The sequence below is a fragment of the Strix aluco genome, unplaced genomic scaffold, assembly GCF_031877795.1.
Source record: "Strix aluco isolate bStrAlu1 unplaced genomic scaffold, bStrAlu1.hap1 HAP1_SCAFFOLD_39, whole genome shotgun sequence".
NCBI classification, from domain to species: Eukaryota; Metazoa; Chordata; class Aves; order Strigiformes; family Strigidae; genus Strix; species Strix aluco.
In genome coordinates, this window is record NW_027436583.1 from 2674284 (window position 1) to 2814254 (window position 139971).

Consider the following 139971-nt stretch of genomic DNA (forward strand, 5'->3'; position numbering starts at 1 on the left):
TTGCAGAGCACTGGGGAAAGGCAGGCAGAGAATTCCTTGCTAGCACCTTCTCTGTGCCTGGGAAGCAGAAGTGTTCACATTGCTTCGCAGAATCGCTTTTGTGCAGAAAACAGTAACACTTGTTCAGAACGAAAGAAAGCACAGAGCCCCAGATTCTATGTTGTCCTGGAGAGCTTGCAGCGCACTGGGGAAAGGCAGGCAGAGAATTCCTTGCTAGCACCTTCTCTGTGCCTGGGAAGCAGAAGTGTTCACATTGCTTCGCAGAATCGCTTTTGTGCAGAAAACAGTAACACTTGTTCAGAAGGAAAGAAAGCACAGAGCCCCAGATTTGATGTTGTCCTGGAGAGCTTGCAGAGCACTGGGGAAAGGCAGGCAGAGAATTCCCTGCTAGCACCTTCTCTGTGCCTGTTCACATTGCTTCGCAGAATCGCTTTTGTGCAGAAAACAGTAACACTTGTTCAGAAGGAAAGAAAGCACAGAGCCCCAGATTCTATGTTGTCCTGGAGAGCTTGCAGAGCACTGGGGAAAGGCAGGCAGAGAATTCCTTGCTAGCACCTTCTCTGTGCCTGGGAAGCAGAAGTGTTCACATTGCTTCGCAGAATCGCTTTTGTGCAGAAAACAGTAACACTTCTTCAGAACGAAAGAAAGCACAGAGCCCCAGATTCTGTGTTGTCCTGGAGAGCTTGCAGAGCACTGGGGAAAGGCAGGCAGAGAATTCCTTGCTAGCACCTTCTCTGTGCCTGGGAAGCAGAAGTGTTCACATTGCTTCGCAGAATCGCTTTTGTGCAGAAAACAGTAACACTTGTTCAGAAGGAAAGAAAGCACAGAGCCCCAGATTCTATGTTGTCCTGGAGAGCTTGCAGAGCACTGGGGAAAGGCAGGCAGAGAATTCCTTGCTAGCACCTGCTCTGTGCCTGGGAAGCAGAAGTGTTCACATTGCTTCGCAGAATCGCTTTTGTGCAGAAAACACTAACACTTCTTTAGAACGAAAGAAAGCACAGAGACCCAGATTCTATGTTGTCCTGGAGAGCTTGCAGAGCACTGGGGAAAGGCAGGCAGAGAATTCCTTGCTAGCACCTTCTCTGTGCCTGGGAAGCAGAAGTGTTCACATTGCTTCGCAGAATCGCTTTTGTACAGAAAACACTAACACTTGTTCAGAACGAAAGGAAGCACAGAGCCCCAGATTTGCTGTTGTCCTGGAGAGCTTGCAGAGCACTGGGGAAAGGCAGGCAGAGAATTCCCTGCTAGCACCTTCTCTGTGCCTGTTCACATTGCTTCGCAGAATCGCTTTTGTGCAGAAAACAGTAACACTTGTTCAGAACGAAAGAAAGCACAGAGCCCCAGATTCTATGTTGTCCTGGAGAGCTTGCAGAGCACTGGGGAAAGGCAGGCAGAGAATTCCTTGCTAGCACCTTCTCTGTGCCTGGGAAGCAGAAGTGTTCACATTGCTTCGCAAGAATCGCTTTTGTGCAGAAAACAGTAACACTTGTTCAGAACGAAAGAAAGCACAGAGCCCCAGATTCTATGTTGTCCTGGAGAGCTTGCAGAGCACTGGGGAAAGGCAGGCAGAGAATTCCTTGCTAGCACCTTCTCTGTGCCTGGGAAGCAGAAGTGTTCACATTGCTTCGCAGAATCGCTTTTGTGCAGAAAACACTAACACTTGTTCAGAACGAAAGAAAGCACAGAGCCCCAGATTCTATGTTGTCCTGGAGAGCTTGCAGAGCACTGGGGAAAGGCAGGCAGAGAATTCCTTGCTAGCACCTTCTCTGTGCCTGGGAAGCAGAAGTGTTCACATTGCTTCGCAGAATCGCTTTTGTGCAGAAAACAGTAACACTTCTTCAGAACGAAAGAAAGCACAGAGCCCCAGATTCTATGTTGTCCTGGAGAGCTTGCAGAGCACTGGGGAAAGGCAGGCAGAGAATTCCTTGCTAGCACCTTCTCTGTGCCTGGGAAGCAGAAGTGTTCACATTGCTTCGCAGAATCGCTTTTGTATAGAAAACACTAACACTTGTTCAGAACGAAAGGAAGCACAGAGCCCCAGATTTTATGTTGTCCTGGAGAGCTTGCAGAGCACTGGGGAAAGGCAGGCAGAGAATTCCCTGCTAGCACCTTCTCTGTGCCTGTTCACATTGCTTCGCAGAATCGCTTTTGTGCAGAAAACAGTAACACTTGTTCAGAACGAAAGAAAGCACAGAGCCCCAGATTTTATGTTGTCCTGGAGAGCTTGCAGAGCACTGGGGAAAGGTAGGCAGAGAATTCCTTGCTAGCACCTTCTCTGTGCCTGGGAAGCAGAAGTGTTCACATTGCTTCGCAGAATCGCTTTTGTGCAGAAAACACTAACACTTGTTCAGAACGAAAGAAAGCACAGAGCCCCAGATTCTATGTTGTCCTGGAGAGCTTGCAGAGCACTGGGGAAAGGCAGGCAGAGAATTCCTTGCTACCACCTTCTCTGTGCCTGGGAAGCAGAAGTGTTCACATTGCTTCGCAGAATCGCTTTTGTGCAGAAAACAGTAACACTTGTTCAGAAGGAAAGAAAGCACAGAGCCCCAGATTCTATGTTGTCCTGGAGAGCTTGCAGAGCACTGGGGAAAGGCAGGCAGAGAATTCCTTGCTAGCACCTTCTCTGTGCCTGGGAAGCAGAAGTGTTCACATTGCTTCGCAGAATCGCTTTTGTGCAGAAAACACTAACACTTGTTCAGAACGAAAGAAAGCACAGAGCCCCAGATTCTATGTTGTCCTGGAGAGCTTGCAGAGCACTGGGGAAAGGCAGGCAGAGAATTCCTTGCTAGCACCTTCTCTGTGCCTGGGAAGCAGAAGTGTTCACATTGCTTCGCAGAATCGCTTTTGTATAGAAAACACTAACACTTGTTCAGAACGAAAGGAAGCACAGAGCCCCAGATTCTATGTTGTCCTGGAGAGCTTGCAGAGCACTGGGGAAAGGCAGGCAGAGAATTCCCTGCTAGCACCTTCTCTGTGCCTGTTCACATTGCTTCGCAGAATCGCTTTTGTGCAGAAAACAGTAACACTTGTTCAGAACGAAAGAAAGCACAGAGCCCCAGATTTTATGTTGTCCTGGACAGCTTGCAGAGCACTGGGGAAAGGCAGGCAGAGAATTCCTTGCTAGCACCTTCTCTGTGCCTGGGAAGCAGAAGTGTTCACATTGCTTCGCAGAATCGCTTTTGTGCAGAAAACAGTAACACTTGTTCAGAACGAAAGAAAGCACAGAGCCCCAGATTTTATGTTGTCCTGGAGAGCTTGCAGAGCACTGGGGAAAGGCAGGCAGAGAATTCCCTGCTAGCACCTTCTCTATGCCTGGGAAGCAGAAGTGTTCACATTGCTTCGCTGTATCGCTTTTGTGCAGAAAACAGTAACACTTGTTCAGAACGAAAGAAAGCACAGAGCCCCAGATTTTATGTTGTCCTGGAGAGCTTGCAGAGCACTGGGGAAAGGCAGGCAGAGAATTCCCTGCTAGCACCTTCTCTGTGCCTGGGAAGCAGAAGTGTTCACATTGCTTCGCAGAATCGCTTTTGTGCAGAAAACACTAACACTTGTTCAGAACGAAAGAAAGCACAGAGCCCCAGATTCTATGTTGTCCTGGAGAGCTTGCAGAGCACTGGGGAAAGGCAGGCAGAGAATTCCTTGCTAGCACCTTCTCTGTGCCTGGGAAGCAGAAGTGTTCACATTGCTTCGCAGAATCGCTTTTGTGCAGAAAACAGTAACACTTCTTCAGAACGAAAGAAAGCACAGAGCCCCAGATTCTATGTTGTCCTGGAGAGCTTGCAGAGCACTGGGGAAAGGCAGGCAGAGAATTCCTTGCTAGCACCTTCTCTGTGCCTGGGAAGCAGAAGTGTTCACATTGCTTGGCAGAATCGCTTTTGTGCAGAAAACACTAACACTTGTTCAGAACGAAAGAAAGCACAGAGCCCCAGATTCTATGTTGTCCTGGAGAGCTTGCAGAGCACTGGGGAAAGGCAGGCAGAGAATTCCTTGCTAGCACCTTCTCTGTGCCTGGGAAGCAGAAGTGTTCACATTGCTTCGCAGAATCGCTTTTGTATAGAAAACACTAACACTTGTTCAGAACGAAAGGAAGCACAGAGCCCCAGATTTTATGTTGTCCTGGAGAGCTTGCAGAGCACTGGGGAAAGGCAGGCAGAGAATTCCCTGCTAGCACCTTCTCTGTGCCTGTTCACATTGCTTCGCAGAATCGCTTTTGTGCAGAAAACAATAACACTTGTTCAGAACGAAAGAAAGCACAGAGCCCCAGATTCTATGTTGTCCTGGAGAGCTTGCAGAGCACTGGGGAAAGGCAGGCAGAGAATTCCTTGCTAGCACCTTCTCTGTGCCTGGGAAGCAGAAGTGTTCACATTGCTTCGCAGAATCGCTTTTGTGCAGAAAACAGTAACACTTGTTCAGAACGAAAGAAAGCACAGAGCCCCAGATTCTATGTTGTCCTGGAGAGCTTGCAGAGCACTGGGGAAAGGCAGGCAGAGAATTCCCTGCTAGCACCTTCTCTGTGCCTGTTCACATTGCTTCGCTGTATCGCTTTTGTGCAGAAAACAGTAACACTTGTTCAGAACGAAAGAAAGCACAGAGCCCCAGATTCTATGTTGTCCTGGAGAGCTTGCAGAGCACTGGGGAAAGGCAGGCAGAGAATTCCTTGCTAGCACCTTCTCTGTGCCTGGGAAGCAGAAGTGTTCACATTGCTTGGCAGAATCGCTTTTGTGCAGAAAACACTAACACTTGTTCAGAACGAAAGAAAGCACAGAGCCCCAGATTCTATGTTGTCCTGGAGAGCTTGCAGAGCACTGGGGAAAGGCAGGCAGAGAATTCCTTGCTAGCACCTTCTCTGTGCCTGGGAAGCAGAAGTGTTCACATTGCTTCGCAGAATCGCTATTGTGCAGAAAACAGTAACACTTGTTCAGAAGGAAAGAAAGCACAGAGCCCCAGATTCTATGTTGTCCTGGAGAGCTTGCAGAGCACTGGGGAAAGGCAGGCAGAGAATTCCTTGCTAGCACCTTCTCTGTGCCTGGGAAGCAGAAGTGTTCACATTGCTTCGCAGAATCGCTTTTGTGCAGAAAACACTAACACTTGTTCAGAACGAAAGAAAGCACAGAGCCCCAGATTCTATGTTGTCCTGGAGAGCTTGCAGAGCACTGGGGAAAGGCAGGCAGAGAATTCCTTGCTAGCACCTTCTCTGTGCCTGGGAAGCAGAAGTGTTCACATTGCTTCGCAGAATCGCTTTTGTGCAGAAAACACTAACACTTCTTCAGAACGAAAGAAAGCACAGAGCCCCAGATTCTATGTTGTCCTGGAGAGCTTGCAGAGCACTGGGGAAAGGCAGGCAGAGAATTCCTTGCTAGCACCTTCTCTGTGCCTGGGAAGCAGAAGTGTTCACATTGCTTCGCAGAATCGCTTTTGTATAGAAAACACTAACACTTGTTCAGAACGAAAGGAAGCACAGAGCCCCAGATTTTATGTTGTCCTGGAGAGCTTGCAGAGCACTGGGGAAAGGCAGGCAGAGAATTCCCTGCTAGCACCTTCTCTGTGCCTGTTCACATTGCTTCGCAGAATCGCTTTTGTGCAGAAAACAGTAACACTTGTTCAGAACGAAATGAAGCACAGAGCCCCAGATTTTATGTTGTCCTGGAGAGCTTGCAGAGCACTGGGGAAAGGCAGGCAGAGAATTCCTTGCTAGCACCTTCTCTGTGCCTGGGAAGCAGAAGTGTTCACATTGCTTCGCAGAATCGCTTTTGTGCAGAAAACAGTAACACTTGTTCAGAACGAAAGAAAGCACAGAGCCCCAGATTCTATGTTGTCCTGGAGAGCTTGCAGAGCACTGGGGAAAGGCAGGCAGAGAATTCCTTGCTAGCACCTTCTCTGTGCCTGGGAAGCAGAAGTGTTCACATTGCTTCGCAGAATCGGTTTTGTGCAGAAAACAGTAACAGTTGTTCAGAACGAAAGAAAGCACAGAGCCCCAGATTCTATGTTGTCCTGGAGAGCTTGCAGAGCACTGGGGAAAGGCAGGCAGAGAATTCCTTGCTAGCACCTTCTCTGTGCCTGGGAAGCAGAAGTGTTCACATTGCTTCGCAGAATCGCTTTTGTGCAGAAAACACTAACACTTGTTCAGAACGAAAGAAAGCACAGAGCCCCAGATTCTATGTTGTCCTGGAGAGCTTGCAGAGCACTGGGGAAAGGCAGGCAGAGAATTCCTTGCTAGCACCTTCTCTGTGCCTGGGAAGCAGAAGTGTTCACATTGCTTCGCAGAATCGCTATTGTGCAGAAAACAGTAACACTTGTTCAGAAGGAAAGAAAGCACAGAGCCCCAGATTCTATGTTGTCCTGGAGAGCTTGCAGAGCACTGGGGAAAGGCAGGCAGAGAATTCCTTGCTAGCACCTTCTCTGTGCCTGGGAAGCAGAAGTGTTCACATTGCTTCGCAGAATCGCTTTTGTGCAGAAAACAGTAACACTTCTTCAGAACGAAAGGAAGCACAGAGCCCCAGATTTTATGTTGTCCTGGAGAGCTTGCAGAGCACTGGGGAAAGGCAGGCAGAGAATTCCCTGCTAGCACCTTCTCTGTGCCTGTTCACATTGCTTCGCAGAATCGCTTTTGTGCAGAAAACAGTAACACTTGTTCAGAACGAAAGAAAGCACAGAGCCCCAGATTTTATGTTGTCCTGGACAGCTTGCAGAGCACTGGGGAAAGGCAGGCAGAGAATTCCTTGCTAGCACCTTCTCTGTGCCTGGGAAGCAGAAGTGTTCACATTGCTTGGCAGAATCGCTTTTGTGCAGAAAACACTAACACTTGTTCAGAACGAAAGAAAGCACAGAGCCCCAGATTCTATGTTGTCCTGGAGAGCTTGCAGAGCACTGGGGAAAGGCAGGCAGAGAATTCCCTGCTAGCACCTTCTCTATGCCTGGGAAGCAGAAGTGTTCACATTGCTTCGCTGTATCGCTTTTGTGCAGAAAACAGTAACACTTGTTCAGAACGAAAGAAAGCACAGAGCCCCAGATTTTATGTTGTCCTGGAGAGCTTGCAGAGCACTGGGGAAAGGCAGGCAGAGAATTCCCTGCTAGCACCTTCTCTGTGCCTGGGAAGCAGAAGTGTTCACATTGCTTCGCAGAATCGCTTTTGTGCAGAAAACACTAACACTTGTTCAGAACGAAAGAAAGCACAGAGCCCCAGATTCTATGTTGTCCTGGAGAGCTTGCAGAGCACTGGGGAAAGGCAGGCAGAGAATTCCTTGCTAGCACCTTCTCTGTGCCTGGGAAGCAGAAGTGTTCACATTGCTTCGCAGAATCGCTTTTGTATAGAAAACACTAACACTTGTTCAGAACGAAAGGAAGCACAGAGCCCCAGATTCTATGTTGTCCTGGAGAGCTTGCACAGCACTGGGGAAAGGCAGGCAGAGAATTCCTTGCTAGCACCTTCTCTGTGCCTGGGAAGCAGAAGTGTTCACATTGCTTCGCAGAATCGCTTTTGTGCAGAAAACACTAACACTTGTTCAGAACGAAAGAAAGCACAGAGCCCCAGATTCTATGTTGTCCTGGAGAGCTTGCAGAGCACTTGGGAAAGGCAGGCAGAGAATTCCTTGCTAGCACCTTCTCTGTGCCTGTTCACATTGCTTCGCAGAATCGCTTTTGTGCAGAAAACAGTAACACTTGTTCAGAACGAAAGAAAGCACAGAGCCCCAGATTTTATGTTGTCCTGGAGAGCTTGCAGAGCACTGGGGAAAGGCAGGCAGAGAATTCCCTGCTAGCACCTTCTCTATGCCTGGGAAGCAGAAGTGTTCACATTGCTTCGCAGAATCGCTTTTGTGCAGAAAACACTAACACTTGTTCAGAACGAAAGAAAGCACAGAGCCCCAGATTCTATGTTGTCCTGGAGAGCTTGCAGAGCACTGGGGAAAGGCAGGCAGAGAATTCCCTGATAGCACCTTCTTTGTGCCTGGGAAGCAGAAGTGTTCACATTACTTCGCAAGAATCGCTTTTGTGCAGAAAACACTAACACTTGTTCAGAAGGAAAGAAAGCACAGAGCCCCAGATTTTATGTTGTCCTGGAGAGCTTGCAGAGCACTGGGGAAAGGCAGGCAGAGAATTCCCTGCTAGCACCTTCTCTGTGCCTGGGAAGCAGAAGTGTTCACATTGCTTCGCAGAATCGCTTTTGTGCAGAAAACACTAACACTTGTTCAGAACGAAAGAAAGCACAGAGCCCCAGATTCTATGTTGTCCTGGAGAGCTTGCAGAGCACTGGGGAAAGGCAGGCAGAGAATTCCCTGCTAGCACCTTCTCTGTGCCTGTTCACATTGCTTCGCAGAATCGCTTTTGTGCAGAAAACAGTAACACTTGTTCAGAAGGAAAGAAAGCACAGAGCCCCAGATTCTATGTTGTCCTGGAGAGCTTGCAGAGCACTGGGGAAAGGCAGGCAGAGAATTCCTTGCTAGCACCTTCTCTGTGCCTGGGAAGCAGAAGTGTTCACATTGCTTGGCAGAATCGCTTTTGTGCAGAAAACAGTAACACTTGTTCAGAAGGAAAGAAAGCACAGAGCCCCAGATTTGATGTTGTCCTGGAGAGCTTGCAGAGCACTGGGGAAAGGCAGGCAGAGAATTCCCTGCTAGCACCTTCTCTGTGCCTGTTCACATTGCTTCGCAGAATCGCTTTTGTGCAGAAAACAGTAACACTTGTTCAGAACGAAAGAAAGCACAGAGCCCCAGATTCTATGTTGTCCTGGAGAGCTTGCAGAGCACTGGGGAAAGGCAGGCAGAGAGTTCCTTGCTAGCACCTTCTCTGTGCCTGGGAAGCAGAAGTGTTCACATTGCTTCGCAGAATCGCTTTTGTGCAGAAAACAGTAACACTTCTTCAGAACGAAACAAAGCACAGAGCCCCAGATTCTATGTTGTCCTGGAGAGCTTGCACAGCACTGGGGAAAGGCAGGCAGAGAATTCCTTGCTAGCGCCTTCTCTGTGCCTGGGAAGCAGAAGTGTTCACATTGCTTCGCAGAATTGCTTTTGTGCAGAAAACACTAACACTTGTTCAGAACGAAAGAAAGCATGAGCCCCAGATTTGCTGTTGTCCTGGAGAGCTTGCAGAGCACTGGGGAAAGGCAGGCAGAGAATTCCCTGCTAGCACCTTCTCTGTGCCTGTTCACATTGCTTCGCAGAATCGCTTTTGTGCAGAAAACAGTAACACTTGTTCAGAACGAAAGAAAGCACAGAGCCCCAGATTCTATGTTGTCCTGGAGAGCTTGCAGAGCACTGGGGAAAGGCAGGCAGAGAATTCCTTGCTAGCACCTTCTCTGTGCCTGGGAAGCAGAAGTGTTCACATTGCTTCGCAGAATCGCTATTGTGCAGAAAACAGTAACACTTCTTCAGAACGAAAGAAAGCACAGAGCCCCAGATTCTGTGTTGTCCTGGAGAGCTTGCAGAGCACTGGGGAAAGGCAGGCAGAGAATTCCCTGCTAGCACCTTCTCTGTGCCTGGGAAGCAGAAGTGTTCACATTGCTTCGCAGAATCGCTTTTGTGCAGAAAACACTAACACTTGTTCAGAACGAAAGAAAGCACAGAGCCCCAGATTTTATGTTGTCCTGGAGAGCTTGCAGAGCACTGGGGAAAGGCAGGCAGAGAATTCCTTGCTAGCACCTTCTCTGTGCCTGGGAAGCAGAAGTGTTCACATTGCTTCGCAGAATCGCTTTTGTACAGAAAACACTAACACTTGTTCAGAACGAAAGGAAGCACAGAGCCCCAGATTTGCTGTTGTCCTGGAGAGCTTGCAGAGCACTGGGGAAAGGCAGGCAGAGAATTCCCTGCTAGCACCTTCTCTGTGCCTGTTCACATTGCTTCGCAGAATCGCTTTTGTGCAGAAAACAGTAACACTTGTTCAGAAGGAAAGAAAGCACAGAGCCCCAGATTCTATGTTGTCCTGGAGAGCTTGCAGAGCACTGGGGAAAGGCAGGCAGAGAATTCCTTGCTAGCACCTTCTCTGTGCCTGGGAAGCAGAAGTGTTCACATTGCTTCGCAGAATCGCTTTTGTGCAGAAAACAGTAACACTTGTTCAGAACGAAAGAAAGCACAGAGCCCCAGATTCTATGTTGTCCTGGAGAGCTTGCAGAGCACTGGGGAAAGGCAGGCAGAGAATTCCCTGCTAGCACCTTCTCTGTGCCTGTTCACATTGCTTCGCTGTATCGCTTTTGTGCAGAAAACAGTAACACTTGTTCAGAACGAAAGAAAGCACAGAGCCCCAGATTCTATGTTGTCCTGGAGAGCTTGCAGAGCACTGGGGAAAGGCAGGCAGAGAATTCCTTGCTAGCACCTTCTCTGTGCCTGGGAAGCAGAAGTGTTCACATTGCTTCGCAGAATCGCTTTTGTGCAGAAAACACTAACACTTGTTCAGAACGAAAGAAAGCACAGAGCCCCAGATTCTATGTTGTCCTGGAGAGCTTGCAGAGCACTGGGGAAAGGCAGGCAGAGAATTCCCTGATAGCACCTTCTTTGTGCCTGGGAAGCAGAAGTGTTCACATTGCTTCGCAAGAATCGCTTTTGTGCAGAAAACACTAACACTTGTTCAGAAGGAAAGAAAGCACAGAGCCCCAGATTTTATGTTGTCCTGGAGAGCTTGCAGAGCACTGGGGAAAGGCAGGCAGAGAATTCCCTGCTAGCACCTTCTCTGTGCCTGGGAAGCAGAAGTGTTCACATTGCTTCGCAGAATCGCTTTTGTGCAGAAAACACTAACACTTGTTCAGAACGAAAGAAAGCACAGAGCCCCAGATTCTATGTTGTCCTGGAGAGCTTGCAGAGCACTGGGGAAAGGCAGGCAGAGAATTCCTTGCTAGCACCTTCTCTGTGCCTGGGAAGCAGAAGTGTTCACATTGCTTCGCAGAATCGCTTTTGTGCAGAAAACACTAACACTTGTTCAGAACAAAAGAAAGCACAGAGCCCCAGATTTGATGTTGTCCTGGAGAGCTTGCAGAGCACTGGGGAAAGGCAGGCAGAGAATTCCTTGCTAGCACCTTCTCTGTGCCTGGGAAGCAGAAGTGTTCACATTGCTTCGCAGAATCGCTTTTGTACAGAAAACACTAACACTTGTTCAGAACGAAAGGAAGCACAGAGCCCCAGATTTGCTGTTGTCCTGGAGAGCTTGCAGAGCACTGGGGAAAGGCAGGCAGAGAATTCCCTGCTAGCACCTTCTCTGTGCCTGTTCACATTGCTTCGCAGAATCGCTTTTGTGCAGAAAACAGTAACACTTGTTCAGAAGGAAAGAAAGCACAGAGCCCCAGATTCTATGTTGTCCTGGAGAGCTTGCAGAGCACTGGGGAAAGGCAGGCAGAGAATTCCTTGCTAGCACCTTCTCTGTGCCTGGGAAGCAGAAGTGTTCACATTGCTTCGCAGAATCGCTTTTGTGCAGAAAACAGTAACACTTGTTCAGAACGAAAGAAAGCACAGAGCCCCAGATTCTATGTTGTCCTGGAGAGCTTGCAGAGCACTGGGGAAAGGCAGGCAGAGAATTCCCTGCTAGCACCTTCTCTGTGCCTGTTCACATTGCTTCGCTGTATCGCTTTTGTGCAGAAAACAGTAACACTTGTTCAGAACGAAAGAAAGCACAGAGCCCCAGATTCTATGTTGTCCTGGAGAGCTTGCAGAGCACTGGGGAAAGGCAGGCAGAGAATTCCTTGCTAGCACCTTCTCTGTGCCTGGGAAGCAGAAGTGTTCACATTGCTTCGCAGAATCGCTTTTGTGCAGAAAACACTAACACTTGTTCAGAACGAAAGAAAGCACAGAGCCCCAGATTCTATGTTGTCCTGGAGAGCTTGCAGAGCACTGGGGAAAGGCAGGCAGAGAATTCCCTGATAGCACCTTCTTTGTGCCTGGGAAGCAGAAGTGTTCACATTGCTTCGCAAGAATCGCTTTTGTGCAGAAAACACTAACACTTGTTCAGAAGGAAAGAAAGCACAGAGCCCCAGATTTTATGTTGTCCTGGAGAGCTTGCAGAGCACTGGGGAAAGGCAGGCAGAGAATTCCCTGCTAGCACCTTCTCTGTGCCTGGGAAGCAGAAGTGTTCACATTGCTTCGCAGAATCGCTTTTGTGCAGAAAACACTAACACTTGTTCAGAACGAAAGAAAGCACAGAGCCCCAGATTCTATGTTGTCCTGGAGAGCTTGCAGAGCACTGGGGAAAGGCAGGCAGAGAATTCCTTGCTAGCACCTTCTCTGTGCCTGGGAAGCAGAAGTGTTCACATTGCTTCGCAGAATCGCTTTTGTGCAGAAAACACTAACACTTGTTCAGAACAAAAGAAAGCACAGAGCCCCAGATTTGATGTTGTCCTGGAGAGCTTGCAGAGCACTGGGGAAAGGCAGGCAGAGAATTCCTTGCTAGCACCTTCTCTGTGCCTGGGAAGCAGAAGTGTTCACATTGCTTCGCAGAATCGCTATTGTGCAGAAAACAGTAACACTTGTTCAGAAGGAAACAAAGCACAGAGCCCCAGATTCTATGTTGTCCTGGAGAGCTTGCAGAGCACTGGGGAAAGGCAGGCAGAGAATTCCCTGCTAGCACCTTCTCTGTGCCTGTTCACATTGCTTCGCAGAATCGCTTTTGTGCAGAAAACAGTAACACTTGTTCAGAAGGAAAGAAAGCACAGAGCCCCAGATTCTATGTTGTCCTGGAGAGCTTGCAGAGCACTGGGGAAAGGCAGGCAGAGAATTCCTTGCTAGCACCTTCTCTGTGCCTGGGAAGCAGAAGTGTTCACATTGCTTGGCAGAATCGCTTTTGTGCAGAAAACAGTAACACTTGTTCAGAAGGAAAGAAAGCACAGAGCCCCAGATTTGATGTTGTCCTGGAGAGCTTGCAGAGCACTGGGGAAAGGCAGGCAGAGAATTCCCTGCTAGCACCTTCTCTGTGCCTGTTCACATTGCTTCGCAGAATCGCTTTTGTGCAGAAAACAGTAACACTTGTTCAGAACGAAAGAAAGCACAGAGCCCCAGATTCTATGTTGTCCTGGAGAGCTTGCAGAGCACTGGGGAAAGGCAGGCAGAGAATTCCTTGCTAGCACCTTCTCTGTGCCTGGGAAGCAGAAGTGTTCACATTGCTTCGCAGAATCGCTTTTGTGCAGAAAACACTAACACTTGTTCAGAACGAAAGAAAGCACAGAGCCCCAGATTCTATGTTGTCCTGGAGAGCTTGCAGAGCACTGGGGAAAGGCAGGCAGAGAATTCCTTGCTAGCACCTTCTCTGTGCCTGGGAAGCAGAAGTGTTCACATTGCTTCGCAGAATCGCTTTTGTGCAGAAAACACTAACACTTGTTCAGAACGAAAGAAAGCACAGAGCCCCAGATTTGATGTTGTCCTGGACAGCTTGCAGAGCACTGGGGAAAGGCAGGCAGAGAATTCCTTGCTAGCACCTTCTCTGTGCCTGGGAAGCAGAAGTGTTCACATTGCTGCGCAGAATCGCTATTGTGCAGAAAACAGTAACACTTGTTCAGAAGGAAAGAAAGCACAGAGCCCCAGATTCTATGTTGTCCTGGAGAGCTTGCAGAGCACTGGGGAAAGGCAGGCAGAGAATTCCCTGCTAGCACCTTCTCTGTGCCTGTTCACATTGCTTCGCAGAATCGCTTTTGTGCAGAAAACAGTAACACTTGTTCAGAACGAAAGAAAGCACAGAGCCCCAGATTCTATGTTGTCCTGGAGAGCTTGCAGAGCACTGGGGAAAGGCAGGCAGAGAATTCCTTGCTAGCACCTTCTCTGTGCCTGGGAAGCAGAAGTGTTCACATTGCTTCGCTGTAGCGCTTTTGTGCAGAAAACACTAACACTTGTTCAGAACGAAAGAAAGCACAGAGCCCCAGATTCTATGTTGTCCTGGAGAGCTTGCAGAGCACTGGGGAAAGGCAGGCAGAGAATTCCCTGCTAGCACCTTCTCTGTGCCTGTTCACATTGCTTCGCAGAATCGCTTTTGTGCAGAAAACAGTAACACTTGTTCAGAAGGAAAGAAAGCACAGAGCCCCAGATTCTATGTTGTCCTGGAGAGCTTGCAGAGCACTGGGGAAAGGCAGGCAGAGAATTCCTTGCTAGCACCTTCTCTGTGCCTGGGAAGCAGAAGTGTTCACATTGCTTCGCAGAATCGCTTTTGTGCAGAAAACAGTAACACTTCTTCAGAACGAAAGAAAGCACAGAGCCCCAGATTCTATGTTGTCCTGGAGAGCTTGCACAGCACTGGGGAAAGGCAGGCAGAGAATTCCTTGCTAGCGCCTTCTCTGTGCCTGGGAAGCAGAAGTGTTCACATTGCTTCGCAGAATTGCTTTTGTGCAGAAAACACTAACACTTGTTCAGAACGAAAGAAAGCATGAGCCCCAGATTTGCTGTTGTCCTGGAGAGCTTGCAGAGCACTGGGGAAAGGCAGGCAGAGAATTCCCTGCTAGCACCTTCTCTGTGCCTGTTCACATTGCTTCGCAGAATCGCTTTTGTGCAGAAAACAGTAACACTTGTTCAGAACGAAAGAAAGCACAGAGCCCCAGATTCTATGTTGTCCTGGAGAGCTTGCAGAGCACTGGGGAAAGGCAGGCAGAGAATTCCTTGCTAGCACCTGCTCTGTGCCTGGGAAGCAGAAGTGTTCACATTGCTTCGCAGAATCGCTTTTGTGCAGAAAACAGTAACACTTCTTCAGAACGAAAGAAAGCACAGAGCCCCAGATTCTGTGTTGTCCTGGAGAGCTTGCAGAGCACTGGGGAAAGGCAGGCAGAGAATTCCTTGCTAGCACCTTCTCTGTGCCTGGGAAGCAGAAGTGTTCACATTGCTTCGCAGAATCGCTTTTGTGCAGAAAACAGTAACACTTGTTCAGAAGGAAAGAAAGCACAGAGCCCCAGATTCTGTGTTGTCCTGGAGAGCTTGCAGAGCACTGGGGAAAGGCAGCCAGAGAATTCCTTGCTAGCACCTTCTCTGTGCCTGGGAAGCAGAAGTGTTCACATTGCTTCGCAGAATCGCTTTTGTGCAGAAAACAGTAACACTTGTTCAGAAGGAAAGAAAGCACAGAGCCCCAGATTTTATGTTGTCCTGGAGAGCTTGCAGAGCACTGGGGAAAGGCAGGCAGAGAATTCCCTGCTAGCACCTTCTCTGTGCCTGGGAAGCAGAAGTGTTCACATTGCTTCGCAGAATCGCTTTTGTGCAGAAAACACTAACACTTGTTCAGAACGAAAGAAAGCACAGAGCCCCAGATTTTATGTTGTCCTGGAGAGCTTGCAGAGCACTGGGGAAAGGCAGGCAGAGAATTCCTTGCTAGCACCTTCTCTGTGCCTGGGAAGCAGAAGTGTTCACATTGCTTCGCAGAATCGCTTTTGTACAGAAAACACTAACACTTGTTCAGAACGAAAGGAAGCACAGAGCCCCAGATTTGCTGTTGTCCTGGAGAGCTTGCAGAGCACTGGGGAAAGGCAGGCAGAGAATTCCCTGCTAGCACCTTCTCTGTGCCTGTTCACATTGCTTCGCAGAATCGCTTTTGTGCAGAAAACAGTAACACTTGTTCAGAAGGAAAGAAAGCACAGAGCCCCAGATTCTGTGTTGTCCTGGAGAGCTTGCAGAGCACTGGGGAAAGGCAGCCAGAGAATTCCTTGCTAGCACCTTCTCTGTGCCTGGGAAGCAGAAGTGTTCACATTGCTTCGCAGAATCGCTTTTGTGCAGAAAACAGTAACACTTGTTCAGAAGGAAAGAAAGCACAGAGCCCCAGATTTTATGTTGTCCTGGAGAGCTTGCAGAGCACTGGGGAAAGGCAGGCAGAGAATTCCTTGCTAGCACCTTCTCTGTGCCTGGGAAGCAGAAGTGTTCACATTGCTTCGCAGAATCGCTTTTGTACAGAAAACACTAACACTTGTTCAGAACGAAAGGAAGCACAGAGCCCCAGATTTGCTGTTGTCCTGGAGAGCTTGCAGAGCACTGGGGAAAGGCAGGCAGAGAATTCCCTGCTAGCACCTTCTCTGTGCCTGTTCACATTGCTTCGCAGAATCGCTTTTGTGCAGAAAACAGTAACACTTGTTCAGAAGGAAAGAAAGCACAGAGCCCCAGATTCTATGTTGTCCTGGAGAGCTTGCAGAGCACTGGGGAAAGGCAGGCAGAGAATTCCTTGCTAGCACCTTCTCTGTGCCTGGGAAGCAGAAGTGTTCACATTGCTTCGCAAGAATCGCTTTTGTGCAGAAAACAGTAACACTTGTTCAGAACGAAAGAAAGCACAGAGCCCCAGATTCTATGTTGTCCTGGAGAGCTTGCAGAGCACTGGGGAAAGGCAGGCAGAGAATTCCCTGCTAGCACCTTCTCTGTGCCTGTTCACATTGCTTCGCTGTATCGCTTTTGTGCAGAAAACAGTAACACTTGTTCAGAACGAAAGAAAGCACAGAGCCCCAGATTTGCTGTTGTCCTGGAGAGCTTGCAGAGCACTGGGGAAAGGCAGGCAGAGAATTCCTTGCTAGCACCTTCTCTGTGCCTGGGAAGCAGAAGTGTTCACATTGCTTCGCAGAATCGCTTTTGTACAGAAAACACTAACACTTGTTCAGAACGAAAGAAAGCACAGAGCCCCAGATTCTATGTTGTCCTGGAGAGCTTGCAGAGCACTGGGGAAAGGCAGGCAGAGAATTCCCTGATAGCACCTTCTTTGTGCCTGGGAAGCAGAAGTGTTCACATTGCTTCGCAAGAATCGCTTTTGTGCAGAAAACACTAACACTTGTTCAGAAGGAAAGAAAGCACAGAGCCCCAGATTTTATGTTGTCCTGGAGAGCTTGCAGAGCACTGGGGAAAGGCAGGCAGAGAATTCCCTGCTAGCACCTTCTCTGTGCCTGGGAAGCAGAAGTGTTCACATTGCTTCGCAGAATCGCTTTTGTGCAGAAAACACTAACACTTGTTCAGAACGAAAGAAAGCACAGAGCCCCAGATTCTATGTTGTCCTGGAGAGCTTGCAGAGCACTGGGGAAAGGCAGGCAGAGAATTCCTTGCTAGCACCTTCTCTGTGCCTGGGAAGCAGAAGTGTTCACATTGCTTCGCAAGAATTGCTTTTGTGCAGAAAACAGTAACACTTGTTCAGAACGAAAGAAAGCACAGAGCCCCAGATTTTATGTTGTCCTGGAGAGCTTGCAGAGCACTGGGGAAAGGCAGGCAGAGAATTCCCTGCTAGCACCTTCTCTGTGCCTGTTCACATTGCTTCGCAGAATCGCTTTTGTGCAGAAAACAGTAACACTTGTTCAGAAGGAAAGAAAGCACAGAGCCCCAGATTCTATGTTGTCCTGGAGAGCTTGCAGAGCACTGGGGAAAGGCAGGCAGAGAATTCCTTGCTAGCACCTTCTCTGTGCCTGGGAAGCAGAAGTGTTCACATTGCTTGGCAGAATCGCTTTTGTGCAGAAAACAGTAACACTTGTTCAGAAGGAAAGAAAGCACAGAGCCCCAGATTTGATGTTGTCCTGGAGAGCTTGCAGAGCACTGGGGAAAGGCAGGCAGAGAATTCCCTGCTAGCACCTTCTCTGTGCATGTTCACATTGCTTCGCAGAATCGCTTTTGTGCAGAAAACAGTAACACTTGTTCAGAACGAAAGAAAGCACAGAGCCCCAGATTCTATGTTGTCCTGGAGAGCTTGCAGAGCACTGGGGAAAGGCAGGCAGAGAATTCCTTGCTAGCACCTTCTCTGTGCCTGGGAAGCAGAAGTGTTCACATTGCTTCGCAGAATCGCTTTTGTGCAGAAAACAGTAACACTTCTTCAGAACGAAAGAAAGCACAGAGCCCCAGATTCTATGTTGTCCTGGAGAGCTTGCAGAGCACTGGGGAAAGGCAGGCAGAGAATTCCTTGCTAGCACCTTCTCTGTGCCTGGGAAGCAGAAGTGTTCACATTGCTTCGCAGAATCGCTTTTGTGCAGAAAACACTAACACTTGTTCAGAACGAAAGAAAGCACAGAGCCCCAGATTCTATGTTGTCCTGGAGAGCTTGCAGAGCACTGGGGAAAGGCAGGCAGAGAATTCCCTGCTAGCACCTTCTCTGTGCCTGTTCACATTGCTTCGCAGAATCGCTTTTGTGCAGAAAACAGTAACACTTGTTCAGAACGAAAGAAAGCACAGAGCCCCAGATTCTATGTTGTCCTGGAGAGCTTGCAGAGCACTGGGGAAAGGCAGGCAGAGAATTCCCTGCTAGCACCTTCTCTATGCCTGGGAAGCAGAAGTGTTCACATTGCTTCGCTGTATCGCTTTTGTGCAGAAAGCAGTAACACTTGTTCAGAACGAAAGAAAGCACAGAGCCCCAGATTCTATGTTGTCCTGGAGAGCTTGCAGAGCACTGGGGAAAGGCAGGCAGAGAAATCCTTGCTAGCACCTTCTCTGTGCCTGGGAAGCAGAAGTGTTCATATTGATTCGCTGTATCGCTTTTGTGCAGAAAACAGTAATACTTGTTCAGAACGAAAGAAAGCACAGAGCCCCAGATTTTATGTTGTCCTGGACAGCTTGCAGAGCACTGGGGAAAGGCAGGCAGAGAATTCCTTGCTAGCACCTTCTCTGTGCCTGGGAAGCAGAAGTGTTCACATTGCTGCGCAGAATCGCTATTGTGCATAAAACAGTAACACTTGTTCAGAAGGAAAGAAAGCACAGAGCCCCAGATTCTATGTTGTCCTGGAGAGCTTGCAGAGCACTGGGGAAAGGCAGGCAGAGAATTCCCTGCTAGCACCTTCTCTGTGCCTGTTCACATTGCTTCGCAGAATCGCTTTTGTGCAGAAAACAGTAACACTTGTTCAGAACGAAAGAAAGCACAGAGCCCCAGATTCTATGTTGTCCTGGAGAGCTTGCAGAGCACTGGGGAAAGGCAGGCAGAGAATTCCTTGCTAGCACCTTCTCTGTGCCTGGGAAGCAGAAGTGTTCACATTGCTTGGCAGAATCGCTTTTGTGCAGAAAACAGTAACACTTGTTCAGAAGGAAAGAAAGCACAGAGCCCCAGATTTTATGTTGTCCTGGAGAGCTTGCAGAGCACTGGGGAAAGGCAGGCAGAGAATTCCCTGCTAGCACCTTCTCTATGCCTGGGAAGCAGAAGTGTTCACATTGCTTCGCTGTAGCGCTTTTGTGCAGAAAACAGTAACACTTCTTCAGAACGAAACAAAGCACAGAGCCCCAGATTTTATGTTGTCCTGGAGAGCTTGCAGAGCACTGGGGAAAGGCAGGCAGAGAATTCCTTGCTAGCACCTTCTCTGTGCCTGGGAAGCAGAAGTGTTCACATTGCTTCGCAGAATCGCTATTGTGCAGAAAACAGTAACACTTGTTCAGAAGGAAAGAAAGCACAGAGCCCCAGATTCTATGTTGTCCTGGAGAGCTTGCAGAGCACTGGGGAAAGGCAGGCAGAGAATTCCCTGCTAGCACCTTCTCTGTGCCTGTTCACATTGCTTCGCAGAATCGCTTTTGTGCAGAAAACATTAACACTTGTTCAGAAGGAAAGAAAGCACAGAGCCCCAGATTCTATGTTGTCCTGGAGAGCTTGCAGAGCACTGGGGAAAGGCAGGCAGAGAATTCCTTGCTAGCACCTTCTCTGTGCCTGGGAAGCAGAAGTGTTCACATTGCTTCGCAGAATCGCTATTGTGCAGAAAACAGTAACACTTGTTCAGAAGGAAAGAAAGCACAGAGCCCCAGATTTGCTGTTGTCCTGGAGAGCTTGCAGAGCACTGGGGAAAGGCAGGCAGAGAATTCCTTGCTAGCACCTGCTCTGTGCCTGGGAAGCAGAAGTGTTCACATTGCTTCGCAGAATCGCTTTTGTGCAGAAAACAGTAACACTTGTTCAGAACGAAAGAAAGCACAGAGCCCCAGATTCTATGTTGTCCTGGAGAGCTTGCAGAGCACTGGGGAAAGGCAGGCAGAGAATTCCTTGCTAGCACCTTCTCTGTGCTGGGAAGCAGAAGTGTTCACATTGCTTCGCAGAATCGCTTTTGTGCAGAAAACAGTAACACTTGTTCAGAAGGAAAGAAAGCACAGAGCCCCAGATTTGATGTTGTCCTGGAGAGCTTGCAGAGGACTGGGGAAAGGCAGGCAGAGAATTCCCTGCTAGCACCTTCTCTGTGCCTGTTCACATTGCTTGGCAGAATCGCTTTTGTGCAGAAAACAGTAACACTTGTTCAGAAGGAAAGAAAGCACAGAGCCCCAGATTCTATGTTGTCCTGGAGAGCTTGCAGAGCACTGGGGAAAGGCAGGCAGAGAATTCCTTGCTAGCACCTTCTCTGTGCCTGGGAAGCAGAAGTGTTCACATTGCTTCGCAGAATCGCTTTTGTGCAGAAAACACTAACACTTGTTCAGAACGAAAGAAAGCACAGAGCCCCAGATTCTATGTTGTCCTGGAGAGCTTGCAGAGCACTGGGGAAAGGCAGGCAGAGAATTCCCTGCTAGCACCTTCTCTGTGCCTGTTCACATTGCTTCGCAGAATCGCTTTTGTGCAGAAAACAGTAACACTTGTTCAGAACGAAAGAAAGCACAGAGCCCCAGATTCTATGTTGTCCTGGAGAGCTTGCAGAGCACTGGGGAAAGGCAGGCAGAGAATTCCTTGCTAGCACCTTCTCTGTGCCTGGGAAGCAGAAGTGTTCACATTGCTTCGCAGAATCGCTTTTGTGCAGAAAACACTAACACTTGTTCAGAACGAAAGAAAGCACAGAGCCCCAGATTCTGTGTTGTCCTGGAGAGCTTGCAGAGCACTGGGGAAAGGCAGGCAGAGAATTCCTTGCTAGCACCTTCTCTGTGCCTGGGAAGCAGAAGTGTTCACATTGCTTCGCACAATCGCTTTTGTGCAGAAAACAGTAACACTTGTTCAGAAGGAAAGAAAGCACAGAGCCCCAGATTCTATGTTGTCCTGGAGAGCTTGCAGAGCACTGGGGAAAGGCAGGCAGAGAATTCCTTGCTAGCACCTTCTCTGTGCCTGGGAAGCAGAAGTGTTCACATTGCTTCGCAGAATCGCTTTTGTGCAGAAAACACTAACACTTGTTCAGAACAAAAGAAAGCACAGAGCCCCAGATTTGATGTTGTCATGGAGAGCTTGCAGAGCACTGGGGAAAGGCAGGCAGAGAATTCCTTGCTAGCACCTGCTCTGTGCCTGGGAAGCAGAAGTGTTCACATTGCTTCGCAGAATCGCTTTTGTGCAGAAAACAGTAACACTTCTTTAGAACGAAAGAAAGCACAGAGACCCAGATTCTATGTTGTCCTGGAGAGCTTGCAGAGCACTGGGGAAAGGCAGGCAGAGAATTCCTTGCTAGCACCTTCTCTGTGCCTGGGAAGCAGAAGTGTTCACATTGCTTCGCAGAATCGCTTTTGTACAGAAAACACTAACACTTGTTCAGAACGAAAGGAAGCACAGAGCCCCAGATTTTATGTTGTCCTGGAGAGCTTGCAGAGCACTGGGGAAAGGCAGGCAGAGAATTCCCTGCTAGCACCTTCTCTGTGCCTGTTCACATTGCTTCGCAGAATCGCTTTTGTGCAGAAAACAGTAACACTTGTTCAGAACGAAAGAAAGCACAGAGCCCCAGATTCTATGTTGTCCTGGAGAGCTTGCAGAGCACTGGGGAAAGGCAGGCAGAGAATTCCTTGCTAGCACCTTCTCTGTGCCTGGGAAGCAGAAGTGTTCACATTGCTTCGCAAGAATCGCTTTTGTGCAGAAAACAGTAACACTTGTTCAGAACGAAAGAAAGCACAGAGCCCCAGATTCTGTGTTGTCCTGGAGAGCTTGCAGAGCACTGGGGAAAGGCAGGCAGAGAATTCCTTGCTAGCACCTTCTCTGTGCCTGGGAAGCAGAAGTGTTCACATTGCTTCGCAGAATCGCTTTTGTGCAGAAAACAGTAACACTTGTTCAGAACGAAAGAAAGCACAGAGCCCCAGATTCTGTGTTGTCCTGGAGAGCTTGCAGAGCACTGGGGAAAGGCAGGCAGAGAATTCCTTGCTAGCACCTTCTCTGTGCCTGGGAAGCAGAAGTGTTCACATTGCTTCGCAGAATCGCTTTTGTGCAGAAAACAGTAACACTTGTTCAGAACGAAAGAAAGCACAGAGCCCCAGATTCTGTGTTGTCCTGGAGAGCTTGCAGAGCACTGGGGAAAGGCAGCCAGAGAATTCCTTGCTAGCACCTTCTCTGTGCCTGGGAAGCAGAAGTGTTCACATTGCTTCGCTGTATCGCTTTTGTGCAGAAAACAGTAACACTTGTTCAGAACGAAAGAAAGCACAGAGCCCCAGATTCTATGTTGTCCTGGAGAGCTTGCAGAGCACTGGGGAAAGGCAGGCAGAGAATTCCTTGCTAGCACCTTCTCTGTGCCTGGGAAGCAGAAGTGTTCACATTGCTTCGCAGAATCGCTTTTGTGCAGAAAACACTAACACTTGTTCAGAACAAAAGAAAGCACAGAGCCCCAGATTTGATGTTGTCCTGGAGAGCTTGCAGAGCACTGGGGAAAGGCAGGCAGAGAATTCCTTGCTAGCACCTGCTCTGTGCCTGGGAAGCAGAAGTGTTCACATTGCTTCGCAGAATCGCTTTTGTGCAGAAAACAGTAACACTTCTTTAGAACGAAAGAAAGCACAGAGACCCAGATTCTATGTTGTCCTGGAGAGCTTGCAGAGCACTGGGGAAAGGCAGGCAGAGAATTCCTTGCTAGCACCTTCTCTGTGCCTGGGAAGCAGAAGTGTTCACATTGCTTCGCAGAATCGCTTTTGTACAGAAAACACTAACACTTGTTCAGAACGAAAGGAAGCACAGAGCCCCAGATTTGCTGTTGTCCTGGAGAGCTTGCAGAGCACTGGGGAAAGGCAGGCAGAGAATTCCCTGCTAGCACCTTCTCTGTGCCTGTTCACATTGCTTCGCAGAATCGCTTTTGTGCAGAAAACAGTAACACTTGTTCAGAACGAAAGAAAGCACAGAGCCCCAGATTCTATGTTGTCCTGGAGAGCTTGCAGAGCACTGGGGAAAGGCAGGCAGAGAATTCCTTGCTAGCACCTTCTCTGTGCCTGGGAAGCAGAAGTGTTCACATTGCTTGGCAGAATCGCTTTTGTGCAGAAAACAGTAACACTTGTTCAGAAGGAAAGAAAGCACAGAGCCCCAGATTTTATGTTGTCCTGGAGAGCTTGCAGAGCACTGGGGAAAGGCAGGCAGAGAATTCCCTGCTAGCACCTTCTCTATGCCTGGGAAGCAGAAGTGTTCACATTGCTTCGCTGTAGCGCTTTTGTGCAGAAAACAGTAATACTTGTTCAGAACGAAAGAAAGCACAGAGCCCCAGATTTTATGTTGTCCTGGAGAGCTTGCAGAGCACTGGGGAAAGGCAGGCAGAGAATTCCTTGCTAGCACCTTCTCTGTGCCTGGGAAGCAGAAGTGTTCACATTGCTTCGCAGAATCGCTATTGTGCAGAAAACAGTAACACTTGTTCAGAAGGAAAGAAAGCACAGAGCCCCAGATTCTATGTTGTCCTGGAGAGCTTGCAGAGCACTGGGGAAAGGCAGGCAGAGAATTCCCTGCTAGCACCTTCTCTGTGCCTGTTCACATTGCTTCGCAGAATCGCTTTTGTGCAGAAAACATTAACACTTGTTCAGAAGGAAAGAAAGCACAGAGCCCCAGATTCTATGTTGTCCTGGAGAGCTTGCAGAGCACTGGGGAAAGGCAGGCAGAGAATTCCTTGCTAGCACCTTCTCTGTGCCTGGGAAGCAGAAGTGTTCACATTGCTTCGCAGAATCGCTTTTGTGCAGAAAACAGTAACACTTGTTCAGAAGGAAAGAAAGCACAGAGCCCCAGATTTTATGTTGTCCTGGAGAGCTTGCAGAGCACTGGGGAAAGGCAGGCAGAGAATTCCCTGCTAGCACCTTCTCTATGCCTGGGAAGCAGAAGTGTTCACATTGCTTCGCTGTAGCGCTTTTGTGCAGAAAACACTAATACTTGTTCAGAACGAAAGAAAGCACAGAGCCCCAGATTTTATGTTGTCCTGGAGAGCTTGCAGAGCACTGGGGAAAGGCAGGCAGAGAATTCCTTGCTAGCACCTTCTCTGTGCCTGGGAAGCAGAAGTGTTCACATTGCTTCGCAGAATCGCTATTGTGCAGAAAACAGTAACACTTGTTCAGAAGGAAAGAAAGCACAGAGCCCCAGATTTGCTGTTGTCCTGGAGAGCTTGCAGAGCACTGGGGAAAGGCAGGCAGAGAATTCCTTGCTAGCACCTGCTCTGTGCCTGGGAAGCAGAAGTGTTCACATTGCTTCGCAGAATCGCTTTTGTGCAGAAAACAGTAACACTTGTTCAGAACGAAAGAAAGCACAGAGCCCCAGATTCTATGTTGTCCTGGAGAGCTTGCAGAGGACTGGGGAAAGGCAGGCAGAGAATTCCCTGCTAGCACCTTCTCTGTGCCTGTTCACATTGCTTGGCAGAATCGCTTTTGTGCAGAAAACAGTAACACTTGTTCAGAAGGAAAGAAAGCACAGAGCCCCAGATTCTATGTTGTCCTGGAGAGCTTGCAGAGCACTGGGGAAAGGCAGGCAGAGAATTCCTTGCTAGCACCTTCTCTGTGCCTGGGAAGCAGAAGTGTTCACATTGCTTCGCAGAATCGCTTTTGTGCAGAAAACACTAACACTTGTTCAGAACAAAAGAAAGCACAGAGCCCCAGATTCTATGTTGTCCTGGAGAGCTTGCAGAGCACTGGGGAAAGGCAGGCAGAGAATTCCCTGCTAGCACCTTCTCTGTGCCTGTTCACATTGCTTCGCAGAATCGCTTTTGTGCAGAAAACAGTAACACTTGTTCAGAACGAAAGAAAGCACAGAGCCCCAGATTCTATGTTGTCCTGGAGAGCTTGCAGAGCACTGGGGAAAGGCAGGCAGAGAATTCCTTGCTAGCACCTTCTCTGTGCCTGGGAAGCAGAAGTGTTCACATTGCTTCGCAGAATCGCTTTTGTGCAGAAAACACTAACACTTGTTCAGAACGAAAGAAAGCACAGAGCCCCAGATTCTGTGTTGTCCTGGAGAGCTTGCAGAGCACTGGGGAAAGGCAGCCAGAGAATTCCTTGCTAGCACCTTCTCTGTGCCTGGGAAGCAGAAGTGTTCACATTGCTTCGCAAGAATCGCTTTTGTGCAGAAAACAGTAACACTTGTTCAGAACGAAAGAAAGCACAGAGCCCCAGATTCTATGTTGTCCTGGAGAGCTTGCAGAGCACTGGGGAAAGGCAGGCAGAGAATTCCTTGCTAGCACCTTCTCTGTGCCTGGGAAGCAGAAGTGTTCACATTGCTTCGCAGAATCGCTTTTGTGCAGAAAACACTAACACTTGTTCAGAACAAAAGAAAGCACAGAGCCCCAGATTTGATGTTGTCCTGGAGAGCTTGCAGAGCACTGGGGAAAGGCAGGCAGAGAATTCCTTGCTAGCACCTTCTCTGTGCCTGGGAAGCAGAAGTGTTCACATTGCTTCGCAGAATCGCTTTTGTGCAGAAAACAGTAACACTTGTTCAGAACGAAAGAAAGCACAGAGCCCCAGATTCTGTGTTGTCCTGGAGAGCTTGCAGAGCACTGGGGAAAGGCAGCCAGAGAATTCCTTGCTAGCACCTTCTCTGTGCCTGGGAAGCAGAAGTGTTCACATTGCTTCGCAGAATCGCTTTTGTGCAGAAAACACTAACACTTGTTCAGAACGAAAGAAAGCACAGAGCCCCAGATTCTATGTTGTCCTGGAGAGCTTGCAGAGCACTGGGGAAAGGCAGGCAGAGAATTCCTTGCTAGCACCTTCTCTGTGCCTGGGAAGCAGAAGTGTTCACATTGCTTCGCAGAATCGCTTTTGTGCAGAAAACACTAACACTTGTTCAGAACAAAAGAAAGCACAGAGCCCCAGATTTGATGTTGTCCTGGAGAGCTTGCAGAGCACTGGGGAAAGGCAGGCAGAAAATTCCTTGCTAGCACCTGCTCTGTGCCTGGGAAGCAGAAGTGTTCACATTGCTTCGCAGAATCGCTTTTGTGCAGAAAACAGTAACACTTCTTTAGAACGAAAGAAAGCACAGAGACCCAGATTCTATGTTGTCCTGGAGAGCTTGCAGAGCACTGGGGAAAGGCAGGCAGAGAATTCCTTGCTAGCACCTTCTCTGTGCCTGGGAAGCAGAAGTGTTCACATTGCTTCGCAGAATCGCTTTTGTACAGAAAACACTAACACTTGTTCAGAACGAAAGGAAGCACAGAGCCCCAGATTTTATGTTGTCCTGGAGAGCTTGCAGAGCACTGGGGAAAGGCAGGCAGAGAATTCCCTGCTAGCACCTTCTCTGTGCCTGTTCACATTGCTTCGCAGAATCGCTTTTGTGCAGAAAACAGTAACACTTGTTCAGAACGAAAGAAAGCACAGAGCCCCAGATTCTATGTTGTCCTGGAGAGCTTGCAGAGCACTGGGGAAAGGCAGGCAGAGAATTCCTTGCTAGCACCTTCTCTGTGCCTGGGAAGCAGAAGTGTTCACATTGCTTCGCAAGAATCGCTTTTGTGCAGAAAACAGTAACACTTGTTCAGAACGAAAGAAAGCACAGAGCCCCAGATTCTATGTTGTCCTGGAGAGCTTGCAGAGCACTGGGGAAAGGCAGGCAGAGAATTCCTTGCTAGCACCTTCTCTGTGCCTGGGAAGCAGAAGTGTTCACATTGCTTCGCAGAATCGCTTTTGTGCAGAAAACACTAACACTTGTTCAGAACGAAAGAAAGCACAGAGCCCCAGATTCTATGTTGTCCTGGAGAGCTTGCAGAGCACTGGGGAAAGGCAGGCAGAGAATTCCTTGCTAGCACCTTCTCTGTGCCTGGGAAGCAGAAGTGTTCACATTGCTTCGCAGAATCGCTTTTGTGCAGAAAACAGTAACACTTGTTCAGAACGAAAGAAAGCACAGAGCCCCAGATTCTATGTTGTCCTGGAGAGCTTGCAGGGCACTGGGGAAAGGCAGGCAGAGAATTCCTTGCTAGCACCTTCTCTGTGCCTGGGAAGCAGAAGTGTTCACATTGCTTCGCAGAATCGCTTTTGTGCAGAAAACACTAACACTTGTTCAGAACGAAAGAAAGCACAGAGCCCCAGATTCTATGTTGTCCTGGAGAGCTCTGCAGAGCACTGGGGAAAGGCAGGCAGAGAATTCCCTGCTAGCACCTTCTCTGTGCCTGTTCACATTGCTTCGCAGAATCGCTTTTGTGCAGAAAACAGTAACACTTGTTCAGAAGGAAAGAAAGCACAGAGCCCCAGATTCTATGTTGTCCTGGAGAGCTTGCAGAGCACTGGGGAAAGGCAGGCAGAGAATTCCTTGCTAGCACCTTCTCTGTGCCTGGGAAGCAGAAGTGTTCACATTGCTTCGCAGAATCGCTTTTGTGCAGAAAACACTAACACTTGTTCAGAACGAAAGAAAGCACAGAGCCCCAGATTCTATGTTGTCCTGGAGAGCTTGCAGAGCACTGGGGAAAGGCAGGCAGAGAATTCCTTGCTAGCACCTTCTCTGTGCCTGGGAAGCAGAAGTGTTCACATTGCTTCGCAGAATCGCTTTTGTGCAGAAAACAGTAACACTTGTTCAGAGCGAAAGAAAGCACAGAGCCCCAGATTCTATGTTGTCCTGGAGAGCTTGCAGAGCACTGGGGAAAGGCAGGCAGAGAATTCCTTGCTAGCACCTTCTCTGTGCCTGGGAAGCAGAAGTGTTCACATTGCTTCGCAAGAATCGCTTTTGTGCAGAAAACACTAACACTTGTTCAGAACGAAAGAAAGCACAGAGCCCCAGATTCTGTGTTGTCCTGGAGAGCTTGCAGAGCACTGGGGAAAGGCAGGCAGAGAATTCCTTGCTAGCACCTTCTCTGTGCCTGGGAAGCAGAAGTGTTCACATTGCTTCGCAGAATCGCTTTTGTGCAGAAAACAGTAACACTTGTTCAGAACGAAAGAAAGCACAGAGCCCCAGATTCTGTGTTGTCCTGGAGAGCTTGCAGAGCACTGGGGAAAGGCAGGCAGAGAATTCCTTGCTAGCACCTTCTCTGTGCCTGGGAAGCAGAAGTGTTCACATTGCTTCGCAGAATCGCTTTTGTGCAGAAAACAGTAACACTTGTTCAGAACGAAAGAAAGCACAGAGCCCCAGATTCTATGTTGTCCTGGAGAGCTTGCAGAGCACTGGGGAAAGGCAGGCAGAGAATTCCTTGCTAGCACCTTCTCTGTGCCTGGGAAGCAGAAGTGTTCACATTGCTTCGCAGAATCGCTTTTGTGCAGAAAACACTAACACTTGTTCAGAACAAAAGAAAGCACAGAGCCCCAGATTTGATGTTGTCCTGGAGAGCTTGCAGAGCACTGGGGAAAGGCAGGCAGAGAATTCCTTGCTAGCACCTGCTCTGTGCCTGGGAAGCAGAAGTGTTCACATTGCTTCGCAGAATCGCTTTTGTGCAGAAAACAGTAACACTTCTTTAGAACGAAAGAAAGCACAGAGACCCAGATTCTATGTTGTCCTGGAGAGCTTGCAGAGCACTGGGGAAAGGCAGGCAGAGAATTCCTTGCTAGCACCTTCTCTGTGCCTGGGAAGCAGAAGTGTTCACATTGCTTCGCAGAATCGCTTTTGTACAGAAAACACTAACACTTGTTCAGAACGAAAGGAAGCACAGAGCCCCAGATTTGCTGTTGTCCTGGAGAGCTTGCAGAGCACTGGGGAAAGGCAGGCAGAGAATTCCCTGCTAGCACCTTCTCTGTGCCTGTTCACATTGCTTCGCAGAGTCGCTTTTGTGCAGAAAACAGTAACACTTGTTCAGAACGAAAGAAAGCACAGAGCCCCAGATTCTATGTTGTCCTGGAGAGCTTGCAGAGCACTGGGGAAAGGCAGGCAGAGAATTCCTTGCTAGCACCTTCTCTGTGCCTGGGAAGCAGAAGTGTTCACATTGCTTCGCAAGAATCGCTTTTGTGCAGAAAACAGTAACACTTGTTCAGAACGAAAGAAAGCACAGAGCCCCAGATTCTATGTTGTCCTGGAGAGCTTGCAGAGCACTGGGGAAAGGCAGGCAGAGAATTCCTTGCTAGCACCTTCTCTGTGCCTGGGAAGCAGAAGTGTTCACATTGCTTCGCAGAATCGCTTTTGTGCAGAAAACAGTAACACTTGTTCAGAAGGAAAGAAAGCACAGAGCCCCAGATTCTATGTTGTCCTGGAGAGCTTGCAGAGCACTGGGGAAAGGCAGGCAGAGAATTCCTTGCTAGCACCTTCTCTGTGCCTGGGAAGCAGAAGTGTTCACATTGCTTCGCAGAATCGCTTTTGTGCAGAAAACAGTAACACTTGTTCAGAACGAAAGAAAGCACAGAGCCCCAGATTCTATGTTGTCCTGGAGAGCTTGCAGAGCACTGGGGAAAGGCAGGCAGAGAATTCCTTGCTAGCACCTTCTCTGTGCCTGGGAAGCAGAAGTGTTCACATTGCTTCGCAGAATCGCTTTTGTGCAGAAAACAGTAACACTTGTTCAGAACGAAAGAAAGCACAGAGCCCCAGATTCTATGTTGTCCTGGAGAGCTCTGCAGAGCACTGGGGAAAGGCAGGCAGAGAATTCCCTGCTAGCACCTTCTCTGTGCCTGTTCACATTGCTTCGCAGAATCGCTTTTGTGCAGAAAACAGTAACACTTGTTCAGAACAAAAGAAAGCACAGAGCCCCAGATTTGATGTTGTCCTGGAGAGCTTGCAGAGCACTGGGGAAAGGCAGGCAGAGAATTCCTTGCTAGCACCTGCTCTGTGCCTGGGAAGCAGAAGTGTTCACATTGCTTCGCAGAATCGCTTTTGTGCAGAAAACACTAACACTTCTTTAGAACGAAAGAAAGCACAGAGCCCCAGATTCTATGTTGTCCTGGAGAGCTTGCAGAGCACTGGGGAAAGGCAGGCAGAGAATTCCTTGCTAGCACCTTCTCTGTGCCTGGGAAGCAGAAGTGTTCACATTGCTTCGCAGAATCGCTTTTGTGCAGAAAACAGTAACACTTGTTCAGAAGGAAAGAAAGCACAGAGCCCCAGATTCTGTGTTGTCCTGGAGAGCTTGCAGAGCACTGGGGAAAGGCAGGCAGAGAATTCCCTGCTAGCACCTTCTCTGTGCCTGTTCACATTGCTTCGCAGAATCGCTTTTGTGCAGAAAACAGTAACACTTGTTCAGAACGAAAGAAAGCACAGAGCCCCAGATTCTATGTTGTCCTGGAGAGCTTGCAGAGCACTGGGGAAAGGCAGGCAGAGAATTCCTTGCTAGCACCTTCTCTGTGCCTGGGAAGCAGAAGTGTTCACATTGCTTCGCAAGAATCGCTTTTGTGCAGAAAACAGTAACACTTGTTCAGAACGAAAGAAAGCACAGAGCCCCAGATTCTATGTTGTCCTGGAGAGCTTGCAGAGCACTGGGGAAAGGCAGGCAGAGAATTCCCTGCTAGCACCTTCTCTGTGCCTGTTCACATTGCTTCGCTGTATCGCTTTTGTGCAGAAAACAGTAACACTTGTTCAGAAGGAAAGAAAGCACAGAGCCCCAGATTCTATGTTGTCCTGGAGAGCTTGCAGAGCACTGGGGAAAGGCAGGCAGAGAATTCCTTGCTAGCACCTTCTCTGTGCCTGGGAAGCAGAAGTGTTCACATTGCTTGGCAGAATCGCTTTTGTGCAGAAAACACTAACACTCGTTCAGAACGAAAGAAAGCACAGAGCCCCAGATTCTATGTTGTCCTGGAGAGCTTGCAGAGCACTGGGGAAAGGCAGGCAGAGAATTCCTTGCTAGCACCTTCTCTGTGCCTGGGAAGCAGAAGTGTTCACATTGCTTCGCAGAATCGCTATTGTGCAGAAAACAGTAACACTTGTTCAGAAGGAAAGAAAGCACAGAGCCCCAGATTCTGTGTTGTCCTGGAGAGCTTGCAGAGCACTGGGGAAAGGCAGGCAGAGAATTCCTTGCTAGCACCTTCTCTGTGCCTGGGAAGCAGAAGTGTTCACATTGCTTCGCAGAATCGCTTTTGTACAGAAAACACTAACACTTGTTCAGAACGAAAGGAAGCACAGAGCCCCAGATTTGCTGTTGTCCTGGAGAGCTTGCAGAGCACTGGGGAAAGGCAGGCAGAGAATTCCCTGCTAGCACCTTCTCTGTGCCTGTTCACATTGCTTCGCAGAATCGCTTTTGTGCAGAAAACAGTAACACTTGTTCAGAACGAAAGAAAGCACAGAGCCCCAGATTCTATGTTGTCCTGGAGAGCTTGCAGAGCACTGGGGAAAGGCAGGCAGAGAATTCCTTGCTAGCACCTTCTCTGTGCCTGGGAAGCAGAAGTGTTCACATTGCTTCGCAAGAATCGCTTTTGTGCAGAAAACAGTAACACTTGTTCAGAACGAAAGAAAGCACAGAGCCCCAGATTCTATGTTGTCCTGGAGAGCTTGCAGAGCACTGGGGAAAGGCAGGCAGAGAATTCCCTGCTAGCACCTTCTCTGTGCCTGTTCACATTGCTTCGCTGTATCGCTTTTGTGCAGAAAACAGTAACACTTGTTCAGAAGGAAAGAAAGCACAGAGCCCCAGATTCTATGTTGTCCTGGAGAGCTTGCAGAGCACTGGGGAAAGGCAGGCAGAGAATTCCTTGCTAGCACCTTCTCTGTGCCTGGGAAGCAGAAGTGTTCACATTGCTTCGCAGAATCGCTTTTGTGCAGAAAACACTAACACTCGTTCAGAACGAAAGAAAGCACAGAGCCCCAGATTCTATGTTGTCCTGGAGAGCTTGCAGAGCACTGGGGAAAGGCAGGCAGAGAATTCCCTGCTAGCACCTTCTCTGTGCCTGTTCACATTGCTTCGCAGAATCGCTTTTGTGCAGAAAACAGTAACACTTGTTCAGAACGAAAGAAAGCACAGAGCCCCAGATTCTATGTTGTCCTGGAGAGCTTGCAGAGCACTGGGGAAAGGCAGGCAGAGAATTCCTTGCTAGCACCTTCTCTGTGCCTGGGAAGCAGAAGTGTTCACATTGCTTCGCAGAATCGCTATTGTGCAGAAAACAGTAACACTTCTTCAGAACGAAAGAAAGCACAGAGCCCCAGATTCTGTGTTGTCCTGGAGAGCTTGCAGAGCACTGGGGAAAGGCAGGCAGAGAATTCCTTGCTAGCACCTTCTCTGTGCCTGGGAAGCAGAAGTGTTCACATTGCTTCGCAGAATCGCTTTTGTGCAGAAAACAGTAACACTTGTTCAGAAGGAAAGAAAGCACAGAGCCCCAGATTCTGTGTTGTCCTGGAGAGCTTGCAGAGCACTGGGGAAAGGCAGCCAGAGAATTCCTTGCTAGCACCTTCTCTGTGCCTGGGAAGCAGAAGTGTTCACATTGCTTCGCAGAATCGCTTTTGTGCAGAAAACAGTAACACTTGTTCAGAAGGAAAGAAAGCACAGAGCCCCAGATTTTATGTTGTCCTGGAGAGCTTGCAGAGCACTGGGGAAAGGCAGGCAGAGAATTCCCTGCTAGCACCTTCTCTGTGCCTGGGAAGCAGAAGTGTTCACATTGCTTCGCAGAATCGCTTTTGTGCAGAAAACACTAACACTTGTTCAGAACGAAAGAAAGCACAGAGCCCCAGATTTTATGTTGTCCTGGAGAGCTTGCAGAGCACTGGGGAAAGGCAGGCAGAGAATTCCTTGCTAGCACCTTCTCTGTGCCTGGGAAGCAGAAGTGTTCACATTGCTTCGCAGAATCGCTTTTGTACAGAAAACACTAACACTTGTTCAGAACGAAAGGAAGCACAGAGCCCCAGATTTGCTGTTGTCCTGGAGAGCTTGCAGAGCACTGGGGAAAGGCAGGCAGAGAATTCCCTGCTAGCACCTTCTCTGTGCCTGTTCACATTGCTTCGCAGAATCGCTTTTGTGCAGAAAACAGTAACACTTGTTCAGAAGGAAAGAAAGCACAGAGCCCCAGATTCTATGTTGTCCTGGAGAGCTTGCAGAGCACTGGGGAAAGGCAGGCAGAGAATTCCTTGCTAGCACCTTCTCTGTGCCTGGGAAGCAGAAGTGTTCACATTGCTTCGCAAGAATCGCTTTTGTGCAGAAAACAGTAACACTTGTTCAGAACGAAAGAAAGCACAGAGCCCCAGATTCTATGTTGTCCTGGAGAGCTTGCAGAGCACTGGGGAAAGGCAGGCAGAGAATTCCTTGCTAGCACCTTCTCTGTGCCTGGGAAGCAGAAGTGTTCACATTGCTTCGCAGAATCGCTTTTGTGCAGAAAACAGTAACACTTGTTCAGAAGGAAAGAAAGCACAGAGCCCCAGATTCTGTGTTGTCCTGGAGAGCTTGCAGAGCACTGGGGAAAGGCAGCCAGAGAATTCCTTGCTAGCACCTTCTCTGTGCCTGGGAAGCAGAAGTGTTCACATTGCTTCGCAGAATCGCTTTTGTGCAGAAAACAGTAACACTTGTTCAGAACGAAAGAAAGCACAGAGCCCCAGATTTTATGTTGTCCTGGAGAGCTTGCAGAGCACTGGGGAAAGGCAGGCAGAGAATTCCTTGCTAGCACCTTCTCTGTGCCTGGGAAGCAGAAGTGTTCACATTGCTTCGCAGAATCGCTTTTGTACAGAAAACACTAACACTTGTTCAGAACGAAAGGAAGCACAGAGCCCCAGATTCTATGTTGTCCTGGAGAGCTTGCAGAGCACTGGGGAAAGGCAGGCAGAGAATTCCTTGCTAGCACCTTCTCTGTGCCTGGGAAGCAGAAGTGTTCACATTGCTTCGCAGAATCGCTTTTGTACAGAAAACACTAACACTTGTTCAGAACGAAAGGAAGCACAGAGCCCCAGATTTGCTGTTGTCCTGGAGAGCTTGCAGAGCACTGGGGAAAGGCAGGCAGAGAATTCCCTGCTAGCACCTTCTCTGTGCCTGTTCACATTGCTTCGCAGAATCGCTTTTGTGCAGAAAACAGTAACACTTGTTCAGAACGAAAGAAAGCACAGAGCCCCAGATTCTATGTTGTCCTGGAGAGCTTGCAGAGCACTGGGGAAAGGCAGGCAGAGAATTCCTTGCTAGCACCTTCTCTGTGCCTGGGAAGCAGAAGTGTTCACATTGCTTCGCAAGAATCGCTTTTGTGCAGAAAACAGTAACACTTGTTCAGAACGAAAGAAAGCACAGAGCCCCAGATTCTATGTTGTCCTGGAGAGCTTGCAGAGCACTGGGGAAAGGCAGGCAGAGAATTCCCTGCTAGCACCTTCTCTGTGCCTGTTCACATTGCTTCGCTGTATCGCTTTTGTGCAGAAAACAGTAACACTTGTTCAGAAGGAAAGAAAGCACAGAGCCCCAGATTCTATGTTGTCCTGGAGAGCTTGCAGAGCACTGGGGAAAGGCAGGCAGAGAATTCCTTGCTAGCACCTTCTCTGTGCCTGGGAAGCAGAAGTGTTCACATTGCTTCGCAGAATCGCTTTTGTGCAGAAAACACTAACACTCGTTCAGAACGAAAGAAAGCACAGAGCCCCAGATTCTATGTTGTCCTGGAGAGCTTGCAGAGCACTGGGGAAAGGCAGGCAGAGAATTCCCTGCTAGCACCTTCTCTGTGCCTGTTCACATTGCTTCGCAGAATCGCTTTTGTGCAGAAAACAGTAACACTTGTTCAGAACGAAAGAAAGCACAGAGCCCCAGATTCTATGTTGTCCTGGAGAGCTTGCAGAGCACTGGGGAAAGGCAGGCAGAGAATTCCTTGCTAGCACCTTCTCTGTGCCTGGGAAGCAGAAGTGTTCACATTGCTTCGCAGAATCGCTATTGTGCAGAAAACAGTAACACTTCTTCAGAACGAAAGAAAGCACAGAGCCCCAGATTCTGTGTTGTCCTGGAGAGCTTGCAGAGCACTGGGGAAAGGCAGGCAGAGAATTCCTTGCTAGCACCTTCTCTGTGCCTGGGAAGCAGAAGTGTTCACATTGCTTCGCAGAATCGCTTTTGTGCAGAAAACAGTAACACTTGTTCAGAAGGAAAGAAAGCACAGAGCCCCAGATTCTGTGTTGTCCTGGAGAGCTTGCAGAGCACTGGGGAAAGGCAGCCAGAGAATTCCTTGCTAGCACCTTCTCTGTGCCTGGGAAGCAGAAGTGTTCACATTGCTTCGCAGAATCGCTTTTGTGCAGAAAACAGTAACACTTGTTCAGAAGGAAAGAAAGCACAGAGCCCCAGATTTTATGTTGTCCTGGAGAGCTTGCAGAGCACTGGGGAAAGGCAGGCAGAGAATTCCCTGCTAGCACCTTCTCTGTGCCTGGGAAGCAGAAGTGTTCACATTGCTTCGCAGAATCGCTTTTGTGCAGAAAACACTAACACTTGTTCAGAACGAAAGAAAGCACAGAGCCCCAGATTTTATGTTGTCCTGGAGAGCTTGCAGAGCACTGGGGAAAGGCAGGCAGAGAATTCCTTGCTAGCACCTTCTCTGTGCCTGGGAAGCAGAAGTGTTCACATTGCTTCGCAGAATCGCTTTTGTACAGAAAACACTAACACTTGTTCAGAACGAAAGGAAGCACAGAGCCCCAGATTTGCTGTTGTCCTGGAGAGCTTGCAGAGCACTGGGGAAAGGCAGGCAGAGAATTCCCTGCTAGCACCTTCTCTGTGCCTGTTCACATTGCTTCGCAGAATCGCTTTTGTGCAGAAAACAGTAACACTTGTTCAGAAGGAAAGAAAGCACAGAGCCCCAGATTCTATGTTGTCCTGGAGAGCTTGCAGAGCACTGGGGAAAGGCAGGCAGAGAATTCCTTGCTAGCACCTTCTCTGTGCCTGGGAAGCAGAAGTGTTCACATTGCTTCGCAAGAATCGCTTTTGTGCAGAAAACAGTAACACTTGTTCAGAACGAAAGAAAGCACAGAGCCCCAGATTCTATGTTGTCCTGGAGAGCTTGCAGAGCACTGGGGAAAGGCAGGCAGAGAATTCCTTGCTAGCACCTTCTCTGTGCCTGGGAAGCAGAAGTGTTCACATTGCTTCGCAGAATCGCTTTTGTGCAGAAAACAGTAACACTTGTTCAGAAGGAAAGAAAGCACAGAGCCCCAGATTCTGTGTTGTCCTGGAGAGCTTGCAGAGCACTGGGGAAAGGCAGCCAGAGAATTCCTTGCTAGCACCTTCTCTGTGCCTGGGAAGCAGAAGTGTTCACATTGCTTCGCAGAATCGCTTTTGTGCAGAAAACAGTAACACTTGTTCAGAACGAAAGAAAGCACAGAGCCCCAGATTTTATGTTGTCCTGGAGAGCTTGCAGAGCACTGGGGAAAGGCAGGCAGAGAATTCCTTGCTAGCACCTTCTCTGTGCCTGGGAAGCAGAAGTGTTCACATTGCTTCGCAGAATCGCTTTTGTACAGAAAACACTAACACTTGTTCAGAACGAAAGGAAGCACAGAGCCCCAGATTCTATGTTGTCCTGGAGAGCTTGCAGAGCACTGGGGAAAGGCAGGCAGAGAATTCCTTGCTAGCACCTTCTCTGTGCCTGGGAAGCAGAAGTGTTCACATTGCTTCGCAAGAATCGCTTTTGTGCAGAAAACAGTAACACTTGTTCAGAACGAAAGAAAGCACAGAGCCCCAGATTCTATGTTGTCCTGGAGAGCTTGCAGAGCACTGGGGAAAGGCAGGCAGAGAATTCCCTGCTAGCACCTTCTCTGTGCCTGTTCACATTGCTTCGCTGTATCGCTTTTGTGCAGAAAACAGTAACACTTGTTCAGAAGGAAAGAAAGCACAGAGCCCCAGATTCTATGTTGTCCTGGAGAGCTTGCAGAGCACTGGGGAAAGGCAGGCAGAGAATTCCTTGCTAGCACCTTCTCTGTGCCTGGGAAGCAGAAGTGTTCACATTGCTTCGCAGAATCGCTTTTGTGCAGAAAACACTAACACTCGTTCAGAACGAAAGAAAGCACAGAGCCCCAGATTCTATGTTGTCCTGGAGAGCTTGCAGAGCACTGGGGAAAGGCAGGCAGAGAATTCCTTGCTAGCACCTTCTCTGTGCCTGGGAAGCAGAAGTGTTCACATTGCTTCGCAGAATCGCTATTGTGCAGAAAACAGTAACACTTGTTCAGAAGGAAAGAAAGCACAGAGCCCCAGATTCTATGTTGTCCTGGAGAGCTTGCAGAGCACTGGGGAAAGGCAGGCAGAGAATTCCTTGCTAGCACCTTCTCTGTGCCTGGGAAGCAGAAGTGTTCACATTGCTTCGCAGAATCGCTTTTGTGCAGAAAACACTAACACTTGTTCAGAACGAAAGAAAGCACAGAGCCCCAGATTCTATGTTGTCCTGGAGAGCTTGCAGAGCACTGGGGAAAGGCAGGCAGAGAATTCCTTGCTAGCACCTTCTCTGTGCCTGGGAAGCAGAAGTGTTCACATTGCTTCGCAGAATCGCTTTTGTGCAGAAAACAGTAACACTTCTTCAGAACGAAAGAAAGCACAGAGCCCCAGATTCTGTGTTGTCCTGGAGAGCTTGCAGAGCACTGGGGAAAGGCAGCCAGAGAATTCCTTGCTAGCACCTTCTCTGTGCCTGGGAAGCAGAAGTGTTCACATTGCTTCGCAGAATCGCTTTTGTGCAGAAAACAGTAACACTTGTTCAGAAGGAAAGAAAGCACAGAGCCCCAGATTCTATGTTGTCCTGGAGAGCTTGCAGAGCACTGGGGAAAGGCAGGCAGAGAATTCCTTGCTAGCACCTTCTCTGTGCCTGGGAAGCAGAAGTGTTCACATTGCTTCGCAGAATCGCTTTTGTGCAGAAAACACTAACACTTGTTCAGAACAAAAGAAAGCACAGAGCCCCAGATTTGATGTTGTCCTGGAGAGCTTGCAGAGCACTGGGGAAAGGCAGGCAGAGAATTCCTTGCTAGCACCTGCTCTGTGCCTGGGAAGCAGAAGTGTTCACATTGCTTCGCAGAATCGCTTTTGTACAGAAAACACTAACACTTCTTTAGAACGAAAGAAAGCACAGAGCCCCAGATTCTGTGTTGTCCTGGAGAGCTTGCAGAGCACTGGGGAAAGGCAGGCAGAGAATTCCTTGCTAGCACCTTCTCTGTGCCTGGGAAGCAGAAGTGTTCACATTGCTTCGCAGAATCGCTTTTGTACAGAAAACACTAACACTTGTTCAGAACGAAAGGAAGCACAGAGCCCCAGATTTGCTGTTGTCCTGGAGAGCTTGCAGAGCACTGGGGAAAGGCAGGCAGAGAATTCCCTGCTAGCACCTTCTCTGTGCCTGTTCACATTGCTTCGCAGAATCGCTTTTGTGCAGAAAACAGTAACACTTGTTCAGAACGAAAGAAAGCACAGAGCCCCAGATTCTATGTTGTCCTGGAGAGCTTGCAGAGCACTGGGGAAAGGCAGGCAGAGAATTCCTTGCTAGCACCTTCTCTGTGCCTGGGAAGCAGAAGTGTTCACATTGCTTCGCAAGAATCGCTTTTGTGCAGAAAACAGTAACACTTGTTCAGAACGAAAGAAAGCACAGAGCCCCAGATTCTATGTTGTCCTGGAGAGCTTGCAGAGCACTGGGGAAAGGCAGGCAGAGAATTCCCTGCTAGCACCTTCTCTGTGCCTGTTCACATTGCTTCGCTGTATCGCTTTTGTGCAGAAAACAGTAACACTTGTTCAGAAGGAAAGAAAGCACAGAGCCCCAGATTCTATGTTGTCCTGGAGAGCTTGCAGAGCACTGGGGAAAGGCAGGCAGAGAATTCCTTGCTAGCACCTTCTCTGTGCCTGGGAAGCAGAAGTGTTCACATTGCTTCGCAGAATCGCTTTTGTGCAGAAAACACTAACACTCGTTCAGAACGAAAGAAAGCACAGAGCCCCAGATTCTATGTTGTCCTGGAGAGCTTGCAGAGCACTGGGGAAAGGCAGGCAGAGAATTCCCTGCTAGCACCTTCTCTGTGCCTGTTCACATTGCTTCGCAGAATCGCTTTTGTGCAGAAAACAGTAACACTTGTTCAGAACGAAAGAAAGCACAGAGCCCCAGATTCTATGTTGTCCTGGAGAGCTTGCAGAGCACTGGGGAAAGGCAGGCAGAGAATTCCTTGCTAGCACCTTCTCTGTGCCTGGGAAGCAGAAGTGTTCACATTGCTTCGCAGAATCGCTATTGTGCAGAAAACAGTAACACTTCTTCAGAACGAAAGAAAGCACAGAGCCCCAGATTCTGTGTTGTCCTGGAGAGCTTGCAGAGCACTGGGGAAAGGCAGGCAGAGAATTCCTTGCTAGCACCTTCTCTGTGCCTGGGAAGCAGAAGTGTTCACATTGCTTCGCAGAATCGCTTTTGTGCAGAAAACAGTAACACTTGTTCAGAAGGAAAGAAAGCACAGAGCCCCAGATTCTGTGTTGTCCTGGAGAGCTTGCAGAGCACTGGGGAAAGGCAGCCAGAGAATTCCTTGCTAGCACCTTCTCTGTGCCTGGGAAGCAGAAGTGTTCACATTGCTTCGCAGAATCGCTTTTGTGCAGAAAACAGTAACACTTGTTCAGAAGGAAAGAAAGCACAGAGCCCCAGATTTTATGTTGTCCTGGAGAGCTTGCAGAGCACTGGGGAAAGGCAGGCAGAGAATTCCCTGCTAGCACCTTCTCTGTGCCTGGGAAGCAGAAGTGTTCACATTGCTTCGCAGAATCGCTTTTGTGCAGAAAACACTAACACTTGTTCAGAACGAAAGAAAGCACAGAGCCCCAGATTTTATGTTGTCCTGGAGAGCTTGCAGAGCACTGGGGAAAGGCAGGCAGAGAATTCCTTGCTAGCACCTTCTCTGTGCCTGGGAAGCAGAAGTGTTCACATTGCTTCGCAGAATCGCTTTTGTACAGAAAACACTAACACTTGTTCAGAACGAAAGGAAGCACAGAGCCCCAGATTTGCTGTTGTCCTGGAGAGCTTGCAGAGCACTGGGGAAAGGCAGGCAGAGAATTCCCTGCTAGCACCTTCTCTGTGCCTGTTCACATTGCTTCGCAGAATCGCTTTTGTGCAGAAAACAGTAACACTTGTTCAGAAGGAAAGAAAGCACAGAGCCCCAGATTCTATGTTGTCCTGGAGAGCTTGCAGAGCACTGGGGAAAGGCAGGCAGAGAATTCCTTGCTAGCACCTTCTCTGTGCCTGGGAAGCAGAAGTGTTCACATTGCTTCGCAAGAATCGCTTTTGTGCAGAAAACAGTAACACTTGTTCAGAACGAAAGAAAGCACAGAGCCCCAGATTCTATGTTGTCCTGGAGAGCTTGCAGAGCACTGGGGAAAGGCAGGCAGAGAATTCCTTGCTAGCACCTTCTCTGTGCCTGGGAAGCAGAAGTGTTCACATTGCTTCGCAGAATCGCTTTTGTGCAGAAAACAGTAACACTTGTTCAGAAGGAAAGAAAGCACAGAGCCCCAGATTCTGTGTTGTCCTGGAGAGCTTGCAGAGCACTGGGGAAAGGCAGCCAGAGAATTCCTTGCTAGCACCTTCTCTGTGCCTGGGAAGCAGAAGTGTTCACATTGCTTCGCAGAATCGCTTTTGTGCAGAAAACAGTAACACTTGTTCAGAAGGAAAGAAAGCACAGAGCCCCAGATTTTATGTTGTCCTGGAGAGCTTGCAGAGCACTGGGGAAAGGCAGGCAGAGAATTCCTTGCTAGCACCTTCTCTGTGCCTGGGAAGCAGAAGTGTTCACATTGCTTCGCAGAATCGCTTTTGTACAGAAAACACTAACACTTGTTCAGAACGAAAGGAAGCACAGAGCCCCAGATTTGCTGTTGTCCTGGAGAGCTTGCAGAGCACTGGGGAAAGGCAGGCAGAGAATTCCCTGCTAGCACCTTCTCTGTGCCTGTTCACATTGCTTCGCAGAATCGCTTTTGTGCAGAAAACAGTAACACTTGTTCAGAAGGAAAGAAAGCACAGAGCCCCAGATTCTATGTTGTCCTGGAGAGCTTGCAGAGCACTGGGGAAAGGCAGGCAGAGAATTCCTTGCTAGCACCTTCTCTGTGCCTGGGAAGCAGAAGTGTTCACATTGCTTCGCAAGAATCGCTTTTGTGCAGAAAACAGTAACACTTGTTCAGAACGAAAGAAAGCACAGAGCCCCAGATTCTATGTTGTCCTGGAGAGCTTGCAGAGCACTGGGGAAAGGCAGGCAGAGAATTCCCTGCTAGCACCTTCTCTGTGCCTGTTCACATTGCTTCGCTGTATCGCTTTTGTGCAGAAAACAGTAACACTTGTTCAGAACGAAAGAAAGCACAGAGCCCCAGATTTGCTGTTGTCCTGGAGAGCTTGCAGAGCACTGGGGAAAGGCAGGCAGAGAATTCCTTGCTAGCACCTTCTCTGTGCCTGGGAAGCAGAAGTGTTCACATTGCTTCGCAGAATCGCTTTTGTACAGAAAACACTAACACTTGTTCAGAACGAAAGAAAGCACAGAGCCCCAGATTCTATGTTGTCCTGGAGAGCTTGCAGAGCACTGGGGAAAGGCAGGCAGAGAATTCCCTGATAGCACCTTCTTTGTGCCTGGGAAGCAGAAGTGTTCACATTGCTTCGCAAGAATCGCTTTTGTGCAGAAAACACTAACACTTGTTCAGAAGGAAAGAAAGCACAGAGCCCCAGATTTTATGTTGTCCTGGAGAGCTTGCAGAGCACTGGGGAAAGGCAGGCAGAGAATTCCCTGCTAGCACCTTCTCTGTGCCTGGGAAGCAGAAGTGTTCACATTGCTTCGCAGAATCGCTTTTGTGCAGAAAACACTAACACTTGTTCAGAACGAAAGAAAGCACAGAGCCCCAGATTCTATGTTGTCCTGGAGAGCTTGCAGAGCACTGGGGAAAGGCAGGCAGAGAATTCCTTGCTAGCACCTTCTCTGTGCCTGGGAAGCAGAAGTGTTCACATTGCTTCGCAAGAATTGCTTTTGTGCAGAAAACAGTAACACTTGTTCAGAACGAAAGAAAGCACAGAGCCCCAGATTTTATGTTGTCCTGGAGAGCTTGCAGAGCACTGGGGAAAGGCAGGCAGAGAATTCCCTGCTAGCACCTTCTCTGTGCCTGTTCACATTGCTTCGCAGAATCGCTTTTGTGCAGAAAACAGTAACACTTGTTCAGAAGGAAAGAAAGCACAGAGCCCCAGATTCTATGTTGTCCTGGAGAGCTTGCAGAGCACTGGGGAAAGGCAGGCAGAGAATTCCTTGCTAGCACCTTCTCTGTGCCTGGGAAGCAGAAGTGTTCACATTGCTTGGCAGAATCGCTTTTGTGCAGAAAACAGTAACACTTGTTCAGAAGGAAAGAAAGCACAGAGCCCCAGATTTGATGTTGTCCTGGAGAGCTTGCAGAGCACTGGGGAAAGGCAGGCAGAGAATTCCCTGCTAGCACCTTCTCTGTGCATGTTCACATTGCTTCGCAGAATCGCTTTTGTGCAGAAAACAGTAACACTTGTTCAGAAGGAAAGAAAGCACAGAGCCCCAGATTCTATGTTGTCCTGGAGAGCTTGCAGAGCACTGGGGAAAGGCAGGCAGAGAATTCCTTGCTAGCACCTTCTCTGTGCCTGGGAAGCAGAAGTGTTCACATTGCTTCGCAGAATCGCTTTTGTGCAGAAAACAGTAACACTTCTTCAGAACGAAAGAAAGCACAGAGCCCCAGATTCTATGTTGTCCTGGAGAGCTTGCAGAGCACTGGGGAAAGGCAGGCAGAGAATTCCTTGCTAGCACCTTCTCTGTGCCTGGGAAGCAGAAGTGTTCACATTGCTTCGCAGAATCGCTTTTGTGCAGAAAACACTAACACTTGTTCAGAACGAAAGAAAGCACAGAGCCCCAGATTCTATGTTGTCCTGGAGAGCTTGCAGAGCACTGGGGAAAGGCAGGCAGAGAATTCCCTGCTAGCACCTTCTCTGTGCCTGTTCACATTGCTTCGCAGAATCGCTTTTGTGCAGAAAACAGTAACACTTGTTCAGAACGAAAGAAAGCACAGAGCCCCAGATTCTATGTTGTCCTGGAGAGCTTGCAGAGCACTGGGGAAAGGCAGGCAGAGAATTCCCTGCTAGCACCTTCTCTATGCCTGGGAAGCAGAAGTGTTCACATTGCTTCGCTGTATCGCTTTTGTGCAGAAAGCAGTAACACTTGTTCAGAACGAAAGAAAGCACAGAGCCCCAGATTCTATGTTGTCCTGGAGAGCTTGCAGAGCACTGGGGAAAGGCAGGCAGAGAAATCCTTGCTAGCACCTTCTCTGTGCCTGGGAAGCAGAAGTGTTCATATTGATTCGCTGTATCGCTTTTGTGCAGAAAACAGTAATACTTGTTCAGAACGAAAGAAAGCACAGAGCCCCAGATTTTATGTTGTCCTGGACAGCTTGCAGAGCACTGGGGAAAGGCAGGCAGAGAATTCCTTGCTAGCACCTTCTCTGTGCCTGGGAAGCAGAAGTGTTCACATTGCTTGGCAGAATCGCTATTGTGCATAAAACAGTAACACTTGTTCAGAAGGAAAGAAAGCACAGAGCCCCAGATTTTATGTTGTCCTGGAGAGCTTGCAGAGCACTGGGGAAAGGCAGGCAGAGAATTCCCTGCTAGCACCTTCTCTATGCCTGGGAAGCAGAAGTGTTCACATTGCTTCGCTGTAGCGCTTTTGTGCAGAAAACAGTAATACTTGTTCAGAACGAAAGAAAGCACAGAGCCCCAGATTTTATGTTGTCCTGGAGAGCTTGCAGAGCACTGGGGAAAGGCAGGCAGAGAATTCCTTGCTAGCACCTTCTCTGTGCCTGGGAAGCAGAAGTGTTCACATTGCTTCGCAGAATCGCTATTGTGCAGAAAACAGTAACACTTGTTCAGAAGGAAAGAAAGCACAGAGCCCCAGATTCTATGTTGTCCTGGAGAGCTTGCAGAGCACTGGGGAAAGGCAGGCAGAGAATTCCCTGCTAGCACCTTCTCTGTGCCTGTTCACATTGCTTCGCAGAATCGCTTTTGTGCAGAAAACATTAACACTTGTTCAGAAGGAAAGAAAGCACAGAGCCCCAGATTCTATGTTGTCCTGGAGAGCTTGCAGAGCACTGGGGAAAGGCAGGCAGAGAATTCCTTGCTAGCACCTTCTCTGTGCCTGGGAAGCAGAAGTGTTCACATTGCTTCGCAGAATCGCTTTTGTGCAGAAAACAGTAACACTTGTTCAGAAGGAAAGAAAGCACAGAGCCCCAGATTTTATGTTGTCCTGGAGAGCTTGCAGAGCACTGGGGAAAGGCAGGCAGAGAATTCCCTGCTAGCACCTTCTCTATGCCTGGGAAGCAGAAGTGTTCACATTGCTTCGCTGTAGCGCTTTTGTGCAGAAAACACTAATACTTGTTCAGAACGAAAGAAAGCACAGAGCCCCAGATTTTATGTTGTCCTGGAGAGCTTGCAGAGCACTGGGGAAAGGCAGGCAGAGAATTCCTTGCTAGCACCTTCTCTGTGCCTGGGAAGCAGAAGTGTTCACATTGCTTCGCAGAATCGCTATTGTGCAGAAAACAGTAACACTTGTTCAGAAGGAAAGAAAGCACAGAGCCCCAGATTTGCTGTTGTCCTGGAGAGCTTGCAGAGCACTGGGGAAAGGCAGGCAGAGAATTCCTTGCTAGCACCTGCTCTGTGCCTGGGAAGCAGAAGTGTTCACATTGCTTCGCAGAATCGCTTTTGTGCAGAAAACAGTAACACTTGTTCAGAACGAAAGAAAGCACAGAGCCCCAGATTCTATGTTGTCCTGGAGAGCTTGCAGAGCACTGGGGAAAGGCAGGCAGAGAATTCCTTGCTAGCACCTTCTCTGTGCTGGGAAGCAGAAGTGTTCACATTGCTTCGCAGAATCGCTTTTGTGCAGAAAACAGTAACACTTGTTCAGAAGGAAAGAAAGCACAGAGCCCCAGATTTGATGTTGTCCTGGAGAGCTTGCAGAGGACTGGGGAAAGGCAGGCAGAGAATTCCCTGCTAGCACCTTCTCTGCGCCTGTTCACATTGCTTGGCAGAATCGCTTTTGTGCAGAAAACAGTAACACTTGTTCAGAACGAAAGAAAGCACAGAGCCCCAGATTCTATGTTGTCCTGGAGAGCTTGCAGAGCACTGGGGAAAGGCAGGCAGAGAATTCCTTGCTAGCACCTTCTCTGTGCCTGGGAAGCAGAAGTGTTCACATTGCTTCGCAGAATCGCTTTTGTGCAGAAAACACTAACACTTGTTCAGAACGAAAGAAAGCACAGAGCCCCAGATTCTATGTTGTCCTGGAGAGCTTGCAGAGCACTGGGGAAAGGCAGGCAGAGAATTCCCTGCTAGCACCTTCTCTGTGCCTGTTCACATTGCTTCGCAGAATCGCTTTTGTGCAGAAAACAGTAACACTTGTTCAGAACGAAAGAAAGCACAGAGCCCCAGATTCTATGTTGTCCTGGAGAGCTTGCAGAGCACTGGGGAAAGGCAGGCAGAGAATTCCTTGCTAGCACCTTCTCTGTGCCTGGGAAGCAGAAGTGTTCACATTGCTTCGCAGAATCGCTTTTGTGCAGAAAACACTAACACTTGTTCAGAACGAAAGAAAGCACAGAGCCCCAGATTCTGTGTTGTCCTGGAGAGCTTGCAGAGCACTGGGGAAAGGCAGGCAGAGAATTCCTTGCTAGCACCTTCTCTGTGCCTGGGAAGCAGAAGTGTTCACATTGCTTCGCACAATCGCTTTTGTGCAGAAAACAGTAACACTTGTTCAGAAGGAAAGAAAGCACAGAGCCCCAGATTCTATGTTGTCCTGGAGAGCTTGCAGAGCACTGGGGAAAGGCAGGCAGAGAATTCCTTGCTAGCACCTTCTCTGTGCCTGGGAAGCAGAAGTGTTCACATTGCTTCGCAGAATCGCTTTTGTGCAGAAAACACTTACACTTGTTCAGAACAAAAGAAAGCACAGAGCCCCAGATTTGATGTTGTCATGGAGAGCTTGCAGAGCACTGGGGAAAGGCAGGCAGAGAATTCCTTGCTAGCACCTGCTCTGTGCCTGGGAAGCAGAAGTGTTCACATTGCTTCGCAGAATCGCTTTTGTGCAGAAAACAGTAACACTTCTTTAGAACGAAAGAAAGCACAGAGACCCAGATTCTATGTTGTCCTGGAGAGCTTGCAGAGCACTGGGGAAAGGCAGGCAGAGAATTCCTTGCTAGCACCTTCTCTGTGCCTGGGAAGCAGAAGTGTTCACATTGCTTCGCAGAATCGCTTTTGTACAGAAAACACTAACACTTGTTCAGAACGAAAGGAAGCACAGAGCCCCAGATTTGCTGTTGTCCTGGAGAGCTTGCAGAGCACTGGGGAAAGGCAGGCAGAGAATTCCCTGCTAGCACCTTCTCTGTGCCTGTTCACATTGCTTCGCAGAATCGCTTTTGTGCAGAAAACAGTAACACTTGTTCAGAACGAAAGAAAGCACAGAGCCCCAGATTTGATGTTGTCCTGGAGAGCTTGCAGAGCACTGGGGAAAGGCAGGCAGAGAATTCCTTGCTAGCACCTTCTCTGTGCCTGGGAAGCAGAAGTGTTCACATTGCTTCGCAAGAATCGCTTTTGTGCAGAAAACTGTAACACTTGTTCAGAACGAAAGAAAGCACAGAGCCCCAGATTTGATGTTGTCCTGGAGAGCTTGCAGAGCACTGGGGAAAGGCAGGCAGAGAATTCCCTGCTAGCACCTTCTCTGTGCCTGGGAAGCAGAAGTGTTCACATTGCTTCGCAGAATCGCTTTTGTGCAGAAAACAGTAACACTTGTTCAGAACGAAAGAAAGCACAGAGCCCCAGATTCTGTGTTGTCCTGGAGAGCTTGCAGAGCACTGGGGAAAGGCAGGCAGAGAATTCCTTGCTAGCACCTTCTCTGTGCCTGGGAAGCAGAAGTGTTCACATTGCTTCGCAGAATCGCTTTTGTGCAGAAAACAGTAACACTTGTTCAGAACGAAAGAAAGCACAGAGCCCCAGATTCTGTGTTGTCCTGGAGAGCTTGCAGAGCACTGGGGAAAGGCAGCCAGAGAATTCCTTGCTAGCACCTTCTCTGTGCCTGGGAAGCAGAAGTGTTCACATTGCTTCGCTGTATCGCTTTTGTGCAGAAAACAGTAACACTTGTTCAGAACGAAAGAAAGCACAGAGCCCCAGATTCTATGTTGTCCTGGAGAGCTTGCAGAGCACTGGGGAAAGGCAGGCAGAGAATTCCTTGCTAGCACCTTCTCTGTGCCTGGGAAGCAGAAGTGTTCACATTGCTTCGCAGAATCGCTTTTGTGCAGAAAACACTAACACTTGTTCAGAACAAAAGAAAGCACAGAGCCCCAGATTTGATGTTGTCCTGGAGAGCTTGCAGAGCACTGGGGAAAGGCAGGCAGAGAATTCCTTGCTAGCACCTGCTCTGTGCCTGGGAAGCAGAAGTGTTCACATTGCTTCGCAGAATCGCTTTTGTGCAGAAAACAGTAACACTTCTTTAGAACGAAAGAAAGCACAGAGACCCAGATTCTATGTTGTCCTGGAGAGCTTGCAGAGCACTGGGGAAAGGCAGGCAGAGAATTCCTTGCTAGCACCTTCTCTGTGCCTGGGAAGCAGAAGTGTTCACATTGCTTCGCAGAATCGCTTTTGTACAGAAAACACTAACACTTGTTCAGAACGAAAGGAAGCACAGAGCCCCAGATTTGCTGTTGTCCTGGAGAGCTTGCAGAGCACTGGGGAAAGGCAGGCAGAGAATTCCCTGCTAGCACCTTCTCTGTGCCTGTTCACATTGCTTCGCAGAATCGCTTTTGTGCAGAAAACAGTAACACTTGTTCAGAACGAAAGAAAGCACAGAGCCCCAGATTCTATGTTGTCCTGGAGAGCTTGCAGAGCACTGGGGAAAGGCAGGCAGAGAATTCCTTGCTAGCACCTTCTCTGTGCCTGGGAAGCAGAAGTGTTCACATTGCTTGGCAGAATCGCTTTTGTGCAGAAAACAGTAACACTTGTTCAGAAGGAAAGAAAGCACAGAGCCCCAGATTTTATGTTGTCCTGGAGAGCTTGCAGAGCACTGGGGAAAGGCAGGCAGAGAATTCCCTGCTAGCACCTTCTCTATGCCTGGGAAGCAGAAGTGTTCACATTGCTTCGCTGTAGCGCTTTTGTGCAGAAAACAGTAATACTTGTTCAGAACGAAAGAAAGCACAGAGCCCCAGATTTTATGTTGTCCTGGAGAGCTTGCAGAGCACTGGGGAAAGGCAGGCAGAGAATTCCTTGCTAGCACCTTCTCTGTGCCTGGGAAGCAGAAGTGTTCACATTGCTTCGCAGAATCGCTATTGTGCAGAAAACAGTAACACTTGTTCAGAAGGAAAGAAAGCACAGAGCCGCAGATTTGATGTTGTCCTGGAGAGCTTGCAGAGCACTGGGGAAAGGCAGGCAGAGAATTCCCTGCTAGCACCTTCTCTGTGCCTGTTCACATTGCTTCGCAGAATCGCTTTTGTGCAGAAAACATTAACACTTGTTCAGAAGGAAAGAAAGCACAGAGCCCCAGATTCTATGTTGTCCTGGAGAGCTTGCAGAGCACTGGGGAAAGGCAGGCAGAGAATTCCTTGCTAGCACCTTCTCTGTGCCTGGGAAGCAGAAGTGTTCACATTGCTTCGCAGAATCGCTTTTGTGCAGAAAACAGTAACACTTGTTCAGAAGGAAAGAAAGCACAGAGCCCCAGATTTTATGTTGTCCTGGAGAGCTTGCAGAGCACTGGGGAAAGGCAGGCAGAGAATTCCCTGCTAGCACCTTCTCTATGCCTGGGAAGCAGAAGTGTTCACATTGCTTCGCTGTAGCGCTTTTGTGCAGAAAACACTAATACTTGTTCAGAACGAAAGAAAGCACAGAGCCCCAGATTTTATGTTGTCCTGGAGAGCTTGCAGAGCACTGGGGAAAGGCAGGCAGAGAATTCCTTGCTAGCACCTTCTCTGTGCCTGGGAAGCAGAAGTGTTCACATTGCTTCGCAGAATCGCTATTGTGCAGAAAACAGTAACACTTGTTCAGAAGGAAAGAAAGCACAGAGCCCCAGATTTGCTGTTGTCCTGGAGAGCTTGCAGAGCACTGGGGAAAGGCAGGCAGAGAATTCCTTGCTAGCACCTGCTCTGTGCCTGGGAAGCAGAAGTGTTCACATTGCTTCGCAGAATCGCTTTTGTGCAGAAAACAGTAACACTTGTTCAGAACGAAAGAAAGCACAGAGCCCCAGATTCTATGTTGTCCTGGAGAGCTTGCAGAGGACTGGGGAAAGGCAGGCAGAGAATTCCCTGCTAGCACCTTCTCTGTGCCTGTTCACATTGCTTGGCAGAATCGCTTTTGTGCAGAAAACAGTAACACTTGTTCAGAAGGAAAGAAAGCACAGAGCCCCAGATTCTATGTTGTCCTGGAGAGCTTGCAGAGCACTGGGGAAAGGCAGGCAGAGAATTCCTTGCTAGCACCTTCTCTGTGCCTGGGAAGCAGAAGTGTTCACATTGCTTCGCAGAATCGCTTTTGTGCAGAAAACACTAACACTTGTTCAGAACGAAAGAAAGCACAGAGCCCCAGATTCTATGTTGTCCTGGAGAGCTTGCAGAGCACTGGGGAAAGGCAGGCAGAGAATTCCCTGCTAGCACCTTCTCTGTGCCTGTTCACATTGCTTCGCAGAATCGCTTTTGTGCAGAAAACAGTAACACTTGTTCAGAACGAAAGAAAGCACAGAGCCCCAGATTCTATGTTGTCCTGGAGAGCTTGCAGAGCACTGGGGAAAGGCAGGCAGAGAATTCCTTGCTAGCACCTTCTCTGTGCCTGGGAAGCAGAAGTGTTCACATTGCTTCGCAGAATCGCTTTTGTGCAGAAAACACTAACACTTGTTCAGAACGAAAGAAAGCACAGAGCCCCAGATTCTGTGTTGTCCTGGAGAGCTTGCAGAGCACTGGGGAAAGGCAGCCAGAGAATTCCTTGCTAGCACCTTCTCTGTGCCTGGGAAGCAGAAGTGTTCACATTGCTTCGCAAGAATCGCTTTTGTGCAGAAAACAGTAACACTTGTTCAGAACGAAAGAAAGCACAGAGCCCCAGATTCTATGTTGTCCTGGAGAGCTTGCAGAGCACTGGGGAAAGGCAGGCAGAGAATTCCTTGCTAGCACCTTCTCTGTGCCTGGGAAGCAGAAGTGTTCACATTGCTTCGCAGAATCGCTTTTGTGCAGAAAACACTAACACTTGTTCAGAACGAAAGAAAGCACAGAGCCCCAGATTCTATGTTGTCCTGGAGAGCTTGCAGAGCACTGGGGAAAGGCAGGCAGAGAATTCCTTGCTAGCACCTTCTCTGTGCCTGGGAAGCAGAAGTGTTCACATTGCTTCGCAGAATCGCTTTTGTGCAGAAAACAGTAACACTTGTTCAGAACGAAAGAAAGCACAGAGCCCCAGATTCTGTGTTGTCCTGGAGAGCTTGCAGAGCACTGGGGAAAGGCAGCCAGAGAATTCCTTGCTAGCACCTTCTCTGTGCCTGGGAAGCAGAAGTGTTCACATTGCTTCGCAGAATCGCTTTTGTGCAGAAAACAGTAACACTTGTTCAGAACGAAAGAAAGCACAGAGCCCCAGATTCTATGTTGTCCTGGAGAGCTTGCAGAGCACTGGGGAAAGGCAGGCAGAGAATTCCTTGCTAGCACCTTCTCTGTGCCTGGGAAGCAGAAGTGTTCACATTGCTTCGCAGAATCGCTTTTGTGCAGAAAACACTAACACTTGTTCAGAACAAAAGAAAGCACAGAGCCCCAGATTTGATGTTGTCCTGGAGAGCTTGCAGAGCACTGGGGAAAGGCAGGCAGAAAATTCCTTGCTAGCACCTGCTCTGTGCCTGGGAAGCAGAAGTGTTCACATTGCTTCGCAGAATCGCTTTTGTGCAGAAAACAGTAACACTTCTTTAGAACGAAAGAAAGCACAGAGACCCAGATTCTATGTTGTCCTGGAGAGCTTGCAGAGCACTGGGGAAAGGCAGGCAGAGAATTCCTTGCTAGCACCTTCTCTGTGCCTGGGAAGCAGAAGTGTTCACATTGCTTCGCAGAATCGCTTTTGTACAGAAAACACTAACACTTGTTCAGAACGAAAGGAAGCACAGAGCCCCAGATTTGCTGTTGTCCTGGAGAGCTTGCAGAGCACTGGGGAAAGGCAGGCAGAGAATTCCCTGCTAGCACCTTCTCTGTGCCTGTTCACATTGCTTCGCAGAATCGCTTTTGTGCAGAAAACAGTAACACTTGTTCAGAACGAAAGAAAGCACAGAGCCCCAGATTCTATGTTGTCCTGGAGAGCTTGCAGAGCACTGGGGAAAGGCAGGCAGAGAATTCCTTGCTAGCACCTTCTCTGTGCCTGGGAAGCAGAAGTGTTCACATTGCTTCGCAAGAATCGCTTTTGTGCAGAAAACAGTAACACTTGTTCAGAACGAAAGAAAGCACAGAGCCCCAGATTCTATGTTGTCCTGGAGAGCTTGCAGAGCACTGGGGAAAGGCAGGCAGAGAATTCCTTGCTAGCACCTTCTCTGTGCCTGGGAAGCAGAAGTGTTCACATTGCTTCGCAGAATCGCTTTTGTGCAGAAAACACTAACACTTGTTCAGAACGAAAGAAAGCACAGAGCCCCAGATTCTATGTTGTCCTGGAGAGCTTGCAGAGCACTGGGGAAAGGCAGGCAGAGAATTCCTTGCTAGCACCTTCTCTGTGCCTGGGAAGCAGAAGTGTTCACATTGCTTCGCAGAATCGCTTTTGTGCAGAAAACAGTAACACTTGTTCAGAAGGAAAGAAAGCACAGAGCCCCAGATTTTATGTTGTCCTGGAGAGCTTGCAGAGCACTGGGGAAAGGCAGGCAGAGAATTCCCTGCTAGCACCTTCTCTATGCCTGGGAAGCAGAAGTGTTCACATTGCTTCGCTGTAGCGCTTTTGTGCAGAAAACACTAATACTTGTTCAGAACGAAAGAAAGCACAGAGCCCCAGATTTTATGTTGTCCTGGAGAGCTTGCAGAGCACTGGGGAAAGGCAGGCAGAGAATTCCTTGCTAGCACCTTCTCTGTGCCTGGGAAGCAGAAGTGTTCACATTGCTTCGCAGAATCGCTATTGTGCAGAAAACAGTAACACTTGTTCAGAAGGAAAGAAAGCACAGAGCCCCAGATTTGCTGTTGTCCTGGAGAGCTTGCAGAGCACTGGGGAAAGGCAGGCAGAGAATTCCTTGCTAGCACCTGCTCTGTGCCTGGGAAGCAGAAGTGTTCACATTGCTTCGCAGAATCGCTTTTGTGCAGAAAACAGTAACACTTGTTCAGAACGAAAGAAAGCACAGAGCCCCAGATTCTATGTTGTCCTGGAGAGCTTGCAGAGGACTGGGGAAAGGCAGGCAGAGAATTCCCTGCTAGCACCTTCTCTGTGCCTGTTCACATTGCTTGGCAGAATCGCTTTTGTGCAGAAAACAGTAACACTTGTTCAGAAGGAAAGAAAGCACAGAGCCCCAGATTCTATGTTGTCCTGGAGAGCTTGCAGAGCACTGGGGAAAGGCAGGCAGAGAATTCCTTGCTAGCACCTTCTCTGTGCCTGGGAAGCAGAAGTGTTCACATTGCTTCGCAGAATCGCTTTTGTGCAGAAAACACTAACACTTGTTCAGAACGAAAGAAAGCACAGAGCCCCAGATTCTATGTTGTCCTGGAGAGCTTGCAGAGCACTGGGGAAAGGCAGGCAGAGAATTCCCTGCTAGCACCTTCTCTGTGCCTGTTCACATTGCTTCGCAGAATCGCTTTTGTGCAGAAAACAGTAACACTTGTTCAGAACGAAAGAAAGCACAGAGCCCCAGATTCTATGTTGTCCTGGAGAGCTTGCAGAGCACTGGGGAAAGGCAGGCAGAGAATTCCTTGCTAGCACCTTCTCTGTGCCTGGGAAGCAGAAGTGTTCACATTGCTTCGCAGAATCGCTTTTGTGCAGAAAACAGTAACACTTGTTCAGAACGAAAGAAAGCACAGAGCCCCAGATTCTGTGTTGTCCTGGAGAGCTTGCAGAGCACTGGGGAAAGGCAGCCAGAGAATTCCTTGCTAGCACCTTCTCTGTGCCTGGGAAGCAGAAGTGTTCACATTGCTTCGCAAGAATCGCTTTTGTGCAGAAAACAGTAACACTTGTTCAGAACGAAAGAAAGCACAGAGCCCCAGATTCTATGTTGTCCTGGAGAGCTTGCAGAGCACTGGGGAAAGGCAGGCAGAGAATTCCTTGCTAGCACCTTCTCTGTGCCTGGGAAGCAGAAGTGTTCACATTGCTTCGCAGAATCGCTTTTGTGCAGAAAACACTAACACTTGTTCAGAACGAAAGAAAGCACAGAGCCCCAGATTCTATGTTGTCCTGGAGAGCTTGCAGAGCACTGGGGAAAGGCAGGCAGAGAATTCCTTGCTAGCACCTTCTCTGTGCCTGGGAAGCAGAAGTGTTCACATTGCTTCGCAGAATCGCTTTTGTGCAGAAAACAGTAACACTTGTTCAGAACGAAAGAAAGCACAGAGCCCCAGATTCTGTGTTGTCCTGGAGAGCTTGCAGAGCACTGGGGAAAGGCAGCCAGAGAATTCCTTGCTAGCACCTTCTCTGTGCCTGGGAAGCAGAAGTGTTCACATTGCTTCGCAGAATCGCTTTTGTGCAGAAAACACTAACACTTGTTCAGAACGAAAGAAAGCACAGAGCCCCAGATTCTATGTTGTCCTGGAGAGCTTGCAGAGCACTGGGGAAAGGCAGGCAGAGAATTCCTTGCTAGCACCTTCTCTGTGCCTGGGAAGCAGAAGTGTTCACATTGCTTCGCAGAATCGCTTTTGTGCAGAAAACACTAACACTTGTTCAGAACAAAAGAAAGCACAGAGCCCCAGATTTGATGTTGTCCTGGAGAGCTTGCAGAGCACTGGGGAAAGGCAGGCAGAGAATTCCTTGCTAGCACCTGCTCTGTGCCTGGGAAGCAGAAGTGTTCACATTGCTTCGCAGAATCGCTTTTGTGCAGAAAACAGTAACACTTCTTTAGAACGAAAGAAAGCACAGAGACCCAGATTCTATGTTGTCCTGGAGAGCTTGCAGAGCACTGGGGAAAGGCAGGCAGAGAATTCCTTGCTAGCACCTTCTCTGTGCCTGGGAAGCAGAAGTGTTCACATTGCTTCGCAGAATCGCTTTTGTACAGAAAACACTAACACTTGTTCAGAACGAAAGGAAGCACAGAGCCCCAGATTTGCTGTTGTCCTGGAGAGCTTGCAGAGCACTGGGGAAAGGCAGGCAGAGAATTCCCTGCTAGCACCTTCTCTGTGCCTGTTCACATTGCTTCGCAGAATCGCTTTTGTGCAGAAAACAGTAACACTTGTTCAGAACGAAAGAAAGCACAGAGCCCCAGATTCTATGTTGTCCTGGAGAGCTTGCAGAGCACTGGGGAAAGGCAGGCAGAGAATTCCTTGCTAGCACCTTCTCTGTGCCTGGGAAGCAGAAGTGTTCACATTGCTTCGCAAGAATCGCTTTTGTGCAGAAAACAGTAACACTTGTTCAGAACGAAAGAAAGCACAGAGCCCCAGATTCTATGTTGTCCTGGAGAGCTTGCAGAGCACTGGGGAAAGGCAGGCAGAGAATTCCTTGCTAGCACCTTCTCTGTGCCTGGGAAGCAGAAGTGTTCACATTGCTTCGCAGAATCGCTTTTGTGCAGAAAACACTAACACTTGTTCAGAACGAAAGAAAGCACAGAGCCCCAGATTCTATGTTGTCCTGGAGAGCTTGCAGAGCACTGGGGAAAGGCAGGCAGAGAATTCCTTGCTAGCACCTTCTCTGTGCCTGGGAAGCAGAAGTGTTCACATTGCTTCGCAGAATCGCTTTTGTGCAGAAAACAGTAACACTTGTTCAGAACGAAAGAAAGCACAGAGCCCCAGATTCTATGTTGTCCTGGAGAGCTTGCAGGGCACTGGGGAAAGGCAGGCAGAGAATTCCTTGCTAGCACCTTCTCTGTGCCTGGGAAGCAGAAGTCTTCACATTGCTTCGCAGAATCGCTTTTGTGCAGAAAACACTAACACTTGTTCAGAAGGAAAGAAAGCACAGAGCCCCAGATTCTATGTTGTCCTGGAGAGCTCTGCAGAGCACTGGGGAAAGGCAGGCAGAGAATTCCCTGCTAGCACCTTCTCTGTGCCTGTTCACATTGCTTCGCAGAATCGCTTTTGTGCAGAAAACAGTAACACTTGTTCAGAAGGAAAGAAAGCACAGAGCCCCAGATTCTATGTTGTCCTGGAGAGCTTGCAGAGCACTGGGGAAAGGCAGGCAGAGAATTCCTTGCTAGCACCTTCTCTGTGCCTGGGAAGCAGAAGTGTTCACATTGCTTCGCAGAATCGCTTTTGTGCAGAAAACAGTAACACTTGTTCAGAACGAAAGAAAGCACAGAGCCCCAGATTCTATGTTGTCCTGGAGAGCTTGCAGAGCACTGGGGAAAGGCAGGCAGAGAATTCCTTGCTAGCACCTTCTCTGTGCCTGGGAAGCAGAAGTGTTCACATTGCTTCGCAGAATCGCTTTTGTGCAGAAAACAGTAACACTTGTTCAGAGCGAAAGAAAGCACAGAGCCCCAGATTCTATGTTGTCCTGGAGAGCTTGCAGAGCACTGGGGAAAGGCAGGCAGAGAATTCCTTGCTAGCACCTTCTCTGTGCCTGGGAAGCAGAAGTGTTCACATTGCTTCGCAAGAATCGCTTTTGTGCAGAAAACACTAACACTTGTTCAGAACGAAAGAAAGCACAGAGCCCCAGATTCTGTGTTGTCCTGGAGAGCTTGCAGAGCACTGGGGAAAGGCAGGCAGAGAATTCCTTGCTAGCACCTTCTCTGTGCCTGGGAAGCAGAAGTGTTCACATTGCTTCGCAGAATCGCTTTTGTGCAGAAAACACTAACACTTGTTCAGAACGAAAGAAAGCACAGAGCCCCAGATTCTGTGTTGTCCTGGAGAGCTTGCAGAGCACTGGGGAAAGGCAGGCAGAGAATTCCTTGCTAGCACCTTCTCTGTGCCTGGGAAGCAGAAGTGTTCACATTGCTTCGCAGAATCGCTTTTGTGCAGAAAACAGTAACACTTGTTCAGAACGAAAGAAAGCACAGAGCCCCAGATTCTATGTTGTCCTGGAGAGCTTGCAGAGCACTGGGGAAAGGCAGGCAGAGAATTCCTTGCTAGCACCTTCTCTGTGCCTGGGAAGCAGAAGTGTTCACATTGCTTCGCAGAATCGCTTTTGTGCAGAAAACACTAACACTTGTTCAGAACAAAAGAAAGCACAGAGCCCCAGATTTGATGTTGTCCTGGAGAGCTTGCAGAGCACTGGGGAAAGGCAGGCAGAGAATTCCTTGCTAGCACCTGCTCTGTGCCTGGGAAGCAGAAGTGTTCACATTGCTTCGCAGAATCGCTTTTGTGCAGAAAACAGTAACACTTCTTTAGAACGAAAGAAAGCACAGAGACCCAGATTCTATGTTGTCCTGGAGAGCTTGCAGAGCACTGGGGAAAGGCAGGCAGAGAATTCCTTGCTAGCACCTTCTCTGTGCCTGGGAAGCAGAAGTGTTCACATTGCTTCGCAGAATCGCTTTTGTACAGAAAACACTAACACTTGTTCAGAACGAAAGGAAGCACAGAGCCCCAGATTTGCTGTTGTCCTGGAGAGCTTGCAGAGCACTGGGGAAAGGCAGGCAGAGAATTCCCTGCTAGCACCTTCTCTGTGCCTGTTCACATTGCTTCGCAGAGTCGCTTTTGTGCAGAAAACAGTAACACTTGTTCAGAACGAAAGAAAGCACAGAGCCCCAGATTCTATGTTGTCCTGGAGAGCTTGCAGAGCACTGGGGAAAGGCAGGCAGAGAATTCCTTGCTAGCACCTTCTCTGTGCCTGGGAAGCAGAAGTGTTCACATTGCTTCGCAGAATCGCTTTTGTGCAGAAAACACTAACACTTGTTCAGAACGAAAGAAAGCACAGAGCCCCAGATTCTATGTTGTCCTGGAGAGCTTGCAGAGCACTGGGGAAAGGCAGGCAGAGAATTCCTTGCTAGCACCTTCTCTGTGCCTGGGAAGCAGAAGTGTTCACATTGCTTCGCAGAATCGCTTTTGTGCAGAAAACAGTAACACTTGTTCAGAACGAAAGAAAGCACAGAGCCCCAGATTCTATGTTGTCCTGGAGAGCTTGCAGGGCACTGGGGAAAGGCAGGCAGAGAATTCCTTGCTAGCACCTTCTCTGTGCCTGGGAAGCAGAAGTCTTCACATTGCTTCGCAGAATCGCTTTTGTGCAGAAAACACTAACACTTGTTCAGAACGAAAGAAAGCACAGAGCCCCAGATTCTATGTTGTCCTGGAGAGCTCTGCAGAGCACTGGGGAAAGGCAGGCAGAGAATTCCCTGCTAGCACCTTCTCTGTGCCTGTTCACATTGCTTCGCAGAATCGCTTTTGTGCAGAAAACAGTAACACTTGTTCAGAAGGAAAGAAAGCACAGAGCCCCAGATTCTATGTTGTCCTGGAGAGCTTGCAGAGCACTGGGGAAAGGCAGGCAGAGAATTCCTTGCTAGCACCTTCTCTGTGCCTGGGAAGCAGAAGTGTTCACATTGCTTCGCAGAATCGCTTTTGTGCAGAAAACAGTAACACTTGTTCAGAACGAAAGAAAGCACAGAGCCCCAGATTCTATGTTGTCCTGGAGAGCTTGCAGAGCACTGGGGAAAGGCAGGCAGAGAATTCCTTGCTAGCACCTTCTCTGTGCCTGGGAAGCAGAAGTGTTCACATTGCTTCGCAGAATCGCTTTTGTGCAGAAAACAGTAACACTTGTTCAGAGCGAAAGAAAGCACAGAGCCCCAGATTCTATGTTGTCCTGGAGAGCTTGCAGAGCACTGGGGAAAGGCAGGCAGAGAATTCCTTGCTAGCACCTTCTCTGTGCCTGGGAAGCAGAAGTGTTCACATTGCTTCGCAAGAATCGCTTTTGTGCAGAAAACACTAACACTTGTTCAGAACGAAAGAAAGCACAGAGCCCCAGATTCTGTGTTGTCCTGGAGAGCTTGCAGAGCACTGGGGAAAGGCAGGCAGAGAATTCCTTGCTAGCACCTTCTCTGTGCCTGGGAAGCAGAAGTGTTCACATTGCTTCGCAGAATCGCTTTTGTGCAGAAAACACTAACACTTGTTCAGAACGAAAGAAAGCACAGAGCCCCAGATTCTGTGTTGTCCTGGAGAGCTTGCAGAGCACTGGGGAAAGGCAGGCAGAGAATTCCTTGCTAGCACCTTCTCTGTGCCTGGGAAGCAGAAGTGTTCACATTGCTTCGCAGAATCGCTTTTGTGCAGAAAACAGTAACACTTGTTCAGAACGAAAGAAAGCACAGAGCCCCAGATTCTATGTTGTCCTGGAGAGCTTGCAGAGCACTGGGGAAAGGCAGGCAGAGAATTCCTTGCTAGCACCTTCTCTGTGCCTGGGAAGCAGAAGTGTTCACATTGCTTCGCAGAATCGCTTTTGTGCAGAAAACACTAACACTTGTTCAGAACAAAAGAAAGCACAGAGCCCCAGATTTGATGTTGTCCTGGAGAGCTTGCAGAGCACTGGGGAAAGGCAGGCAGAGAATTCCTTGCTAGCACCTGCTCTGTGCCTGGGAAGCAGAAGTGTTCACATTGCTTCGCAGAATCGCTTTTGTGCAGAAAACAGTAACACTTCTTTAGAACGAAAGAAAGCACAGAGACCCAGATTCTATGTTGTCCTGGAGAGCTTGCAGAGCACTGGGGAAAGGCAGGCAGAGAATTCCTTGCTAGCACCTTCTCTGTGCCTGGGAAGCAGAAGTGTTCACATTGCTTCGCAGAATCGCTTTTGTACAGAAAACACTAACACTTGTTCAGAACGAAAGGAAGCACAGAGCCCCAGATTTGCTGTTGTCCTGGAGAGCTTGCAGAGCACTGGGGAAAGGCAGGCAGAGAATTCCCTGCTAGCACCTTCTCTGTGCCTGTTCACATTGCTTCGCAGAGTCGCTTTTGTGCAGAAAACAGTAACACTTGTTCAGAACGAAAGAAAGCACAGAGCCCCAGATTCTATGTTGTCCTGGAGAGCTTGCAGAGCACTGGGGAAAGGCAGGCAGAGAATTCCTTGCTAGCACCTTCTCTGTGCCTGGGAAGCAGAAGTGTTCACATTGCTTCGCAAGAATCGCTTTTGTGCAGAAAACAGTAACACTTGTTCAGAACGAAAGAAAGCACAGAGCCCCAGATTCTATGTTGTCCTGGAGAGCTTGCAGAGCACTGGGGAAAGGCAGGCAGAGAATTCCTTGCTAGCACCTTCTCTGTGCCTGGGAAGCAGAAGTGTTCACATTGCTTCGCAGAATCGCTTTTGTGCAGAAAACAGTAACACTTGTTCAGAAGGAAAGAAAGCACAGAGCCCCAGATTCTATGTTGTCCTGGAGAGCTTGCAGAGCACTGGGGAAAGGCAGGCAGAGAATTCCTTGCTAGCACCTTCTCTGTGCCTGGGAAGCAGAAGTGTTCACATTGCTTCGCAGAATCGCTTTTGTGCAGAAAACAGTAACACTTGTTCAGAACGAAAGAAAGCACAGAGCCCCAGATTCTATGTTGTCCTGGAGAGCTTGCAGAGCACTGGGGAAAGGCAGGCAGAGAATTCCTTGCTAGCACCTTCTCTGTGCCTGGGAAGCAGAAGTGTTCACATTGCTTCGCAGAATCGCTTTTGTGCAGAAAACACTAACACTTGTTCAGAACGAAAGAAAGCACAGAGCCCCAGATTCTATGTTGTCCTGGAGAGCTCTGCAGAGCACTGGGGAAAGGCAGGCAGAGAATTCCCTGCTAGCACCTTCTCTGTGCCTGTTCACATTGCTTCGCAGAATCGCTTTTGTGCAGAAAACAGTAACACTTGTTCAGAACAAAAGAAAGCACAGAGCCCCAGATTTGATGTTGTCCTGGAGAGCTTGCAGAGCACTGGGGAAAGGCAGGCAGAGAATTCCTTGCTAGCACCTGCTCTGTGCCTGGGAAGCAGAAGTGTTCACATTGCTTCGCAGAATCGCTTTTGTGCAGAAAACACTAACACTTCTTTAGAACGAAAGAAAGCACAGAGCCCCAGATTCTATGTTGTCCTGGAGAGCTTGCAGAGCACTGGGGAAAGGCAGGCAGAGAATTCCTTGCTAGCACCTTCTCTGTGCCTGGGAAGCAGAAGTGTTCACATTGCTTCGCAGAATCGCTTTTGTACAGAAAACACTAACACTTGTTCAGAACGAAAGGAAGCACAGAGCCCCAGATTTGCTGTTGTCCTGGAGAGCTTGCAGAGCACTGGGGAAAGGCAGGCAGAGAATTCCCTGCTAGCACCTTCTCTGTGCCTGTTCACATTGCTTCGCAGAATCGCTTTTGTGCAGAAAACAGTAACACTTGTTCAGAACGAAAGAAAGCACAGAGCCCCAGATTCTATGTTGTCCTGGAGAGCTTGCAGAGCACTGGGGAAAGGCAGGCAGAGAATTCCTTGCTAGCACCTTCTCTGTGCCTGGGAAGCAGAAGTGTTCACATTGCTTCGCAAGAATCGCTTTTGTGCAGAAAACAGTAACACTTGTTCAGAACGAAAGAAAGCACAGAGCCCCAGATTCTATGTTGTCCTGGAGAGCTTGCAGAGCACTGGGGAAAGGCAGGCAGAGAATTCCCTGCTAGCACCTTCTCTGTGCCTGTTCACATTGCTTCGCTGTATCGCTTTTGTGCAGAAAACAGTAACACTTGTTCAGAAGGAAAGAAAGCACAGAGCCCCAGATTCTATGTTGTCCTGGAGAGCTTGCAGAGCACTGGGGAAAGGCAGGCAGAGAATTCCTTGCTAGCACCTTCTCTGTGCCTGGGAAGCAGAAGTGTTCACATTGCTTCGCAGAATCGCTTTTGTGCAGAAAACACTAACACTCGTTCAGAACGAAAGAAAGCACAGAGCCCCAGATTCTATGTTGTCCTGGAGAGCTTGCAGAGCACTGGGGAAAGGCAGGCAGAGAATTCCTTGCTAGCACCTTCTCTGTGCCTGGGAAGCAGAAGTGTTCACATTGCTTCGCAGAATCGCTATTGTGCAGAAAACAGTAACACTTGTTCAGAAGGAAAGAAAGCACAGAGCCCCAGATTTGCTGTTGTCCTGGAGAGCTTGCAGAGCACTGGGGAAAGGCAGGCAGAGAATTCCTTGCTAGCACCTGCTCTGTGCCTGGGAAGCAGAAGTGTTCACATTGCTTCGCAGAATCGCTTTTGTGCAGAAAACACTAACACTTGTTCAGAACGAAAGAAAGCACAGAGCCCCAGATTCTATGTTGTCCTGGAGAGCTTGCAGAGCACTGGGGAAAGGCAGGCAGAGAATTCCTTGCTAGCACCTTCTCTGTGCCTGGGAAGCAGAAGTGTTCACATTGCTTCGCAGAATCGCTTTTGTGCAGAAAACAGTAACACTTCTTCAGAACGAAAGAAAGCACAGAGCCCCAGATTCTGTGTTGTCCTGGAGAGCTTGCAGAGCACTGGGGAAAGGCAGGCAGAGAATTCCTTGCTAGCACCTTCTCTGTGCCTGGGAAGCAGAAGTGTTCACATTGCTTCGCAGAATCGCTTTTGTGCAGAAAACAGTAACACTTGTTCAGAAGGAAAGAAAGCACAGAGCCCCAGATTCTATGTTGTCCTGGAGAGCTTGCAGAGCACTGGGGAAAGGCAGGCAGAGAATTCCTTGCTAGCACCTTCTCTGTGCCTGGGAAGCAGAAGTGTTCACATTGCTTCGCAGAATCGCTTTTGTGCAGAAAACACTAACACTTGTTCAGAACAAAAGAAAGCACAGAGCCCCAGATTTGATGTTGTCCTGGAGAGCTTGCAGAGCACTGGGGAAAGGCAGGCAGAGAATTCCTTGCTAGCACCTGCTCTGTGCCTGGGAAGCAGAAGTGTTCACATTGCTTCGCAGAATCGCTTTTGTACAGAAAACACTAACACTTCTTTAGAACGAAAGAAAGCACAGAGCCCCAGATTCTATGTTGTCCTGGAGAGCTTGCAGAGCACTGGGGAAAGGCAGGCAGAGAATTCCTTGCTAGCACCTTCTCTGTGCCTGGGAAGCAGAAGTGTTCACATTGCTTCGCAGAATCGCTTTTGTACAGAAAACACTAACACTTGTTCAGAACGAAAGGAAGCACAGAGCCCCAGATTTGCTGTTGTCCTGGAGAGCTTGCAGAGCACTGGGGAAAGGCAGGCAGAGAATTCCCTGCTAGCACCTTCTCTGTGCCTGTTCACATTGCTTCGCAGAATCGCTTTTGTGCAGAAAACAGTAACACTTCTTTAGAACGAAAGAAAGCACAGAGCCCCAGATTCTATGTTGTCCTGGAGAGCTTGCAGAGCACTGGGGAAAGGCAGGCAGAGAATTCCTTGCTAGCACCTTCTCTGTGCCTGGGAAGCAGAAGTGTTCACATTGCTTCGCAAGAATCGCTTTTGTGCAGAAAACAGTAACACTTGTTCAGAACGAAAGAAAGCACAGAGCCCCAGATTCTATGTTGTCCTGGAGAGCTTGCAGAGCACTGGGGAAAGGCAGGCAGAGAATTCCCTGCTAGCACCTTCTCTGTGCCTGTTCACATTGCTTCGCTGTAGCGCTTTTGTGCAGAAAACAGTAACACTTGTTCAGAACGAAAGAAAGCACAGAGCCCCAGATTCTATGTTGTCCTGGAGAGCTTGCAGAGCACTGGGGAAAGGCAGGCAGAGAATTCCTTGCTAGCACCTTCTCTGTGCCTGGGAAGCAGAAGTGTTCACATTGCTTCGCAGAATCGCTTTTGTGCAGAAAACACTAACACTCGTTCAGAACGAAAGAAAGCACAGAGCCCCAGATTCTATGTTGTCCTGGAGAGCTTGCAGAGCACTGGGGAAAGGCAGGCAGAGAATTCCTTGCTAGCACCTTCTCTGTGCCTGGGAAGCAGAAGTGTTCACATTGCTTCGCAGAATCGCTATTGTGCAGAAAACAGTAACACTTGTTCAGAAGGAAAGAAAGCACAGAGCCCCAGATTCTATGTTGTCCTGGAGAGCTTGCAGAGCACTGGGGAAAGGCAGGCAGAGAATTCCTTGCTAGCACCTTCTCTGTGCCTGGGAAGCAGAAGTGTTCACATTGCTTCGCAGAATCGCTTTTGTGCAGAAAACACTAACACTTGTTCAGAACGAAAGAAAGCACAGAGCCCCAGATTCTATGTTGTCCTGGAGAGCTTGCAGAGCACTGGGGAAAGGCAGGCAGAGAATTCCTTGCTAGCACCTTCTCTGTGCCTGGGAAGCAGAAGTGTTCACATTGCTTCGCAGAATCGCTTTTGTGCAGAAAACAGTAAAACTTGTTCAGAACGAAAGAAAGCACAGAGCCCCAGATTCTATGTTGTCCTGGAGAGCTTGCAGAGCACTGGGGAAAGGCAGGCAGAGAATTCCTTGCTAGCACCTTCTCTGTGCCTGGGAAGCAGAAGTGTTCACATTGCTTCGCAGAATCGCTTTTGTATAGAAAACACTAACACTTGTTCAGAACGAAAGGAAGCACAGAGCCCCAGATTCTGTGTTGTCCTGGAGAGCTTGCAGAGCACTGGGGAAAGGCAGGCAGAGAATTCCCTGCTAGCACCTTCTCTGTGCCTGTTCACATTGCTTGGCAGAATCGCTTTTGTGCAGAAAACAGTAACACTTGTTCAGAACGAAATGAAGCACAGAGCCCCAGATTTTATGTTGTCCTGGAGAGCTTGCAGAGCACTGGGGAAAGGCAGGCAGAGAATTCCTTGCTAGCACCTTCTCTGTGCCTGGGAAGCAGAAGTGTTCACATTGCTTCGCAGAATCGCTTTTGTGCAGAAAACACTAACACTTGTTCAGAACGAAAGAAAGCACAGAGCCCCAGATTCTATGTTGTCCTGGAGAGCTTGCAGAGCACTGGGGAAAGGCAGGCAGAGAATTCCTTGCTAGCACCTTCTCTGTGCCTGGGAAGCAGAAGTGTTCACATTGCTTCGCAGAATCGCTTTTGTATAGAAAACACTAACACTTGTTCAGAACGAAAGGAAGCACAGAGCCCCAGATTCTATGTTGTCCTGGAGAGCTTGCAGAGCACTGGGGAAAGGCAGGCAGAGAATTCCCTGCTAGCACCTTCTCTGTGCCTGTTCACATTGCTTCGCAGAATCGCTTTTGTGCAGAAAACAGTAACACTTGTTCAGAACGAAAGAAAGCACAGAGCCCCAGATTCTATGTTGTCCTGGAGAGCTTGCAGAGCACTGGGGAAAGGCAGGCAGAGAATTCCTTGCTAGCACCTTCTCTGTGCCTGGGAAGCAGAAGTGTTCACATTGCTTCGCAGAATCGCTTTTGTGCAGAAAACACTAACACTTGTTCAGAACGAAAGAAAGCACAGAGCCCCAGATTCTATGTTGTCCTGGAGAGCTTGCAGAGCACTGGGGAAAGGCAGGCAGAGAATTCCTTGCTAGCACCTTCTCTGTGCCTGGGAAGCAGAAGTGTTCACATTGCTTCGCAGAATCGCTTTTGTGCAGAAAACAGTAACACTTGTTCAGAAGGAAAGAAAGCACAGAGCCCCAGATTCTATGTTGTCCTGGAGAGCTTGCAGAGCACTGGGGAAAGGCAGGCAGAGAATTCCTTGCTAGCACCTTCTCTGTGCCTGGGAAGCAGAAGTGTTCACATTGCTTCGCAGAATCGCTATTGTGCAGAAAACACTAACACTTGTTCAGAACGAAAGAAAGCACAGAGCCCCAGATTCTATGTTGTCCTGGAGAGCTTGCAGAGCACTGGGGAAAGGCAGGCAGAGAATTCCTTGCTAGCACCTTCTCTGTGCCTGGGAAGCAGAAGTGTTCACATTGCTTCGCAGAATCGCTTTTGTGCAGAAAACAGTAACACTTCTTCAGAACGAAAGAAAGCACAGAGCCCCAGATTCTATGTTGTCCTGGAGAGCTTGCAGAGCACTGGGGAAAGGCAGGCAGAGAATTCCTTGCTAGCACCTTCTCTGTGCCTGGGAAGCAGAAGTGTTCACATTGCTTCGCTGTAGCGCTTTTGTGCAGAAAACAGTAATACTTGTTCAGAACGAAAGAAAGCACAGAGCCCCAGATTTTATGTTGTCCTGGAGAGCTTGCAGAGCACTGGGGAAAGGCAGGCAGAGAATTCCTTGCTAGCACCTTCTCTGTGCCTGGGAAGCAGAAGTGTTCACATTGCTTCGCAGAATCGCTATTGTGCAGAAAACAGTAACACTTGTTCAGAAGGAAAGAAAGCACAGAGCCCCAGATTCTATGTTGTCCTGGAGAGCTTGCAGAGCACTGGGGAAAGGCAGGCAGAGAATTCCCTGCTAGCACCTTCTCTGTGCCTGTTCACATTGCTTCGCAGAATCGCTTTTGTGCAGAAAACAGTAACACTTGTTCAGAAGGAAAGAAAGCACAGAGCCCCAGATTCTATGTTGTCCTGGAGAGCTTGCAGAGCACTGGGGAAAGGCAGGCAGAGAATTCCTTGCTAGCACCTTCTCTGTGCCTGGGAAGCAGAAGTGTTCACATTGCTTGGCAGAATCGCTTTTGTGCAGAAAACAGTAACACTTGTTCAGAAGGAAAGAAAGCACAGAGCCCCAGATTTTATGTTGTCCTGGAGAGCTTGCAGAGCACTGGGGAAAGGCAGGCAGAGAATTCCCTGCTAGCACCTTCTCTATGCCTGGGAAGCAGAAGTGTTCACATTGCTTCGCTGTAGCGCTTTTGTGCAGAAAACACTAATACTTGTTCAGAACGAAAGAAAGCACAGAGCCCCAGATTTTATGTTGTCCTGGAGAGCTTGCAGAGCACTGGGGAAAGGCAGGCAGAGAATTCCTTGCTAGCACCTTCTCTGTGCCTGGGAAGCAGAAGTGTTCACATTGCTTCGCAGAATCGCTATTGTGCAGAAAACAGTAACACTTGTTCAGAAGGAAAGAAAGCACAGAGCCCCAGATTTGCTGTTGTCCTGGAGAGCTTGCAGAGCACTGGGGAAAGGCAGGCAGAGAATTCCTTGCTAGCACCTTCTCTGTGCCTGGGAAGCAGAAGTGTTCACATTTCTTCGCAGAATCGCTTTTGTGCAGAAAACAGTAACACTTGTTCAGAACGAAAGAAAGCACAGAGCCCCAGATTCTATGTTGTCCTGGAGAGCTTGCAGAGCACTGGGGAAAGGCAGGCAGAGAATTCCTTGCTAGCACCTTCTCTGTGCCTGGGAAGCAGAAGTGTTCACATTGCTTCGCAGAATCGCTTTTGTACAGAAAACACTAACACTTGTTCAGAACGAAAGGAAGCACAGAGCCCCAGATTTGCTGTTGTCCTGGAGAGCTTGCAGAGCACTGGGGAAAGGCAGGCAGAGAATTCCCTGCTAGCACCTTCTCTGTGCCTGTTCACATTGCTTCGCAGAATCGCTTTTGTGCAGAAAACAGTAACACTTGTTCAGAAGGAAAGAAAGCACAGAGCCCCAGATTCTATGTTGTCCTGGAGAGCTTGCAGAGCACTGGGGAAAGGCAGGCAGAGAATTCCTTGCTAGCACCTTCTCTGTGCCTGGGAAGCAGAAGTGTTCACATTGCTTCGCAAGAATCGCTTTTGTGCAGAAAACAGTAACACTTGTTCAGAACGAAAGAAAGCACAGAGCCCCAGATTCTATGTTGTCCTGGAGAGCTTGCAGAGCACTGGGGAAAGGCAGGCAGAGAATTCCCTGCTAGCACCTTCTCTGTGCCTGTTCACATTGCTTCGCTGTATCGCTTTTGTGCAGAAAACAGTAACACTTGTTCAGAAGGAAAGAAAGCACAGAGCCCCAGATTCTATGTTGTCCTGGAGAGCTTGCAGAGCACTGGGGAAAGGCAGGCAGAGAATTCCTTGCTAGCACCTTCTCTGTGCCTGGGAAGCAGAAGTGTTCACATTGCTTCGCAGAATCGCTTTTGTGCAGAAAACACTAACACTTGTTCAGAACGAAAGAAAGCACAGAGCCCCAGATTCTATGTTGTCCTGGAGAGCTTGCAGAGCACTGGGGAAAGGCAGGCAGAGAATTCCCTGATAGCACCTTCTTTGTGCCTGGGAAGCAGAAGTGTTCACATTGCTTCGCAAGAATCGCTTTTGTGCAGAAAACACTAACACTTGTTCAGAAGGAAAGAAAGCACAGAGCCCCAGATTTTATGTTGTCCTGGAGAGCTTGCAGAGCACTGGGGAAAGGCAGGCAGAGAATTCCCTGCTAGCACCTTCTCTGTGCCTGGGAAGCAGAAGTGTTCACATTGCTTCGCAGAATCGCTTTTGTGCAGAAAACACTAACACTTGTTCAGAACGAAAGAAAGCACAGAGCCCCAGATTCTATGTTGTCCTGGAGAGCTTGCAGAGCACTGGGGAAAGGCAGGCAGAGAATTCCTTGCTAGCACCTTCTCTGTGCCTGGGAAGCAGAAGTGTTCACATTGCTTCGCAGAATCGCTTTTGTGCAGAAAACAGTAACACTTGTTCAGAACGAAAGAAAGCACAGAGCCCCAGATTTTATGTTGTCCTGGAGAGCTTGCAGAGCACTGGGGAAAGGCAGGCAGAGAATTCCTTGCTAGCACCTTCTCTGTGCCTGGGAAGCAGAAGTGTTCACATTGCTTCGCAAGAATTGCTTTTGTGCAGAAAACAGTAACACTTGTTCAGAACGAAAGAAAGCACAGAGCCCCAGATTTTATGTTGTCCTGGAGAGCTTGCAGAGCACTGGGGAAAGGCAGGCAGAGAATTCCCTGCTAGCACCTTCTCTGTGCCTGTTCACATTGCTTCGCAGAATCGCTTTTGTGCAGAAAACAGTAACACTTGTTCAGAAGGAAAGAAAGCATAGAGCCCCAGATTCTATGTTGTCCTGGAGAGCTTGCAGAGCACTGGGGAAAGGCAGGCAGAGAATTCCTTGCTAGCACCTTCTCTGTGCCTGGGAAGCAGAAGTGTTCACATTGCTTGGCAGAATCGCTTTTGTGCAGAAAACAGTAACACTTGTTCAGAAGGAAAGAAAGCACAGAGCCCCAGATTTGATGTTGTCCTGGAGAGCTTGCAGAGCACTGGGGAAAGGCAGGCAGAGAATTCCCTGCTAGCACCTTCTCTGTGCATGTTCACATTGCTTCGCAGAATCGCTTTTGTGCAGAAAACAGTAACACTTGTTCAGAACGAAAGAAAGCACAGAGCCCCAGATTCTATGTTGTCCTGGAGAGCTTGCAGAGCACTGGGGAAAGGCAGGCAGAGAATTCCTTGCTAGCACCTTCTCTGTGCCTGGGAAGCAGAAGTGTTCACATTGCTTCGCAGAATCGCTTTTGTGCAGAAAACAGTAACACTTCTTCAGAACGAAAGAAAGCACAGAGCCCCAGATTCTATGTTGTCCTGGAGAGCTTGCAGAGCACTGGGGAAAGGCAGGCAGAGAATTCCTTGCTAGCACCTTCTCTGTGCCTGGGAAGCAGAAGTGTTCACATTGCTTCGCAGAATCGCTATTGTGCAGAAAACAGTAACACTTGTTCAGAAGGAAAGAAAGCACAGAGCCCCAGATTCTATGTTGTCCTGGAGAGCTTGCAGAGCACTGGGGAAAGGCAGGCAGAGAATTCCCTGCTAGCACCTTCTCTGTGCCTGTTCACATTGCTTCGCAGAATCGCTTTTGTGCAGAAAACATTAACACTTGTTCAGAAGGAAAGAAAGCACAGAGCCCCAGATTCTATGTTGTCCTGGAGAGCTTGCAGAGCACTGGGGAAAGGCAGGCAGAGAATTCCTTGCTAGCACCTTCTCTGTGCCTGGGAAGCAGAAGTGTTCACATTGCTTCGCAGAATCGCTTTTGTGCAGAAAACAGTAACACTTGTTCAGAAGGAAAGAAAGCACAGAGCCCCAGATTTTATGTTGTCCTGGAGAGCTTGCAGAGCACTGGGGAAAGGCAGGCAGAGAATTCCCTGCTAGCACCTTCTCTATGCCTGGGAAGCAGAAGTGTTCACATTGCTTCGCTGTAGCGCTTTTGTGCAGAAAACACTAATACTTGTTCTGAACGAAAGAAAGCACAGAGCCCCAGATTTTATGTTGTCCTGGAGAGCTTGCAGAGCACTGGGGAAAGGCAGGCAGAGAATTCCTTGCTAGCACCTTCTCTGTGCCTGGGAAGCAGAAGTGTTCACATTGCTTCGCAGAATCGCTATTGTGCAGAAAACAGTAACACTTGTTCAGAAGGAAAGAAAGCACAGAGCCCCAGATTTGCTGTTGTCCTGGAGAGCTTGCAGAGCACTGGGGAAAGGCAGGCAGAGAATTCCTTGCTAGCACCTTCTCTGTGCTGGGAAGCAGAAGTGTTCACATTGCTTCGCTGTATCGCTTTTGTGCAGAAAACAGTAACACTTGTTCAGAAGGAAAGAAAGCACAGAGCCCCAGATTTTATGTTGTCCTGGAGAGCTTGCAGAGCACTGGGGAAAGGCAGGCAGAGAATTCCCTGCTAGCACCTTCTCTGTGCCTGGGAAGCAGAAGTGTTCACATTGCTTCGCAGAATCGCTTTTGTGCAGAAAACACTAACACTTGTTCAGAACGAAAGAAAGCACAGAGCCCCAGATTCTATGTTGTCCTGGAGAGCTTGCAGAGCACTGGGGAAAGGCAGGCAGAGAATTCCTTGCTAGCACCTTCTCTGTGCCTGGGAAGCAGAAGTGTTCACATTGCTTGGCAGAATCGCTTTTGTGCAGAAAACAGTAACACTTGTTCAGAACGAAAGAAAGCACAGAGCCCCAGATTTTATGTTGTCCTGGAGAGCTTGCAGAGCACTGGGGAAAGGCAGGCAGAGAATTCCTTGCTAGCACCTTCTCTGTGCCTGGGAAGCAGAAGTGTTCACATTGCTTCGCAAGAATTGCTTTTGTGCAGAAAACAGTAACACTTGTTCAGAACGAAAGAAAGCACAGAGCCCCAGATTTTATGTTGTCCTGGAGAGCTTGCAGAGCACTGGGGAAAGGCAGGCAGAGAATTCCCTGCTAGCACCTTCTCTGTGCCTGTTCACATTGCTTCGCAGAATCGCTTTTGTGCAGAAAACAGTAACACTTGTTCAGAAGGAAAGAAAGCACAGAGCCCCAGATTCTATGTTGTCCTGGAGAGCTTGCAGAGCACTGGGGAAAGGCAGGCAGAGAATTCCTTGCTAGCACCTTCTCTGTGCCTGGGAAGCAGAAGTGTTCACATTGCTTGGCAGAATCGCTTTTGTGCAGAAAACAGTAACACTTGTTCAGAAGGAAAGAAAGCACAGAGCCGCAGATTTGATGTTGTCCTGGAGAGCTTGCAGAGCACTGGGGAAAGGCAGGCAGAGAATTCCCTGCTAGCACCTTCTCTGTGCATGTTCACATTGCTTCGCAGAATCGCTTTTGTGCAGAAAACAGTAACACTTGTTCAGAACGAAAGAAAGCACAGAGCCCCAGATTCTATGTTGTCCTGGAGAGCTTGCAGAGCACTGGGGAAAGGCAGGCAGAGAATTCCTTGCTAGCACCTTCTCTGTGCCTGGGAAGCAGAAGTGTTCACATTGCTTCGCAGAATCGCTTTTGTGCAGAAAACAGTAACACTTCTTCAGAACGAAAGAAAGCACAGAGCCCCAGATTCTATGTTGTCCTGGAGAGCTTGCAGAGCACTGGGGAAAGGCAGGCAGAGAATTCCTTGCTAGCACCTTCTCTGTGCCTGGGAAGCAGAAGTGTTCACATTGCTTCGCAGAATCGCTATTGTGCAGAAAACAGTAACACTTGTTCAGAAGGAAAGAAAGCACAGAGCCCCAGATTCTATGTTGTCCTGGAGAGCTTGCAGAGCACTGGGGAAAGGCAGGCAGAGAATTCCCTGCTAGCACCTTCTCTGTGCCTGTTCACATTGCTTCGCAGAATCGCTTTTGTGCAGAAAACATTAACACTTGTTCAGAAGGAAAGAAAGCACAGAGCCCCAGATTCTATGTTGTCCTGGAGAGCTTGCAGAGCACTGGGGAAAGGCAGGCAGAGAATTCCTTGCTAGCACCTTCTCTGTGCCTGGGAAGCAGAAGTGTTCACATTGCTTCGCAGAATCGCTTTTGTGCAGAAAACAGTAACACTTGTTCAGAAGGAAAGAAAGCACAGAGCCCCAGATTTTATGTTGTCCTGGAGAGCTTGCAGAGCACTGGGGAAAGGCAGGCAGAGAATTCCCTGCTAGCACCTTCTCTGTGCCTGGGAAGCAGAAGTGTTCACATTGCTTCGCTGTAGCGCTTTTGTGCAGAAAACACTAATACTTGTTCTGAACGAAAGAAAGCACAGAGCCCCAGATTTTATGTTGTCCTGGAGAGCTTGCAGAGCACTGGGGAAAGGCAGGCAGAGAATTCCTTGCTAGCACCTTCTCTGTGCCTGGGAAGCAGAAGTGTTCACATTGCTTCGCAGAATCGCTATTGTGCAGAAAACAGTAACACTTGTTCAGAAGGAAAGAAAGCACAGAGCCCCAGATTTGCTGTTGTCCTGGAGAGCTTGCAGAGCACTGGGGAAAGGCAGGCAGAGAATTCCTTGCTAGCACCTTCTCTGTGCTGGGAAGCAGAAGTGTTCACTTTGCTTCGCTGTATCGCTTTTGTGCAGAAAACAGTAACACTTGTTCAGAACGAAAGAAAGCACAGAGCCCCAGATTTGCTGTTGTCCTGGAGAGCTTGCAGAGCACTGGGGAAAGGCAGGCAGAGAATTCCTTGCTAGCACCTTCTCTGTGCCTGGGAAGCAGAAGTGTTCACATTGCTTCGCAGAATCGCTTTTGTGCAGAAAACACTAACACTTGTTCAGAACGAAAGAAAGCACAGAGCCCCAGATTCTATGTTGTCCTGGAGAGCTTGCAGAGCACTGGGGAAAGGCAGGCAGAGAATTCCCTGATAGCACCTTCTTTGTGCCTGGGAAGCAGAAGTGTTCACATTGCTTCGCAAGAATCGCTTTTGTGCAGAAAACACTAACACTTGTTCAGAAGGAAAGAAAGCACAGAGCCCCAGATTTTATGTTGTCCTGGAGAGCTTGCAGAGCACTGGGGAAAGGCAGGCAGAGAATTCCCTGCTAGCACCTTCTCTGTGCCTGGGAAGCAGAAGTGTTCACATTGCTTCGCAGAATCGCTTTTGTGCAGAAAACACTAACACTTGTTCAGAACGAAAGAAAGCACAGAGCCCCAGATTCTATGTTGTCCTGGAGAGCTTGCAGAGCACTGGGGAAAGGCAGGCAGAGAATTCCTTGCTAGCACCTTCTCTGTGCCTGGGAAGCAGAAGTGTTCACATTGCTTGGCAGAATCGCTTTTGTGCAGAAAACAGTAACACTTGTTCAGAACGAAAGAAAGCACAGAGCCCCAGATTTTATGTTGTCCTGGAGAGCTTGCAGAGCACTGGGGAAAGGCAGGCAGAGAATTCCTTGCTAGCACCTTCTCTGTGCCTGGGAAGCAGAAGTGTTCACATTGCTTCGCAAGAATTGCTTTTGTGCAGAAAACAGTAACACTTGTTCAGAACGAAAGAAAGCACAGAGCCCCAGATTTTATGTTGTCCTGGAGAGCTTGCAGAGCACTGGGGAAAGGCAGGCAGAGAATTCCCTGCTAGCACCTTCTCTGTGCCTGTTCACATTGCTTCGCAGAATCGCTTTTGTGCAGAAAACAGTAACACTTGTTCAGAAGGAAAGAAAGCACAGAGCCCCAGATTCTATGTTGTCCTGGAGAGCTTGCAGAGCACTGGGGAAAGGCAGGCAGAGAATTCCTTGCTAGCACCTTCTCTGTGCCTGGGAAGCAGAAGTGTTCACATTGCTTGGCAGAATCGCTTTTGTGCAGAAAACAGTAACACTTGTTCAGAAGGAAAGAAAGCACAGAGCCCCAGATTTGATGTTGTCCTGGAGAGCTTGCAGAGCACTGGGGAAAGGCAGGCAGAGAATTCCCTGCTAGCACCTTCTCTGTGCATGTTCACATTGCTTCGCAGAATCGCTTTTGTGCAGAAAACAGTAACACTTGTTCAGAAGGAAAGAAAGCACAGAGCCCCAGATTCTATGTTGTCCTGGAGAGCTTGCAGAGCACTGGGGAAAGGCAGGCAGAGAATTCCTTGCTAGCACCTTCTCTGTGCCTGGGAAGCAGAAGTGTTCACATTGCTTCGCAGAATCGCTTTTGTGCAGAAAACAGTAACACTTCTTCAGAACGAAAGAAAGCACAGAGCCCCAGATTCTATGTTGTCCTGGAGAGCTTGCAGAGCACTGGGGAAAGGCAGGCAGAGAATTCCTTGCTAGCACCTTCTCTGTGCCTGGGAAGCAGAAGTGTTCACATTGCTTCGCAGAATCGCTTTTGTGCAGAAAACACTAACACTTGTTCAGAACGAAAGAAAGCACAGAGCCCCAGATTCTATGTTGTCCTGGAGAGCTTGCAGAGCACTGGGGAAAGGCAGGCAGAGAATTCCCTGCTAGCACCTTCTCTGTGCCTGTTCACATTGCTTCGCAGAATCGCTTTTGTGCAGAAAACAGTAACACTTGTTCAGAACGAAAGAAAGCACAGAGCCCCAGATTCTATGTTGTCCTGGAGAGCTTGCAGAGCACTGGGGAAAGGCAGGCAGAGAATTCCCTGCTAGCACCTTCTCTATGCCTGGGAAGCAGAAGTGTTCACATTGCTTCGCTGTATCGCTTTTGTGCAGAAAGCAGTAACACTTGTTCAGAACGAAAGAAAGCACAGAGCCCCAGATTCTATGTTGTCCTGGAGAGCTTGCAGAGCACTGGGGAAAGGCAGGCAGAGAATTCCTTGCTAGCACCTTCTCTGTGCCTGGGAAGCAGAAGTGTTCACATTGCTTCGCAGAATCGCTTTTGTGCAGAAAACAGTAACACTTCTTTAGAACGAAAGAAAGCACAGAGACCCAGATTCTATGTTGTCCTGGAGAGCTTGCAGAGCACTGGGGAAAGGCAGGCAGAGAATTCCTTGCTAGCACCTTCTCTGTGCCTGGGAAGCAGAAGTGTTCACATTGCTTCGCAGAATCGCTTTTGTACAGAAAACACTAACACTTGTTCAGAACGAAAGGAAGCACAGAGCCCCAGATTTGCTGTTGTCCTGGAGAGCTTGCAGAGCACTGGGGAAAGGCAGGCAGAGAATTCCCTGCTAGCACCTTCTCTGTGCCTGTTCACATTGCTTCGCAGAATCGCTTTTGTGCAGAAAACAGTAACACTTGTTCAGAACGAAAGAAAGCACAGAGCCCCAGATTCTATGTTGTCCTGGAGAGCTTGCAGAGCACTGGGGAAAGGCAGGCAGAGAATTCCTTGCTAGCACCTTCTCTGTGCCTGGGAAGCAGAAGTGTTCACATTGCTTCGCAAGAATCGCTTTTGTGCAGAAAACAGTAACACTTGTTCAGAACGAAAGAAAGCACAGAGCCCCAGATTCTATGTTGTCCTGGAGAGCTTGCAGAGCACTGGGGAAAGGCAGGCAGAGAATTCCTTGCTAGCACCTTCTCTGTGCCTGGGAAGCAGAAGTGTTCACATTGCTTCGCAGAATCGCTTTTGTGCAGAAAACACTAACACTTGTTCAGAAGGAAAGAAAGCACAGAGCCCCAGATTCTATGTTGTCCTGGAGAGCTTGCAGAGCACTGGGGAAAGGCAGGCAGAGAATTCCTTGCTAGCACCTTCTCTGTGCCTGGGAAGCAGAAGTGTTCACATTGCTTCGCAGAATCGCTTTTGTGCAGAAAACAGTAACACTTGTTCAGAACGAAAGAAAGCACAGAGCCCCAGATTCTATGTTGTCCTGGAGAGCTTGCAGGGCACTGGGGAAAGGCAGGCAGAGAATTCCTTGCTAGCACCTTCTCTGTGCCTGGGAAGCAGAAGTGTTCACATTGCTTCGCAGAATCGCTTTTGTGCAGAAAACACTAACACTTGTTCAGAACGAAAGAAAGCACAGAGCCCCAGATTCTATGTTGTCCTGGAGAGCTCTGCAGAGCACTGGGGAAAGGCAGGCAGAGAATTCCCTGCTAGCACCTTCTCTGTGCCTGTTCACATTGCTTCGCAGAATCGCTTTTGTGCAGAAAACAGTAACACTTGTTCAGAAGGAAAGAAAGCACAGAGCCCCAGATTCTATGTTGTCCTGGAGAGCTTGCAGAGCACTGGGGAAAGGCAGGCAGAGAATTCCTTGCTAGCACCTTCTCTGTGCCTGGGAAGCAGAAGTGTTCACATTGCTTCGCAGAATCGCTTTTGTGCAGAAAACACTAACACTTGTTCAGAACGAAAGAAAGCACAGAGCCCCAGATTCTATGTTGTCCTGGAGAGCTTGCAGAGCACTGGGGAAAGGCAGGCAGAGAATTCCTTGCTAGCACCTTCTCTGTGCCTGGGAAGCAGAAGTGTTCACATTGCTTCGCAGAATCGCTTTTGTGCAGAAAACAGTAACACTTGTTCAGAGCGAAAGAAAGCACAGAGCCCCAGATTCTATGTTGTCCTGGAGAGCTTGCAGAGCACTGGGGAAAGGCAGGCAGAGAATTCCTTGCTAGCACCTTCTCTGTGCCTGGGAAGCAGAAGTGTTCACATTGCTTCGCAAGAATCGCTTTTGTGCAGAAAACACTAACACTTGTTCAGAACGAAAGAAAGCACAGAGCCCCAGATTCTGTGTTGTCCTGGAGAGCTTGCAGAGCACTGGGGAAAGGCAGGCAGAGAATTCCTTGCTAGCACCTTCTCTGTGCCTGGGAAGCAGAAGTGTTCACATTGCTTCGCAGAATCGCTTTTGTGCAGAAAACAGTAACACTTGTTCAGAACGAAAGAAAGCACAGAGCCCCAGATTTGCTGTTGTCCTGGAGAGCTTGCAGAGCACTGGGGAAAGGCAGGCAGAGAATTCCTTGCTAGCACCTTCTCTGTGCCTGGGAAGCAGAAGTGTTCACATTGCTTCGCAGAATCGCTTTTGTGCAGAAAACAGTAACACTTGTTCAGAACGAAAGAAAGCACAGAGCCCCAGATTCTATGTTGTCCTGGAGAGCTTGCAGAGCACTGGGGAAAGGCAGGCAGAGAATTCCTTGCTAGCACCTTCTCTGTGCCTGGGAAGCAGAAGTGTTCACATTGCTTCGCAGAATCGCTTTTGTGCAGAAAACACTAACACTTGTTCAGAACAAAAGAAAGCACAGAGCCCCAGATTTGATGTTGTCCTGGAGAGCTTGCAGAGCACTGGGGAAAGGCAGGCAGAGAATTCCTTGCTAGCACCTGCTCTGTGCCTGGGAAGCAGAAGTGTTCACATTGCTTCGCAGAATCGCTTTTGTGCAGAAAACAGTAACACTTCTTTAGAACGAAAGAAAGCACAGAGACCCAGATTCTATGTTGTCCTGGAGAGCTTGCAGAGCACTGGGGAAAGGCAGGCAGAGAATTCCTTGCTAGCACCTTCTCTGTGCCTGGGAAGCAGAAGTGTTCACATTGCTTCGCAGAATCGCTTTTGTACAGAAAACACTAACACTTGTTCAGAACGAAAGGAAGCACAGAGCCCCAGATTTGCTGTTGTCCTGGAGAGCTTGCAGAGCACTGGGGAAAGGCAGGCAGAGAATTCCCTGCTAGCACCTTCTCTGTGCCTGTTCACATTGCTTCGCAGAGTCGCTTTTGTGCAGAAAACAGTAACACTTGTTCAGAACGAAAGAAAGCACAGAGCCCCAGATTCTATGTTGTCCTGGAGAGCTTGCAGAGCACTGGGGAAAGGCAGGCAGAGAATTCCTTGCTAGCACCTTCTCTGTGCCTGGGAAGCAGAAGTGTTCACATTGCTTCGCAAGAATCGCTTTTGTGCAGAAAACAGTAACACTTGTTCAGAACGAAAGAAAGCACAGAGCCCCAGATTCTATGTTGTCCTGGAGAGCTTGCAGAGCACTGGGGAAAGGCAGGCAGAGAATTCCTTGCTAGCACCTTCTCTGTGCCTGGGAAGCAGAAGTGTTCACATTGCTTCGCAGAATCGCTTTTGTGCAGAAAACAGTAACACTTGTTCAGAAGGAAAGAAAGCACAGAGCCCCAGATTCTATGTTGTCCTGGAGAGCTTGCAGAGCACTGGGGAAAGGCAGGCAGAGAATTCCTTGCTAGCACCTTCTCTGTGCCTGGGAAGCAGAAGTGTTCACATTGCTTCGCAGAATCGCTTTTGTGCAGAAAACAGTAACACTTGTTCAGAACGAAAGAAAGCACAGAGCCCCAGATTCTATGTTGTCCTGGAGAGCTTGCAGAGCACTGGGGAAAGGCAGGCAGAGAATTCCTTGCTAGCACCTTCTCTGTGCCTGGGAAGCAGAAGTGTTCACATTGCTTCGCAGAATCGCTTTTGTGCAGAAAACACTAACACTTGTTCAGAACGAAAGAAAGCACAGAGCCCCAGATTCTATGTTGTCCTGGAGAGCTCTGCAGAGCACTGGGGAAAGGCAGGCAGAGAATTCCCTGCTAGCACCTTCTCTGTGCCTGTTCACATTGCTTCGCAGAATCGCTTTTGTGCAGAAAACAGTAACACTTGTTCAGAACAAAAGAAAGCACAGAGCCCCAGATTTGATGTTGTCCTGGAGAGCTTGCAGAGCACTGGGGAAAGGCAGGCAGAGAATTCCTTGCTAGCACCTGCTCTGTGCCTGGGAAGCAGAAGTGTTCACATTGCTTCGCAGAATCGCTTTTGTGCAGAAAACACTAACACTTCTTTAGAACGAAAGAAAGCACAGAGCCCCAGATTCTATGTTGTCCTGGAGAGCTTGCAGAGCACTGGGGAAAGGCAGGCAGAGAATTCCTTGCTAGCACCTTCTCTGTGCCTGGGAAGCAGAAGTGTTCACATTGCTTCGCAGAATCGCTTTTGTACAGAAAACACTAACACTTGTTCAGAACGAAAGGAAGCACAGAGCCCCAGATTTGCTGTTGTCCTGGAGAGCTTGCAGAGCACTGGGGAAAGGCAGGCAGAGAATTCCCTGCTAGCACCTTCTCTGTGCCTGTTCACATTGCTTCGCAGAATCGCTTTTGTGCAGAAAACAGTAACACTTGTTCAGAACGAAAGAAAGCACAGAGCCCCAGATTCTATGTTGTCCTGGAGAGCTTGCAGAGCACTGGGGAAAGGCAGGCAGAGAATTCCTTGCTAGCACCTTCTCTGTGCCTGGGAAGCAGAAGTGTTCACATTGCTTCGCAAGAATCGCTTTTGTGCAGAAAACAGTAACACTTGTTCAGAACGAAAGAAAGCACAGAGCCCCAGATTCTATGTTGTCCTGGAGAGCTTGCAGAGCACTGGGGAAAGGCAGGCAGAGAATTCCCTGCTAGCACCTTCTCTGTGCCTGTTCACATTGCTTCGCTGTATCGCTTTTGTGCAGAAAACAGTAACACTTGTTCAGAAGGAAAGAAAGCACAGAGCCCCAGATTCTATGTTGTCCTGGAGAGCTTGCAGAGCACTGGGGAAAGGCAGGCAGAGAATTCCTTGCTAGCACCTTCTCTGTGCCTGGGAAGCAGAAGTGTTCACATTGCTTCGCAGAATCGCTTTTGTGCAGAAAACACTAACACTCGTTCAGAACGAAAGAAAGCACAGAGCCCCAGATTCTATGTTGTCCTGGAGAGCTTGCAGAGCACTGGGGAAAGGCAGGCAGAGAATTCCTTGCTAGCACCTTCTCTGTGCCTGGGAAGCAGAAGTGTTCACATTGCTTCGCAGAATCGCTATTGTGCAGAAAACAGTAACACTTGTTCAGAAGGAAAGAAAGCACAGAGCCCCAGATTCTATGTTGTCCTGGAGAGCTTGCAGAGCACTGGGGAAAGGCAGGCAGAGAATTCCTTGCTAGCACCTTCTCTGTGCCTGGGAAGCAGAAGTGTTCACATTGCTTCGCAGAATCGCTTTTGTGCAGAAAACACTAACACTTGTTCAGAACGAAAGAAAGCACAGAGCCCCAGATTCTATGTTGTCCTGGAGAGCTTGCAGAGCACTGGGGAAAGGCAGGCAGAGAATTCCTTGCTAGCACCTTCTCTGTGCCTGGGAAGCAGAAGTGTTCACATTGCTTCGCAGAATCGCTTTTGTGCAGAAAACAGTAACACTTCTTCAGAACGAAAGAAAGCACAGAGCCCCAGATTCTGTGTTGTCCTGGAGAGCTTGCAGAGCACTGGGGAAAGGCAGCCAGAGAATTCCTTGCTAGCACCTTCTCTGTGCCTGGGAAGCAGAAGTGTTCACATTGCTTCGCAGAATCGCTTTTGTGCAGAAAACAGTAACACTTGTTCAGAAGGAAAGAAAGCACAGAGCCCCAGATTCTATGTTGTCCTGGAGAGCTTGCAGAGCACTGGGGAAAGGCAGGCAGAGAATTCCTTGCTAGCACCTTCTCTGTGCTGGGAAGCAGAAGTGTTCACATTGCTTCGCAGAATCGCTTTTGTGCAGAAAACACTAACACTTGTTCAGAACAAAAGAAAGCACAGAGCCCCAGATTTGATGTTGTCCTGGAGAGCTTGCAGAGCACTGGGGAAAGGCAGGCAGAGAATTCCTTGCTAGCACCTGCTCTGTGCCTGGGAAGCAGAAGTGTTCACATTGCTTCGCAGAATCGCTTTTGTACAGAAAACACTAACACTTCTTTAGAACGAAAGAAAGCACAGAGCCCCAGATTCTATGTTGTCCTGGAGAGCTTGCAGAGCACTGGGGAAAGGCAGGCAGAGAATTCCTTGCTAGCACCTTCTCTGTGCCTGGGAAGCAGAAGTGTTCACATTGCTTCGCAGAATCGCTTTTGTACAGAAAACACTAACACTTGTTCAGAACGAAAGGAAGCACAGAGCCCCAGATTTGCTGTTGTCCTGGAGAGCTTGCAGAGCACTGGGGAAAGGCAGGCAGAGAATTCCCTGCTAGCACCTTCTCTGTGCCTGTTCACATTGCTTCGCAGAATCGCTTTTGTGCAGAAAACAGTAACACTTGTTCAGAACGAAAGAAAGCACAGAGCCCCAGATTCTATGTTGTCCTGGAGAGCTTGCAGAGCACTGGGGAAAGGCAGGCAGAGAATTCCTTGCTAGCACCTTCTCTGTGCCTGGGAAGCAGAAGTGTTCACATTGCTTCGCAAGAATCGCTTTTGTGCAGAAAACAGTAACACTTGTTCAGAACGAAAGAAAGCACAGAGCCCCAGATTCTATGTTGTCCTGGAGAGCTTGCAGAGCACTGGGGAAAGGCAGGCAGAGAATTCCCTGCTAGCACCTTCTCTGTGCCTGTTCACATTGCTTCGCTGTATCGCTTTTGTGCAGAAAACAGTAACACTTGTTCAGAACGAAAGAAAGCACAGAGCCCCAGATTCTATGTTGTCCTGGAGAGCTTGCAGAGCACTGGGGAAAGGCAGGCAGAGAATTCCTTGCTAGCACCTTCTCTGTGCCTGGGAAGCAGAAGTGTTCACATTGCTTCGCAGAATCGCTTTTGTGCAGAAAACACTAACACTCGTTCAGAACGAAAGAAAGCACAGAGCCCCAGATTCTATGTTGTCCTGGAGAGCTTGCAGAGCACTGGGGAAAGGCAGGCAGAGAATTCCTTGCTAGCACCTTCTCTGTGCCTGGGAAGCAGAAGTGTTCACATTGCTTCGCAGAATCGCTATTGTGCAGAAAACAGTAACACTTGTTCAGAAGGAAAGAAAGCACAGAGCCCCAGATTCTATGTTGTCCTGGAGAGCTTGCAGAGCACTGGGGAAAGGCAGGCAGAGAATTCCTTGCTAGCACCTTCTCTGTGCCTGGGAAGCAGAAGTGTTCACATTGCTTCGCAGAATCGCTTTTGTGCAGAAAACACTAACACTTGTTCAGAACGAAAGAAAGCACAGAGCCCCAGATTCTATGTTGTCCTGGAGAGCTTGCAGAGCACTGGGGAAAGGCAGGCAGAGAATTCCTTGCTAGCACCTTCTCTGTGCCTGGGAAGCAGAAGTGTTCACATTGCTTCGCAGAATCGCTTTTGTGCAGAAAACAGTAAAACTTGTTCAGAACGAAAGAAAGCACAGAGCCCCAGATTCTATGTTGTCCTGGAGAGCTTGCAGAGCACTGGGGAAAGGCAGGCAGAGAATTCCTTGCTAGCACCTTCTCTGTGCCTGGGAAGCAGAAGTGTTCACATTGCTTCGCAGAATCGCTTTTGTATAGAAAACACTAACACTTGTTCAGAACGAAAGGAAGCACAGAGCCCCAGATTCTGTGTTGTCCTGGAGAGCTTGCAGAGCACTGGGGAAAGGCAGGCAGAGAATTCCCTGCTAGCACCTTCTCTGTGCCTGTTCACATTGCTTCGCAGAATCGCTTTTGTGCAGAAAACAGTAACACTTGTTCAGAACGAAAGAAAGCACAGAGCCCCAGATTCTATGTTGTCCTGGAGAGCTTGCAGAGCACTGGGGAAAGGCAGGCAGAGAATTCCTTGCTAGCACCTTCTCTGTGCCTGGGAAGCAGAAGTGTTCACATTGCTTCGCAGAATCGCTTTTGTGCAGAAAACACTAACACTTGTTCAGAACGAAAGAAAGCACAGAGCCCCAGATTCTATGTTGTCCTGGAGAGCTTGCAGAGCACTGGGGAAAGGCAGGCAGAGAATTCCTTGCTAGCACCTTCTCTGTGCCTGGGAAGCAGAAGTGTTCACATTGCTTCGCAGAATCGCTTTTGTGCAGAAAACAGTAACACTTGTTCAGAAGGAAAGAAAGCACAGAGCCCCAGATTCTATGTTGTCCTGGAGAGCTTGCAGAGCACTGGGGAAAGGCAGGCAGAGAATTCCTTGCTAGCACCTTCTCTGTGCCTGGGAAGCAGAAGTGTTCACATTGCTTCGCAGAATCGCTTTTGTGCAGAAAACAGTAACACTTCTTCAGAACGAAAGAAAGCACAGAGCCCCAGATTCTATGTTGTCCTGGAGAGCTTGCAGAGCACTGGGGAAAGGCAGGCAGAGAATTCCTTGCTAGCACCTTCTCTGTGCCTGGGAAGCAGAAGTGTTCACATTGCTTCGCTGTAGCGCTTTTGTGCAGAAAACAGTAATACTTGTTCAGAACGAAAGAAAGCACAGAGCCCCAGATTTTATGTTGTCCTGGAGAGCTTGCAGAGCACTGGGGAAAGGCAGGCAGAGAATTCCTTGCTAGCACCTTCTCTGTGCCTGGGAAGCAGAAGTGTTCACATTGCTTCGCAGAATCGCTATTGTGCAGAAAACAGTAACACTTGTTCAGAAGGAAAGAAAGCACAGAGCCCCAGATTCTATGTTGTCCTGGAGAGCTTGCAGAGCACTGGGGAAAGGCAGGCAGAGAATTCCCTGCTAGCACCTTCTCTGTGCCTGTTCACATTGCTTCGCAGAATCGCTTTTGTGCAGAAAACAGTAACACTTGTTCAGAAGGAAAGAAAGCACAGAGCCCCAGATTCTATGTTGTCCTGGAGAGCTTGCAGAGCACTGGGGAAAGGCAGGCAGAGAATTCCTTGCTAGCACCTTCTCTGTGCCTGGGAAGCAGAAGTGTTCACATTGCTTGGCAGAATCGCTTTTGTGCAGAAAACAGTAACACTTGTTCAGAAGGAAAGAAAGCACAGAGCCCCAGATTTTATGTTGTCCTGGAGAGCTTGCAGAGCACTGGGGAAAGGCAGGCAGAGAATTCCCTGCTAGCACCTTCTCTATGCCTGGGAAGCAGAAGTGTTCACATTGCTTCGCTGTAGCGCTTTTGTGCAGAAAACACTAATACTTGTTCAGAACGAAAGAAAGCACAGAGCCCCAGATTTTATGTTGTCCTGGAGAGCTTGCAGAGCACTGGGGAAAGGCAGGCAGAGAATTCCTTGCTAGCACCTTCTCTGTGCCTGGGAAGCAGAAGTGTTCACATTGCTTCGCAGAATCGCTATTGTGCAGAAAACAGTAACACTTGTTCAGAAGGAAAGAAAGCACAGAGCCCCAGATTTGCTGTTGTCCTGGAGAGCTTGCAGAGCACTGGGGAAAGGCAGGCAGAGAATTCCTTGCTAGCACCTTCTCTGTGCCTGGGAAGCAGAAGTGTTCACATTTCTTCGCAGAATCGCTTTTGTGCAGAAAACAGTAACACTTGTTCAGAACGAAAGAAAGCACAGAGCCCCAGATTCTATGTTGTCCTGGAGAGCTTGCAGAGCACTGGGGAAAGGCAGGCAGAGAATTCCTTGCTAGCACCTTCTCTGTGCCTGGGAAGCAGAAGTGTTCACATTGCTTCGCAGAATCGCTTTTGTACAGAAAACACTAACACTTGTTCAGAACGAAAGGAAGCACAGAGCCCCAGATTTGCTGTTGTCCTGGAGAGCTTGCAGAGCACTGGGGAAAGGCAGGCAGAGAATTCCCTGCTAGCACCTTCTCTGTGCCTGTTCACATTGCTTCGCAGAATCGCTTTTGTGCAGAAAACAGTAACACTTGTTCAGAAGGAAAGAAAGCACAGAGCCCCAGATTCTATGTTGTCCTGGAGAGCTTGCAGAGCACTGGGGAAAGGCAGGCAGAGAATTCCTTGCTAGCACCTTCTCTGTGCCTGGGAAGCAGAAGTGTTCACATTGCTTCGCAAGAATCGCTTTTGTGCAGAAAACAGTAACACTTGTTCAGAACGAAAGAAAGCACAGAGCCCCAGATTCTATGTTGTCCTGGAGAGCTTGCAGAGCACTGGGGAAAGGCAGGCAGAGAATTCCCTGCTAGCACCTTCTCTGTGCCTGTTCACATTGCTTCGCTGTATCGCTTTTGTGCAGAAAACAGTAACACTTGTTCAGAACGAAAGAAAGCACAGAGCCCCAGATTTGCTGTTGTCCTGGAGAGCTTGCAGAGCACTGGGGAAAGGCAGGCAGAGAATTCCTTGCTAGCACCTTCTCTGTGCCTGGGAAGCAGAAGTGTTCACATTGCTTCGCAGAATCGCTTTTGTGCAGAAAACACTAACACTTGTTCAGAACGAAAGAAAGCACAGAGCCCCAGATTCTATGTTGTCCTGGAGAGCTTGCAGAGCACTGGGGAAAGGCAGGCAGAGAATTCCCTGATAGCACCTTCTTTGTGCCTGGGAAGCAGAAGTGTTCACATTGCTTCGCAAGAATCGCTTTTGTGCAGAAAACACTAACACTTGTTCAGAAGGAAAGAAAGCACAGAGCCCCAGATTTTATGTTGTCCTGGAGAGCTTGCAGAGCACTGGGGAAAGGCAGGCAGAGAATTCCCTGCTAGCACCTTCTCTGTGCCTGGGAAGCAGAAGTGTTCACATTGCTTCGCAGAATCGCTTTTGTGCAGAAAACACTAACACTTGTTCAGAACGAAAGAAAGCACAGAGCCCCAGATTCTATGTTGTCCTGGAGAGCTTGCAGAGCACTGGGGAAAGGCAGGCAGAGAATTCCTTGCTAGCACCTTCTCTGTGCCTGGGAAGCAGAAGTGTTCACATTGCTTGGCAGAATCGCTTTTGTGCAGAAAACAGTAACACTTGTTCAGAACGAAAGAAAGCACAGAGCCCCAGATTTTATGTTGTCCTGGAGAGCTTGCAGAGCACTGGGGAAAGGCAGGCAGAGAATTCCTTGCTAGCACCTTCTCTGTGCCTGGGAAGCAGAAGTGTTCACATTGCTTCGCAAGAATTGCTTTTGTGCAGAAAACAGTAACACTTGTTCAGAACGAAAGAAAGCACAGAGCCCCAGATTTTATGTTGTCCTGGAGAGCTTGCAGAGCACTGGGGAAAGGCAGGCAGAGAATTCCCTGCTAGCACCTTCTCTGTGCCTGTTCACATTGCTTCGCAGAATCGCTTTTGTGCAGAAAACAGTAACACTTGTTCAGAACGAAAGAAAGCACAGAGCCCCAGATTCTATGTTGTCCTGGAGAGCTTGCAGAGCACTGGGGAAAGGCAGGCAGAGAATTCCTTGCTAGCACCTTCTCTGTGCCTGGTGAGCAGAAGTGTTCACATTGCTTGGCAGAATCGCTTTTGTGCAGAAAACAGTAACACTTGTTCAGAAGGAAAGAAAGCACAGAGCCCCAGATTTGATGTTGTCCTGGAGAGCTTGCAGAGCACTGGGGAAAGGCAGGCAGAGAATTCCCTGCTAGCACCTTCTCTGTGCATGTTCACATTGCTTCGCAGAATCGCTTTTGTGCAGAAAACAGTAACACTTGTTCAGAACGAAAGAAAGCACAGAGCCCCAGATTCTATGTTGTCCTGGAGAGCTTGCAGAGCACTGGGGAAAGGCAGGCAGAGAATTCCTTGCTAGCACCTTCTCTGTGCCTGGGAAGCAGAAGTGTTCACATTGCTTCGCAGAATCGCTTTTGTGCAGAAAACAGTAACACTTCTTCAGAACGAAAGAAAGCACAGAGCCCCAGATTCTATGTTGTCCTGGAGAGCTTGCAGAGCACTGGGGAAAGGCAGGCAGAGAATTCCTTGCTAGCACCTTCTCTGTGCCTGGGAAGCAGAAGTGTTCACATTGCTTCGCAGAATCGCTATTGTGCAGAAAACAGTAACACTTGTTCAGAAGGAAAGAAAGCACAGAGCCCCAGATTCTATGTTGTCCTGGAGAGCTTGCAGAGCACTGGGGAAAGGCAGGCAGAGAATTCCCTGCTAGCACCTTCTCTGTGCCTGTTCACATTGCTTCGCAGAATCGCTTTTGTGCAGAAAACATTAACACTTGTTCAGAAGGAAAGAAAGCACAGAGCCCCAGATTCTATGTTGTCCTGGAGAGCTTGCAGAGCACTGGGGAAAGGCAGGCAGAGAATTCCTTGCTAGCACCTTCTCTGTGCCTGGGAAGCAGAAGTGTTCACATTGCTTCGCAGAATCGCTTTTGTGCAGAAAACAGTAACACTTGTTCAGAAGGAAAGAAAGCACAGAGCCCCAGATTTTATGTTGTCCTGGAGAGCTTGCAGAGCACTGGGGAAAGGCAGGCAGAGAATTCCCTGCTAGCACCTTCTCTATGCCTGGGAAGCAGAAGTGTTCACATTGCTTCGCTGTAGCGCTTTTGTGCAGAAAACACTAATACTTGTTCTGAACGAAAGAAAGCACAGAGCCCCAGATTTTATGTTGTCCTGGAGAGCTTGCAGAGCACTGGGGAAAGGCAGGCAGAGAATTCCTTGCTAGCACCTTCTCTGTGCCTGGGAAGCAGAAGTGTTCACATTGCTTCGCTGTATCGCTTTTGTGCAGAAAACAGTAACACTTGTTCAGAACGAAAGAAAGCACAGAGCCCCAGATTTGCTGTTGTCCTGGAGAGCTTGCAGAGCACTGGGGAAAGGCAGGCAGAGAATTCCTTGCTAGCACCTTCTCTGTGCCTGGGAAGCAGAAGTGTTCACATTGCTTCGCAGAATCGCTTTTGTGCAGAAAACAGTAACACTTCTTCAGAACGAAAGAAAGCACAGAGCCCCAGATTCTATGTTGTCCTGGAGAGCTTGCAGAGCACTGGGGAAAGGCAGGCAGAGAATTCCTTGCTAGCACCTTCTCTGTGCCTGGGAAGCAGAAGTGTTCACATTGCTTCGCAGAATCGCTATTGTGCAGAAAACAGTAACACTTGTTCAGAAGGAAAGAAAGCACAGAGCCCCAGATTCTATGTTGTCCTGGAGAGCTTGCAGAGCACTGGGGAAAGGCAGGCAGAGAATTCCCTGCTAGCACCTTCTCTGTGCCTGTTCACATTGCTTCGCAGAATCGCTTTTGTGCAGAAAACATTAACACTTGTTCAGAAGGAAAGAAAGCACAGAGCCCCAGATTCTATGTTGTCCTGGAGAGCTTGCAGAGCACTGGGGAAAGGCAGGCAGAGAATTCCTTGCTAGCACCTTCTCTGTGCCTGGGAAGCAGAAGTGTTCACATTGCTTCGCAGAATCGCTTTTGTGCAGAAAACAGTAACACTTGTTCAGAAGGAAAGAAAGCACAGAGCCCCAGATTTTATGTTGTCCTGGAGAGCTTGCAGAGCACTGGGGAAAGGCAGGCAGAGAATTCCCTGCTAGCACCTTCTCTATGCCTGGGAAGCAGAAGTGTTCACATTGCTTCGCTGTAGCGCTTTTGTGCAGAAAACACTAATACTTGTTCTGAACGAAAGAAAGCACAGAGCCCCAGATTTTATGTTGTCCTGGAGAGCTTGCAGAGCACTGGGGAAAGGCAGGCAGAGAATTCCTTGCTAGCACCTTCTCTGTGCCTGGGAAGCAGAAGTGTTCACATTGCTTCGCAGAATCGCTATTGTGCAGAAAACAGTAACACTTGTTCAGAAGGAAAGAAAGCACAGAGCCCCAGATTTGCTGTTGTCCTGGAGAGCTTGCAGAGCACTGGGGAAAGGCAGGCAGAGAATTCCTTGCTAGCACCTTCTCTGTGCTGGGAAGCAGAAGTGTTCACATTGCTTCGCTGTATCGCTTTTGTGCAGAAAACAGTAACACTTGTTCAGAACGAAAGAAAGCACAGAGCCCCAGATTTGCTGTTGTCCTGGAGAGCTTGCAGAGCACTGGGGAAAGGCAGGCAGAGAATTCCTTGCTAGCACCTTCTCTGTGCCTGGGAAGCAGAAGTGTTCACATTGCTTCGCAGAATCGCTTTTGTGCAGAAAACACTAACACTTGTTCAGAACGAAAGAAAGCACAGAGCCCCAGATTCTATGTTGTCCTGGAGAGCTTGCAGAGCACTGGGGAAAGGCAGGCAGAGAATTCCCTGATAGCACCTTCTTTGTGCCTGGGAAGCAGAAGTGTTCACATTGCTTCGCAAGAATCGCTTTTGTGCAGAAAACACTAACACTTGTTCAGAAGGAAAGAAAGCACAGAGCCCCAGATTTTATGTTGTCCTGGAGAGCTTGCAGAGCACTGGGGAAAGGCAGGCAGAGAATTCCCTGCTAGCACCTTCTCTGTGCCTGGGAAGCAGAAGTGTTCACATTGCTTCGCAGAATCGCTTTTGTGCAGAAAACACTAACACTTGTTCAGAACGAAAGAAAGCACAGAGCCCCAGATTCTATGTTGTCCTGGAGAGCTTGCAGAGCACTGGGGAAAGGCAGGCAGAGAATTCCTTGCTAGCACCTTCTCTGTGCCTGGGAAGCAGAAGTGTTCACATTGCTTGGCAGAATCGCTTTTGTGCAGAAAACAGTAACACTTGTTCAGAACGAAAGAAAGCACAGAGCCCCAGATTTTATGTTGTCCTGGAGAGCTTGCAGAGCACTGGGGAAAGGCAGGCAGAGAATTCCTTGCTAGCACCTTCTCTGTGCCTGGGAAGCAGAAGTGTTCACATTGCTTCGCAAGAATTGCTTTTGTGCAGAAAACAGTAACACTTGTTCAGAACGAAAGAAAGCACAGAGCCCCAGATTTTATGTTGTCCTGGAGAGCTTGCAGAGCACTGGGGAAAGGCAGGCAGAGAATTCCCTGCTAGCACCTTCTCTGTGCCTGTTCACATTGCTTCGCAGAATCGCTTTTGTGCAGAAAACAGTAACACTTGTTCAGAAGGAAAGAAAGCACAGAGCCCCAGATTCTATGTTGTCCTGGAGAGCTTGCAGAGCACTGGGGAAAGGCAGGCAGAGAATTCCTTGCTAGCACCTTCTCTGTGCCTGGGAAGCAGAAGTGTTCACATTGCTTGGCAGAATCGCTTTTGTGCAGAAAACAGTAACACTTGTTCAGAAGGAAAGAAAGCACAGAGCCCCAGATTTTATGTTGTCCTGCAGAGCTTGCAGAGCACTGGGGAAAGGCAGGCAGAGAATTCCCTGCTAGCACCTTCTCTGTGCATGTTCACATTGCTTCGCAGAATCGCTTTTGTGCAGAAAACAGTAACACTTGTTCAGAACGAAAGAAAGCACAGAGCCCCAGATTCTATGTTGTCCTGGAGAGCTTGCAGAGCACTGGGGAAAGGCAGGCAGAGAATTCCTTGCTAGCACCTTCTCTGTGCCTGGGAAGCAGAAGTGTTCACATTGCTTCGCAGAATCGCTTTTGTGCAGAAAACAGTAACACTTCTTCAGAACGAAAGAAAGCACAGAGCCCCAGATTCTATGTTGTCCTGGAGAGCTTGCAGAGCACTGGGGAAAGGCAGGCAGAGAATTCCTTGCTAGCACCTTCTCTGTGCCTGGGAAGCAGAAGTGTTCACATTGCTTCGCAGAATCGCTTTTGTGCAGAAAACACTAACACTTGTTCAGAACGAAAGAAAGCACAGAGCCCCAGATTCTATGTTGTCCTGGAGAGCTTGCAGAGCACTGGGGAAAGGCAGGCAGAGAATTCCCTGCTAGCACCTTCTCTGTGCCTGTTCACATTGCTTCGCAGAATCGCTTTTGTGCAGAAAACAGTAACACTTGTTCAGAACGAAAGAAAGCACAGAGCCCCAGATTCTATGTTGTCCTGGAGAGCTTGCAGAGCACTGGGGAAAGGCAGGCAGAGAATTCCCTGCTAGCACCTTCTCTATGCCTGGGAAGCAGAAGTGTTCACATTGCTTCGCTGTATCGCTTTTGTGCAGAAAGCAGTAACACTTGTTCAGAACGAAAGAAAGCACAGAGCCCCAGATTCTATGTTGTCCTGGAGAGCTTGCAGAGCACTGGGGAAAGGCAGGCAGAGAATTCCTTGCTAGCACCTTCTCTGTGCCTGGGAAGCAGAAGTGTTCATATTGATTCGCTGTATCGCTTTTGTGCAGAAAACAGTAATACTTGTTCAGAAGGAAAGAAAGCACAGAGCCCCAGATTTTATGTTGTCCTGGACAGCTTGCAGAGCACTGGGGAAAGGCAGGCAGAGAATTCCTTGCTAGCACCTTCTCTGTGCCTGGGAAGCAGAAGTGTTCACATTGCTGCGCAGAATCGCTATTGTGCATAAAACAGTAACACTTGTTCAGAAGGAAAGAAAGCACAGAGCCCCAGATTCTATGTTGTCCTGGAGAGCTTGCAGAGCACTGGGGAAAGGCAGGCAGAGAATTCCCTGCTAGCACCTTCTCTGTGCCTGTTCACATTGCTTCGCAGAATCGCTTTTGTGCAGAAAACAGTAACACTTGTTCAGAACGAAAGAAAGCACAGAGCCCCAGATTCTATGTTGTCCTGGAGAGCTTGCAGAGCACTGGGGAAAGGCAGGCAGAGAATTCCTTGCTAGCACCTTCTCTGTGCCTGGGAAGCAGAAGTGTTCACATTGCTTGGCAGAATCGCTTTTGTGCAGAAAACAGTAACACTTGTTCAGAAGGAAAGAAAGCACAGAGCCCCAGATTTTATGTTGTCCTGGAGAGCTTGCAGAGCACTGGGGAAAGGCAGGCAGAGAATTCCCTGCTAGCACCTTCTCTATGCCTGGGAAGCAGAAGTGTTCACATTGCTTCGCTGTAGCGCTTTTGTGCAGAAAACAGTAATACTTGTTCAGAACGAAAGAAAGCACAGAGCCCCAGATTTTATGTTGTCCTGGAGAGCTTGCAGAGCACTGGGGAAAGGCAGGCAGAGAATTCCTTGCTAGCACCTTCTCTGTGCCTGGGAAGCAGAAGTGTTCACATTGCTTCGCAGAATCGCTATTGTGCAGAAAACAGTAACACTTGTTCAGAAGGAAAGAAAGCACAGAGCCCCAGATTCTATGTTGTCCTGGAGAGCTTGCAGAGCACTGGGGAAAGGCAGGCAGAGAATTCCCTGCTAGCACCTTCTCTGTGCCTGTTCACATTGCTTCGCAGAATCGCTTTTGTGCAGAAAACATTAACACTTGTTCAGAAGGAAAGAAAGCACAGAGCCCCAGATTCTATGTTGTCCTGGAGAGCTTGCAGAGCACTGGGGAAAGGCAGGCAGAGAATTCCTTGCTAGCACCTTCTCTGTGCCTGGGAAGCAGAAGTGTTCACATTGCTTGGCAGAATCGCTTTTGTGCAGAAAACAGTAACACTTGTTCAGAAGGAAAGAAAGCACAGAGCCCCAGATTTTATGTTGTCCTGGAGAGCTTGCAGAGCACTGGGGAAAGGCAGGCAGAGAATTCCCTGCTAGCACCTTCTCTATGCCTGGGAAGCAGAAGTGTTCACATTGCTTCCCTGTAGCGCTTTTGTGCAGAAAACACTAATACTTGTTCTGAACGAAAGAAAGCACAGAGCCCCAGATTTTATGTTGTCCTGGAGAGCTTGCAGAGCACTGGGGAAAGGCAGGCAGAGAATTCCTTGCTAGCACCTTCTCTGTGCCTGGGAAGCAGAAGTGTTCACATTGCTTCGCAGAATCGCTATTGTGCAGAAAACAGTAACACTTGTTCAGAAGGAAAGAAAGCACAGAGCCCCAGATTTGCTGTTGTCCTGGAGAGCTTGCAGAGCACTGGGGAAAGGCAGGCAGAGAATTCCTTGCTAGCACCTTCTCTGTGCTGGGAAGCAGAAGTGTTCACATTGCTTCGCAGAATCGCTTTTGTGCAGAAAACAGTAACACTTGTTCAGAACGAAAGAAAGCACAGAGCCCCAGATTTGATGTTGTCCTGGAGAGCTTGCAGAGGACTGGGGAAAGGCAGGCAGAGAATTCCCTGCTAGCACCTTCTCTGTGCCTGTTCACATTGCTTGGCAGAATCGCTTTTGTGCAGAAAACAGTAACACTTGTTCAGAACGAAAGAAAGCACAGAGCCCCAGATTCTATGTTGTCCTGGAGAGCTTGCAGAGCACTGGGGAAAGGCAGGCAGAGAATTCCTTGCTAGCACCTTCTCTGTGCCTGGGAAGCAGAAGTGTTCACATTGCTTCGCAGAATCGCTTTTGTGCAGAAAACACTAACACTTGTTCAGAACGAAAGAAAGCACAGAGCCCCAGATTCTATGTTGTCCTGGAGAGCTTGCAGAGCACTGGGGAAAGGCAGGCAGAGAATTCCCTGCTAGCACCTTCTCTGTGCCTGTTCACATTGCTTCGCAGAATCGCTTTTGTGCAGAAAACAGTAACACTTGTTCAGAACGAAAGAAAGCACAGAGCCCCAGATTCTATGTTGTCCTGGAGAGCTTGCAGAGCACTGGGGAAAGGCAGGCAGAGAATTCCTTGCTAGCACCTTCTCTGTGCCTGGGAAGCAGAAGTGTTCACATTGCTTCGCAGAATCGCTTTTGTGCAGAAAACACTAACACTTGTTCAGAACGAAAGAAAGCACAGAGCCCCAGATTCTGTGTTGTCCTGGAGAGCTTGCAGAGCACTGGGGAAAGGCAGCCAGAGAATTCCTTGCTAGCACCTTCTCTGTGCCTGGGAAGCAGAAGTGTTCACATTGCTTCGCAGAATCGCTTTTGTGCAGAAAACACTAACACTTGTTCAGAACAAAAGAAAGCACAGAGCCCCAGATTTGATGTTGTCCTGGAGAGCTTGCAGAGCACTGGGGAAAGGCAGGCAGAGAATTCCTTGCTAGCACCTGCTCTGTGCCTGGGAAGCAGAAGTGTTCACATTGCTTCGCAGAATCGCTTTTGTGCAGAAAACAGTAACACTTCTTTAGAACGAAAGAAAGCACAGAGACCCAGATTCTATGTTGTCCTGGAGAGCTTGCAGAGCACTGGGGAAAGGCAGGCAGAGAATTCCTTGCTAGCACCTTCTCTGTGCCTGGGAAGCAGAAGTGTTCACATTGCTTCGCAGAATCGCTTTTGTACAGAAAACACTAACACTTGTTCAGAACGAAAGGAAGCACAGAGCCCCAGATTTGCTGTTGTCCTGGAGAGCTTGCAGAGCACTGGGGAAAGGCAGGCAGAGAATTCCCTGCTAGCACCTTCTCTGTGCCTGTTCACATTGCTTCGCAGAATCGCTTTTGTGCAGAAAACAGTAACACTTGTTCAGAACGAAAGAAAGCACAGAGCCCCAGATTCTATGTTGTCCTGGAGAGCTTGCAGAGCACTGGGGAAAGGCAGGCAGAGAATTCCTTGCTAGCACCTTCTCTGTGCCTGGGAAGCAGAAGTGTTCACATTGCTTCGCAAGAATCGCTTTTGTGCAGAAAACAGTAACACTTGTTCAGAACGAAAGAAAGCACAGAGCCCCAGATTCTGTGTTGTCCTGGAGAGCTTGCAGAGCACTGGGGAAAGGCAGGCAGAGAATTCCTTGCTAGCACCTTCTCTGTGCCTGGGAAGCAGAAGTGTTCACATTGCTTCGCAGAATCGCTTTTGTGCAGAAAACAGTAACACTTGTTCAGAACGAAAGAAAGCACAGAGCCCCAGATTCTGTGTTGTCCTGGAGAGCTTGCAGAGCACTGGGGAAAGGCAGGCAGAGAATTCCTTGCTAGCACCTTCTCTGTGCCTGGGAAGCAGAAGTGTTCACATTGCTTCGCAGAATCGCTTTTGTGCAGAAAACAGTAACACTTGTTCAGAACGAAAGAAAGCACAGAGCCCCAGATTCTGTGTTGTCCTGGAGAGCTTGCAGAGCAGTGGGGAAAGGCAGCCAGAGAATTCCTTGCTAGCACCTTCTCTGTGCCTGGGAAGCAGAAGTGTTCACATTGCTTCGCACAATCGCTTTTGTGCAGAAAACAGTAACACTTGTTCAGAACGAAAGAAAGCACAGAGCCCCAGATTCTATGTTGTCCTGGAGAGCTTGCAGAGCACTGGGGAAAGGCAGGCAGAGAATTCCTTGCTAGCACCTTCTCTGTGCCTGGGAAGCAGAAGTGTTCACATTGCTTCGCAGAATCGCTTTTGTGCAGAAAACACTAACACTTGTTCAGAACAAAAGAAAGCACAGAGCCCCAGATTTGATGTTGTCCTGGAGAGCTTGCAGAGCACTGGGGAAAGGCAGGCAGAGAATTCCTTGCTAGCACCTGCTCTGTGCCTGGGAAGCAGAAGTGTTCACATTGCTTCGCAGAATCGCTTTTGTGCAGAAAACAGTAACACTTCTTTAGAACGAAAGAAAGCACAGAGACCCAGATTCTATGTTGTCCTGGAGAGCTTGCAGAGCACTGGGGAAAGGCAGGCAGAGAATTCCTTGCTAGCACCTTCTCTGTGCCTGGGAAGCAGAAGTGTTCACATTGCTTCGCAGAATCGCTTTTGTACAGAAAACACTAACACTTGTTCAGAACGAAAGGAAGCACAGAGCCCCAGATTTGCTGTTGTCCTGGAGAGCTTGCAGAGCACTGGGGAAAGGCAGGCAGAGAATTCCCTGCTAGCACCTTCTCTGTGCCTGTTCACATTGCTTCGCAGAATCGCTTTTGTGCAGAAAACAGTAACACTTGTTCAGAACGAAAGAAAGCACAGAGCCCCAGATTCTATGTTGTCCTGGAGAGCTTGCAGAGCACTGGGGAAAGGCAGGCAGAGAATTCCTTGCTAGCACCTTCTCTGTGCCTGGGAAGCAGAAGTGTTCACATTGCTTCGCAGAATCGCTTTTGTGCAGAAAACACTAACACTTGTTCAGAACAAAAGAAAGCACAGAGCCCCAGATTTGATGTTGTCCTGGAGAGCTTGCAGAGCACTGGGGAAAGGCAGGCAGAGAATTCCTTGCTAGCACCTGCTCTGTGCCTGGGAAGCAGAAGTGTTCACATTGCTTCGCAGAATCGCTTTTGTGCAGAAAACAGTAACACTTCTTTAGAACGAAAGAAAGCACAGAGACCCAGATTCTATGTTGTCCTGGAGAGCTTGCAGAGCACTGGGGAAAGGCAGGCAGAGAATTCCTTGCTAGCACCTTCTCTGTGCCTGGGAAGCAGAAGTGTTCACATTGCTTCGCAGAATCGCTTTTGTACAGAAAACACTAACACTTGTTCAGAACGAAAGGAAGCACAGAGCCCCAGATTTGCTGTTGTCCTGGAGAGCTTGCAGAGCACTGGGGAAAGGCAGGCAGAGAATTCCCTGCTAGCACCTTCTCTGTGCCTGTTCACATTGCTTCGCAGAATCGCTTTTGTGCAGAAAACAGTAACACTTGTTCAGAACGAAAGAAAGCACAGAGCCCCAGATTCTATGTTGTCCTGGAGAGCTTGCAGAGCACTGGGGAAAGGCAGGCAGAGAATTCCTTGCTAGCACCTTCTCTGTGCCTGGGAAGCAGAAGTGTTCACATTGCTTCGCAAGAATCGCTTTTGTGCAGAAAACAGTAACACTTGTTCAGAACGAAAGAAAGCACAGAGCCCCAGATTCTGTGTTGTCCTGGAGAGCTTGCAGAGCACTGGGGAAAGGCAGGCAGAGAATTCCTTGCTAGCACCTTCTCTGTGCCTGGGAAGCAGAAGTGTTCACATTGCTTCGCAGAATCGCTTTTGTGCAGAAAACAGTAACACTTGTTCAGAACGAAAGAAAGCACAGAGCCCCAGATTCTGTGTTGTCCTGGAGAGCTTGCAGAGCACTGGGGAAAGGCAGCCAGAGAATTCCTTGCTAGCACCTTCTCTGTGCCTGGGAAGCAGAAGTGTTCACATTGCTTCGCACAATCGCTTTTGTGCAGAAAACAGTAACACTTGTTCAGAAGGAAAGAAAGCACAGAGCCCCAGATTCTATGTTGTCCTGGAGAGCTTGCAGAGCACTGGGGAAAGGCAGGCAGAGAATTCCTTGCTAGCACCTTCTCTGTGCCTGGGAAGCAGAAGTGTTCACATTGCTTCGCAGAATCGCTTTTGTGCAGAAAACACTAACACTTGTTCAGAACAAAAGAAAGCACAGAGCCCCAGATTTGATGTTGTCCTGGAGAGCTTGCAGAGCACTGGGGAAAGGCAGGCAGAGAATTCCTTGCTAGCACCTGCTCTGTGCCTGGGAAGCAGAAGTGTTCACATTGCTTCGCAGAATCGCTTTTGTGCAGAAAACAGTAACACTTCTTTAGAACGAAAGAAAGCACAGAGACCCAGATTCTATGTTGTCCTGGAGAGCTTGCAGAGCACTGGGGAAAGGCAGGCAGAGAATTCCTTGCTAGCACCTTCTCTGTGCCTGGGAAGCAGAAGTGTTCACATTGCTTCGCAGAATCGCTTTTGTACAGAAAACACTAACACTTGTTCAGAACGAAAGGAAGCACAGAGCCCCAGATTTGCTGTTGTCCTGGAGAGCTTGCAGAGCACTGGGGAAAGGCAGGCAGAGAATTCCCTGCTAGCACCTTCTCTGTGCCTGTTCACATTGCTTCGCAGAATCGCTTTTGTGCAGAAAACAGTAACACTTGTTCAGAACGAAAGAAAGCACAGAGCCCCAGATTCTATGTTGTCCTGGAGAGCTTGCAGAGCACTGGGGAAAGGCAGGCAGAGAATTCCTTGATAGCACCTTCTCTGTGCCTGGGAAGCAGAAGTGTTCACATTGCTTCGCAAGAATCGCTTTTGTGCAGAAAACAGTAACACTTGTTCAGAACGAAAGAAAGCACAGAGCCCCAGATTCTATGTTGTCCTGGAGAGCTTGCAGAGCACTGGGGAAAGGCAGGCAGAGAATTCCTTGCTAGCACCTTCTCTGTGCCTGGGAAGCAGAAGTGTTCACATTGCTTCGCAGAATCGCTTTTGTGCAGAAAACAGTAACACTTCTTCAGAACGAAAGAAAGCACAGAGCCCCAGATTCTATGTTGTCCTGGAGAGCTTGCAGAGCACTGGGGAAAGGCAGGCAGAGAATTCCTTGCTAGCACCTTCTCTGTGCCTGGGAAGCAGAAGTGTTCACATTGCTTCGCAGAATCGCTTTTGTGCAGAAAACAGTAACACTTGTTCAGAGCGAAAGAAAGCACAGAGCCCCAGATTCTATGTTGTCCTGGAGAGCTTGCAGAGCACTGGGGAAAGGCAGGCAGAGAATTCCTTGCTAGCACCTTCTCTGTGCCTGGGAAGCAGAAGTGTTCACATTGCTTCGCAAGAATCGCTTTTGTGCAGAAAACACTAACACTTGTTCAGAACGAAAGAAAGCACAGAGCCCCAGATTCTGTGTTGTCCTGGAGAGCTTGCAGAGCACTGGGGAAAGGCAGGCAGAGAATTCCTTGCTAGCACCTTCTCTGTGCCTGGGAAGCAGAAGTGTTCACATTGCTTCGCAGAATCGCTTTTGTGCAGAAAACAGTAACACTTGTTCAGAACGAAAGAAAGCACAGAGCCCCAGATTCTGTGTTGTCCTGGAGAGCTTGCAGAGCACTGGGGAAAGGCAGGCAGAGAATTCCTTGCTAGCACCTTCTCTGTGCCTGGGAAGCAGAAGTGTTCACATTGCTTCGCACAATCGCTTTTGTGCAGAAAACAGTAACACTTGTTCAGAACGAAAGAAAGCACAGAGCCCCAGATTCTATGTTGTCCTGGAGAGCTTGCAGAGCACTGGGGAAAGGCAGGCAGAGAATTCCTTGCTAGCACCTTCTCTGTGCCTGGGAAGCAGAAGTGTTCACATTGCTTCGCAGAATCGCTTTTGTGCAGAAAACACTAACACTTGTTCAGAACAAAAGAAAGCACAGAGCCCCAGATTTTATGTTGTCCTGGAGAGCTTGCAGAGCACTGGGGAAAGGCAGGCAGAGAATTCCTTGCTAGCACCTGCTCTGTGCCTGGGAAGCAGAAGTGTTCACATTGCTTCGCAGAATCGCTTTTGTGCAGAAAACAGTAACACTTCTTTAGAACGAAAGAAAGCACAGAGACCCAGATTCTATGTTGTCCTGGAGAGCTTGCAGAGCACTGGGGAAAGGCAGGCAGAGAATTCCTTGCTAGCACCTTCTCTGTGCCTGGGAAGCAGAAGTGTTCACATTGCTTCGCAGAATCGCTTTTGTACAGAAAACACTAACACTTGTTCAGAACGAAAGGAAGCACAGAGCCCCAGATTTGCTGTTGTCCTGGAGAGCTTGCAGAGCACTGGGGAAAGGCAGGCAGAGAATTCCCTGCTAGCACCTTCTCTGTGCCTGTTCACATTGCTTCGCAGAGTCGCTTTTGTGCAGAAAACAGTAACACTTGTTCAGAACGAAAGAAAGCACAGAGCCCCAGATTCTATGTTGTCCTGGAGAGCTTGCAGAGCACTGGGGAAAGGCAGGCAGAGAATTCCTTGCTAGCACCTTCTCTGTGCCTGGGAAGCAGAAGTGTTCACATTGCTTCGCAAGAATCGCTTTTGTGCAGAAAACAGTAACACTTGTTCAGAACGAAAGAAAGCACAGAGCCCCAGATTCTATGTTGTCCTGGAGAGCTTGCAGAGCACTGGGGAAAGGCAGGCAGAGAATTCCTTGCTAGCACCTTCTCTGTGCCTGGGAAGCAGAAGTGTTCACATTGCTTCGCAGAATCGCTTTTGTGCAGAAAACAGTAACACTTGTTCAGAAGGAAAGAAAGCACAGAGCCCCAGATTCTATGTTGTCCTGGAGAGCTTGCAGAGCACTGGGGAAAGGCAGGCAGAGAATTCCTTGCTAGCACCTTCTCTGTGCCTGGGAAGCAGAAGTGTTCACATTGCTTCGCAGAATCGCTTTTGTGCAGAAAACAGTAACACTTGTTCAGAACGAAAGAAAGCACAGAGCCCCAGATTCTATGTTGTCCTGGAGAGCTTGCAGAGCACTGGGGAAAGGCAGGCAGAGAATTCCTTGCTAGCACCTTCTCTGTGCCTGGGAAGCAGAAGTGTTCACATTGCTTCGCAGAATCGCTTTTGTGCAGAAAACACTAACACTTGTTCAGAACGAAAGAAAGCACAGAGCCCCAGATTCTATGTTGTCCTGGAGAGCTCTGCAGAGCACTGGGGAAAGGCAGGCAGAGAATTCCCTGCTAGCACCTTCTCTGTGCCTGTTCACATTGCTTCGCAGAATCGCTTTTGTGCAGAAAACAGTAACACTTGTTCAGAAGGAAAGAAAGCACAGAGCCCCAGATTCTATGTTGTCCTGGAGAGCTTGCAGAGCACTGGGGAAAGGCAGGCAGAGAATTCCTTGCTAGCACCTTCTCTGTGCCTGGGAAGCAGAAGTGTTCACATTGCTTCGCAGAATCGCTTTTGTGCAGAAAACACTAACACTTGTTCAGAACGAAAGAAAGCACAGAGCCCCAGATTCTATGTTGTCCTGGAGAGCTTGCAGAGCACTGGGGAAAGGCAGGCAGAGAATTCCTTGCTAGCACCTTCTCTGTGCCTGGGAAGCAGAAGTGTTCACATTGCTTCGCAGAATCGCTTTTGTGCAGAAAACAGTAACACTTCTTCAGAACGAAAGAAAGCACAGAGCCCCAGATTCTGTGTTGTCCTGGAGAGCTTGCAGAGCACTGGGGAAAGGCAGCCAGAGAATTCCTTGCTAGCACCTTCTCTGTGCCTGGGAAGCAGAAGTGTTCACATTGCTTCGCAGAATCGCTTTTGTGCAGAAAACAGTAACACTTGTTCAGAAGGAAAGAAAGCACAGAGCCCCAGATTCTATGTTGTCCTGGAGAGCTTGCAGAGCACTGGGGAAAGGCAGGCAGAGAATTCCTTGCTAGCACCTTCTCTGTGCCTGGGAAGCAGAAGTGTTCACATTGCTTCGCAGAATCGCTTTTGTGCAGAAAACACTAACACTTGTTCAGAACAAAAGAAAGCACAAAGCCCCAGATTTGATGTTGTCCTGGAGAGCTTGCAGAGCACTGGGGAAAGGCAGGCAGAGAATTCCTTGCTAGCACCTTCTCTGTGCCTGGGAAGCAGAAGTGTTCACATTGCTTCGCAGAATCGCTTTTGTGCAGAAAACACTAACACTTCTTTAGAACGAAAGAAAGCACAGAGCCCCAGATTCTATGTTGTCCTGGAGAGCTTGCAGAGCACTGGGGAAAGGCAGGCAGAGAATTCCTTGCTAGCACCTTCTCTGTGCCTGGGAAGCAGAAGTGTTCACATTGCTTCGCAGAATCGCTTTTGTACAGAAAACACTAACACTTGTTCAGAACGAAAGGAAGCACAGAGCCCCAGATTTGCTGTTGTCCTGGAGAGCTTGCAGAGCACTGGGGAAAGGCAGGCAGAGAATTCCCTGCTAGCACCTTCTCTGTGCCTGTTCACATTGCTTCGCAGAATCGCTTTTGTGCAGAAAACAGTAACACTTGTTCAGAACGAAAGAAAGCACAGAGCCCCAGATTCTATGTTGTCCTGGAGAGCTTGCAGAGCACTGGGGAAAGGCAGGCAGAGAATTCCTTGCTAGCACCTTCTCTGTGCCTGGGAAGCAGAAGTGTTCACATTGCTTCGCAAGAATCGCTTTTGTGCAGAAAACAGTAACACTTGTTCAGAACGAAAGAAAGCACAGAGCCCCAGATTCTATGTTGTCCTGGAGAGCTTGCAGAGCACTGGGGAAAGGCAGGCAGAGAATTCCTTGCTAGCACCTTCTCTGTGCCTGGGAAGCAGAAGTGTTCACATTGCTTCGCAGAATCGCTTTTGTGCAGAAAACAGTAACACTTCTTCAGAACGAAAGAAAGCACAGAGCCCCAGATTCTGTGTTGTCCTGGAGAGCTTGCAGAGCACTGGGGAAAGGCAGCCAGAGAATTCCTTGCTAGCACCTTCTCTGTGCCTGGGAAGCAGAAGTGTTCACATTGCTTCGCAGAATCGCTTTTGTGCAGAAAACAGTAACACTTGTTCAGAAGGAAAGAAAGCACAGAGCCCCAGATTCTATGTTGTCCTGGAGAGCTTGCAGAGCACTGGGGAAAGGCAGGCAGAGAATTCCTTGCTAGCACCTTCTCTGTGCCTGGGAAGCAGAAGTGTTCACATTGCTTCGCAGAATCGCTTTTGTGCAGAAAACACTAACACTTGTTCAGAACAAAAGAAAGCACAAAGCCCCAGATTTGATGTTGTCCTGGAGAGCTTGCAGAGCACTGGGGAAAGGCAGGCAGAGAATTCCTTGCTAGCACCTTCTCTGTGCCTGGGAAGCAGAAGTGTTCACATTGCTTCGCAGAATCGCTTTTGTGCAGAAAACACTAACACTTCTTTAGAACGAAAGAAAGCACAGAGCCCCAGATTCTATGTTGTCCTGGAGAGCTTGCAGAGCACTGGGGAAAGGCAGGCAGAGAATTCCTTGCTAGCACCTTCTCTGTGCCTGGGAAGCAGAAGTGTTCACATTGCTTCGCAGAATCGCTTTTGTACAGAAAACACTAACACTTGTTCAGAACGAAAGGAAGCACAGAGCCCCAGATTTGCTGTTGTCCTGGAGAGCTTGCAGAGCACTGGGGAAAGGCAGGCAGAGAATTCCCTGCTAGCACCTTCTCTGTGCCTGTTCACATTGCTTCGCAGAATCGCTTTTGTGCAGAAAACAGTAACACTTGTTCAGAACGAAAGAAAGCACAGAGCCCCAGATTCTATGTTGTCCTGGAGAGCTTGCAGAGCACTGGGGAAAGGCAGGCAGAGAATTCCTTGCTAGCACCTTCTCTGTGCCTGGGAAGCAGAAGTGTTCACATTGCTTCGCAAGAATCGCTTTTGTGCAGAAAACAGTAACACTTGTTCAGAACGAAAGAAAGCACAGAGCCCCAGATTCTATGTTGTCCTGGAGAGCTTGCAGAGCACTGGGGAAAGGCAGGCAGAGAATTCCCTGCTAGCACCTTCTCTGTGCCTGTTCACATTGCTTCGCTGTATCGCTTTTGTGCAGAAAACAGTAACACTTGTTCAGAACGAAAGAAAGCACAGAGCCCCAGATTCTATGTTGTCCTGGAGAGCTTGCAGAGCACTGGGGAAAGGCAGGCAGAGAATTCCTTGCTAGCACCTTCTCTGTGCCTGGGAAGCAGAAGTGTTCACATTGCTTCGCAGAATCGCTTTTGTGCAGAAAACACTAACACTCGTTCAGAACGAAAGAAAGCACAGAGCCCCAGATTCTATGTTGTCCTGGAGAGCTTGCAGAGCACTGGGGAAAGGCAGGCAGAGAATTCCTTGCTAGCACCTTCTCTGTGCCTGGGAAGCAGAAGTGTTCACATTGCTTCGCAGAATCGCTATTGTGCAGAAAACAGTAACACTTGTTCAGAAGGAAAGAAAGCACAGAGCCCCAGATTCTATGTTGTCCTGGAGAGCTTGCAGAGCACTGGGGAAAGGCAGGCAGAGAATTCCTTGCTAGCACCTTCTCTGTGCCTGGGAAGCAGAAGTGTTCACATTGCTTCGCAGAATCGCTTTTGTGCAGAAAACACTAACACTTGTTCAGAACGAAAGAAAGCACAGAGCCCCAGATTCTATGTTGTCCTGGAGAGCTTGCAGAGCACTGGGGAAAGGCAGGCAGAGAATTCCTTGCTAGCACCTTCTCTGTGCCTGGGAAGCAGAAGTGTTCACATTGCTTCGCAGAATCGCTTTTGTATAGAAAACACTAACACTTGTTCAGAACGAAAGGAAGCACAGAGCCCCAGATTCTGTGTTGTCCTGGAGAGCTTGCAGAGCACTGGGGAAAGGCAGGCAGAGAATTCCCTGCTAGCACCTTCTCTGTGCCTGTTCACATTGCTTCGCAGAATCGCTTTTGTGCAGAAAACAGTAACACTTGTTCAGAACGAAATGAAGCACAGAGCCCCAGATTTTATGTTGTCCTGGAGAGCTTGCAGAGCACTGGGGAAAGGCAGGCAGAGAATTCCTTGCTAGCACCTTCTCTGTGCCTGGGAAGCAGAAGTGTTCACATTGCTTCGCACAATCGCTTTTGTGCAGAAAACACTAACACTTGTTCAGAACGAAAGAAAGCACAGAGCCCCAGATTCTATGTTGTCCTGGAGAGCTTGCAGAGCACTGGGGAAAGGCAGGCAGAGAATTCCTTGCTAGCACCTTCTCTGTGCCTGGGAAGCAGAAGTGTTCACATTGCTTCGCAGAATCGCTTTTGTATAGAAAACACTAACACTTGTTCAGAACGAAAGGAAGCACAGAGCCCCAGATTTTATGTTGTCCTGGAGAGCTTGCAGAGCACTGGGGAAAGGCAGGCAGAGAATTCCCTGCTAGCACCTTCTCTGTGCCTGTTCACATTGCTTCGCAGAATCGCTTTTGTGCAGAAAACAGTAACACTTGTTCAGAACGAAAGAAAGCACAGAGCCCCAGATTTTATGTTGTCCTGGAGAGCTTGCAGAGCACTGGGGAAAGGCAGGCAGAGAATTCCTTGCTAGCACCTTCTCTGTGCCTGGGAAGCAGAAGTGTTCACATTGCTTCGCAGAATCGCTTTTGTGCAGTAAACACTAACACTTGTTCAGAACGAAAGAAAGCACAGAGCCCCAGATTCTATGTTGTCCTGGAGAGCTTGCAGAGCACTGGGGAAAGGCAGGCAGAGAATTCCTTGCTAGCACCTTCTCTGTACCTGGGAAGCAGAAGTGTTCACATTGCTTCGCAGAATCGCTTTTGTGCAGAAAACAGTAACACTTGTTCAGAAGGAAAGAAAGCACAGAGCCCCAGATTCTATGTTGTCCTGGAGAGCTTGCAGAGCACTGGGGAAAGGCAGGCAGAGAATTCCTTGCTAGCACCTTCTCTGTGCCTGGGAAGCAGAAGTGTTCACATTGCTTCGCAGAATCGCTATTGTGCAGAAAACACTAACACTTGTTCAGAACGAAAGAAAGCACAGAGCCCCAGATTCTATGTTGTCCTGGAGAGCTTGCAGAGCACTGGGGAAAGGCAGGCAGAGAATTCCTTGCTAGCACCTTCTCTGTGCCTGGGAAGCAGAAGTGTTCACATTGCTTCGCAGAATCGCTTTTGTGCAGAAAACAGTAACACTTCTTCAGAACGAAAGAAAGCACAGAGCCCCAGATTCTATGTTGTCCTGGAGAGCTTGCAGAGCACTGGGGAAAGGCAGGCAGAGAATTCCTTGCTAGCACCTTCTCTGTGCCTGGGAAGCAGAAGTGTTCACATTGCTTCGCTGTAGCGCTTTTGTGCAGAAAACAGTAATACTTGTTCAGAACGAAAGAAAGCACAGAGCCCCAGATTTTATGTTGTCCTGGAGAGCTTGCAGAGCACTGGGGAAAGGCAGGCAGAGAATTCCCTGCTAGCACCTTCTCTGTGCCTGTTCACATTGCTTCGCAGAATCGCTTTTGTGCAGAAAACAGTAACACTTGTTCAGAAGGAAAGAAAGCACAGAGCCCCAGATTCTATGTTGTCCTGGAGAGCTTGCAGAGCACTGGGGAAAGGCAGGCAGAGAATTCCTTGCTAGCACCTTCTCTGTGCCTGGGAAGCAGAAGTGTTCACATTGCTTGGCAGAATCGCTTTTGTGCAGAAAACAGTAACACTTGTTCAGAAGGAAAGAAAGCACAGAGCCCCAGATTTTATGTTGTCCTGGAGAGCTTGCAGAGCACTGGGGAAAGGCAGGCAGAGAATTCCCTGCTAGCACCTTCTCTATGCCTGGGAAGCAGAAGTGTTCACATTGCTTCGCTGTAGCGCTTTTGTGCAGAAAACACTAATACTTGTTCAGAACGAAAGAAAGCACAGAGCCCCAGATTTTATGTTGTCCTGGAGAGCTTGCAGAGCACTGGGGAAAGGCAGGCAGAGAATTCCTTGCTAGCACCTTCTCTGTGCCTGGGAAGCAGAAGTGTTCACATTGCTTCGCAGAATCGCTATTGTGCAGAAAACAGTAACACTTGTTCAGAAGGAAAGAAAGCACAGAGCCCCAGATTTGCTGTTGTCCTGGAGAGCTTGCAGAGCACTGGGGAAAGGCAGGCAGAGAATTCCTTGCTAGCACCTTCTCTGTGCCTGGGAAGCAGAAGTGTTCACATTTCTTCGCAGAATCGCTTTTGTGCAGAAAACAGTAACACTTGTTCAGAACGAAAGAAAGCACAGAGCCCCAGATTCTATGTTGTCCTGGAGAGCTTGCAGAGCACTGGGGAAAGGCAGGCAGAGAATTCCTTGCTAGCACCTTCTCTGTGCCTGGGAAGCAGAAGTGTTCACATTGCTTCGCAGAATCGCTTTTGTACAGAAAACACTAACACTTGTTCAGAAGGAAAGAAAGCACAGAGCCCCAGATTTGATGTTGTCCTGGAGAGCTTGCAGAGGACTGGGGAAAGGCAGGCAGAGAATTCCCTGCTAGCACCTTCTCTGTGCCTGTTCACATTGCTTGGCAGAATCGCTTTTGTGCAGAAAACAGTAACACTTGTTCAGAAGGAAAGAAAGCACAGAGCCCCAGATTCTATGTTGTCCTGGAGAGCTTGCAGAGCACTGGGGAAAGGCAGGCAGAGAATGCCTTGCTAGCACCTTCTCTGTGCCTGGGAAGCAGAAGTGTTCACATTGCTTCGCAGAATCGCTATTGTGCAGAAAACAGTAACACTTGTTCAGAAGGAAAGAAAGCACAGAGCCCCAGATTTGCTGTTGTCCTGGAGAGCTTGCAGAGCACTGGGGAAAGGCAGGCAGAGAATTCCTTGCTAGCACCTTCTCTGTGCCTGGGAAGCAGAAGTGTTCACATTTCTTCGCAGAATCGCTTTTGTGCAGAAAACAGTAACACTTGTTCAGAAGGAAAGAAAGCACAGAGCCCCAGATTTGATGTTGTCCTGGAGAGCTTGCAGAGGACTGGGGAAAGGCAGGCAGAGAATTCCCTGCTAGCACCTTCTCTGTGCCTGTTCACATTGCTTGGCAGAATCGCTTTTGTGCAGAAAACAGTAACACTTGTTCAGAACGAAAGAAAGCACAGAGCCCCAGATTCTATGTTGTCCTGGAGAGCTTGCAGAGCACTGGGGAAAGGCAGGCAGAGAATTCCTTGCTAGCACCTTCTCTGTGCCTGGGAAGCAGAAGTGTTCACATTGCTTCGCAGAATCGCTTTTGTGCAGAAAACACTAACACTTGTTCAGAACGAAAGAAAGCACAGAGCCCCAGATTCTATGTTGTCCTGGAGAGCTCTGCAGAGCACTGGGGAAAGGCAGGCAGAGAATTCCCTGCTAGCACCTTCTCTGTGCCTGTTCACATTGCTTCGCAGAATCGCTTTTGTGCAGAAAACAGTAACACTTGTTCAGAAGGAAAGAAAGCACAGAGCCCCAGATTCTATGTTGTCCTGGAGAGCTTGCAGAGCACTGGGGAAAGGCAGGCAGAGAATTCCTTGCTAGCACCTTCTCTGTGCCTGGGAAGCAGAAGTGTTCACATTGCTTCGCAGAATCGCTTTTGTGCAGAAAACACTAACACTTGTTCAGAACGAAAGAAAGCACAGAGCCCCAGATTCTATGTTGTCCTGGAGAGCTTGCAGAGCACTGGGGAAAGGCAGGCAGAGAATTCCTTGCTAGCACCTTCTCTGTGCCTGGGAAGCAGAAGTGTTCACATTGCTTCGCAGAATCGCTTTTGTGCAGAAAACAGTAACACTTCTTCAGAACGAAAGAAAGCACAGAGCCCCAGATTCTGTGTTGTCCTGGAGAGCTTGCAGAGCACTGGGGAAAGGCAGCCAGAGAATTCCTTGCTAGCACCTTCTCTGTGCCTGGGAAGCAGAAGTGTTCACATTGCTTCGCAGAATCGCTTTTGTGCAGAAAACAGTAACACTTGTTCAGAAGGAAAGAAAGCACAGAGCCCCAGATTCTATGTTGTCCTGGAGAGCTTGCAGAGCACTGGGGAAAGGCAGGCAGAGAATTCCTTGCTAGCACCTTCTCTGTGCCTGGGAAGCAGAAGTGTTCACATTGCTTCGCAGAATCGCTTTTGTGCAGAAAACACTAACACTTGTTCAGAACAAAAGAAAGCACAAAGCCCCAGATTTGATGTTGTCCTGGAGAGCTTGCAGAGCACTGGGGAAAGGCAGGCAGAGAATTCCTTGCTAGCACCTTCTCTGTGCCTGGGAAGCAGAAGTGTTCACATTGCTTCGCAGAATCGCTTTTGTGCAGAAAACACTAACACTTCTTTAGAACGAAAGAAAGCACAGAGCCCCAGATTCTATGTTGTCCTGGAGAGCTTGCAGAGCACTGGGGAAAGGCAGGCAGAGAATTCCTTGCTAGCACCTTCTCTGTGCCTGGGAAGCAGAAGTGTTCACATTGCTTCGCAGAATCGCTTTTGTACAGAAAACACTAACACTTGTTCAGAACGAAAGGAAGCACAGAGCCCCAGATTTGCTGTTGTCCTGGAGAGCTTGCAGAGCACTGGGGAAAGGCAGGCAGAGAATTCCCTGCTAGCACCTTCTCTGTGCCTGTTCACATTGCTTCGCAGAATCGCTTTTGTGCAGAAAACAGTAACACTTGTTCAGAACGAAAGAAAGCACAGAGCCCCAGATTCTATGTTGTCCTGGAGAGCTTGCAGAGCACTGGGGAAAGGCAGGCAGAGAATTCCTTGCTAGCACCTTCTCTGTGCCTGGGAAGCAGAAGTGTTCACATTGCTTCGCAAGAATCGCTTTTGTGCAGAAAACAGTAACACTTGTTCAGAACGAAAGAAAGCACAGAGCCCCAGATTCTATGTTGTCCTGGAGAGCTTGCAGAGCACTGGGGAAAGGCAGGCAGAGAATTCCCTGCTAGCACCTTCTCTGTGCCTGTTCACATTGCTTCGCTGTATCGCTTTTGTGCAGAAAACAGTAACACTTGTTCAGAACGAAAGAAAGCACAGAGCCCCAGATTCTATGTTGTCCTGGAGAGCTTGCAGAGCACTGGGGAAAGGCAGGCAGAGAATTCCTTGCTAGCACCTTCTCTGTGCCTGGGAAGCAGAAGTGTTCACATTGCTTCGCAGAATCGCTTTTGTGCAGAAAACACTAACACTCGTTCAGAACGAAAGAAAGCACAGAGCCCCAGATTCTATGTTGTCCTGGAGAGCTTGCAGAGCACTGGGGAAAGGCAGGCAGAGAATTCCTTGCTAGCACCTTCTCTGTGCCTGGGAAGCAGAAGTGTTCACATTGCTTCGCAGAATCGCTATTGTGCAGAAAACAGTAACACTTGTTCAGAAGGAAAGAAAGCACAGAGCCCCAGATTCTATGTTGTCCTGGAGAGCTTGCAGAGCACTGGGGAAAGGCAGGCAGAGAATTCCTTGCTAGCACCTTCTCTGTGCCTGGGAAGCAGAAGTGTTCACATTGCTTCGCACAATCGCTTTTGTGCAGAAAACACTAACACTTGTTCAGAACGAAAGAAAGCACAGAGCCCCAGATTCTATGTTGTCCTGGAGAGCTTGCAGAGCACTGGGGAAAGGCAGGCAGAGAATTCCTTGCTAGCACCTTCTCTGTGCCTGGGAAGCAGAAGTGTTCACATTGCTTCGCAGAATCGCTTTTGTATAGAAAACACTAACACTTGTTCAGAACGAAAGGAAGCACAGAGCCCCAGATTTTATGTTGTCCTGGAGAGCTTGCAGAGCACTGGGGAAAGGCAGGCAGAGAATTCCCTGCTAGCACCTTCTCTGTGCCTGTTCACATTGCTTCGCAGAATCGCTTTTGTGCAGAAAACAGTAACACTTGTTCAGAACGAAAGAAAGCACAGAGCCCCAGATTTTATGTTGTCCTGGAGAGCTTGCAGAGCACTGGGGAAAGGCAGGCAGAGAATTCCTTGCTAGCACCTTCTCTGTGCCTGGGAAGCAGAAGTGTTCACATTGCTTCGCAGAATCGCTTTTGTGCAGTAAACACTAACACTTGTTCAGAACGAAAGAAAGCACAGAGCCCCAGATTCTATGTTGTCCTGGAGAGCTTGCAGAGCACTGGGGAAAGGCAGGCAGAGAATTCCTTGCTAGCACCTTCTCTGTGCCTGGGAAGCAGAAGTGTTCACATTGCTTCGCAGAATCGCTTTTGTGCAGAAAACAGTAACACTTGTTCAGAAGGAAAGAAAGCACAGAGCCCCAGATTCTATGTTGTCCTGGAGAGCTTGCAGAGCACTGGGGAAAGGCAGGCAGAGAATTCCTTGCTAGCACCTTCTCTGTGCCTGGGAAGCAGAAGTGTTCACATTGCTTCGCAGAATCGCTATTGTGCAGAAAACACTAACACTTGTTCAGAACGAAAGAAAGCACAGAGCCCCAGATTCTATGTTGTCCTGGAGAGCTTGCAGAGCACTGGGGAAAGGCAGGCAGAGAATTCCTTGCTAGCACCTTCTCTGTGCCTGGGAAGCAGAAGTGTTCACATTGCTTCGCAGAATCGCTTTTGTGCAGAAAACAGTAACACTTCTTCAGAACGAAAGAAAGCACAGAGCCCCAGATTCTATGTTGTCCTGGAGAGCTTGCAGAGCACTGGGGAAAGGCAGGCAGAGAATTCCTTGCTAGCACCTTCTCTGTGCCTGGGAAGCAGAAGTGTTCACATTGCTTCGCTGTAGCGCTTTTGTGCAGAAAACAGTAATACTTGTTCAGAACGAAAGAAAGCACAGAGCCCCAGATTTTATGTTGTCCTGGAGAGCTTGCAGAGCACTGGGGAAAGGCAGGCAGAGAATTCCCTGCTAGCACCTTCTCTGTGCCTGTTCACATTGCTTCGCAGAATCGCTTTTGTGCAGAAAACAGTAACACTTGTTCAGAAGGAAAGAAAGCACAGAGCCCCAGATTCTATGTTGTCCTGGAGAGCTTGCAGAGCACTGGGGAAAGGCAGGCAGAGAATTCCTTGCTAGCACCTTCTCTGTGCCTGGGAAGCAGAAGTGTTCACATTGCTTGGCAGAATCGCTTTTGTGCAGAAAACAGTAACACTTGTTCAGAAGGAAAGAAAGCACAGAGCCCCAGATTTTATGTTGTCCTGGAGAGCTTGCAGAGCACTGGGGAAAGGCAGGCAGAGAATTCCCTGCTAGCACCTTCTCTATGCCTGGGAAGCAGAAGTGTTCACATTGCTTCGCTGTAGCGCTTTTGTGCAGAAAACACTAATACTTGTTCAGAACGAAAGAAAGCACAGAGCCCCAGATTTTATGTTGTCCTGGAGAGCTTGCAGAGCACTGGGGAAAGGCAGGCAGAGAATTCCTTGCTAGCACCTTCTCTGTGCCTGGGAAGCAGAAGTGTTCACATTGCTTCGCAGAATCGCTATTGTGCAGAAAACAGTAACACTTGTTCAGAAGGAAAGAAAGCACAGAGCCCCAGATTTGCTGTTGTCCTGGAGAGCTTGCAGAGCACTGGGGAAAGGCAGGCAGAGAATTCCTTGCTAGCACCTTCTCTGTGCCTGGGAAGCAGAAGTGTTCACATTTCTTCGCAGAATCGCTTTTGTGCAGAAAACAGTAACACTTGTTCAGAACGAAAGAAAGCACAGAGCCCCAGATTCTATGTTGTCCTGGAGAGCTTGCAGAGCACTGGGGAAAGGCAGGCAGAGAATTCCTTGCTAGCACCTTCTCTGTGCCTGGGAAGCAGAAGTGTTCACATTGCTTCGCAGAATCGCTTTTGTACAGAAAACACTAACACTTGTTCAGAAGGAAAGAAAGCACAGAGCCCCAGATTTGATGTTGTCCTGGAGAGCTTGCAGAGGACTGGGGAAAGGCAGGCAGAGAATTCCCTGCTAGCACCTTCTCTGTGCCTGTTCACATTGCTTGGCAGAATCGCTTTTGTGCAGAAAACAGTAACACTTGTTCAGAAGGAAAGAAAGCACAGAGCCCCAGATTCTATGTTGTCCTGGAGAGCTTGCAGAGCACTGGGGAAAGGCAGGCAGAGAATGCCTTGCTAGCACCTTCTCTGTGCCTGGGAAGCAGAAGTGTTCACATTGCTTCGCAGAATCGCTATTGTGCAGAAAACAGTAACACTTGTTCAGAAGGAAAGAAAGCACAGAGCCCCAGATTTGCTGTTGTCCTGGAGAGCTTGCAGAGCACTGGGGAAAGGCAGGCAGAGAATTCCTTGCTAGCACCTTCTCTGTGCCTGGGAAGCAGAAGTGTTCACATTTCTTCGCAGAATCGCTTTTGTGCAGAAAACAGTAACACTTGTTCAGAACGAAAGAAAGCACAGAGCCCCAGATTTGATGTTGTCCTGGAGAGCTTGCAGAGGACTGGGGAAAGGCAGGCAGAGAATTCCCTGCTAGCACCTTCTCTGTGCCTGTTCACATTGCTTGGCAGAATCGCTTTTGTGCAGAAAACAGTAACACTTGTTCAGAAGGAAAGAAAGCACAGAGCCCCAGATTCTATGTTGTCCTGGAGAGCTTGCAGAGCACTGGGGAAAGGCAGGCAGAGAATTCCTTGCTAGCACCTTCTCTGTGCCTGGGAAGCAGAAGTGTTCACATTGCTTCGCAGAATCGCTATTGTGCAGAAAACAGTAACACTTGTTCAGAAGGAAAGAAAGCACAGAGCCCCAGATTTGCTGTTGTCCTGGAGAGCTTGCAGAGCACTGGGGAAAGGCAGGCAGAGAATTCCTTGCTAGCACCTTCTCTGTGCCTGGGAAGCAGAAGTGTTCACATTTCTTCGCAGAATCGCTTTTGTGCAGAAAACAGTAACACTTGTTCAGAACGAAAGAAAGCACAGAGCCCCAGATTCTATGTTGTCCTGGAGAGCTTGCAGAGCACTGGGGAAAGGCAGGCAGAGAATTCCTTGCTAGCACCTTCTCTGTGCCTGGGAAGCAGAAGTGTTCACATTGCTTCGCAGAATCGCTTTTGTACAGAAAACACTAACACTTGTTCAGAAGGAAAGAAAGCACAGAGCCCCAGATTTGATGTTGTCCTGGAGAGCTTGCAGAGGACTGGGGAAAGGCAGGCAGAGAATTCCCTGCTAGCACCTTCTCTGTGCCTGTTCACATTGCTTCGCAGAATCGCTTTTGTGCAGAAAACAGTAACACTTGTTCAGAAGGAAAGAAAGCACAGAGCCCCAGATTCTATGTTGTCCTGGAGAGCTTGCAGAGCACTGGGGAAAGGCAGGCAGAGAATTCCTTGCTAGCACCTTCTCTGTGCCTGGGAAGCAGAAGTGTTCACATTGCTTCGCAGAATCGCTTTTGTGCAGAAAACACTAACACTTGTTCAGAACGAAAGAAAGCACAGAGCCCCAGATTCTATGTTGTCCTGGAGAGCTTGCAGAGCACTGGGGAAAGGCAGGCAGAGAATTCCTTGCTAGCACCTTCTCTGTGCCTGGGAAGCAGAAGTGTTCACATTGCTTCGCAGAATCGCTTTTGTGCAGAAAACAGTAACACTTGTTCAGAAGGAAAGAAAGCACAGAGCCCCAGATTCTATGTTGTCCTGGAGAGCTTGCAGAGCACTGGGGAAAGGCAGGCAGAGAATTCCTTGCTAGCACCTTCTCTGTGCCTGGGAAGCAGAAGTGTTCACATTGCTTCGCAGAATCGCTATTGTGCAGAAAACACTAACACTTGTTCAGAACGAAAGAAAGCACAGAGCCCCAGATTCTATGTTGTCCTGGAGAGCTTGCAGAGCACTGGGGAAAGGCAGGCAGAGAATTCCTTGCTAGCACCTTCTCTGTGCCTGGGAAGCAGAAGTGTTCACATTGCTTCGCAGAATCGCTTTTGTGCAGAAAACAGTAACACTTCTTCAGAACGAAAGAAAGCACAGAGCCCCAGATTCTATGTTGTCCTGGAGAGCTTGCAGAGCACTGGGGAAAGGCAGGCAGAGAATTCCTTGCTAGCACCTTCTCTGTGCCTGGGAAGCAGAAGTGTTCACATTGCTTCGCTGTAGCGCTTTTGTGCAGAAAACAGTAATACTTGTTCAGAACGAAAGAAAGCACAGAGCCCCAGATTTTATGTTGTCCTGGAGAGCTTGCAGAGCACTGGGGAAAGGCAGGCAGAGAATTCCTTGCTAGCACCTTCTCTGTGCCTGGGAAGCAGAAGTGTTCACATTGCTTCGCAGAATCGCTATTGTGCAGAAAACAGTAACACTTGTTCAGAAGGAAAGAAAGCACAGAGCCCCAGATTCTATGTTGTCCTGGAGAGCTTGCAGAGCACTGGGGAAAGGCAGGCAGAGAATTCCCTGCTAGCACCTTCTCTGTGCCTGTTCACATTGCTTCGCAGAATCGCTTTTGTGCAGAAAACAGTAACACTTGTTCAGAAGGAAAGAAAGCACAGAGCCCCAGATTCTATGTTGTCCTGGAGAGCTTGCAGAGCACTGGGGAAAGGCAGGCAGAGAATTCCTTGCTAGCACCTTCTCTGTGCCTGGGAAGCAGAAGTGTTCACATTGCTTGGCAGAATCGCTTTTGTGCAGAAAACAGTAACACTTGTTCAGAAGGAAAGAAAGCACAGAGCCCCAGATTTTATGTTGTCCTGGAGAGCTTGCAGAGCACTGGGGAAAGGCAGGCAGAGAATTCCCTGCTAGCACCTTCTCTATGCCTGGGAAGCAGAAGTGTTCACATTGCTTCGCTGTAGCGCTTTTGTGCAGAAAACACTAATACTTGTTCAGAACGAAAGAAAGCACAGAGCCCCAGATTTTATGTTGTCCTGGAGAGCTTGCAGAGCACTGGGGAAAGGCAGGCAGAGAATTCCTTGCTAGCACCTTCTCTGTGCCTGGGAAGCAGAAGTGTTCACATTGCTTCGCAGAATCGCTATTGTGCAGAAAACAGTAACACTTGTTCAGAAGGAAAGAAAGCACAGAGCCCCAGATTTGCTGTTGTCCTGGAGAGCTTGCAGAGCACTGGGGAAAGGCAGGCAGAGAATTCCTTGCTAGCACCTTCTCTGTGCCTGGGAAGCAGAAGTGTTCACATTTCTTCGCAGAATCGCTTTTGTGCAGAAAACAGTAACACTTGTTCAGAACGAAAGAAAGCACAGAGCCCCAGATTCTATGTTGTCCTGGAGAGCTTGCAGAGCACTGGGGAAAGGCAGGCAGAGAATTCCTTGCTAGCACCTTCTCTGTGCCTGGGAAGCAGAAGTGTTCACATTGCTTCGCAGAATCGCTTTTGTACAGAAAACACTAACACTTGTTCAGAAGGAAAGAAAGCACAGAGCCCCAGATTTGATGTTGTCCTGGAGAGCTTGCAGAGCACTGGGGAAAGGCAGGCAGAGAATTCCCTGCTAGCACCTTCTCTGTGCCTGTTCACATTGCTTGGCAGAATCGCTTTTGTGCAGAAAACAGTAACACTTGTTCAGAAGGAAAGAAAGCACAGAGCCCCAGATTCTATGTTGTCCTGGAGAGCTTGCAGAGCACTGGGGAAAGGCAGGCAGAGAATTCCTTGCTAGCACCTTCTCTGTGCCTGGGAAGCAGAAGTGTTCACATTGCTTCGCAGAATCGCTTTTGTGCAGAAAACAGTAACACTTGTTCAGAAGGAAAGAAAGCACAGAGCCCCAGATTCTATGTTGTCCTGGAGAGCTTGCAGAGCACTGGGGAAAGGCAGGCAGAGAATTCCTTGCTAGCACCTTCTCTGTGCCTGGGAAGCAGAAGTGTTCACATTGCTTCGCAGAATCGCTTTTGTGCGGAAAACAGTAACACTTGTTCAGAACGAAAGAAAGCACAGAGCCCCAGATTCTGTGTTGTCCTGGAGAGCTTTCAGAGCACTGGGGAAAGGCAGGCAGAGAATTCCTTGCTAGCACCTTCTCTGTGCCTGGGAAGCAGAAGTGTTCACATTGCTTGGCAGAATCGCTTTTGTGCAGAAAACAGTAACACTTGTTCAGAACGAAAGAAAGCACAGAGCCCCAGATTTTATGTTGTCCTGGAGAGCTTGCAGAGCACTGGGGAAAGGCAGGCAGAGAATTCCCTGCTAGCACCTTCTCTATGCCTGGGAAGCAGAAGTGTTCACATTGCTTCGCTGTATCGCTTTTGTGCAGAAAACAGTAACACTTGTTCAGAACGAAAGAAAGCACAGAGCCCCAGATTTTATGTTGTCCTGGAGAGCTTGCAGAGCACTGGGGAAAGGCAGGCAGAGAATTCCCTGCTAGCACCTTCTCTGTGCCTGGGAAGCAGAAGTGTTCACATTGCTTCGCAGAATCGCTTTTGTGCAGAAAACACTAACACTTGTTCAGAACGAAAGAAAGCACAGAGCCCCAGATTCTATGTTGTCCTGGAGAGCTTGCAGAGCACTGGGGAAAGGCAGGCAGAGAATTCCTTGCTAGCACCTTCTCTGTGCCTGGGAAGCAGAAGTGTTCACATTGCTTGGCAGAATCGCTTTTGTGCAGAAAACAGTAACACTTGTTCAGAAGGAAAGGAAGCACAAGCCCCAGATTTTATGTTGTCCTGGAGAGCTTGCAGAGCACTGGGGAAAGGCAGGCAGAGAATTCCCTGCTAGCACCTTCTCTATGCCTGGGAAGCAGAAGTGTTCACATTGCTTCGCTGTAGCGCTTTTGTGCAGAAAACACTAATACTTGTTCAGAACGAAAGAAAGCACAGAGCCCCAGATTTTATGTTGTCCTGGAGAGCTTGCAGAGCACTGGGGAAAGGCAGGCAGAGAATTCCTTGCTAGCACCTTCTCTGTGCCTGGGAAGCAGAAGTGTTCACATTGCTTCGCAGAATCGCTATTGTGCAGAAAACAGTAACACTTGTTCAGAACGAAAGAAAGCACAGAGCCCCAGATTTTATGTTGTCCTGGAGAGCTTGCAGAGCACTGGGGAAAGGCAGGCAGAGAATTCCTTGCTAGCACCTTCTCTGTGCCTGGGAAGCAGAAGTGTTCACATTGCTTCGCAGAATCGCTTTTGTGCAGAAAACAGTAACACTTGTTCAGAACGAAAGAAAGCACAGAGCCCCAGATTCTATGTTGTCCTGGAGAGCTTGCAGAGCACTGGGGAAAGGCAGGCAGAGAATTCCTTGCTAGCACCTTCTCTGTGCCTGGGAAGCAGAAGTGTTCACATTGCTTCGCAGAATCGCTTTTGTGCAGAAAACAGTAACACTTGTTCAGAAGGAAAGAAAGCACAGAGCCCCAGATTTGATGTTGTCCTGGAGAGCTTGCAGAGGACTGGGGAAAGGCAGGCAGAGAATTCCCTGCTAGCACCTTCTCTGTGCCTGTTCACATTGCTTGGCAGAATCGCTTTTGTGCAGAAAACAGTAACACTTGTTCAGAAGGAAAGAAAGCACAGAGCCCCAGATTCTATGTTGTCCTGGAGAGCTTGCAGAGCACTGGGGAAAGGCAGGCAGAGAATTCCTTGCTAGCACCTTCTCTGTGCCTGGGAAGCAGAAGTGTTCACATTGCTTCGCAGAATCGCTTTTGTGCAGAAAACAGTAACACTTGTTCAGAACGAAAGAAAGCACAGAGCCCCAGATTCTATGTTGTCCTGGAGAGCTTGCAGAGCACTGGGGAAAGGCAGGCAGAGAATTCCCTGCTAGCACCTTCTCTGTGCCTGTTCACATTGCTTCGCAGAATCGCTTTTGTGCAGAAAACAGTAACACTTGTTCAGAACGAAAGAAAGCACAGAGCCCCAGATTCTATGTTGTCCTGGAGAGCTTGCAGAGCACTGGGGAAAGGCAGGCAGAGAATTCCTTGCTAGCACCTTCTCTGTGCCTGGGAAGCAGAAGTGTTCACATTGCTTCGCAGAATCGCTTTTGTGCAGAAAACAGTAACACTTGTTCAGAACGAAAGAAAGCACAGAGCCCCAGATTCTGTGTTGTCCTGGAGAGCTTGCAGAGCACTGGGGAAAGGCAGGCAGAGAATTCCTTGCTAGCACCTTCTCTGTGCCTGGGAAGCAGAAGTGTTCACATTGCTTCGCACAATCGCTTTTGTGCAGAAAACAGTAACACTTGTTCAGAAGGAAAGAAAGCACAGAGCCCCAGATTCTATGTTGTCCTGGAGAGCTTGCAGAGCACTGGGGAAAGGCAGGCAGAGAATTCCTTGCTAGCACCTTCTCTGTGCCTGGGAAGCAGAAGTGTTCACATTGCTTCGCAGAATCGCTTTTGTGCAGAAAACACTAACACTTGTTCAGAACAAAAGAAAGCACAGAGCCCCAGATTTGATGTTGTCCTGGAGAGCTTGCAGAGCACTGGGGAAAGGCAGGCAGAGAATTCCTTGCTAGCACCTGCTCTGTGCCTGGGAAGCAGAAGTGTTCACATTGCTTCGCAGAATCGCTTTTGTGCAGAAAACAGTAACACTTCTTTAGAACGAAAGAAAGCACAGAGACCCAGATTCTATGTTGTCCTGGAGAGCTTGCAGAGCACTGGGGAAAGGCAGGCAGAGAATTCCTTGCTAGCACCTTCTCTGTGCCTGGGAAGCAGAAGTGTTCACATTGCTTCGCAGAATCGCTTTTGTGCAGAAAACAGTAACACTTGTTCAGAACGAAAGAAAGCACAGAGCCCCAGATTCTATGTTGTCCTGGAGAGCTTGCAGAGCACTGGGGAAAGGCAGGCAGAGAATTCCTTGCTAGCACCTTCTCTGTGCCTGGGAAGCAGAAGTGTTCACATTGCTTCGCAGAATCGCTTTTGTGCAGAAAACACTAACACTTGTTCAGAACGAAAGAAAGCACAGAGCCCCAGATTCTATGTTGTCCTGGAGAGCTTGCAGAGCACTGGGGAAAGGCAGGCAGAGAATTCCCTGCTAGCACCTTCTCTGTGCCTGTTCACATTGCTTCGCTGTATCGCTTTTGTGCAGAAAACAGTAACACTTGTTCAGAACGAAAGAAAGCACAGAGCCCCAGATTCTATGTTGTCCTGGAGAGCTTGCAGAGCACTGGGGAAAGGCAGGCAGAGAATTCCTTGCTAGCACCTTCTCTGTGCCTGGGAAGCAGAAGTGTTCACATTGCTTGGCAGAATCGCTTTTGTGCAGAAAACACTAACACTTCTTCAGAACGAAAGAAAGCACAGAGCCCCAGATTCTATGTTGTCCTGGAGAGCTTGCAGAGCACTGGGGAAAGGCAGGCAGAGAATTCCTTGCTAGCACCTTCTCTGTGCCTGGGAAGCAGAAGTGTTCACATTGCTTCGCAGAATCGCTTTTGTATAGAAAACACTAACACTTGTTCAGAACGAAAGGAAGCACAGAGCCCCAGATTTTATGTTGTCCTGGAGAGCTTGCAGAGCACTGGGGAAAGGCAGGCAGAGAATTCCCTGCTAGCACCTTCTCTGTGCCTGTTCACATTGCTTCGCAGAATCGCTTTTGTGCAGAAAACAGTAACACTTGTTCAGAACGAAAGAAAGCACAGAGCCCCAGATTTCATGTTGTCCTGGACAGCTTGCAGAGCACTGGGGAAAGGCAGGCAGAGAATTCCTTGCTAGCACCTTCTCTGTGCCTGGGAAGCAGAAGTGTTCACATTGCTTGGCAGAATCGCTTTTGTATAGAAAACACTAACACTTGTTCAGAACGAAAGAAAGCACAGAGCCCCAGATTTTATGTTGTCCTGGAGAGCTTGCAGAGCACTGGGGAAAGGCAGGCAGAGAATTCCCTGCTAGCACCTTCTCTATGCCTGGGAAGCAGAAGTGTTCACATTGCTTCGCTGTATCGCTTTTGTGCAGAAAACAGTAACACTTGTTCAGAACGAAAGAAAGCACAGAGCCCCAGATTTTATGTTGTCCTGGAGAGCTTGCAGAGCACTGGGGAAAGGCAGGCAGAGAATTCCCTGCTAGCACCTTCTCTGTGCCTGGGAAGCAGAAGTGTTCACATTGCTTCGCAGAATCGCTTTTGTGCAGAAAACAGTAACACTTGTTCAGAAGGAAAGAAAGCACAGAGCCCCAGATTCTATGTTGTCCTGGAGAGCTTGCAGAGCACTGGGGAAAGGCAGGCAGAGAATTCCTTGCTAGCACCTTCTCTGTGCCTGGGAAGCAGAAGTGTTCACATTGCTTGGCAGAATCGCTTTTGTGCAGCAAACACTAACACTTGTTCACAACGAAAGGAAGCACAGAGCCCCAGATTTTATGTTGTCCTGGAGAGCTTGCAGAGCACTGGGGAAAGGCAGGCAGAGAATTCCCTGCTAGCACCTTCTCTGTGCCTGTTCACATTGCTTCGCAGAATCGCTTTTGTGCAGAAAACAATAACACTTGTTCAGAACGAAAGAAAGCACAGAGCCCCAGATTTGATGTTGTCCTGGAGAGCTTGCAGAGCACTGGGGAAAGGCAGGCAGAGAATTCCCTGCTAGCACCTTCTCTGTGCCTGGGAAGCAGAAGTGTTCACATTGCTTCGCAGAATCGCTTTTGTGCAGAAAACACTAACACTTGTTCAGAACGAAAGAAAGCACAGAGACCCAGATTCTATGTTGTCCTGGAGAGCTTGCAGAGCACTGGGGAAAGGCAGGCAGAGAATTCCCTGCTAGCACCTTCTCTGTGCCTGTTCACATTGCTTCGCTGTATCGCTTTTGTGCAGAAAACAGTAACACTTGTTCAGAACGAAAGAAAGCACAGAGCCCCAGATTCTATGTTGTCCTGGAGAGCTTGCAGAGCACTGGGGAAAGGCAGGCAGAGAATTCCTTGCTAGCACCTTCTCTATGCCTGGGAAGCAGAAGTGTTCACATTGCTTGGCAGAATCGCTTTTGTGCAGAAAACACTAACACTTGTTCACAACGAAAGGAAGCACAGAGCCCCAGATTTTATGTTGTCCTGGAGAGCTTGCAGAGCACTGGGGAAAGGCAGGCAGAGAATTCCCTGCTAGCACCTTCTCTGTGCCTGTTCACATTGCTTCGCAGAATCGCTTTTGTGCAGAAAACAGTAACACTTGTTCAGAACGAAAGAAAGCACAGAGCCCCAGATTTTATGTTGTCCTGGAGAGCTTGCAGAGCACTGGGGAAAGGCAGGCAGAGAATTCCTTGCTAGCACCTTCTCTGTGCCTGGGAAGCAGAAGTGTTCACATTGCTTCGCAGAATCGCTTTTGTGCAGAAAACACTAACACTTGTTCAGAACGAAAGAAAGCACAGAGCCCCAGATTTGATGTTGTCCTGGAGAGCTTGCAGAGCACTGGGGAAAGGCAGGCAGAGAATTCCCTGCTAGCACCTTCTCTGTGCCTGTTCACATTGCTTCGCAGAATCGCTTTTGTGCAGAAAACAGTAACACTTGTTCAGAACGAAATGAAGCACAGAGCCCCAGATTCTATGTTGTCCTGGAGAGCTTGCAGAGCACTGGGGAAAGGCAGGCAGAGAATTCCTTGCTAGCACCTTCTCTGTGCCTGGGAAGCAGAAGTGTTCACATTGCTTCGCAGAATCGCTTTTGTGCAGAAAACACTAACACTTGTTCAGAACGAAAGAAAGCACAGAGCCCCAGATTCTATGTTGTCCTGGAGAGCTTGCAGAGCACTGGGGAAAGGCAGGCAGAGAATTCCTTGCTAGCACCTTCTCTGTGCCTGGGAAGCAGAAGTGTTCACATTGCTTCGCAGAATCGCTTTTGTGCAGAAAACAGTAACACTTCTTCAGAACGAAAGAAAGCACAGAGCCCCAGATTCTATGTTGTCCTGGAGAGCTTGCAGAGCACTGGGGAAAGGCAGGCAGAGAATTCCTTGCTAGCACCTTCTCTGTGCCTGGGAAGCAGAAGTGTTCACATTGCTTCGCAGAATCGCTTTTGTATAGAAAACACTAACACTTGTTCACAACGAAAGGAAGCACAGAGCCCCAGATTTTATGTTGTCCTGGAGAGCTTGCAGAGCACTGGGGAAAGGCAGGCAGAGAATTCCCTGCTAGCACCTTCTCTGTGCCTGTTCACATTGCTTCGCAGAATCGCTTTTGTGCAGAAAACAGTAACACTTGTTCAGAACGAAAGAAAGCACAGAGCCCCAGATTTTATGTTGTCCTGGAGAGCTTGCAGAGCACTGGGGAAAGGCAGGCAGAGAATTCCTTGCTAGCACCTTCTCTGTGCCTGGGAAGCAGAAGTGTTCACATTGCTTCGCAGAATCGCTTTTGTGCAGAAAACACTAACACTTGTTCAGAACGAAAGAAAGCACAGAGCCCCAGATTCTATGTTGTCCTGGAGAGCTTGCAGAGCACTGGGGAAAGGCAGGCAGAGAATTCCTTGCTAGCACCTTCTCTGTGCCTGGGAAGCAGAAGTGTTCACATTGCTTCGCAGAATCGCTATTGTGCAGAAAACAGTAACACTTGTTCAGAAGGAAAGAAAGCACAGAGCCCCAGATTCTATGTTGTCCTGGAGAGCTTGCAGAGCACTGGGGAAAGGCAGGCAGAGAATTCCTTGCTAGCACCTTCTCTGTGCCTGGGAAGCAGAAGTGTTCACATTGCTTCGCAGAATCGCTTTTGTATAGAAAACACTAACACTTGTTCACAACGAAAGGAAGCACAGAGCCCCAGATTTTATGTTGTCCTGGAGAGCTTGCAGAGCACTGGGGAAAGGCAGGCAGAGAATTCCCTGCTAGCACCTTCTCTGTGCCTGTTCACATTGCTTCGCAGAATCGCTTTTGTGCAGAAAACAGTAACACTTGTTCAGAACGAAAGAAAGCACAGAGCCCCAGATTTTATGTTGTCCTGGAGAGCTTGCAGAGCACTGGGGAAAGGCAGGCAGAGAATTCCTTGCTAGCACCTTCTCTGTGCCTGGGAAGCAGAAGTGTTCACATTGCTTGGCAGAATCGCTTTTGTGCAGAAAACAGTAACACTTGTTCAGAACGAAAGAAAGCACAGAGCCCCAGATTTTATGTTGTCCTGGAGAGCTTGCAGAGCACTGGGGAAAGGCAGGCAGAGAATTCCCTGCTAGCACCTTCTCTATGCCTGGGAAGCAGAAGTGTTCACATTGCTTCGCTGTATCGCTTTTGTGCAGAAAACAGTAACACTTGTTCAGAACGAAAGAAAGCACAGAGCCCCAGATTTTATGTTGTCCTGGAGAGCTTGCAGAGCACTGGGGAAAGGCAGGCAGAGAATTCCCTGCTAGCACCTTCTCTGTGCCTGGGAAGCAGAAGTGTTCACATTGCTTCGCAGAATCGCTTTTGTGCAGAAAACACTAACACTTGTTCAGAACGAAAGAAAGCACAGAGCCCCAGATTCTATGTTGTCCTGGAGAGCTTGCAGAGCACTGGGGAAAGGCAGGCAGAGAATTCCTTGCTAGCACCTTCTCTGTGCCTGGGAAGCAGAAGTGTTCACATTGCTTCGCAGAATCGCTTTTGTATAGAAAACACTAACACTTGTTCAGAACGAAAGGAAGCACAGAGCCCCAGATTCTATGTTGTCCTGGAGAGCTTGCAGAGCACTGGGGAAAGGCAGGCAGAGAAATCCTTGCTAGCACCTTCTCTGTGCCTGTTCACATTGCTTCGCAGAATCGCTTTTGTGCAGAAAACAGTAACACTTGTTCAGAACGAAAGAAAGCACAGAGCCCCAGATTTTATGTTGTCCTGGAGAGCTTGCAGAGCACTGGGGAAAGGCAGGCAGAGAATTCCCTGCTAGCACCTTCTCTATGCCTGGGAAGCAGAAGTGTTCACATTGCTTCGCTGTATCGCTTTTGTGCAGAAAGCAGTAACACTTGTTCAGAACGAAAGAAAGCACAGAGCCCCAGATTCTATGTTGTCCTGGAGAGCTTGCAGAGCACTGGGGAAAGGCAGGCAGAGAATTCCTTGCTAGCACCTTCTCTGTGCCTGGGAAGCAGAAGTGTTCATATTGCTTCGCTGTATCGCTTTTGTGCAGAAAACAGTAACACTTGTTCAGAACGAAAGAAAGCACAGAGCCCCAGATTTTATGTTGTCCTGGACAGCTTGCAGAGCACTGGGGAAAGGCAGGCAGAGAATTCCTTGCTAGCACCTTCTCTGTGCCTGGGAAGCAGAAGTGTTCACATTGCTTCGCAGAATCGCTTTTGTGCAGAAAACAGTAACACTTGTTCAGAAGGAAAGAAAGCACAGAGCCCCAGATTCTATGTTGTCCTGGAGAGCTTGCAGAGCACTGGGGAAAGGCAGGCAGAGAATTCCCTGCTAGCACCTTCTCTGTGCCTGTTCACATTGCTTCGCTGTATCGCTTTTGTGCAGAAAACAGTAACACTTGTTCAGAACGAAAGAAAGCACAGAGCCCCAGATTCTATGTTGTCCTGGAGAGCTTGCAGAGCACTGGGGAAAGGCAGGCAGAGAATTCCTTGCTAGCACCTTCTCTGTGCCTGGGAAGCAGAAGTGTTCACATTGCTTCGCAGAATCGCTTTTGTGCAGAAAACACTAACACTTGTTCAGAACGAAAGAAAGCACAGAGCCCCAGATTCTATGTTGTCCTGGAGAGCTTGCAGAGCACTGGGGAAAGGCAGGCAGAGAATTCCTTGCTAGCACCTTCTCTGTGCCTGGGAAGCAGAAGTGTTCACATTGCTTCGCAGAATCGCTATTGTGCAGAAAACAGTAACACTTGTTCAGAACGAAAGAAAGCACAGAGCCCCAGATTCTATGTTGTCCTGGAGAGCTTGCAGAGCACTGGGGAAAGGCAGGCAGAGAATTCCTTGCTAGCACCTTCTCTGTGCCTGGGAAGCAGAAGTGTTCACATTGCTTCGCAGAATCGCTTTTGTGCAGAAAACACTAACACTTGTTCAGAACGAAAGAAAGCACAGAGCCCCAGATTCTATGTTGTCCTGGAGAGCTTGCAGAGCACTGGGGAAAGGCAGGCAGAGAATTCCTTGCTAGCACCTTCTCTGTGCCTGGGAATCAGAAGTGTTCACATTGCTTCGCAGAATCGCTTTTGTGCAGAAAGCAGTAACACTTGTTCAGAACGAAAGGAAGCACAGAGCCCCAGATTTTATGTTGTCCTGGAGAGCTTGCAGAGCACTGGGGAAAGGCAGGCAGAGAATTCCTTGCTAGCACCTTCTCTGTGCCTGGGAAGCAGAAGTGTTCACATTGCTTCGCAGAATCGCTTTTGTGCAGAAAACAGTAACACTTGTTCAGAAGGAAAGAAAGCACAGAGCCCCAGATTTGATGTTGTCCTGGAGAGCTTGCAGAGGACTGGGGAAAGGCAGGCAGAGAATTCCCTGCTAGCACCTTCTCTGTGCCTGTTCACATTGCTTGGCAGAATCGCTTTTGTGCAGAAAACAGTAACACTTGTTCAGAAGGAAAGAAAGCACAGAGCCCCAGATTCTATGTTGTCCTGGAGAGCTTGCAGAGCACTGGGGAAAGGCAGGCAGAGAATTCCTTGCTAGCACCTTCTCTGTGCCTGGGAAGCAGAAGTGTTCACATTGCTTCGCAGAATCGCTTTTGTGCAGAAAACAGTAACACTTGTTCAGAACGAAAGAAAGCACAGAGCCCCAGATTCTATGTTGTCCTGGAGAGCTTGCAGAGCACTGGGGAAAGGCAGGCAGAGAATTCCCTGCTAGCACCTTCTCTGTGCCTGTTCACATTGCTTCGCAGAATCGCTTTTGTGCAGAAAACAGTAACACTTGTTCAGAACGAAAGAAAGCACAGAGCCCCAGATTCTATGTTGTCCTGGAGAGCTTGCAGAGCACTGGGGAAAGGCAGGCAGAGAATTCCTTGCTAGCACCTTCTCTGTGCCTGGGAAGCAGAAGTGTTCACATTGCTTCGCAGAATCGCTTTTGTGCAGAAAAAAGTAACACTTGTTCAGAACGAAAGAAAGCACAGAGCCCCAGATTCTGTGTTGTCCTGGAGAGCTTGCAGAGCACTGGGGAAAGGCAGGCAGAGAATTCCTTGCTAGCACCTTCTCTGTGCCTGGGAAGCAGAAGTGTTCACATTGCTTCGCACAATCGCTTTTGTGCAGAAAACAGTAACACTTGTTCAGAAGGAAAGAAAGCACAGAGCCCCAGATTCTATGTTGTCCTGGAGAGCTTGCAGAGCACTGGGGAAAGGCAGGCAGAGAATTCCTTGCTAGCACCTTCTCTGTGCCTGGGAAGCAGAAGTGTTCACATTGCTTCGCAGAATCGCTTTTGTGCAGAAAACACTAACACTTGTTCAGAACAAAAGAAAGCACAGAGCCCCAGATTTGATGTTGTCCTGGAGAGCTTGCAGAGCACTGGGGAAAGGCAGGCAGAGAATTCCTTGCTAGCACCTGCTCTGTGCCTGGGAAGCAGAAGTGTTCACATTGCTTCGCAGAATCGCTTTTGTGCAGAAAACAGTAACACTTCTTTAGAACGAAAGAAAGCACAGAGACCCAGATTCTATGTTGTCCTGGAGAGCTTGCAGAGCACTGGGGAAAGGCAGGCAGAGAATTCCTTGCTAGCACCTTCTCTGTGCCTGGGAAGCAGAAGTGTTCACATTGCTTCTCAGAATCGCTTTTGTACAGAAAACACTAACACTTGTTCAGAACGAAAGGAAGCACAGAGCCCCAGATTTGCTGTTGTCCTGGAGAGCTTGCAGAGCACTGGGGAAAGGCAGGCAGAGAATTCCCTGCTAGCACCTTCTCTGTGCCTGTTCACATTGCTTCGCAGAATCGCTTTTGTGCAGAAAACAGTAACACTTGTTCAGAACGAAAGAAAGCACAGAGCCCCAGATTCTATGTTGTCCTGGAGAGCTTGCAGAGCACTGGGGAAAGGCAGGCAGAGAATTCCTTGCTAGCACCTTCTCTGTGCCTGGGAAGCAGAAGTGTTCACATTGCTTCGCAAGAATCGCTTTTGTGCAGAAAACAGTAACACTTGTTCAGAACGAAAGAAAGCACAGAGCCCCAGATTCTGTGTTGTCCTGGAGAGCATGCAGAGCACTGGGGAAAGGCAGGCAGAGAATTCCTTGCTAGCACCTTCTCTGTGCCTGGGAAGCAGAAGTGTTCACATTGCTTCGCAGAATCGCTTTTGTGCAGAAAACACTAACACTTGTTCAGAACGAAAGAAAGCACAGAGCCCCAGATTCTGTGTTGTCCTGGAGAGCTTGCAGAGCACTGGGGAAAGGCAGCCAGAGAATTCCTTGCTAGCACCTTCTCTGTGCCTGGGAAGCAGAAGTGTTCACATTGCTTCGCACAATCGCTTTTGTGCAGAAAACAGTAACACTTGTTCAGAAGGAAAGAAAGCACAGAGCCCCAGATTCTATGTTGTCCTGGAGAGCTTGCAGAGCACTGGGGAAAGGCAGGCAGAGAAATCCTTGCTAGCACCTTCTCTGTGCCTGTTCACATTGCTTCGCAGAATCGCTTTTGTGCAGAAAACAGTAACACTTGTTCAGAAGGAAAGAAAGCACAGAGCCCCAGATTCTATGTTGTCCTGGAGAGCTTGCAGAGCACTGGGGAAAGGCAGGCAGAGAAATCCTTGCTAGCACCTTCTCTGTGCCTGTTCACATTGCTTCGCAGAATCGCTTTTGTGCAGAAAACAGTAACACTTGTTCAGAACGAAAGAAAGCACAGAGCCCCAGATTTTATGTTGTCCTGGAGAGCTTGCAGAGCACTGGGGAAAGGCAGGCAGAGAATTCCCTGCTAGCACCTTCTCTATGCCTGGGAAGCAGAAGTGTTCACATTGCTTCGCTGTATCGCTTTTGTGCAGAAAGCAGTAACACTTGTTCAGAACGAAAGAAAGCACAGAGCCCCAGATTCTATGTTGTCCTGGAGAGCTTGCAGAGCACTGGGGAAAGGCAGGCAGAGAATTCCTTGCTAGCACCTTCTCTGTGCCTGGGAAGCAGAAGTGTTCATATTGCTTCGCTGTATCGCTTTTGTGCAGAAAACAGTAACACTTGTTCAGAACGAAAGAAAGCACAGAGCCCCAGATTTTATGTTGTCCTGGACAGCTTGCAGAGCACTGGGGAAAGGCAGGCAGAGAATTCCTTGCTAGCACCTTCTCTGTGCCTGGGAAGCAGAAGTGTTCACATTGCTTCGCAGAATCGCTTTTGTGCAGAAAACAGTAACACTTGTTCAGAAGGAAAGAAAGCACAGAGCCCCAGATTCTATGTTGTCCTGGAGAGCTTGCAGAGCACTGGGGAAAGGCAGGCAGAGAATTCCCTGCTAGCACCTTCTCTGTGCCTGTTCACATTGCTTCGCTGTATCGCTTTTGTGCAGAAAACAGTAACACTTGTTCAGAACGAAAGAAAGCACAGAGCCCCAGATTCTATGTTGTCCTGGAGAGCTTGCAGAGCACTGGGGAAAGGCAGGCAGAGAATTCCTTGCTAGCACCTTCTCTGTGCCTGGGAAGCAGAAGTGTTCACATTGCTTCGCAGAATCGCTTTTGTGCAGAAAACACTAACACTTGTTCAGAACGAAAGAAAGCACAGAGCCCCAGATTCTATGTTGTCCTGGAGAGCTTGCAGAGCACTGGGGAAAGGCAGGCAGAGAATTCCTTGCTAGCACCTTCTCTGTGCCTGGGAAGCAGAAGTGTTCACATTGCTTCGCAGAATCGCTATTGTGCAGAAAACAGTAACACTTGTTCAGAACGAAAGAAAGCACAGAGCCCCAGATTCTATGTTGTCCTGGAGAGCTTGCAGAGCACTGGGGAAAGGCAGGCAGAGAATTCCTTGCTAGCACCTTCTCTGTGCCTGGGAAGCAGAAGTGTTCACATTGCTTCGCAGAATCGCTTTTGTGCAGAAAACACTAACACTTGTTCAGAACGAAAGAAAGCACAGAGCCCCAGATTCTATGTTGTCCTGGAGAGCTTGCAGAGCACTGGGGAAAGGCAGGCAGAGAATTCCTTGCTAGCACCTTCTCTGTGCCTGGGAATCAGAAGTGTTCACATTGCTTCGCAGAATCGCTTTTGTGCAGAAAGCAGTAACACTTGTTCAGAACGAAAGGAAGCACAGAGCCCCAGATTTTATGTTGTCCTGGAGAGCTTGCAGAGCACTGGGGAAAGGCAGGCAGAGAATTCCTTGCTAGCACCTTCTCTGTGCCTGGGAAGCAGAAGTGTTCACATTGCTTCGCAGAATCGCTTTTGTGCAGAAAACAGTAACACTTGTTCAGAAGGAAAGAAAGCACAGAGCCCCAGATTTGATGTTGTCCTGGAGAGCTTGCAGAGGACTGGGGAAAGGCAGGCAGAGAATTCCCTGCTAGCACCTTCTCTGTGCCTGTTCACATTGCTTGGCAGAATCGCTTTTGTGCAGAAAACAGTAACACTTGTTCAGAAGGAAAGAAAGCACAGAGCCCCAGATTCTATGTTGTCCTGGAGAGCTTGCAGAGCACTGGGGAAAGGCAGGCAGAGAATTCCTTGCTAGCACCTTCTCTGTGCCTGGGAAGCAGAAGTGTTCACATTGCTTCGCAGAATCGCTTTTGTGCAGAAAACAGTAACACTTGTTCAGAACGAAAGAAAGCACAGAGCCCCAGATTCTATGTTGTCCTGGAGAGCTTGCAGAGCACTGGGGAAAGGCAGGCAGAGAATTCCCTGCTAGCACCTTCTCTGTGCCTGTTCACATTGCTTCGCAGAATCGCTTTTGTGCAGAAAACAGTAACACTTGTTCAGAACGAAAGAAAGCACAGAGCCCCAGATTCTATGTTGTCCTGGAGAGCTTGCAGAGCACTGGGGAAAGGCAGGCAGAGAATTCCTTGCTAGCACCTTCTCTGTGCCTGGGAAGCAGAAGTGTTCACATTGCTTCGCAGAATCGCTTTTGTGCAGAAAAAAGTAACACTTGTTCAGAACGAAAGAAAGCACAGAGCCCCAGATTCTGTGTTGTCCTGGAGAGCTTGCAGAGCACTGGGGAAAGGCAGGCAGAGAATTCCTTGCTAGCACCTTCTCTGTGCCTGGGAAGCAGAAGTGTTCACATTGCTTCGCACAATCGCTTTTGTGCAGAAAACAGTAACACTTGTTCAGAAGGAAAGAAAGCACAGAGCCCCAGATTCTATGTTGTCCTGGAGAGCTTGCAGAGCACTGGGGAAAGGCAGGCAGAGAATTCCTTGCTAGCACCTTCTCTGTGCCTGGGAAGCAGAAGTGTTCACATTGCTTCGCAGAATCGCTTTTGTGCAGAAAACACTAACACTTGTTCAGAACAAAAGAAAGCACAGAGCCCCAGATTTGATGTTGTCCTGGAGAGCTTGCAGAGCACTGGGGAAAGGCAGGCAGAGAATTCCTTGCTAGCACCTGCTCTGTGCCTGGGAAGCAGAAGTGTTCACATTGCTTCGCAGAATCGCTTTTGTGCAGAAAACAGTAACACTTCTTTAGAACGAAAGAAAGCACAGAGACCCAGATTCTATGTTGTCCTGGAGAGCTTGCAGAGCACTGGGGAAAGGCAGGCAGAGAATTCCTTGCTAGCACCTTCTCTGTGCCTGGGAAGCAGAAGTGTTCACATTGCTTCTCAGAATCGCTTTTGTACAGAAAACACTAACACTTGTTCAGAACGAAAGGAAGCACAGAGCCCCAGATTTGCTGTTGTCCTGGAGAGCTTGCAGAGCACTGGGGAAAGGCAGGCAGAGAATTCCCTGCTAGCACCTTCTCTGTGCCTGTTCACATTGCTTCGCAGAATCGCTTTTGTGCAGAAAACAGTAACACTTGTTCAGAACGAAAGAAAGCACAGAGCCCCAGATTCTATGTTGTCCTGGAGAGCTTGCAGAGCACTGGGGAAAGGCAGGCAGAGAATTCCTTGCTAGCACCTTCTCTGTGCCTGGGAAGCAGAAGTGTTCACATTGCTTCGCAAGAATCGCTTTTGTGCAGAAAACAGTAACACTTGTTCAGAACGAAAGAAAGCACAGAGCCCCAGATTCTGTGTTGTCCTGGAGAGCATGCAGAGCACTGGGGAAAGGCAGGCAGAGAATTCCTTGCTAGCACCTTCTCTGTGCCTGGGAAGCAGAAGTGTTCACATTGCTTCGCAGAATCGCTTTTGTGCAGAAAACACTAACACTTGTTCAGAACGAAAGAAAGCACAGAGCCCCAGATTCTGTGTTGTCCTGGAGAGCTTGCAGAGCACTGGGGAAAGGCAGCCAGAGAATTCCTTGCTAGCACCTTCTCTGTGCCTGGGAAGCAGAAGTGTTCACATTGCTTCGCACAATCGCTTTTGTGCAGAAAACAGTAACACTTGTTCAGAAGGAAAGAAAGCACAGAGCCCCAGATTCTATGTTGTCCTGGAGAGCTTGCAGAGCACTGGGGAAAGGCAGGCAGAGAATTCCTTGCTAGCACCTTCTCTGTGCCTGGGAAGCAGAAGTGTTCACATTGCTTCGCAGAATCGCTTTTGTGCAGAAAACACTAACACTTGTTCAGAACAAAAGAAAGCACAGAGCCCCAGATTTGATGTTGTCCTGGAGAGCTTGCAGAGCACTGGGGAAAGGCAGGCAGAGAATTCCTTGCTAGCACCTGCTCTGTGCCTGGGAAGCAGAAGTGTTCACATTGCTTCGCAGAATCGCTTTTGTGCAGAAAACAGTAACACTTCTTTAGAACGAAAGAAAGCACAGAGACCCAGATTCTATGTTGTCCTGGAGAGCTTGCAGAGCACTGGGGAAAGGCAGGCAGAGAATTCCTTGCTAGCACCTTCTCTGTGCCTGGGAAGCAGAAGTGTTCACATTGCTTCGCAGAATCGCTTTTGTGCAGAAAACACTAACACTTGTTCAGAACGAAAGAAAGCACAGAGCCCCAGATTCTATGTTGTCCTGGAGAGCTTGCAGAGCACTGGGGAAAGGCAGGCAGAGAATTCCTTGCTAGCACCTTCTCTGTGCCTGGGAAGCAGAAGTGTTCACATTGCTTCGCAGAATCGCTATTGTGCAGAAAACAGTAACACTTGTTCAGAAGGAAAGAAAGCACAGAGCCCCAGATTCTATGTTGTCCTGGAGAGCTTGCAGAGCACTGGGGAAAGGCAGGCAGAGAATTCCTTGCTAGCACCTTCTCTGTGCCTGGGAAGCAGAAGTGTTCACATTGCTTCGCAGAATCGCTTTTGTATAGAAAACACTAACACTTGTTCACAACGAAAGGAAGCACAGAGCCCCAGATTTTATGTTGTCCTGGAGAGCTTGCAGAGCACTGGGGAAAGGCAGGCAGAGAATTCCCTGCTAGCACCTTCTCTGTGCCTGTTCACATTGCTTCGCAGAATCGCTTTTGTGCAGAAAACAGTAACACTTGTTCAGAACGAAAGAAAGCACAGAGCCCCAGATTTTATGTTGTCCTGGAGAGCTTGCAGAGCACTGGGGAAAGGCAGGCAGAGAATTCCTTGCTAGCACCTTCTCTGTGCCTGGGAAGCAGAAGTGTTCACATTGCTTGGCAGAATCGCTTTTGTGCAGAAAACAGTAACACTTGTTCAGAACGAAAGAAAGCACAGAGCCCCAGATTTTATGTTGTCCTGGAGAGCTTGCAGAGCACTGGGGAAAGGCAGGCAGAGAATTCCCTGCTAGCACCTTCTCTATGCCTGGGAAGCAGAAGTGTTCACATTGCTTCGCTGTATCGCTTTTGTGCAGAAAACAGTAACACTTGTTCAGAACGAAAGAAAGCACAGAGCCCCAGATTTTATGTTGTCCTGGAGAGCTTGCAGAGCACTGGGGAAAGGCAGGCAGAGAATTCCCTGCTAGCACCTTCTCTGTGCCTGGGAAGCAGAAGTGTTCACATTGCTTCGCAGAATCGCTTTTGTGCAGAAAACACTAACACTTGTTCAGAACGAAAGAAAGCACAGAGCCCCAGATTCTATGTTGTCCTGGAGAGCTTGCAGAGCACTGGGGAAAGGCAGGCAGAGAATTCCTTGCTAGCACCTTCTCTGTGCCTGGGAAGCAGAAGTGTTCACATTGCTTCGCAGAATCGCTTTTGTATAGAAAACATTAACACTTGTTCAGAACGAAAGGAAGCACAGAGCCCCAGATTCTATGTTGTCCTGGAGAGCTTGCACAGCACTGGGGAAAGGCAGGCAGAGAATTCCTTGCTAGCACCTTCTCTGTGCCTGGGAAGCAGAAGTGTTCACATTGCTTCGCAGAATCGCTTTTGTGCAGAAAACACTAACACTTGTTCAGAACGAAAGAAAGCACAGAGCCCCAGATTCTATGTTGTCCTGGAGAGCTTGCAGAGCACTGGGGAAAGGCAGGCAGAGAATTCCTTGCTAGCACCTTCTCTGTGCCTGGGAAGCAGAAGTGTTCACATTGCTTCGCAGAATCGCTTTTGTATAGAAAACACTAACACTTGTTCAGAACGAAAGGAAGCACAGAGCCCCAGATTCTATGTTGTCCTGGAGAGCTTGCAGAGCACTGGGGAAAGGCAGGCAGAGAAATCCTTGCTAGCACCTTCTCTGTGCCTGTTCACATTGCTTCGCAGAATCGCTTTTGTGCAGAAAACAGTAACACTTGTTCAGAACGAAAGAAAGCACAGAGCCCCAGATTTTATGTTGTCCTGGAGAGCTTGCAGAGCACTGGGGAAAGGCAGGCAGAGAATTCCCTGCTAGCACCTTCTCTATGCCTGGGAAGCAGAAGTGTTCACATTGCTTCGCTGTATCGCTTTTGTGCAGAAAGCAGTAACACTTGTTCAGAACGAAAGAAAGCACAGAGCCCCAGATTCTATGTTGTCCTGGAGAGCTTGCAGAGCACTGGGGAAAGGCAGGCAGAGAATTCCTTGCTAGCACCTTCTCTGTGCCTGGGAAGCAGAAGTGTTCATATTGCTTCGCTGTATCGCTTTTGTGCAGAAAACAGTAACACTTGTTCAGAACGAAAGAAAGCACAGAGCCCCAGATTTTATGTTGTCCTGGACAGCTTGCAGAGCACTGGGGAAAGGCAGGCAGAGAATTCCTTGCTAGCACCTTCTCTGTGCCTGGGAAGCAGAAGTGTTCACATTGCTTCGCAGAATCGCTTTTGTGCAGAAAACAGTAACACTTGTTCAGAAGGAAAGAAAGCACAGAGCCCCAGATTCTATGTTGTCCTGGAGAGCTTGCAGAGCACTGGGGAAAGGCAGGCAGAGAATTCCCTGCTAGCACCTTCTCTGTGCCTGTTCACATTGCTTCGCTGTATCGCTTTTGTGCAGAAAACAGTAACACTTGTTCAGAACGAAAGAAAGCACAGAGCCCCAGATTCTATGTTGTCCTGGAGAGCTTGCAGAGCACTGGGGAAAGGCAGGCAGAGAATTACTTGCTAGCACCTTCTCTGTGCCTGGGAAGCAGAAGTGTTCACATTGCTTCGCAGAATCGCTTTTGTGCAGAAAACACTAACACTTGTTCAGAACGAAAGAAAGCACAGAGCCCCAGATTCTATGTTGTCCTGGAGAGCTTGCAGAGCACTGGGGAAAGACAGGCAGAGATTTCCTTGCTAGCACCTTCTCTGTGCCTGGGAAGCAGAAGTGTTCACATTGCTTCGCAGAATCGCTATTGTGCAGAAAACAGTAACACTTGTTCAGAACGAAAGAAAGCACAGAGCCCCAGATTCTATGTTGTCCTGGAGAGCTTGCAGAGCACTGGGGAAAGGCAGGCAGAGAATTCCTTGCTAGCACCTTCTCTGTGCCTGGGAAGCAGAAGTGTTCACATTGCTTCGCAGAATCGCTTTTGTGCAGAAAACACTAACACTTGTTCAGAACGAAAGAAAGCACAGAGCCCCAGATTCTATGTTGTCCTGGAGAGCTTGCAGAGCACTGGGGAAAGGCAGGCAGAGAATTCCTTGCTAGCACCTTCTCTGTGCCTGGGAATCAGAAGTGTTCACATTGCTTCGCAGAATCGCTTTTGTGCAGAAAGCAGTAACACTTGTTCAGAACGAAAGGAAGCACAGAGCCCCAGATTTTATGTTGTCCTGGAGAGCTTGCAGAGCACTGGGGAAAGGCAGGCAGAGAATTCCCTGCTAGCACCTTCTCTGTGCCTGTTCACATTGCTTCGCATAATCGCTTTTGTGCAGAAAACAGTAACACTTGTTCAGAACGAAATGAAGCACAGAGCCCCAGATTTTATGTTGTCCCGGAGAGCTTGCAGAGCACTGGGGAAAGGCAGGCAGAGAATTCCTTGCTAGCACCTTCTCTGTGCCTGGGAAGCAGAAGTGTTCCCATTGCTTCGCAGAATCGCTTTTGTGCAGAAAACACTAACACTTGTTCAGAACGAAAGAAAGCACAGAGCCCCAGATTCTATGTTGTCCTGGAGAGCTTGCAGAGCACTGGGGAAAGGCAGGCAGAGAATTCCTTGCTAGCACCTTCTCTGTGCCTGGGAAGCAGAAGTGTTCACATTGCTTCGCAGAATCGCTATTGTGCAGAAAACAATAACACTTGTTCAGAAGGAAAGAAAGCACAGAGCCCCAGATTCTATGTTGTCCTGGAGAGCTTGCAGAGCACTGGGGAAAGGCAGGCAGAGAATTCCTTGCTAGCACCTTCTCTGTGCCTGGGAAGCAGAAGTGTTCACATTGCTTCGCAGAATCGCTATTGTGCAGAAAACACTAACACTTGTTCAGAACGAAAGAAAGCACAGAGCCCCAGATTTGATGTTGTCCTGGAGAGCTTGCAGAGCACTGGGGAAAGGCAGGCAGAGAATTCCTTGCTAGCACCTTCTCTGTGCCTGGGAAGCAGAAGTGTTCACATTGCTTCGCAGAATCGCTTTTGTGCAGAAAACACTAACACTTGTTCAGAACGAAAGAAAGCACAGAGCCCCAGATTCTATGTTGTCCTGGAGAGCTTGCAGAGCACTGGGGAAAGGCAGGCAGAGAATTCCTTGCTAGCACCTTCTCTGTGCCTGGGAAGCAGAAGTGTTCACATTGCTTCGCAGAATCGCTTTTGTATAGAAAACACTAACACTTGTTCAGAAGGAAAGGAAGCACAGAGCCCCAGATTCTATGTTGTCCTGGAGAGCTTGCAGAGCACTGGGGAAAGGCAGGCAGAGAATTCCCTGCTAGCACCTTCTCTGTGCCTGTTCACATTGCTTCGCAGAATCGCTTTTGTGCAGAAAACACTAACACTTGTTCAGAACGAAAGAAAGCACAGAGCCCCAGATTCTATGTTGTCCTGGAGAGCTTGCAGAGCACTGGGGAAAGGCAGGCAGAGAATTCCTTGCTAGCACCTTCTCTGTGCCTGGGAAGCAGAAGTGTTCACATTGCTTGGCAGAATCGCTTTTGTGCAGAAAACAGTAACACTTGTTCAGAACGAAAGAAAGCACAGAGCCCCAGATTTTATGTTGTCCTGGAGAGCTTGCAGAGCACTGGGGAAAGGCAGGCAGAGAATTCCCTGCTAGCACCTTCTCTATGCCTGGGAAGCAGAAGTGTTCACATTGCTTCGCTGTATCGCTTTTGTGCAGAAAACAATAACACTTGTTCAGAACGAAAGAAAGCACAGAGCCCCAGATTTTATGTTGTCCTGGAGAGCTTGCAGAGCACTGGGGAAAGGCAGGCAGAGAATTCCCTGCTAGCACCTTCTCTGTGCCTGGGAAGCAGAAGTGTTCACATTGCTTCGCAGAATCGCTTTTGTGCAGAAAACACTAACACTTGTTCAGAACGAAAGAAAGCACAGAGCCCCAGATTCTATGTTGTCCTGGAGAGCTTGCAGAGCACTGGGGAAAGGCAGGCAGAGAATTCCTTGCTAGCACCTTCTCTGTGCCTGGGAAGCAGAAGTGTTCACATTGCTTCGCAGAATCGCTTTTGTGCAGAAAACAGTAACACTTCTTCAGAGCGAAAGAAAGCACAGAGCCCCAGATTCTATGTTGTCCTGGAGAGCTTGCAGAGCACTGGGGAAAGGCAGGCAGAGAATTCCTTGCTAGCACCTTCTCTGTGCCTGGGAAGCAGAAGTGTTCACATTGCTTCGCAGAATCGCTTTTGTGCAGAAAACACTAACACTTGTTCAGAAGGAAAGAAAGCACAGAGCCCCAGATTCTATGTTGTCCTGGAGAGCTTGCAGAGCACTGGGGAAAGGCAGGCAGAGAATTCCCTGCTAGCACCTTCTCTGTGCCTGTTCACATTGCTTCGCAGAATCGCTTTTGTGCAGAAAACAGTAACACTTGTTCAGAACGAAAGAAAGCACAGAGCCCCAGATTCTATGTTGTCCTGGAGAGCTTGCAGAGCACTGGGGAAAGGCAGGCAGAGAATTCCTTGCTAGCACCTTCTCTGTGCCTGGGAAGCAGAAGTGTTCACATTGCTTCGCAAGAATCGCTTTTGTGCATAAAACAGTAACACTTGTTCAGAACGAAAGACAGCACAGAGCCCCAGATTTTATGTTGTCCTGGAGAGCTTGCAGAGCACTGGGGAAAGGCAGGCAGAGAATTCCCTGCTAGCACCTTCTCTATGCCTGGGAAGCAGAAGTGTTCACATTGCTTCGCTGTATCGCTTTTGTGCAGAAAGCAGTAACACTTGTTCAGAACGAAAGAAAGCACAGAGCCCCAGATTCTATGTTGTCCTGGAGAGCTTGCAGAGCACTGGGGAAAGGCAGGCAGAGAATTCCTTGCTAGCACCTTCTCTGTGCCTGGGAAGCAGAAGTGTTCACATTGCTTCGCAGCATCGCTATTGTGCAGAAAACAGTAACACTTGTTCAGAACGAAAGAAAGCACAGAGCCCCAGATTCTATGTTGTCCTGGAGAGCTTGCAGAGCACTGGGGAAAGGCAGGCAGAGAATTCCTTGCTAGCACCTTCTCTGTGCCTGGGAAGCAGAAGTGTTCACATTGCTTCGCAGAATCGCTTTTGTGCAGAAAACAGTAACACTTCTTCAGAACGAAAGAAAGCACAGAGCCCCAGATTCTATGTTGTCCTGGAGAGCTTGCAGAGCACTGGGGAAAGGCAGGCAGAGAATTCCTTGCTAGCACCTTCTCTGTGCCTGGGAAGCAGAAGTGTTCACATTGCTTCGCAGAATCGCTTTTGTATAGAAAACACTAACACTTGTTCAGAACGAAAGGAAGCACAGAGCCCCAGATTTTATGTTGTCCTGGAGAGCTTGCAGAGCACTGGGGAAAGGCAGGCAGAGAATTCCTTGCTAGCACCTTCTCTGTGCCTGTTGACATTGCTTCGCAGAATCGCTTTTGTGCAGAAAACAGTAACACTTCTTCAGAACGAAATGAAGCACAGAGCCCCAGATTTTATGTTGTCCTGGAGAGCTTGCAGAGCACTGGGGAAAGGCAGGCAGAGAATTCCTTGCTAGCACCTTCTCTGTGCCTGGGAAGCAGAAGTGTTCACATTGCTTCGCAGAATCGCTTTTGTGCAGAAAACACTAACACTTGTTCAGAACGAAAGAAAGCACAGAGCCCCAGATTCTGTGTTGTCCTGGAGAGCTTGCAGAGCACTGGGGAAAGGCAGGCAGAGAATTCCTTGCTAGCACCTTGTCTGTGCCTGGGAAGCAGAAGTGTTCACATTGCTTCGCAGAATCGCTTTTGTGCAGAAAACAGTAACACTTCTTCAGAACGAAAGAAAGCACAGAGCCCCAGATTCTATGTTGTCCTGGAGAGCTTGCAGAGCACTGGGGAAAGGCAGGCAGAGAATTCCCTGCTAGCACCTTCTCTGTGCCTGTTCACATTGCTTCGCAGAATCGCTTTTGTGCAGAAAACAGTAACACTTGTTCAGAACGAAATGAAGCACAGAGCCCCAGATTTTATGTTGTCCTGGAGAGCTTGCAGAGCACTGGGGAAAGGCAGGCAGAGAATTCCTTGCTAGCACCTTCTCTGTGCCTGGGAAGCAGAAGTGTTCACATTGCTTGGCAGAATCGCTTTTGTGCAGAAAACAGTAACACTTGTTCAGAACGAAAGAAAGCACAGAGCCCCAGATTCTATGTTGTCCTGGAGAGCTTGCAGAGCACTGGGGAAAGGCAGGCAGAGAATTCCTTGCTAGCACCTTCTCTGTGCCTGGGAAGCAGAAGTGTTCACATTGCTTCGCAGAATCGCTTTTGTGCAGAAAACAGTAACACTTGTTCAGAAGGAAAGAAAGCACAGAGCCCCAGATTCTATGTTGTCCTGGAGAGCTTGCAGAGCACTGGGGAAAGGCAGGCAGAGAATTCCTTGCTAGCACCTTCTCTGTGCCTGGGAAGCAGAAGTGTTCACATTGCTTCGCAGAATCGCTTTTGTGCAGAAAACAGTAACACTTGTTCAGAACGAAAGAAAGCACAGAGCCCCAGATTCTATGTTGTCCTGGAGAGCTTGCAGAGCACTGGGGAAAGGCAGGCAGAGAATTCCTTGCTAGCACCTTCTCTGTGCCTGGGAAGCAGAAGTGTTCACATTGCTTCGCAGAATCGCTTTTGTGCAGAAAACAGTAACACTTGTTCAGAAGGAAAGAAAGCACAGAGCCCCAGATTCTATGTTGTCCTGGAGAGCTTGCAGAGCACTGGGGAAAGGCAGGCAGAGAATTCCCTGCTAGCACCTTCTCTGTGCCTGTTCACATTGCTTCGCAGAATCGCTTTTGTGCAGAAAACAGTAACACTTGTTCAGAACGAAAGAAAGCACAGAGCCCCAGATTCTATGTTGTCCTGGAGAGCTTGCAGAGCACTGGGGAAAGGCAGGCAGAGAATTCCTTGCTAGCACCTTCTCTGTGCCTGGGAAGCAGAAGTGTTCACATTGCTTGGCAGAATCGCTTTTGTGCAGAAAACAGTAACACTTCTTCAGAACGAAAGAAAGCACAGAGCCCCAGATTCTATGTTGTCCTGGAGAGCTTGCAGAGCACTGGGGAAAGGCAGGCAGAGAATTCCTTGCTAGCACCTTCTCTGTGCCTGGGAAGCAGAAGTGTTCACATTGCTTCGCGGAATCGCTTTTGTGCAGAAAACAGTAACACTTGTTCAGAAGGAAAGAAAGCACAGAGCCCCAGATTTGATGTTGTCCTGGAGAGCTTGCAGAGCACTGGGGAAAGGCAGGCAGAGAATTCCTTGCTAGCACCTTCTCTGTGCCTGGGAAGCAGAAGTGTTCACATTGCTTCGCAGAATCGCTTTTGTGCAGAAAACACTAACACTTGTTCAGAACGAAAGAAAGCACAGAGCCCCAGATTCTATGTTGTCCTGGAGAGCTTGCAGAGCACTGGGGAAAGGCAGGCAGAGAATTCCTTGCTAGCACCTTCTCTGTGCCTGGGAAGCAGAAGTGTTCACATTGCTTCGCAGAATCGCTTTTGTATAGAAAACACTAACACTTGTTCAGAAGGAAAGGAAGCACAGAGCCCCAGATTCTATGTTGTCCTGGAGAGCTTGCAGAGCACTGGGGAAAGGCAGGCAGAGAATTCCCTGCTAGCACCTTCTCTGTGCCTGTTCACATTGCTTCGCAGAATCGCTTTTGTGCAGAAAACACTAACACTTGTTCAGAACGAAAGAAAGCACAGAGCCCCAGATTCTATGTTGTCCTGGAGAGCTTGCAGAGCACTGGGGAAAGGCAGGCAGAGAATTCCTTGCTAGCACCTTCTCTGTGCCTGGGAAGCAGAAGTGTTCACATTGCTTGGCAGAATCGCTTTTGTGCAGAAAACAGTAACACTTGTTCAGAACGAAAGAAAGCACAGAGCCCCAGATTTTATGTTGTCCTGGAGAGCTTGCAGAGCACTGGGGAAAGGCAGGCAGAGAATTCCCTGCTAGCACCTTCTCTATGCCTGGGAAGCAGAAGTGTTCACATTGCTTCGCTGTATCGCTTTTGTGCAGAAAACAATAACACTTGTTCAGAACGAAAGAAAGCACAGAGCCCCAGATTTTATGTTGTCCTGGAGAGCTTGCAGAGCACTGGGGAAAGGCAGGCAGAGAATTCCCTGCTAGCACCTTCTCTGTGCCTGGGAAGCAGAAGTGTTCACATTGCTTCGCAGAATCGCTTTTGTGCAGAAAACACTAACACTTGTTCAGAACGAAAGAAAGCACAGAGCCCCAGATTCTATGTTGTCCTGGAGAGCTTGCAGAGCACTGGGGAAAGGCAGGCAGAGAATTCCTTGCTAGCACCTTCTCTGTGCCTGGGAAGCAGAAGTGTTCACATTGCTTCGCAGAATCGCTTTTGTGCAGAAAACAGTAACACTTCTTCAGAGCGAAAGAAAGCACAGAGCCCCAGATTCTATGTTGTCCTGGAGAGCTTGCAGAGCACTGGGGAAAGGCAGGCAGAGAATTCCTTGCTAGCACCTTCTCTGTGCCTGGGAAGCAGAAGTGTTCACATTGCTTCGCAGAATCGCTTTTGTGCAGAAAACACTAACACTTGTTCAGAAGGAAAGAAAGCACAGAGCCCCAGATTCTATGTTGTCCTGGAGAGCTTGCAGAGCACTGGGGAAAGGCAGGCAGAGAATTCCCTGCTAGCACCTTCTCTGTGCCTGTTCACATTGCTTCGCAGAATCGCTTTTGTGCAGAAAACAGTAACACTTGTTCAGAACGAAAGAAAGCACAGAGCCCCAGATTCTATGTTGTCCTGGAGAGCTTGCAGAGCACTGGGGAAAGGCAGGCAGAGAATTCCTTGCTAGCACCTTCTCTGTGCCTGGGAAGCAGAAGTGTTCACATTGCTTCGCAAGAATCGCTTTTGTGCATAAAACAGTAACACTTGTTCAGAACGAAAGACAGCACAGAGCCCCAGATTTTATGTTGTCCTGGAGAGCTTGCAGAGCACTGGGGAAAGGCAGGCAGAGAATTCCCTGCTAGCACCTTCTCTATGCCTGGGAAGCAGAAGTGTTCACATTGCTTCGCTGTATCGCTTTTGTGCAGAAAGCAGTAACACTTGTTCAGAACGAAAGAAAGCACAGAGCCCCAGATTCTATGTTGTCCTGGAGAGCTTGCAGAGCACTGGGGAAAGGCAGGCAGAGAATTCCTTGCTAGCACCTTCTCTGTGCCTGGGAAGCAGAAGTGTTCATATTGCTTCGCTGTATCGCTTTTGTGCAGGAAACAGTAATACTTGTTCAGAACGAAAGAAAGCACAGAGCCCCAGATTTTATGTTGTCCTGGACAGCTTGCAGAGCACTGGGGAAAGGCAGGCAGAGAATTCCTTGCTAGCACCTTCTCTGTGCCTGGGAAGCAGAAGTGTTCACATTGCTTCGCAGCATCGCTATTGTGCAGAAAACAGTAACACTTGTTCAGAACGAAAGAAAGCACAGAGCCCCAGATTCTATGTTGTCCTGGAGAGCTTGCAGAGCACTGGGGAAAGGCAGGCAGAGAATTCCTTGCTAGCACCTTCTCTGTGCCTGGGAAGCAGAAGTGTTCACATTGCTTCGCAGAATCGCTTTTGTGCAGAAAACAGTAACACTTCTTCAGAACGAAAGAAAGCACAGAGCCCCAGATTCTATGTTGTCCTGGAGAGCTTGCAGAGCACTGGGGAAAGGCAGGCAGAGAATTCCTTGCTAGCACCTTCTCTGTGCCTGGGAAGCAGAAGTGTTCACATTGCTTCGCAGAATCGCTTTTGTATAGAAAACACTAACACTTGTTCAGAACGAAAGGAAGCACAGAGCCCCAGATTTTATGTTGTCCTGGAGAGCTTGCAGAGCACTGGGGAAAGGCAGGCAGAGAATTCCTTGCTAGCACCTTCTCTGTGCCTGTTGACATTGCTTCGCAGAATCGCTTTTGTGCAGAAAACAGTAACACTTGTACAGAACGAAATGAAGCACAGAGCCCCAGATTTTATGTTGTCCTGGAGAGCTTGCAGAGCACTGGGGAAAGGCAGGCAGAGAATTCCTTGCTAGCACCTTCTCTGTGCCTGGGAAGCAGAAGTGTTCACATTGCTTCGCAGAATCGCTTTTGTGCAGAAAACACTAACACTTGTTCAGAACGAAAGAAAGCACAGAGCCCCAGATTCTGTGTTGTCCTGGAGAGCTTGCAGAGCACTGGGGAAAGGCAGGCAG